The following is a 112,595-nucleotide window of genomic DNA, read 5'->3' as shown; positions in this document are numbered from 1 at the left end:
CGAGTCCCGGCATCTCCTGTGCCTCAGCCTGTGGTGCTGAGACATGATTAGCATGTGCACTTTATCAGCGAGGATGTTGTGCAAGTTGTTTAATGAATGCTTGCAAAATGATTTGTGGCATTCGAATGAAAGAGGCTGTGTAATTGCAAAGCAGCGCTGTATTGTATAATTGCAGATGTTGCAGGAAGCGTATGGCAAGCCGCTTGCTTGCTCCTTGCTGGGGTAGCCCATGAGCAAATGATCTTTTTAGTGCTGGGAGGAAAATCGTGTTATGCCGAAGCTCAAGCGTGAATCCTCTGCGTTTCCGGGCAGTTTACGCTTCCTTGTATAAAGCTCGGTGGTAGAATTTTGCTGCTGTGTGCTAAGCAGATTTTCATAGTGGTGTCTTCTGGCTTGAAATCATTATTTAAGCAGAGAAAAATCTGGCAAAGTCAGTAACTTCCATCTCAACAGCAGGGAGAAAATATCACACTTCAAGCGTGTTCCCATCAGGATTGAGACCGTGCCACTGGAGGTGTCGTTGTCCCAGAGGAGGAGTGCCATCCTTGCCTGTGTCCCCCGCACTCGTCACACGTCCAGCTGGAAGGTCAGATCCACAGATATCTCATACCTACCAGGCAGTGCTGAGCCCTTCCGAACGAACATCTACGACAGCGAGGAAACTCCTCGCTGGATCTCTCTCCAGAGCCAGCGTCCCCTGTCGCTTGTCTCTGCCTCTGCCAGCGCTGACTTGGGGACTGATGCCGTCTCTGATTCCCTGACCCCTGAATACACCATACACAGCTCCAGCCTGGGCTTTGGCCTCCTGCCTGGGTAAATAAAACAATTTTTAGTGGTGTTTGCACTAGAATTCATGACCTGCAGCATTGCAGAGAGGAACAAGTTCAGCTGTCACTTGTGCCACCATTTTTTGTTCCAAGCAGGTGCCTTTATGCAGGGTGTTTCTGTTTTAAAACTCTACCGCATGCCTCAGGCGGCTTTGACATGTAACTGAAAGCACAAAAGTATTTCGTGTTAAAGAAAGTCTGTTTGAAGTGTCCCAAGGACCGGCCCAACTTGAGGAGATGACTTCTTCCTGATTTGGCCTTTTCCCCCCATAACACACCAGTCTTATGTCCTGGTTTGAGCATCACAGGACTAATTGCTCTCCTAATGCTTGGGAAAACTGCACTTTTAGAAAACTCTAATTTGTGAAAATATTTACTTTATAGGTGCAGGGATGAGGAGGGGCAAGAGCTGGGCACTTGCCCCAAGCTGCCAACAGGGTTATTTCATACCATGAACATCACATTCAGTATAAATTTGCTGAGGAGTTCTCTCTCTCTCCCTTGATGGCTGCCATCCTGGGAACTCCTTGCCCCGGTGCCGGAGCCCTGAGCCCTTCCCTTGCTCCCAAAGCCGCAGCCCTCGCAGTGTCCGGCATTGGCTGTCCCTGCGGGGAGTGCACGGCTTCTGCTGATGGAATGGGCTGAGTGTGATCCTTGTGTATTTTATCTCAGTATCGGGATCAATATTGGTTCTTTAGTGTTATTAATGTTAATTATTTAGTCTTACCCTATTAAATCTATTTATATTTCAACTCTCATGTTTCCTTGTTTTTCCCCAGTTCCCCTTCCCAGGCCGGGAGGGCTGACAGAATAATTGTCTAAACAACAGTCAGTTGTTGTGGGGTCCTCAAACCATAACAACGCCACATAGCACCTACCTGTTTCAGCTCTTCTTCTCTCTGAAAAACAGCAGGAAAACTTCCCAGCGGCCCCCCACAGGAACAGGGAGCGGACAGAAAGTCAGTTGTTGGTGCTGGAATATTTGCTGCCACCTGAGCAGGCTCGACATGGGAAAATAGAAATTTACGGAGCTGGACCCCAAGGCTTCTTCACAAGCATTTCTGTGTTCACACAGACATGGGGGCATGGGAGTGTCGGGTGCATATTTTTTTAGTGTCTTCATATTTTACCTCCCTTTCTCGCTGTAGCAGCTGAGAAATGCCCTGGAGCTGAATTCTGCCTTTTCAGGAGAGTGACCGCTCCACAAACACCCCTCCACTTAGGGGTCAAAAACACTTCCTAAAAATCAGCGTGCGGTTCATTTTGTTCCACGTGGAGGTATATGCCCATCAGGTTTGAATGTGAATACAAAGTCCGCAGATTCAACATAACCTGCCTCATTCCTCGGTAGGGATTTCACTGGGATGGAAGGAATGAAGCTGCTGCCCAGCCCCGGCCACCAGCTGATTTTTAAGAGCATTTGCTAACTTTTAAGCTTTAAGGTGGCACAAAGACAAGAAGTTTGAATTGCTGTGGCTACCTTACCTAAATGTAATTTGAGTCTAAATTCTTTGAAGGACTATTCATGAGCTTAATTTAAATAAACAACCTTTAATAATAAGCCCAGATGTGCTTATAATTGTAGGTGATCTGTTTCTGTAGTGGATGTTGAATTATTCTGTATGATTTGGGAAAATCCTCCCAACAGAAAATTTTTAAACAAATAAACCGGTTTCTTAGGCAGAGACCAATTTAGGTGATAATCTGTAAATAATTATTTTTTGTACCACTGCAGTTTAAAACAAGCGTGACTCCAGCGTGACAGTTGGAGCTGTGCTTTAGCCAATACGTTATCAAAAATCAAGTCTCTGACATTTTCCGTGAGTAAGCGTGTGCCTTGGGCAGTTTGCCATCCCCCTGGGGGGCTCGGGGATGGGTCCCGGCGAAGTGCCGGCTTCCCACCGCTCAATCTGACGCTCGGGCGACTTGGATGGGCTTTGCAGCTGGCGCAGCCGAGACTTGGAGGAAAGCTTGGCAAACAGGAAAAGACTCCAGGCTACGCAAGGCCTTGGGCTGAGCTGAGCCCTGGCAGCGGGAGCAGCGGTCCCCGGCTCGTGCTGGACCCAGCTCCGGGGTTCAAACGCGCACTCTGAAACGAGCCGGCTGAAAACCCCTTTCTGTGCCATCAGGCATCTCCGGGTGTCTGCGGGCTCCGCAGGACACAAGCTGCCGGGCGGTTTGTGCACCTGTATTTGGACCGAGAATCCCCGGAGCGAGGTGCGACAGCCCCGGGGACGGGACGCACCCAGCGTCCCCAGTCGCACGGGCTCTGAGATCGCTGTGTTGGACTGCATGAGACAAACCCGGAGCCACCAACGGCCAGGAAGCTCGTTAGCTGGGGAAAATCATCCACTTAAGCAGGCAAAACTCTTAGTTTCTTCCAAGAGGAACTAAGTCTGGGAAAGCTTTTCAGATTGGTTCTTTCTGAATGCGGATCTAATTTTTTAGGCCAACTGCACAAAATGTCTGTCTAGAGAGCTCCAGAAAGAGGAACAAAAGTAAACTATAAATATTCAGCTCTTGATTTCAGGTTTTAATAAATGATGAGCTCTGGGAGAAGCGTTTTTTCTTTCAAATATCAAATGACTTGATTAATTTTATAGTTTGGGTATATAGCACTTGTCACCTTCTATCTGGATGCAGTACAGCAGTCTCTGGCAATGCTTTCAGGTGACACATCCCAAAGGAAATTGAGTCCAAGGGTCTAATGAGAAGCAGCCACTCCCCCGTGAAGGCTGAAGGCTGTACCTCCGCATCCCTATCTGTGCCTGCCTATAAATAAAATCTCCAGCACAGGAAGGTCTGATGCGAGAGACGCGATGTTCAAAGATTCCCTGACCTATATAGAAATGACGGAGCGCTGCGGTGGCAGCCCTCGGGGCAGGGTGACGGGCAGGGGCTCGCTCTGCCGCCCTTCGCCTGCAGCCATCGGGATGCTGCGGCTCCGCTGCCAGCCTGGCACCACGGAACCTGCCACCCCCCTTCCAGGAGCACACCGGGGTGCCCGCGGGGAGACAGGATTCTTGAAGATGCATCTTGTGGCCCAGATGGTATCACTGGCTTTGAAAATCTCAAGATACAGATGCTTTCTGCACCAAGGGAGGTTACTGTGAAGCCAAAGCAGGCTTAGGCCCGTGTAAATTTTTAATGTTATATGTTACTGATGTTTACCAAGAACGGCTCGTGGCTACATGGTGTAGTCCATTGGCAGCACCTGAGCGTGCCGATTCCATTAGCGACAGCATCGCTATGATGTGCGGCTGGCTCAGACCCTCCTCCTGAGCACACTGGTAGGATAAACGATAAAGAATTATTCCACCAGCTTAAAAATTGCCGGTTGTTTTACCATCTTCAGTTTTCTGGATGGATAAAAATACATGAGAGCTGAGCTCTCTCTGGGTCCTGGAACACTCAGGCTGCTTGGTGGGAACTGAAGGAAGGAAGGGAACAACGCGAATTCCAACTGTTGCACACATAGCCAATGGAGAGAAAACAATTCCGCTGATCATGTATGTGCTGGTGGCGTGAGGCTGAATGACAGGCGTCTGGGAACACACAATGCACTGTGTACATTCCCTATAGCTGTTAATGACGTATTGTGTGGCTCGCAGCGTGCGGGCTCACAGCAGTGGCAGTGGCAGCGGCTGCCGCTTGGCTCCGGGCTGCTCTGTGGGGTGTGACATCCCTTATAAACTCTGCCTTTCCTGGTATGGTCATAAAAAGTGCAATTTCCCAGGCTAGGTGCAAAATACATGACGCGCTTGGGCAAAACCCCTAGAGAGCAGCACATAGGTATTGTTTGAAGTGTTCTGAAACGGGAAGAGCTGTGCTCGGTGGTTTACACCCGAAGCAAAACACCCTTCAGCAAAGTGAGCATCCAAACCACGGCTGAAGTGGCTGAATTAAAACAGGTGTGCAATGTCAGGGTAGCGACGTGTCCCTCCACCTGGCTAGCTGGGGTCTGCCGGGGAAGGGCGGCTGGGGCTGCTTTGCCAGAATAAACTCTGGTTTGAGTGTGCGCAGCCGGTGGGTGCCGCCCCTCTGCCTGGTCCCCAAAGTCTGGAGCAAGTGGTTTCCTGGGAAGGAGCATTAGGAATTGCACAGTTTAGGGTGTCTTTCAGAGAGATTTTTGCTAAAATAGACGATTGATACATTCTTCCCTCCAGATAATGTCTAACCTGCTGTTTGATAGGAACTCCGCAAGCTTGATGGTAACGTGAGGAGGGGGCTGCCTGTTGCCAGCTGTCTGCCAGACCCTCCATAGAGATGTCCCCTTCCCCAGGACAGGGCATCCCAGCTATTGCCGTGGCAGGAACAGCCCCGACCTGGGGCTGAGCTGCCAGAGCGAGTGCTGGTTGGCTTTGGGCTGCTGGGCTGCGAGTCGCGAGAGCTGCTCTGCAAACACCGGAGACGCCTCTGCCACCTAACAACGTGTATAATCACCGACTGCCTCAAATTGGTTTTGGCATAAGTAATTTGAATTATATTGTCTATTTGTAGTATTTAAAAAGTCATGTATTTTCTGAACTAGCTGTACCTTAAATCCTGTTTCAAACTTCCAGGCTCAATGAGGGATAAGACCATTGTCTACTCTTGGAGGATTCTGAAGCGTGTTTCCAGCAGTACCATGTTCATTGTACAGGTGTTAACCGTGGCACGGACAGTTAAGACAAGCTTCCCCTGCTCCCATGGCCCGTGCAATCCTAGAAAGTGACGGAGTCTTCAGCCTCCGCTACCCCAGCACCGCGCTGGGTAACACTTTTCAAGCACTTGTGTTATCCAATGGTTTCACACAATGACCTTGGTTTAATAATGGAGAACTGAGTCCAGCCTTAAACCAAACCATCTCCCAAGTCATTTCCTGGGAAGAGCAGATCCTTTGGGGAAAAAAAAAACATAGAAAAATAAGCAGATACTACTCCTGCAGTGTGTCGCAACACGAGAGACCTTTCATGGGGGAGATGAAATACCGGTGGGAGGGTGAACGGAGCCATAGCTGCTGTGCTTCCTCCAGCCCCACGTTCACAGCTTACAGTCCCACAACCTACAGCAAGCTGCTTCTCTTACCTTGAGAAAATTGGTTCAATTCACTATTTTCCAGAAAGTTCACAATCCCAGGCTGGGAATATTTAACAGCACCAGGCACAAAGCTCTATAACCAAGTTATTTTTCTGCTTTGCTCTGAAGGCACGCGGTGGGCACATGTGTAAGCAATCAGGCTGCCTGCCCACCATTCTTCCCCAGCCCGCTGCCTGCCGGAGGAGAGGGCAGCGCTGAACCCTTCCTGCTCCGCTCACACGCAGCTCTCCTGGCCTCTTCTCCTCCAGACAGACACACCAGCAGAAGACCTGACCGAGACAACACAGGAGATGACCTTGATCTTGTATTTTTGTCAGCAAATCTTCATCTCCCTAGCAAAGGCGCTTCCTGCTCGCACAGGCACAGATGTGCTGCTGGCCTTAAGGAGTCTGTGTTTCACCCACTGCTGTAGCTGTGACACAGGAGGTTGCTCGGTATATCCCAAAGCAATGCGATCTCTACCTGTAACTCTGTGCTTTGAGGAGCTTTGCTTAGCAGCTGTGGAAAAGCCATCCCCAAATACAATGAGAAGGCACAAGTGGGTTCTGCGCTGCCGGCTCCTGATTTCAAGAAGTTGGCTTAATCTGTGCTCTGATGTTCTTCACTGACAGGGGAAATCCTGCTCCCGAGGCTGCCGTTTTCTTTGACTGTAATGCGCAAAACATCTTTCTAATTCATGCACTTCATAACACACACATTTTCCTATTCTCCCCAAGAATTATCTTTATAAAGGATTTGAAATGTTGCATTTCTTAAAAGTGTTGTATGTTATTACAATTTTTCACTGCAAGAATTAAAATTTGATATTGAAAAAAGCCCCTAGTTGATGAACATAATTTTCATAGCCTGTGCATCTGTAAGGTTTTTGTTAAACCCCCTGAACACAGGATCGAATATAAAATCTATGTTGCAATAGTTTACAGGGCTTTCCCTTTTTGGTTGATTCAAAATCTTACTGGAAACTTCACAAAGATCTTCAGAGACTTGTGGCCACATCCCTGGGTAAGAAGGTGGTTCCTAGAACACGGAATTAGCTTAAGCCCAAGTATGACAAACCTAAAGATGGGATATATTTGCTGCCGCTTGTGGTGGCAGCTGGATTCTCTTAGCCCCATCTGGGGTTTAAAAAGCCTCAGGATGAGCCCCTGGGGGGTCTGCAGGAGACCTAGAACAAACGACACTGCAAGGAAAAAATGTGAAGCATCTACACTTCAGAAGAAAGATGAAGCTTTCTTGTTGTTCCTGTGGTTACTAGCGGCGCTAAACTGCAGGAAGAGATGCGTTTAGAGTTTATGCCAGCTACGTATGTGCTGTGACGCAGCCAGTGTTCCACTCTCACAACCCATGATGTGAGAGTTTCTTAAGCACATGTACATGGTCATGAATTCTGCAAGGCTGCCTTTACTTTAATGCCTTTTCATCCAACCGTTGCGTCGGTGCTGCTGTGCAAAGCCCAAGGAAGGGGTGTCTTGGAGGGCACCGGGAGCTGGCGGCCGCAGTGGCAGGTCGTGGGTGCTGAGACACAGCTGGCTCTTCTCCTGTCCCCTGTCCCCGCCTGCTGGCCTGGAACAGCAGAGCCAGTAGCTTTCAGAGAGTATTTTGTTTACCCTTTATGAATTTAGGTGCCTACGGTTCCTTGACTCATCTCTGTTTATGTCGCTTGCAATTTTGTGGGAAAATTCCCAGCTGGGCTTCCCTGCGTCCATACTGGGGATGTGCAATCCCTGAAAACACCTGGTGGTCCTTACCCACGCACACTTACCCAGCCCCTGCGCCGTGATTTTAAAAACTTCCCTCGTGTTCTCCCCGCGGTCACAGAAATCCTTCCCAGTGGTTTCCAAACCAGCTCTGGCTCTCCCTGGCGGGGGGACCGTCTCCCGGGCAGGGGACGGGGGCAGGGGACGGGGGCAGGGGACGGGGGGGAGCCTCGGGGCGCGTACCTGGGCGGGAGCCTGGTGCCCGCTCCTGCCTGCTCCTGCCTGTTCCTGCCCGCTCCTGCCCTCCGCTGTCCCCTCCTGCCCGCTCCTTCCCGCTCCTGCCCTCCGCTGTCCCCTCCTGCCTGTTCCTGCCCGCTCCTGCCCGCTCCTTCCCGCTCCTGCCCGCTCCTGCCCTCCGCTGTCCCCTCCTGCCCGCTCCTGCCCGCTCCTGCCCTCCGCTGTCCCCTCCTGCCCGCTCCTGCCCTCCGCTGTCCCCTCCTGCCTGTTCCTTCCCGCTCCTGCCCGCTCCTGCCTGTTCCTTCCCGCTCCTGCCCGCTCCTGCCCGCTCCTGCCCTCCGCTGTCCCCCCCGCCCGCTCCTGCCCTATCCTGCCCGCTCCTGCCCTCCGCTGTCCCCTCCTGCCCGCTCCTGCCCGCTCCTGCCCGCTCCTGCCCTCCGCTGTCCCCTCCTGCCTGTTCCTTCCCGCTCCTGCCCGCTCCTGCCCGTTCCTTCCCGCTCCTGCCCGCTCCTGCCCTCCTCTGTCCCCTCCTGCCTCCTCCTGCCCGCTCCTGCCCTCCGCTGTCCCCCCCTGCCCGCTCCTGCCCTATCCTGCCCGCTCCTGCCCTCCGCTGTCCCCTCCTGCCCGCTCCTGCCCGCTCCTGCCCTCTCCTGCCCTCCGCTGTCCCCTCCTGCCTGTTCCTTCCCGCTCCTGCCCGCTCCTGCCCGTTCCTTCCCGCTCCTGCCCTCCTCTGTCCCCTCCTGCGTGCTCCTGCCCGCTCCTGCCCTCTCCTGCCCTCCGCTGTCCCCTCCTGCCTGCTCCTGCCCGCTCCTGCCCTCTGCTGTCCCCTCCCGCCTGCTCCTGCCCGCTCCTGCCCTCCGCTGTCCCCTGCTGCCCGCTCCTGCCCGCTCCTGCCCTCTGCTGTCGCCTGCTGCCTGTTCCTGCCTGCTTCTGCCCGCTGCTGCCCTCCGCTGTCCCCTGCTGTCCCTTGCTGCCCTCCGCTGTCCCCTGCTGTCCCCTGCTGCCTGTTCCTGACCGGTTTTGCCTGCTTCCGCCCCCTGCTGCCCGCTCCTGCCCGCTGCTGCCTTCCGCTGTCCCCTCCTGTCCCCTGCTGTCCCCCGCCGCCCGCTGCTGCCGCCGCCTCCGTGTCGCATCCCGCACCCGCGCGGGTTCCCAGGGCTGCCCCGGGTCCAGGGAGCGTTTGCAGAGCCTGTACCCTCCAGGCACACGCTGCGCTGGAAAACAGCGTTCCTCTGGTGATTTTGAAATGATTTCTGGTAACTTTAAGCTAAGACAGATTTCGTCATTTCTTTAGCTTTTTCCTTTTCTCTAGGGAAAGAGAAGGGTGGTCACACTTCCCTACAGGCTTCCACATACTGACCTTTCAGGGTGTTGGTTTTTTTTTTTTCCAATTATTTTAAAATCGATCTAAAATATGTTCAGAAATTCCAACAAATAACTTTTCCTCCAAAATAAATTCTGCCTAGCGCTGCGTGGGTTATTACACCGTCACCCCAGGCACTTCGAAGTAAGAAAATTAATAATTAACCATAAATGTGACTTGAGCGCTAACTACACTGTACACATCGGCAAAATTTCATAGGGAACATTTTCCTCCAGTAGAAACCATCAATTTAAATTCTACCTGCTGTTTTAAGTGGGAAATCTCAATTTACCCTTAAAGATTATTAAACAGTAAAGTAACTCTAACTTTGGGAATCTGTTTAAGAGCGTGTGTTTCCATGAAAGAAAAGCCTTTTTTTTGGAGTTAAAAATAATATGAGTTATGTAAGGAGTGAATAAGAGAAATACTATAGAGAGAAATCCCGTAGAGAGAAATCCTGAAATATAGATCAGTTTCTGCACCCCTGCTCCAGGTTCCCTGAAGGGCCACCCAGCCCCCTGCTTACGAGCTGTCAATGAGAAAAGGTCATTTTGGGCTTTTGTGTGGGATGCAGAAAGGGATGGGCTGCCCATTAGTGCTTCATTAGCATCATTAGTACTTGTGTCCTGTGCGGCAGAGGGAAATGTCCCTTCGTGGTACCGCATTGACTGCAGAAGAGCAGAGCTCGCTCACTACCCGACACCTGCCACTCCGAACAAATCCTTATTCTTCTGATTTCAGGCTGCTCGCCTCTTCATTTCTAACTCCGTCTTCATCCGTACTCTGACTCCTTCGGGTCCTTGCTCTGAAAGATGTGCTGGCAGTGCCATTTCTATGAGACTGTGCCCAAATACAAAAGTTTTTCCAAGTACCTTTCTCCAGCTGTTGCGATGCTGCCGTAAGGAAAATTAAAATTCCGCCTCTCACCATCATACTGGCTTTGAACAGGGATAGCAGAGAGAGGCCCCCAGCTGCCGCCCTTTCGGGAGGAACACGCTTTGCTCTGCCCGGCCCCCTCCTGCTTCCCAAGCCTTGTCTACGGCCCCTTCGTCCCCCAGCTTCCCAGGGAGCAGTTTTGGGGCTGGTGAGGCTCATCCCCTCCCAGTCCATGGTGAGGAGTGCTTCTGGCCGAGCACTGCCCCTAAAGTCACACAGCGTCCCCCATCACCCACCCCCCCCTCTGAAAGTGCAAGCTGCGGGTTAGAAAACAAACAAACAAACAAAAAATGGATGCAAAATCTGGGCTGAAATTCTCACGTATTGATGAGATGTGGATCTTTAAATAAAATTAAAAAAAAAAAAAAAACACAAAAAACAAGCACACAAAATATCGTGAAATGCCTCAGCAATTCAGACTTGGGAGCACCGCAGGAGGCTGTACACCTGAAAGGCCTTTCTCCCCCGCCAGCCAGTTCAGGCACAAATGGTTGGTTGTTGCTACCATTAAGATGGAGAGATAAGGGGGAGCCGGCAGAGCCCAGGAATGCGGGCCGTTAAGGAGACATCTCCCACCCATCTCGGCTCAGGGGCTTGGGGCAAGCAGCTGCCCTCCCCGGGCCACCGTCCCCGTCAGGCGGGCACAAAAAGTCACCTCTTCCTTACAAGAGCTCCTCTTCGGGCTTCAAGCTTTTATTTACTGCTTCAGCTCTGCAAATCCCAACACGCACTATTTTTAGCTCCCTCAAAGATGGCCCATGGTTTGCTTTGTTCCTGGGACCGATATCCTTGTGCCTGGGCTGCGGAATGCAGCATCCTCCCGCCTTCTGCTCTGACAGGCAACGTTCGCTCACTTGACATAAAACGACGGGTTTTTTGGCTAGAATCCTCGTGCAGCAAAGGGGAATCGAGTACAATACCTGGTACTGGGCTCCTTGCAGGCTGACTGGTTTAACTGTCAGCATTTCTTGTCAAGGCAAGACTGCAAAGGTTTAAACACAATCTTCTGTCCTTCCCAGTTCCTGCTGAGCACTCAGATGGATTTAAATCCCTCTTGGTGACTCTTGAAGTATGAATGTGCTAAGATACAGAGTATTTGTCATTGTGCACGCTAAATGTTTGTATCGGTGCCATCGCCTGTGGCCAAAACAATGAAACTTTCCTCTCTCCAGAAGCGGGAGCAGAGATGGCCCTCACAAAGCTTGGCTCTGTTTGACATCAAAGCGGATTTTGCAAACTTAAGATGAATCCAGCAGCTCTGAGGAGGTCCCTCTTCCTGCATCACTGCTCTCACCTTCTTTGAAAGACCTTGTGCAGAGTTACAGCCTTTCGGAGAGGGATTCAGTGAGGGGGGATCCGGGGAGCACAGCCCCAGGGCCCGGGCATGGCTCTGCCTGGGGTTTGGTGGCTCAGCTTAGCCCCAGCACGGCTTCGGAGGGAAGGAGGGAGCTGCTCCTCTCCCAGACCCCTCAAATGAAGGGGAAGAGAACACCAGGATGGCATTGGGGACACAACCGTGTCAGGGTGGCCCTGTGTCCCCAGCGCCGGTGAGGCTGAGCATGGGACAGGCTCGTTACAACAGACAACGTCCCTTTTGCTTTAAAAAAGCGTGAAAGGTTTCAACAACGGGCACTTCCTCACCCGAAATATTTCTCTCCAGTGTTTGTCTTGAGGTGCTGCGTAACCCTCGGCTCGGGACCTTAGTGCATCGGTCCCTATGAGTGTAACATTCAAAACCCAAGTGGAGCAACTTATGTCCTTAAATTAGGTTTGATTTATTATTTTTTTTTCATTGTGCAGCTTTACAACTGTGTTTTTTTAATGAAATAAGAAAACCGAACTATGATCTTGAATGACTAATGCCATTAAAAGTGCTTCTAAAGCAGTTGTTTCTGGGATAACCAGTGGATGAGTTATGCTTTCTGGGAAGAAGTAATTTTCACAGACCTTAATGCTGATCTTTCACATAAACCCCTGCTCTACTTATCTGTTAGAGGGAACAGAATCTCTTCCAGTTACACGTGATGCTTTCCAATTACATCCCTTTCAATTACCCTTAACCCATTCACTGCCAGTACTTTTAGGTCCAAACACATTACAAAGCCGTGCCACATATTAAGATTTTGTGTTTCATCTGAAAATACCCATTTAGTTCAGATAACGCCATCTAGCTTCGTTGCTAAAGCTGCTTTAGCAACTCGCCTAAAACAAAGATTGCCGTCGCTTCCATTTCGCGGACTGACAAACGGAGGCAGGGAGGAGATAAGAGCTGTACTGGGATGTACTGGGAAGGGTGGCGGCAGGGCTGAGCCCTGGGTTTGTCCTCTGGTCCTTACGGTGCCTCCTCCTTATGGACAGGCTGCTTTTCCTGGACCCGCCTGGTGATGGGCCAGGGGAACAAATGCAAACCGCCCGCATGTGCGCGTTTTGAAGGGAGAAAAGAAGATTGAAAAGGCAACGCACAATAACGCTGAGTGCTTGGGAAATCGCCGCCATTAGGCCAGATTATCATTAAATCTTCGCCTTGAGCAGAGCCCGGGGTGTGTGTGTGTGGGGTGGAAACACAGATCACCCCAGACACCGTCTGCCCCCAGCGCCGGGGAGCAGCGAACGCTGCTCCCCGGCGCTGGGGGCAGACGGTGTCTGGGGTGATCTGTCCCTTGCTGGTTTTGTGCTGGGAATACTCAAACCTGAGCTCAACTTCCCATTCCGAGTGGCAAACTTTAACAAAATCAGTAAATAAACATCCATCGGCCCCCGAGAGCGGAGCCGTGGAGCCTGGGATTAAAGCAAGGCGTCACGCACATTCTGGCGTTTTCCTAATTCGTTGAAGTCGGGGCCACGCGGAGGTGTTTTTTCAGTGGTGCCCAGTGACAGGACAAGAGGTGACCGGCACAAACTTGAACGTAGGAAGTTTCATCTCAACATGAGGGGGAACTTCTTTGCTGTGAGGGTGGCAGAGCCCTGGCACAGGCTGCCCAGTGAGGTGGTGGAGTCTCCGTCTCTGGAGACATTCCAAACCCAACCTGGACGTGTTCCTGTGCAACCTGCTCTGGGTGACCCTGCTTTGGCAGGGGGTGGGACTGGGTGATCTCCAGAGGTCCCTTCCAGCCCCGACCACTCTGCGATTCCGTGATTTTGTTGGGGTTGGCGAGGCAAGAAGCCAGCCTACAGAGGAGAACGAGAGCACTGTCCCTCACGTTGTCCCATCAGGAGGCTTAACATACAAGACGTCAATGCCACTAAACCAAAACTACCCCAAGTAATTCACTTGCGCCCACTATATCTCACAGACCTACAGGGTGTCCTGTACTCATGGTTTTCCGGTATTTCAGATGCTATATGGATTGCATCTAACTTATTGCAGAATCCTGCTGCCCAGACGGGCTTGGGGGTGGCCTGAGTGTGGTGTCCCCTCCCCTCGGGGGGCTTCAGGGAAATGAGCACCCCCTCCATGAGCTTCCCCCTGGGATGAAGGCTTGGTGGAAGCGGAGGGGGCTCCCAGGGAGCTGCCCTGCACCCTCCAGAAAGGCGGTGTTGCTGGGGGAGGCAGGAGGTTCTGCCGGAGCCTTTGGGGAGTGGGCTGGGAGCAGACAGACGTAGGGACCCAGCTAGGCAGCTCTGCACTTAGGGGCTCATTTGGACCATCGCGAAGCAAGTGTGCTTAACTCAGCTCTCACGGGGCCCTTTCAGAGATGCTGGATGAGGTGCCCTGGAGGGGGACTCCGCTGCAAATCTCAGGAATTACCTGATGCCCCAGCACTGGCTGGGAGCAGCAGCTCCTGGACCATTTAGTTCCAGCTTTTAGAAGTCAGTCCTCCAGAATCAAGGAGTGACTACGCTCTAAAGGGAGGGAAACAGCAAAAGAAATTAATCTTCTCCATGGCAAGAAAATGTTCCAATAATATTAGTCATTTAGTCAAATAAGTGCCATAAAAGCAATATTTCCTGAACCTTTTAAAAGGAGTTTTGCTTTAATCACAGACCTGACTGACAATTAGGAGACCTGTGATGGATGTAACGGAGACCCCAAGGGGTAACGGAGACCCCAAGGAATTCAGACTCGCACAAGGACAGAAATACCAGGACCATGATGCCCATGAAATTGTGACAATGATATCAGACATCAGTACTTTCTTTCAGTGAATCCACAGTAGTCCTGCTACATTAGTGCTCTCAGTTTGGGAAGCGTGAATCTCTTAGTAGCTCTAGCCAAACTGCATGACCTTTTTTTTTCCTGTGGGACTAGAAGATATCAGAAATCATCAGTGTTGCCTCGTTAGTTCTTAACGTCAAGACTTTTTTGCACTGAATCTTGAGTGGTGACCATCAGAGTCCTCTGTTCACACAAGCGGGGCCAGCGGGGCTGTGCACTTCTCTCCCGTGATTTACACACCAAAGGCGACTGAAGGTGAGGATGGAGCCATCTCCCTGCTTCATACTGAAGCTCTATATGCTGGTACAGGCTGCAGAAAAACATTTAACTTTATAATATAGCTATAGTTAGAACAAGCTTTAGGAGACACAAGTAGCTTGACTTCAGAAAATTGGAAAAGTGCCTCCTTGGGAATAGGGCTGTGTTAGCAGGGTATTTTGGCTGACTAAGTGAATTTGCGTGCAGATTTTGCTGCTTCAACAAGGCAAAAGAAAAGATTTTTCATCCTTTTTGGCTGTTAATTTTTTCAGAATTTGCCTGCCAGTGTCATTGTCTAGGATGGCGAGCAATTGAGATCTGTTTTGCAAACAGAAGTATAATGAGGTTTAAATATCTGGCATTTCCACAGCAATACCCTAGAATCCCCATAAGATAAAATACGCAGTCAGGAAGAACAACAGACACCTCCTGGGTTGTCACCAAGGAGTTGCTGGCTTCAGTGCCTTTATGCGGTTTAAAAAAAAAAAAAAAATAAGAATTGAGATGTAAGATTATAATTATCCGTGATGGCAACACAATGCTCATAATGAGAAAACAATGCTCTTTGCACTTCAACCCAGGGCAGCACTCGCCTCTTCCTCTCTCCATGCCTCTGACTATCTGAATTAAGAACAAAATAGGTCCCAGCAGAGCAGGCGCGTTGCCCATCGGCAGAGGGAGCGCTCCCGGCCCTGCCGTGCCAGCCCTGTGCCCCGCTCCGGCGCGAGCTGCCCGAAAGCCCCCGTGCCGTAATAAAGTGCGTTTTGGGCCCACGCCAGCACCCACGCGGGAGGATATTGGATTATTTTTTCGCTTTGACAACAGGAAGTCTGAGACAAGGCATTTCCCATTCTCGTTCCAGCATTATATGAATGGCCTTTAAAAGTGTTGTGGAGAAGTAAACACAAAGGAATGTCCCACAAAAGAATGGTTTTTAACAATGCCCCTGTTTTCTCCGCATTCGTTTGGCTGCGCAGCTGAGCACGCTGCCTCGCAAGTCAGGGCAATTCTGCTCACATCATGGCATGGTGACCTTCCTCCTCTGTCCCCTCTCTTGGTGTCACTAACCATAAGACCACTTGCACTTTTAAAAGGGGCCCTTCATCTGGGGCTCTAAGACTGATGATCCTCACCCGGCACTTGGGGGCACATTTCCAACAGTACGGGAGGGTTAGATCCAGACCCATTTTCCAGGTGCTGCCCAGGTCAAATATTTAACGCTCGCTTCAGTCATGGAGGGAGCATCCCAGCCATGCTGAGGTCTCCCTGCTGAGGTCCCATCACCTCCTAGGCACGGTTGAACACGTCTCCATTGTCCTTGATGTCTAGGGAGAGCCTCTTCCAACTCTGACCCCACTGTCTCACCCTTCCTGCCTTCTTTCCCCTTCTGCAATCCCTTTTTCCCCCACCTTATCCTCTTCTGAAAATCCCTTTTCTTCCCATATCTCTCTCCCCACCTGAATCCCTTCTTCTACTGTGCCTCTAAAATAAGATCTCGTGTTCAGCACCACAGTTTACAGCACAGCTTGGACTTGTCCCAATCACTGTGTGATGCCTTCACTGTTGCCCATTCCCTCCTCTTCCTCACCCATCAGCTACTGAGCAGGTGAGATGCTGATTTTGCATCTCAGGAGAAGCGGATCTGTTCCAAGACCAGCCCATGGAGGGGGAAGGAGAGTATTGTCATGGGTTAGTCCTGGACCATCTCATTGATAGAAACCTGCCCTTGAAGCAGCTGCTGAGGCTATTTTCAGCTGGAACCCTCTCCTGAGCAGGTCTCAGGTCTCCCAAGTCTTGTCCAGGTAGGTTGAGTCCCATCTTTCTGAATATTCTTAAAATAAGAACAAAATGCAAGTCAGAAGCAGTAAGCTGTAATTCCATTGTGGGTTTGTTTTTTTGTGACGACAAATGATAAAGCCCAAAGTTTTCAGCTACTCATTGTTGATTACAGACCTGATTATGGCTCATGGTCTATGTTAGACCCCCCCTGTTCACACTTGTCACTACAAACCCATTGCTGACCGTGTGTTACAAAGGGTATTCAAAGTGATGGATCATGAGATGGAAAATTAATCCCTTTCCTGCAGATACTGAGTGTCCAGGTTGTCCTGTGCTCCGTTTGGCAGCCCCTGCCAGCTTCTGAGAAGCGTGTCTCCAAAATGTCGTGTTGAAGGCTGATGCAAGGAAACAGCAAGAACTGGGGTGGCTGGTGGAGCTGCTAGATGGCCTCCTGATAGTTTCTTTCTTTTTATTATTTTCATTATTGTTCATGATGTTTCTGCACTTTCACAGTATAAAATAGCAGACATGCCTCCTGGCTGCCTCTGTACACTGCCCATTAATCAATGCTTAGCTAATTCATAAATAATCCCTTTAATTTCTTTTTGTAAGCCTTACAGCCTTTGGGCTGCTCTGTAAACATTGCTACAGTGCGTTTTGGAAAGAACCTTTAAATGATTCAAATATTGCCTGAATTTTTCATAGGTCCTCTGGAGAGAGGTGACGTTCATTTGAACAATCATCTTTAATTTGCAGCACACAGGAAATGGGACAAAGAAAGGTTAAATGCTCTCCTCAGGGTCATGCAACAGTCTGGGGAGAGAAGTAGTTTCTTGACCCTAGTCCCAGCCCTGGCCTCAAACCATGTGGCAAGTAGATATCTATCTCTTTAGAAGGATTGCCATACTGATCTCATCACTGGCATCTCCCTCACCCCTTTTTTATCTCTAATTATGTACTGACATAATTATCCTTCATTACATAGAGTGCACGCTGTGCACACACAGACAGGAAAATAAGCTATGTAGTGCAGCTGGGGCATGCTTTCTTCTGTCTAGAGGTAAAATTTACCCACCATCATCAGTTTTTAACTATTGAGAGTAACAGGAACCAGTTAGGGGGGTGGTTTTTCATTTTCAGGATTGAACTGCCCTGATGTCATGGTTTACGGTTCATCCATAAAGGTACAAATTGTTTTCATTTCTTCTCACTTCTGTTCTATCATTTTCTCCAATATTAAAGTGTCTTCTGCAGTAGATATGATAAAACTGCTATCACTAAAGCTTTCTGCTTGGTTCAGGGCACTTTTCCATGTCACCTACTTGTATTTATTTCTCCTTTGTGAGGCTATAAATAGACAAAATATACCGCCTGAGGCAATCTGAGTATAGTAAAGTACTCCTTAAGTCACCAGGTGGAAATCAATCAGTTCTTTACTGAGTAAGAGGTGAATAAGGATAAGGATCCCTGGCCTGAAGACCACCATCGACTGGGTCATCCATGAGTGAGCTTTTGGAGACGAGAGGAGAATGCAAGCGAGACTAAACATCAGATGCCACACATCTCATGTTTAGCTACGCATCTGCCATTAATGGCAGCCGTGACTGCCAGAGCTGCTCAGGCGAGTTCCCCGGGCCTACCTCCCCCTGGCCACGTGGCAGTTGGTGGTGGCAGCACGCCAGGTTCATGGTTTACACTGACTGCCCACAGGCTCCTTCAGTAACGCGTTGCTGAAGGCCATGGCTGATGGGTGCTCAGGGTTTTTGGGGTGGCATGCTGTGCCTCCTGCTTACAAACAACACCAACGCCCGATGCCAGTGGCCTTTCCTTGGCACATGGGCCCTCCAGATAACAAAGCCATTTGATGGCAGGAGTTTATTTTTCCAAATCGGCCATAGGTCAGTGCTATAAGTATTAACCTTTTTAATATCCTGGTTCCTCCTTAGTGTTTTCTCCTTTCATCTTCCCTATCTGAGTCAACCTGAGAAAGAAAGAGATGGTTCCTGATGCAGTATAAACCTCCCTTTTAACAGCTGAGGATGTGAACATCTATGTCTGATACCACCTAGGAGGGGAACTTCTCTGCCGTCAAGAGCAGGCTTTCCCATTTGACCCAGCCCTCCATCCTGCTGCCAAGGCAATGAGCGTCAGATTCCTATGAATTTTCTCGGATGAATGCTTAGACCATGTTGGTTTGCAAACTTACTAAAAAAAGGAGGCAGGGCTGTGTTTTCATTTGCTTGTATTGTTTTAAGTAAGTTGATACGTTCCACAAATAAAAATGTTCTTTGTTTTATGCATAACAGTAAAAGAGGTTGGGAGGCTGAGGTTCTGCAGAAAATCCATGAGGATTCCCCAGTCTGGTTTTTAACCTGTGTCACCTCACCAGGAGTGAGGTGCTTTGTGACTGATTCATATTTTGGTAGTGCTGTAGTTTATGTGCCATACATCAGGTTTTGGCACCATCAGAAAAGCTCTAGTGAAACATTTTTGTGGGAGGCAGAATGGGAGGCGGACAGGAAGAAATTCTCCCCTGTCTTGGGGAAAGGAATGAAAAATATCTCCCATAAAAAAAGAGAAACTGCCAGTTCACAGGAATGTAATGCAGTCTGCCTGTGGCTCTGCCGTGTACCGTGTTCTGAAGCACTAACGACTCTTCTTTTTTTTTTTTTCCTTTTAGAATCAAGGCAAGCTGTAGACTATTTACATCCTTCTTTAACAGATCAATGAGTGAGCCATCACGCTTATCTCAGGCCGCGTCCGTGACAGCATCCTGAGGCGCTGTGCGGTGCCGGCGCTGTGCGGTGCCGCGTTACTCAGAGCAGGACGGGAGGCTCGGCAGAGGCTGGCACTGGAGGAGCAGGTCCCCGGCTGGCTGCTGAGGAGCCACGATACACACTTACAGAAGAAATCCTGCCGTAGTGGACCCTGCATCTCTGAGTTATACTCTTTCTAAAATTGGGGCATATTATTAAAGATTTGGGGACTCTTGGTGCAGTTTTTGGTTTTAAAGGAAGTTTTGCGCAAAACCAGGTTCAACTTGATGAGCCAATATTCCTTCCAAGTTATTCGCCCCACTTGTAACTTGATTGGTAGCAAATTCCACTTGAAAGGCTTTTAATCTGATACTTCATGCCATTCCACCGGATCAATGTAATATTAGTCACCATGCAGAGCAGAAAGAGCTGAAATACAGCACTGAAATGGCGTTGTTCGTGCCTGGAGTACTCCTCAGACACAGCTCAGCATCCAGCTCTGCCAGGGCACCTTAAATTGACCTTTTATTCCTATGCTTGCCTTCTCTGGAGATAATACCCACTGAAATTACCCTAACTTTATTTGGGGAGGTCTAATGTCAATCAAAGAAGAGGATACTTTCACACATAGAACGCTATGAGATAAATACCAATCTTAGAAACAGAGAGGATGCAGAGCATGCCTTGTCCTTTCATAATGAGCTGTGATAGGGAAATAAAATTACTTGTCTGATACTTATGAATTTGGGAGGACTGAAGAGAGAGTTCAGATAGGTCCTTGCATTACTTTGCTCAACAACAATGGCATTATTTTCATACTATGTTCATAGTAAAAGAATCTATTATATCCTTTTATATACTAATAGCGACATTTCTGCATCACAATCTTTTTTATTTCCTACCACTGTACTCCAAATATCCATTTCTCCACTGAGAGAGAGCCTTCCAACACTGAGCCATGTTATCGCTGTCAAACAACCATCTTAATATTTGATTATTATATCACAGCTGCCTGTGACATGAACTGTAAGCTCCTTGGGACAGATACTGCAATACACATTTAGAGAGAGATAGGGAGAGGAGATGAAAGCCTTCCAGCACCTAAAGGGGCTCCAGGAAAACTGTGGAGGGACTCTATCAGGGAGTGGAGCAATAGTACGAGGGGTAATGGTTTTAAACTGAAAGAGGGGAGATTTAGATTGGATATTAGGAAGAAATTCTTTACTGTGAGGGTGGTGAGCCCCTGGGCCAGGTTGCCCAGAGAAGCTGTGGCTGCCCCATCCCTGGAGGTATTCAAGGCCCGGATGGACGGGGCTTTGAGGAGCCTGGTCTGGTGGGAGGTGTCCCTGCCTAGGGCAGGGGGTGGCACTGGGTGATCTTTAAGGTCCCTTCTAACCCAAACCATTATGTGATTCTAAGATTCTGTGAAAGTTGGTCTCCTTGCTATAGAGCCTTCTCATGACCTCCTGCAAGTCCTTCAGCCCTCCTCCACTGCTGAGCTTTGCCGCTTACTTTTTCACTGGGCACTGTAGATCCTTACACTCTCAATAAAGCAGGGCAGTACATTTTGCTCTTCCCCCTGAAAGCTGTCTTGCACTTTGAGACTCAGGAGTTGAGGCAAGAGGTAAGCAAGCTGCTTTTGAAGGGCCTCACAGTTTGACACTATGCCAGAGCTAATGGAAGTTTAAACCAAAATGAAAAGCAAACGACATTAAGCAAACCGGAGATGACTATGGGAGGCGGAAATGAACATTTTGGGAACTGACAAATATTTTTTGAGCCACTGTCAACCTACAGGCTTTGCTTTCCATTGACTTATGACTTTATTGCTCTTAGTATCAGGATAACACAGATTCTCTCCCACATCTGATAACCAGGGAGAATCCTTCTCTCGCATGGTCTCGCATGCACTGCATACCTCGCATTGGTGGTCTTGCAAGCTGTGATAGTGTCCTTCCTGCAATATTTCTCAAGATAGAAATAACAACTGAACATTACACAGAAACTTTGGCTACATCTATGTGCATTGCTTGGAAGTTTGTGACATTTATCATGTTAGGGGCTTGCCACTGTAATACTCTGGGCTTTACACCGGGCTCTAATTCTGGATCTATGACAAGTTCCTTTTGCCTGGGCAGTACATCTCAAAGCTTGTCTTTATATCCACCACCTTACTCCTGATCAACACTGCATTTGGAGTGCAGTGCACTTAACGATGAAGACTCCATGGGAGGCCTTCTCTTGGGAAACTTGCTGCAGTAAGACACTAAGACAAGCTTGTATCTTCAAAGACAAGTTAAAAATCTTCAAAATCTGACATGAGAATCCCTCAATACATGCTCACCCTCGCTGCCCTGTCTGGCCTCTGCAAGACAATCCCAACAGTACCCTAGAACAGCTCCTGCTGGGAAACATTCACCAACATCCCCTCACTGTGATATGCATCTTGAAAAAAGTACAAATTTAATACTGGAAGCAGAATAGAGGCCGCTTTCTTAAGGAACAAGGTAATGCATTTGAGACCCTGGTTCTCAGGTTTGGCACGTGTACCTGGCATCCCCATTTGCTTGGCATGCCAGAGTTTCTGAATGTGTTCCTCTCACGTCATATGTTAAGAAATATGCCCCCAGAATCACGAATTAACCAAATTCAGACCATAAAATTGAGTGTCTGTTCCACAAGGGATCATTTATGTTTTCCCAAGTGCAGAACCACGGATGCCTGGACGCTGTCTGCTGAGAAGGTTCTCACCTTCACTCTAGAAAGATTTCAAGTAGGCAGTTAGTATAAAATTTCCTTCTATCTTATATTTGCCTTTGCCTGTCTCTTTTCAGGCCACTAGGAAATAAGGTCAGCATCATCCCAGAGAATACCTTCCATGCTGTTTTGCTGTTCCCTATTTCTTCAAGTTGTGCTCACCAAAAGGAACCGTGACCCAGTCAGGACAAGGTTCAGCCCTCACGCCTGGAGGGTCCATGTCGTGGGGAGCCAGGAAGACTGCATAAACAAAAAGGCACATTCACGAAACAGGAAAAGTTATTCTCCCTAAAATTCTCGCTGTTATTTTATTTTCACTCAAGATTTGAAACTCCTCCTTACAAGAAAGACCCAGAGCTTTTCCTGTCTGTGAGGCAGTGAAGTATTTTTCCATGTCTCGCAAGGATGCCAAGCTCTCCTAGGATGTAGAGTCCTTAAGTCCTTCTGCTGTAATGGCTCCATCTCCTGGGATGCAATCAGTGAGTTTTCCAGGTGTGTTATCAATATGATGCCCCCAAATTCTCACTGCTCCCTAAGCCCCATGAGCTTGGTAACAATGTCCAGTGAAAAGGCTTCTAGCCTGCCCAGCCCACTCGCCGGTGGGAACTTATCAGTCCTGCTGCCTCTCCAGCATCAAGTCCAGACTTGTCAGCAAATGACTCTTCTTTCAGGAGTCCTACATGCCAGAAAGCAGATTTAGTTTCATTACCATCTCCTATGAAAGCAGGATGACTCTCAGTCCCGGGAAGAAGTAGGTCGTATTAGGGAGACTAACAGGATTATGAGCAGTTCAGTAGGACACGCGGAAGGCCACAGATGTCTGCCCTGCTGCAGCTGACATGCACGGTGCAGCACATCTGAAAGTGCTGTGTGTCCCCGACAAAGGAAAGATTTAAATTCTTCTCCCTTGGGTGCACACCTACTTTTACGTTGAATAAAGAAAAGAAGGAACAATCTCATAACGGGGCCCAGAGGGCCACTGGAAAGATGATGCAAAATGATTCCCATTTCACTCTTGACTCATCTCTTCAGTTGTCACTCCTCGAAATTCCCACTGTCCAAGTGGGAGCTGTGAGTATGCGTGGGATGCAGGGCTGGGCACAGACGGCTGTCCCTGCCCTAAATCTCCATCACTGTCATAACAGCAGCAATTATATCCTCTCCACTGCCTCTAGAGGGTAGAGCAATCATGAGTAACAGGGCAGGCAGGTTGAAGAGTGCCATTCCAGCCTCCTAAAAGCTTTAACATTTCCTTAGCGGCCCTGCACTAACATCGCCCGTCAGCGCGGGCAGCCAGCAGACCTGGGACTGGTGATACAGCAGTTTCGCAGCAGCGCTCTGCCAGATTCATCCCGCTCCAAACATATTCATAGCAGTCTCATGGAAGTCCCAGGACTGCTTTGGCAGCAATTGTGCAGGATAAATAAAGCTCCCATTGTTGCAGATGACTCTGCTTTCAATTGCATGGGAATCCAGGACAGCAGGGACTTCTGACTGAGAAAGGTTAGCACATTTGTACTACTTTTCTAGTAACGCAGGGCTTGAACTGCGGCACTAAATAGCACCTTTTGGAGTTTATTTTGGGGCAGCTGTTTCCTAATTGCTTGCAGCATTTTTCTAAGCAGCTAAGCCTCCACTACAATGTTCAATCCTCGCGTCCCCAACCTCACTGCAGTGTCATTTGAACAGGCATGAGGTACTGTATTCTCAGCCATAGGCACGTCTGGCGCTTCACATAAATACAGAGGGAGTCTTTGCCTCAAAAACCTTTGGGGGAGGAGGGGTTTATGACATGGGAGCAGAAGACAAGTCTATAATCAAGGGCTTGTGTGATTTCTGAAATGTTGCGTGGAAGAAATACTGCTTTTTTTTATTATATGCTTTGATAGAAAGTCTTTTTATAGTCAAGTATGAACCGTGCAGGTTCATTTAAAGTAGCCGTGATCGCAACCTCAGAAAGTATTTGTGAAAACTCTTTCGATTTTACTACCTGTAAATATTCCTTCCATAGCATAAATTAAAAAGTCCTGATGCAGCTCCTTGCACGCTACTTTAACATTACAATACATTTATTCGTCCCTCCAGTCATCTACCAAACTGAATATACAGCATGTAGACAATAGAGATACAACCTCTTCAAAGACAAAAAACCAGTCCATCTTCATTTGCTTAACTACATTCCTCCTAAAACACTGAAGAAACTGCATGCAACTTCCCTGAACCAGAAATTTCCCACTAGTAGGCACCTGAATAATTAGAAGCGATGTTGAAAATTTTACTCCTGCAATCTGGTCTGCATATACGGCACGTGGTTTTTTGAGCCTAATCAGAGCTCGGAAGGCAGTTTATATAAATCAGCCTCAGGATGGTAATATGATAGCAACCGCGCTTGTTTGTAATGCAGCCTTCTACATGGTGCAAAGTCTGAGTTTGAGTGTTTATAGCAGGCAATGAAAAGGCATGCCTCTGCCTTGCCCTTTGATTGCTTGCCTGATCTCAACCATTGAAAGCTGCAAAAAACATCGGCAGCCTTTTTTCCTAGATGTTCAGTTCACTCTGTTGCAGCCTGCAGAATAGAGAGGAAAAAAAAAGGTATGTAATAAAGTTAAGGCAGACGGTTTTTCAGAAGTCTAACCTCCCTCACGTGGGCCAGAATGAGAGTGGAAAAGCATGTGTCTCTTCACACCAGCACCGGGACAAAATTCAGGGTGGCAGGCTGAAGCAACGACCCTGGACACCCGAGCCCAGCAGTGCCGCAGCTAATTGCCTGCGCGCTCGCAGCCAGCACGCTCCGCCAAGCTGGTCTCAAAGAAGAGGCAAAAAGTGGGACTGGGGCTGTGAGAGAGTTGTTTGTTTTCCCACTTCTCTGGATGCCAGACGTCTCAATCTGCCTGCAATTTGGGGAGGGAGAGATCCCCAGGGGAGAAGGAGGGAAGGGAACAGAGGAGGCTGCTTCCTTTGCTCTCTCAGCACAGCAACCCATTGAGAATTAAGGGAAGACAGACAAGAATCTTGTTAAAATATAGCCAATTAGGGCTAAGGACCCTGTAAAAGGAAGAAACGTGGCTTATAAACAATGCTCTATGAAGAGCAGAAAGAATGAGACTTAGTTTCTGCACGTTCTCCCGTGCAGATTCTCTGCTGTCTGATAGCACAGTTGTGCTCTTCTTACAGCTTTTGTACTTGGAGAGACGTGGTGGGTTTCTCCCCTGAGCAGCACTCTAATAGAGTGACACACGGAGCACTCCAGATTTATTAATTTGGGAGGTAATCTCCTTGATTCTTTTGTGAAAATGAAAAATGTGTAGGGCGCAGCCTGACCCCAACACAGACACACTGGGGACCAGAGCAGAGGGCACTTCCTCGCCCTTGCAAGCAGGTTGGCACACCTGAGCTTTGTCCCGGGCAATCACAAGTACTGCCACGTGTCTAACTTGGGGATCATCTTTGCTTTTATAAGCTAAACGGCAATCTTTTTCATAACGGACTTCCCATGGCCCTTCTCCAGCCGTGCAGAGAGCACGTGGCTGGCCGGAGATGGCAGACAGCCCTTCCCGGCACTCCTGGTTCATCCCAAGTGCTGCACACACGGGCAGCCCCTGTCCTCAAATCACCAAAATAATGTCCCCAGCGGCTGGGTCTCCATCAGCCCTAGCAAAACTTGCCCTTCTAAAGCTCTCAGCAAACAGATCATTTGCAAGTATGTAAAATATCATGAAAATACAAGTGGCCGGTACTTGCTGTGCAGTAAAGATGTCTGTCTGTCTTCTGAGCAGACAGCATGGGGGGGTGATGCTGGCCAGGTTTATGGCCGTCGTAAAGGCTACCTGGAAAGTCACCTGATGCTGTTGGCTTGATATGACCACTGTGGTTTATGGCACATTGTTTTCCCCTCTATTGTGCTTCCCCAGGAACGTGGTGTCACCTGAGATGTGCAAGATGTGCTGCCTGAGAGCCCTGAACCCTCCAGTGCCCTGAACCGACTGCACTGAACCGTTCACTTTTGCAGCCCGTGAGGTTTGAGCTTGCAGAGCCTGTAGCATGTTAATTGTGTTATCTTTGTAATTTTGTTATTGGCCTCTCCTGCAGCTCCCTGGGGGAAGCACTGCCTTCACCCATTGCTGTCCTGTGCTCTCCCCGCAGGACGAGCTGCTGTTGGCCAAGGAGCCACTGTGTGCTCCTCTCTGGGGAGCTGCTCCAGGCTGCGCTCTCCGTGAAAGACCAGGATATTCAGAGGATACGCTGAAGTAATTTTTTTGGTTCCCTTTATCTGTTTTCGGAATCTTCCTTTAACCTTAATTTTATATTTATACTTTTGGTGACTATATCGACTGCCTTTCCATCTCTCTCTTAACATTGCTGACAGTAACAGTGTAGATATTACGATGTATTGTCCTGGTTGGTGTACAATGGTCTTAAATCCATAAAGAAAAATTAGACTTAGAATTGTTATCTCAGTGCTGACCTTTTCTACTAGGGTAGGATACAAACCACAGAGCTCTTCATTTACTTTACCTTGGTGCCCAGTCCCCTCTGTTCTTGAATTAGCTGGCATTTCTTCCAGCTCATCAATGTGCTAAGATGGTGATAAACCTTACAGCAAATTATTCTGGAAGTGGGAGTAGGTAGTCTGAATTTGTGAATTTTGAATTTCAGATATATTGCAGAACCATTTTGCCTTTCTGTTACAAAATTCCTCTGGGACAAACTCAGGTTACCTACAGGTTACTTTTATCCTTTTGTGCTTCTTTCACTTACTTATTTTTCTGATTCCTGGATTCAAAGATTAAGGCTACACAGTCCTTCAAGGAAAGATACAAATTTCCTAACAGGGAAGCCATTGATATTTGAGGCCTCTTATCTCTTGGGAGCAGTTCCCACAGGACGTCTGCAATAGCTAAACATACTTCTTTTTCTAGTGTAGAAGTTAAGGAATTGTCCCAAGCAGCAGAGGCAACACCAGGCTGCTGGCTGCAAAACATCACACAAACGCCTTCCGATTGTAACATCCCTATTCAAGTGTCTTTTGCAGAGTAAAAGCATTTAGCAAGAAATACAGGCCACAAGGAGTTTATTCGTGTCGTTGTTTGCTATAAGAAATGCCATACGTGAGCATCTAGTGAACTACAGGGTTTTTTTAAATGTCACCAAATGTATTTTTTGAAAAAGAATCCCTGCATCTGCTAATGCAAAGCAAGATGACAGATCTATATGGGAAGACATGGTCTATACCTTTCCTGCTCTAATACCCAGTCTTCCTCTGTCTTCCTCTGTTTCACTGAGATGAGCCTATTTCATATAATTTCTATGGTAATTTTTCTGTACACAAACTTCCAATTACTACAATATGTGTGTAATTGGTTGTTGTGTTAGTTAATCATGTGGCCAAATAATCGCTCCATAAATAAAGCAGGAAGAATCACACACCATCAGTCTAGGAAAACAAACAAAAATAAGATTTTCTGCATAAATATTTGTAAAAAGCCTGAGTTCCCTTACTCTCAAGAAAAGAGAGAGGGGACAGCTGCTGAGCCTGGTGTCCCCCGTCCCCTCTGGTGCAGCCTGGTCTTCCCAGGGCCATCCTGGGGTTTCTCAGACGGGCTCTGGGAGCATTTGCTGGGCATGACGCAACACAAGATTTGTTATTTCATTGATCGATCCACTTCACGTTCTGTCTTTTGGAAATGGAAAGAGGTGGATTCAAACATACCAGGGAAAGAATGAGGAAGCTCCTCTGGGCAGGGACCGGCAGAGAGCTGATGGAGCCAGAAGAACAGGAAGAACAACAACACGAGGACCAAGAGGCCTTTCTCCTTCATGAAGGTTATTGCTATTTCTTTTCCTCTAAGTCTCATATCCCCAGAAATGACTCCTGAACCAGTTCCGTCTCCCTCTGGGTTTACACAAGTGATGTTTTCTGGGGGGAATTTTCAAGAAGTGCTCTGAAGAACTAAACTTTGAACAGTTCTGGCCTCCCTGATGATTATAAAATGGCTTTTTTATCTCTCTCTTTTTTCCCCCAAAACAGTGATTTTTTTCCAAAATAACGGGGAAGGAAAAGTAATGAAGCTGAGTTGTACGTGACAGCAAAACAAGAGAGGGTGAGTGTGGTAGCGTAAGCATTGCACAAGGAGCATGTGTTTGCACATGTCTCTCTGTGAAACAGTACTTTCCTTGCAGTGCTTCAGATCTCACCCACTATCAGGCAGAAACCCATCAGCCGAGTACACGCTGTCATACCGCAAAGGGATGTACACGTCGAACGACTGTGTCTCCCTGCCAGAGGATCCGGGTACATGCCTGGGCTTCCCTGCTGCCAGGAGCCCCCGTCTCTGCTATTTCACCCCTCCTTGCTGGGGCTTCCACCTACCCTTGGAAATTCCCTTCCCTTCAGGCAGTGGGTGAGCCTGGGCTTCCACTCCTGCCTCCTCCCACCCCCACATTCGGCTGTAGCTCCCTCCCGTCAGCCACCCGTTCCCAAAATCAGTGGCCGTTCTTGCAACCCCTAAAAGTCAACCAGGGCCCTTCCAGCTGTGACTCCTCCACATGTTTCCCTGCTGTCCTGCTACTGTGTATATAGGATAACTACTTCACTTTTCTGTCTCCTCCATTGGGGCAGAGGAGGATTGAGGATGTCCCATGAATTTCTATATAGCCAGTCCTCAAGCTTTTGCCTGGTAGGGTTCAAAAATAGCTTATCAGTATGGCCAAGCTCTCCACAGCCAGCAAAATCAGACCAACAATCTACCTGGCCTATAGTACCTGTCACATAGCCCAGCTCCTCTCCATTGCTGCCACTTTCTGATGCTTAACCAAGCTGCAGCACACTTGGGACTGCAGATTAAAATCACCAGTCTGAGGTTACGCTGCCTTCAGCCTTACCCCTCTCCATGGCAGAGACATCTGATCCTCTGGGGAATCAGGTCCTCCATACTGCCACTGTCATCAGCCCAATACAGCGAAGGAAAATTAGTCCTGCAGCAGTCCCAGGGCTAATTCACAAAGGATGGCAAAGGTGACTAACAGAAGTGACATCTTTAGGCATACTCACCTTTGCAATGTAATATTTCTGGGACTCTGTGACGTGGCTAGAAATTATTGTTCAGGAACATAGGAAATGAGGACATTGGACTGGAAAAAGTTTCCTACTTCCTTGAAACTAGTGCCTAGTTGTTGTATTGAGAGATGATCACTAACAAATTGGAAGTATCCTTAAAAAACAACCTATTCAAACATCAAGTTACTCTCATGTTTGTACAATTCTCCCTCTACTATGAATAATTGTCAGCTTTCAAATTATAGGCTATAGAGAGGAAGAAATCAATTGCATTAGATTTGCAGGTCTGCAAATGTGTATGTGTAAAGCTGCGCATGGGAATATCCCCACTGGAAAGCTGTGCATGAGCCTGAGGGTTTCAGACTCACCCTCTTCCAGCTGGAGCTCTGCTGGGTAAAGCAATTATTGCCTTCATCAAGTCCTAAGTGTCTGTGTAACCAGTACTTCAGTCCGTCCTGTCTGCTAATGCAGGATTGCTTCCTACTATTTTAAGCCCCTTGAGGGACAGGCTTCCACCTTTTTCCTTGTAAGATATGTCCATGATTTAGTAAGTAGCACTAATAAGACATTTTTCACGTACTCAGCCTGAAGTTTTTGAAAAATACTGTCTCTTCTGTCTTACCTTTACTCAAATTCCAAGGACAAATAATCTTTTTTCTTTGTACCTGTGTAAATCCAAAATTTATCATAGAATAATCCATTTCTGCGTTAATGTATGCATGGCTTTGCCTAGCTGTTGGTTTGTTCTCTAGTTTTGGTTAAGCTTTAATGCTCTGAATGCCTAATGAGTTCTTATACTATACTAGCAACATCCCCAACAGTATTGATTATGAAATATCAACTGCCTAAAAAAGAGTTACTGATCTATAATTTTTGCATTTGAAAAGAACATTCAGATTCTCATTCCAGTGAAGATTTTCAGTCCTATATGTTGACTACTCAGAATGACATAAATGCAAGCCTTTATAACCCTGAGAGGTTTGAGTCCATACAATGGTGGCTTCATACTAGTTCCAAGCACAAACTGGTGGTCTCCACAACTGCACCAGCTGCTCCATCCAGCTCCTAGTTTAATCAGGAGTTAATTTTTTACCAGAGAAATAAATCAGCCAAAGAGGGCAGAAAATAAAAGAGGATGGGAATCGGAAGAAAGTCTGACAGAACAATACAGAAGATACAAAATCGATATCTTATCAGAGACTCTCCAACAATAGGATAGAGGTGAACAGTCTCTTCAGAGATGTCAGTTCCAGTGGGTGGCTGGCCCGTTCCAGAGGTCTGTCTGGATTCTTACCCCTGGAGTGTCAGGAGGCGTCAAAAAAGAAGCTACAACAATGCGAAAAGCCATGTAAGGATGGAATTGGTAGGAGAAGGGGATGGAGATAGAAGCCAAGTCGTATTTAAAACAAAAGGTATGGCAACTCAGAGCAATCTTCAGCAGAGCATTGCTTCCTCTGAAAGATGCATCTGAGACTAGAGCAAATGAAACTCAGAGCTAAGTAATGTTATCCTGCAACAGATGAAGTTTCTACTGGGTTGAACAGCTTGATTCCTATAACATTGGAAACAATTTCCACAGCACAGGATGACTAAAATAGGTTTTCTTGCTGTAGACCAAATCTAAATCATAGTGGTTTTATAAATGCCTGGAGAAAAGTCCACGCAGCTAACTTGCAGTTGTCTTTGATGGAAATATCCCTGAGACAAATAGTGGAGGTTGCTTTGCTTCAGATTAAATGCAGTCTGACATAACTTAAAACTTCAGGCTAGACAGGTTATAAAACCAAAATGTACTGGAGTAGTTTAGCTGGTAGACAAAGTATCAGTAACAGAGTTGCCTATTGCATTGATACCAACTGAGACAGTAAGTTAGACCTTCCAATGGAATTAGTTTGCTCAAGTAGCACTTTACAACTGGTTTCTATCAAAAATTTACAACAGGGGTTTGTTATAAAAAGAGGGTGAAACTGGCAAAGGAGCTCAAGTCTCCTCTTTGCAGTGATTCTCAGATGAGTTCTCTGCAGCACCCTACTGTGTAAAATCTAAGAGAAGATAAATGACTGATGCATGAAACCCACTTGATGTCACCAAGAAAGTATTTAAGAAACCAGACAATGAGTGGTTCCAAGAAAGTCAGCAACGGCAGACCCCATAAAGACCCAGAACAGAGCTTTTTGTAGGAGGTTTCAAAAATACCCATTGCCATATGAACTCGTAACAAAGTCTTAAGAGTCTGCCTTGGAGTAATTCAGTTTAGGTAAAACTTGTTGGCAGTTTTACATCAAGGAGCCTGACTCCTTGGATGTACTGCTTCCCATGTGTATTGGGGAAGGTCAGTGCTTTAAGGTTTGGGTTCTCATGGACTAAATCACCAAAGAATCATCAAATAAAAGTGTCAGTCCTTCTTCACTTGCAGCTGTAGGTCTTCCCAGATTTGAAACCCAGCTGAACATCACTCAAAATATTCTGCTTGTTCTGATCTGAGACCAGAGGTAAAAGATTTGCCTTTGTTAGAAAGCTCCTGACAAGATCTTTAAATATTCCAACCTCTTGGGGCTTGGTCTGTGTTGAAAGACGGCTTTTGCTCCTTCAGCCTCTGCTGTGGAGGACCTCTGGGACTGATTTCCTTGAAGCTACTCAGAAGCATGAAATCCTATTAATAAAGAAGAATCCCTCTCCCCTGCCGTGACAGAAGCATTCAGATGAGGCCACGAGCTAACCCTTGGCAGAATCCTCCAGTTTGATAGCAATAACTTATGGGGCCTATGGATGGAAATAAGAAAAAGCCATCCAATTGAGCATGTAGAAGCACCAAATTAATGCTTTTGTAGAGGATACTGCATGATAAGCTATTAAAGATAAACTTCTTGAAAGTATCAAGGCACCTTGAGCATTGAGGCAAGAAGTATAAAGAGTACCAACAACAGCAGTCTGCCAAAACACTGAAGTAGCCCCTTGAGAAGCCAGGGAAATCAAGTGTCAAAGCAGGTTGCTACACGCATCATATCACTCTGGGCAACAGCCTTCAACATTGGCAAAGCAGCGATGATTCTGCAAGGACTTCCTTTGCCAGGTACAGTCAGGAAGAAATGATGTGGGATATTAAAAATATATATATATATATATATGCTTGGCGGAAAGGCTGAGAACCGTAGGAATCCTGCTTTCTCCTTCATGCAGCAACTGCAGACATCAAGGATCCAATAAGAAATTATTGAAAATTATCTTACCCTAAGGACCTCAGACCACTAAGTGAATTCTGACCAGAGGCTGTTTTTGAAAATGATCAATTGAAGGGTTTTTCCAAGCATAGCATGTCTGAAAATTTTCATCGGTGATTCTCTTTCTTCCCCATGCCCTACTACTACTGATGGCACCACACAACAGAAGTATTTCAAATACAACATACCTAAAACTGCCCAATAGATCTTTTTTTCCCCCCAGTTTTCTCAAAAGAATTAAATGGTTTATTCTTGCTAAAAAACAAGCTCAGCCAAAATGTACCCTGAGTGAAAGGCCACTTCACTTTCACTACAGTGGACATAGGAGGGGTTGCCTAGAAAGCAAGGCATGCTGAAATAATGACAGCCTGCTTTAAGCTGTCATGTTAGCACCAACTGAATGTTTAAGCGAGTTTTGTATTCAAATAACAAAACAGCTTGTATGAAATATAATTAATATTAATTGCTAAATATTGAGAACAAATAAAGGTAGTCAGATGCCACGTTTTTCTTTGACTTCACCACTGTTGAGATGCTAATTCACGCTCTCATCTTGCCTCCCACACTCCATTGTCAGTTCTATACTCCTTAAAAGTCCAGCTTCCTAAACTCCTCCGAGTGTAAACTACTGCTGATAACAGGAAGAAGTGCAATTATGTGATTCCACCCGCAAACAATTCTACTAGTTTCAGTTCCATTTCAGGATCCCATCCTTCCTATTTTTAAGTCTTCAAATGCAATTGCCCCAGGGAGCCTTCCAGATGTTTATCTCTGTGCTCCCAGCCCTGCTCTTTCTATTACTCTAATTGGTATCTTCCTCCTCCCTGCAACATTCTGCACAATTCTGGCATTGCTGTGGTGAGAAACTCCTCCTCCTCAGACCCCACATATAGGAGCAGTTTTCTAGCAATTAATTCTCAGTCTCTGCTCAAATATCTGTAGCAATCATTCCTCTGCACATATGCCTCTGTAAAGTATCTTAAAAAGGAGGGGGAAAAAAAACCACATCTCATTTGTTTCTTATGGATTTTATGATAAAAGGCTGAAGACATCTTTTTTTATTCTGTCCTGGGTTTTTGGCTTGCTTGCACTTTGACCTCTCCAGCTTTGCTAGCTGGCAGATAGCATAGGAAAACCAGGAGGATGACAATGACAACAGGGCTGACATCCGAATAGTCAGAGGGCAGGGGCTTCTAATCAAACTACTTCTTCTTCCTCCTACTGAACTCAAATTCCTAATAATACTTAGGAGACAACTGACTCTGAGAAAAATTCAGCGGTCGCATCTTTATCAAAAGCCAAAGGGCTTTCACTTCAGCAGTTTCTCGGAGGAACAATGAAGCTTCATAATTCTGATATTCCTTTCATACACACACACACACACACAAAGAAAGCGGGACAGGGAGAGGGAGAGACTTTTTTCCATTTTACTGCAAATTTCTGACCTGAAATCAAAACTCAGGACACTGAAGGACACTGCAGTGGTTCTTGGATCTGCCTGCACAGAGCTCCCTGCAGGATCAGGGCTCTCATATGGAAGCGATAGAGTCATGTCTTCTAGGACCTAGTTTTATTCACTGCAAAGCAAAAGGTGTATCTTCCCAAGTTTAAAAAGTTTCTTTCTTATTTTCTTTCTTTTAATTTATTCCCTCTTTAGGATGTTTTCTCTGCCGCTTAAAACAAATGGATTAATTCAGTCAATGCTGTAACATTCATTTGAAGTAAAACTGTCAAGTGCAGATCTCAGTTGCCGTGTTTTATTTAGTCATTTTGTGACTAAAGATTTTGTGAGATTTCCTTGTTAAACAGTTTAAAAGAATAGTCTCCCATACTGGAATCTGATCCATCTGTGCAGACTCCACTGACTTCATTGGGTTTACCTGGGCTGATCAAATTGCAGGATCAGTTCCTACATTTGTACTGAACTCTGCCAGATAGTAAATAACACATTGAAAAGAAATCAAACCTAGCCTTTAATATAGGGCAGATTATTTTAATATGATAGATAAATATTCGATGTAGCCGTAGCATCACCCATGCTTATGCTGCCCCTGCTCTGTTTTCACTTTGTTAAACTGTCAGGATCAAGTGAAGAGCAGGGTGAAGAAGAGTCAGCGGCAGAGAGGAGGTAATCAGTGATGTGGACTCTTGAAAGAAGGAAAGGATTTGTGGAGTCAGGTTTTTCTTCTGATGAAGAGGGTAGAGTCAGGAGGTAAGGAAATGGCACTAGATAGACAGCACTCACTGGTCTCAGGCTGAGGCCTGTGCTGCCATCAGCTTCACGGTACACGAAAAGCTAAACTCAGTATCCAAGTGGAGATTTGATGTGCAGACAGTTAAGGTAAGGTACCTTAACCAGAAAGTTTCTGTTCCTGTTGTCTTCGAGGGCTCTCTGGGCAGAGGGCACGGAAATTCTTTGGTATCCTTCACAGCTGAATAGACAAGCGGCCAAATACCATTACAGGTGATACTCGCTTTAGATGTTAGAAGTCAAGAGACTAAAACAACAGGCAACTTGCAGCAGGGTGATCAATGGCTAGGTCACGCCAGAAGAATTCACCTAATTTTCATCCCTCTGTACCACCTTTCCCTGGATGTGTCCAGTCCCCACAGCAACGTGCACATGGGCTCCGAGGCTGCAGGCGCATTGCCTGTTGGGGCACACGCTGCCAATATCTGCACGTGTAACTGCATATGTGACACAGGGATGGCCAAAGCATGCAAACCACCAGTTTTTTTCTAAAAAAGACCACATAACTCACTTCTTTAACATATACACAGCTCACATTCTGGCACTGATAGTGAGTTAGCTGCTGTATGGCCTGTGGTGCGTGACAAGGCACTTCATCTTTGTAAATATGATCTTAAAACACCTCACCTCCCTTACAGAGGAGGGGATGTATAGATTATTCAAACACCTCAAGCATTTTGAGAACCTCTGCAGGTGGAGGCGCTTCAGCAGAACCATCTGTGCTGCATGGGAGACACCAGTTTTCTTACAGGCAACCCTTATCTTCCACGAAAAATACATTAATTTTAAAAAGATCTGTTGTGAGTATACCTATCTGTTATTTGGAGCTACTTGTCACTTTGTGAAAAGAAAAGCCATGGAAATCCAGGGTTATTGCAACATGTTGAGAGTTAGAAAATGTGGAAAATACATTTATAGGACATGAAACTCCATCCATCCCACTACTTGTGCAACAAGTTGTTAAATACATACATTGCAGCCAAACACATTATCTAGTTTTCCCAGCTAATTTTGTGCCTTTAACGTTTTCTGCCTTTTGCCTGTTGCCTTCTTGAGTCTCACGTGCTGCAGGAGGCTCATGATTATTTTCTTCCCCACACTCAGCTTGAAGGTGCTCTTCACAAGAGCAGCTGATCGCTTGGTTCAACTGAAAGGTCTCTGATTTGTGATTGCATTAACTTAGACTGCCTGGGACGTTGGATTTGATTCTTTGGCCCTGTAAATAGGGTCTCCTGGGATCCAGCTTTCACTCTCTAGGTACAAAGCAAGCCAGGCTTTAGCAATGGGGCAAAGCATCAGAAGGACCATCAACAAGGGAACAGAGAGCTTCTGGCAACAATGAGAACATTTTAACTACTTTCATCACTGTAGTACCAAGCGTCTCCAACCATGGATATGGCATGAAGGAGAAAAACTGTGAGAGATCATAAGAGGCTGCTTGAGTGGGGAAAGCAGCATGGTATAACTGCGGGTATGGTGCCACGAGTGCAAACTCAATGTCTTGAGGAAGCACGGTTTGCATTAATGTATATTCATCCAGAAGCACAGCAGAGTAAGCTGCACAAGTGGTAACCCCAGTTTTGCTGGTTTAGTGCATCTATACGAAGGGTGTGTGCTGGTGTAATTGCCCTTCTGTCATTACGTGGCTATAAATTTCCTTAATTATAGACACGGCCACCTGCACACATTATGGAGCACCATTAAGGGGTGCTGGAAGTAAGTGTAGAGACTGTCCAGGAGAGGCAGCAAATGGAGACAAGTGGGAAGCAAGATTTCCTGAAGCAGCTGAGGAGCAGGGAGGAAAGAAGCAGACTGGCAGAAACTCCTGGTCCAGCTGATTCTGCCATGGGGCAGAGGATGCACTAAGCATCCTCCGCCTTTCCTTCAGCCTGGTTTTCTGTGGTTCCCTCCTACAGTTTTCCCCACGGTGGCCATCAGGCCCTGCTGAAGATGGGGGTATCCCAGCACAGAGCCCTTCGGGAGCAGCAGCAGGGCAGGGTGAGCTCCACGGCTCCACCACGGCCAGGATCTCTCACCCGGAGGGCAGAAATGCAGCTCAGGCATGGGGCTCCTCTGGTTCGTAAAGGCTCAGCCTGGCACACAGGCAGATGAACACTTGGCTTGCGAGTGTTTTAAAAATAAACAGACTGAGTTGGATTTATTTTTAAATTGCAGGGAGGCTCAGGAGCAGGTCAGCCTCACAAAAGCAAGCCCATTTCTTCAATGGCATTTTAAAGATGATAGCACCTCTTTAACTTCATCTCTCATGACGATGACTAATGCGGAGGGAATGCCGGGAGGCTGCAACCAGCCCCACAGCCCCATTGATCCCTAGCACAACAGCGAGGGATCTCCTGCGCCTACGAATCTGCGACTGTGACTGGGAGGATGAAATCCTTTGCTCAGGTGCAGCTTCCCCAGACTCCCCAGTGCTTTGTGTGGGCACAAGGGCCGAGAGAAACTGGATTAGTTGACAGGACAGAGGCCTAAATTTAGACAAGATTCAATAAGTGGGTGTAGGAAATGAAAGGGAGGCGTGGAAAAGAAGGAGGAGAATAAAAGCGATAGGAATGGATACATAGACTGTATTCATCATGTTCCCGCTTGGGATCTTTATTTTTTTTTAAATATCAGTAACCCTTGCCAGGGACTTGCCCAACTCTTCCACACAAGGAATTTGCCATCAGAACTACAGTAGACAGGAACCACTTGCAGAGGGATGTGGATGGGGTGTGCAGTGCAGAAACAAATTTATTAAGAAAATAGAAGGCATTTATGGAACAGCTGGATAAGTAAGTGATTGGATATCAGTGCTGGAGTTGAGGCTGTGTGAAATGCCGGCAGCAACGGTCTGGCCAGGTGGTTATACATATACAAAAGGCGACCGTCCTTTCCTTCAAAGGACAGAGCTTTTGCGTCTTGTACTGGAGAGAGGTGAAGGGCAGAAAGTTTCAGGAGTGGCAATGAGCCAGAAATATTCAGTGGAGTATTCTTCATGTAGTTGGGATAAAATGTTAGCATATGTTGAGATCTGGACTTCACCTTAGGCTTGGCAATTAATAAGATTTCTACTTCCTGTCTAGAAACAATCAAATCACAATGCTACAATCACTGGTTCATACTATAAAATGCCTCTTATTTAATTATTTCAGAAATGCATTTGAGATTATTAAATACACATACTTAAAATTTATTCCCTCTTAAATATAAGTACCTGAATCAATTCCCAATGCATTTTTTTTTTTACTTACAGCTATTTCCCCACAATATAAGTGATGCCTTTTCACATGTCTTTTCAAAACATTATAAGGTACTTCAGTCCGTATTGTAGCTGGACTCTGAAAAGATAATGTTCATTTAAATTATGAATATACAATCAAGTACTTGATTGCGATATGCCGTCTTCCCAAACTAGTGATACATTGTTCCTGCGTCCCGTTACGGACAGGAAAATTCCTGCCTCTCCCTTCCATACTGCCCTTTCCACAGCAAAGGATTTGTACAGACGCATTTTGCATGACTTCTGCTCCTCTAAAACAGTAGGAGAATTCAACAATTTTGGAAAATTAGCTACCTCAAAATGAACTGAAGCTCAGAGAATTTTCTGTATGTAAAAGAATGTTTTTAACGCTTACGATAACATCAGCTTATGGCTAACTTTAGGGACTCGCTTGTTGCAGTAGTGAAATTGTTTTCCTCAGCTGATCCGTGCCCACAAACATAGTGTCCATGGCTGAAGAATCAGGTAATAACTGTAGCCACCTTCTTGCGACATACTGGTTTGTCCTGTATTGGGGATCACTTCTAGAGGGAGGACGGAGGGATGAGTTTAAACCTGTGTATGATTTAGGAGGTTGGAATGGAAGTCATTAGGAAAGAGCAATTGTTCTGGGAGGTAATTATAGGGAAGACTGGTGGTGGGGAATTCAAAGTTTAGGACACTAAGAAACAAAGATACGTGCATCAATCTCTGTCCAAACCTCTGTCCTAATGCCCCTTTTTTGCTGAGATATTGTAAACCCGGGTTTAGCAGATTTGTCATGTTTTTGCCTGGGTTAATAGCAACAAACCTTCTTCGGGTTTGTAAATCATTTTTTCTTTAAACAGCTTTTGAGAATTGAGAGGAACAACAGGGAAAATCAGAATGTACTTTTTGGAAGGCAAACTATCAAATGAACTGTTTTTAAAACCTGATCTTCCCACTAATATCCTCAACTCCCCTTATTTTTCCTCTTTCTGGCCCTGGAGTTTTACTGCTTAAAGTGGTGTTTCAGACTTAGAAACTATTTTCTCTCCTGCTCGCCCCTGTTGTTGAGAAGGGGCCAGCTGGAGCCCAGACAGGCTGGATTTGTCCCCCAGATTGGTTTTTATTTGCATTTTATAAACTAGAAAAATAAATACACTTTTAGTTCACTTGTCCACTTGCAACCAGACCAGCACTGTCTGCTGGGCTACATTTTCAGTCCCTTCAGGAGGCCCAATTTTGCACGTCCTGAGCCCTTCCCTTATAGAATCATAGAATGGTTTTTGTTGGGAGGGACCTTAAAGCTCATCTAGTTCCAACCCCCCTGCCCTGGGCAGGGACACCTCCCACTAAACCAGGCCGCTCAAAGCCCCGTCCAGCCGGGCCTTGAACACCTCCAGGGATGGGGCAGCCACAGCTTCTCTGGGCAACCTGGGCCAGTGCTTCACCACTGTCACAGTAAAGAATTTCTTCCTAATATCCAATTTAAATCTCCCCTCTTCCAGTTTGAAAACATTACCCGTCATCCTACCACCCTCAGAGACTATCCTGCTGCTTGGACTCCCCAGGACTATGAAGTAAATACTGGGCTGTTTAATGCAGGTCTCCACAGCCTTCCAACTCCTCTTTCATCCTTAAGTGAAGTTGCTCCCTTCATTGCTCTAACCCCAAACTGGACCAGCCAGGTGGTATTTATTCATCCACACCCCTTCCATCAGAGGAAAGCAGATGGGACTCTTCCTTGGGAGGGACCGTATCCTTCATACAAGGCACATGACGAACACTGGCATCCAGGCGAGGAACAGTCTTGTTTACTGCAGATTTCTCTTTTTCCATATCATACAAACATGTCCTTTACCTGCCTGCCCATGCCCTACAAGGATGGTGGCCCAGGGATGCAGGACAGCGGGGAGCCCTGTCAGGGATGGGGTGAGCCCTGAGCAGGGCCCACCTCACACCTGGCCTGTGTGTGTGCCCTGCCCGGCCGTGCCGTGGCTCCCAGGAGGGGCCCACCAGGCCCTGGGCCGGCTATGAGCCCCGCACCCAGCCACACACGGGCGGGCCAAAGGTCAAGAGGCGAAACGTGCCCGTGGTGGTCACGGAAGCCCCCAGGGGCGCAGCCGGCGCCCAGCCGGCCCTGAGGCGCTCAGGCCCGGCCCGCCACCCCTCAGCGGGCCCCGGCTGCGGGGGGCGCTGCCCTCGGCCGCCAGGGGGCGCGCGGTGTTGGCGGGGGGCGGCGGGGCGGGCGGGCCCGAGCTCTCGTCAGGCGGGGCCGGGGCCGCTGCGAGGAGTAGGAGGAGGAGCGGGTCTCCACCGCAACGGCCGGGAGGGGCCCGGCGCCTCGGGCAGTGGCCACCGCACGGGGACCCTCGGCGGCGGCGGCGGCGCAGGTGGCGGCGGCGGCCTGCCGGGAGGCCGCGGCGGCGCCCGGGCCCGGCCCCTCTGGCTCCGCCCCTCCGGCCTCCTGTGGCGGCGGCGGCTGCTGTTCCCGGGGCGGCCGCTGCGCTGCCTCCCCCCTCCCCGGCTCGCTGGGCTGCCCCTCATGCGGATGTGACATTTCACGGCGTTTACCGCAGCCGCCATTTTGAGACAGAGAGCGCTGGCGGCGGCCGAGTGGCAGCAGCGCGCGGGGGCACAGGCAACGGGGGCGGCCGGCGGGCCGGGAGCAGCAAGCCGGGCGTCGGCCAGCGGCTGTGCCGGGGCGCTGGGGGGGGCGGGAGGGCAGAGGAGGGGCCCCGCGGTGCCTCCCCGACTTCGCAGCGCCGGGGACACCTCGCCGGGGGAGGGGGAAGCGCCGGGCGCCGCCGCCGGGCCCTGACTCCTGGTCTCCCGTCCCCCCCCCCCTCCCCCCCTCCTCCCGGTCCCCTCCCCTCCGGCCACCCCGGGGGAAGCCGCCACCCCAGGCCGGTCCCTCCTCCCCACCCCTTTCCCCCCGACCCGGGTGCCGCCGCCGAGATTGGGCGAATAGCGAGCAAATACGTGCGCGTCTCGCTGCCTCCGCCGGCTGCCCGCTCCCTGCCCGCCGGAGCCCAGCCGCAGCCCCCCGAGGCGGGTGCCCACTCCCGGCCGCTGCCCAGGCCCCGCCGCTCCTCCGCCCCTTCCCCTCCCGACACAGGCCTGCAGCCCCCAGCGGGAAAGGCCCAGGCCGCCGCCGAGACCGAGCCCAAGCCCCAGCCCGACATGAACCACCATCAGCAGCAGCAGCAGCACCAGAAGCCCGGGGAGCAGCAGCTGAGCGAGCCCGAGGACATGGAGATGGAAGGTAAGGCCGGGCCCCGCGCCCTCAACTCCGAGGAGAGTTTCGCCCCGCGCCCCCCTGCCCTGCCGCCGGCTCCTGGGGCTCCGCCGCGTCCCCCTCGGCCACCTCCCGTCCTCCCTCCGCGGTAAACACGCGCCCGGCCCTCCCCGCCCCTGCGAGCAGGGGCGGCTACTGCTCGCCGTCCGGTGCCCGGCAGCCGGGGTCGCTCTTCCCGGCTGCCCGGCGGGGCTTCGGCGGGAGCGGGGCGGGGGGAGACGAGGACGGAACGCCGGGGAAAGTTGGGGCGGTGCGGGGCCGGGGGAGGCGGCCCGGAGGGGTGCTCCGCAGGAATTTGCATGGCGCGGGGGGGGGTGGGGTGTGCGGGGGAAACGGGGTTACAGAAAGGGGGGACCCGCCGCCCCGGGGCCAGGCGTGCGGCCGTAAGCCCGGACCTTCGGCCTGGCGGGCACCGGGAGGTGAGGTGGAGGCGGGGGGTCGGTCTGGAAGTAGTTTTGGTACCGGGGGAGGGTTTGGTGCTCTTGGGGGAAGAGGGGGTGGCTGTCCCGAGGGCTGCCCGCCCCCCGGGCGCCGTAGGGTGGGCTGCAGGGCCTAGCCCGGCCCGCCGCCCGCGTCCTCCGCAGCCGCCGCGGGGCGGGCGGGGGGCTCCAGCCCTGCCCTGCCCGGGGCCGAGCGGGGCGGCGCGGCCCGTCCGCTCATTGTATGCAGGCGGCCACGCTGCTCGCCATTTTTAATTAACCCTCCTCGGAGGGTTATTTACAGAAACGGCTGCCGGGCGGGCCTAGCGCGGGGTCGGCGGGCTGCGCTGGCCATGTGTAGCCCTGCACAGCCCTCGGCCCGGATCCTGCACCGTCATGCAGTTGCGTTGGTTCCATAAAGGAGGCACTACATTTTCAGGCTTGTGCTCTGCTCCCGTCCGGTGTGGTCTCCGGCGGTGCCTTTAGTGTTGTTTTTTTGGTTTTTTTTTTTTTTTGCATCATGTTGTTATTTTTACACACCGTCCCCCTTCCCCCCCGCTTTGAACAGCACCTTCCGTCTGCATTCGACGACGTAAAATTATTTTGGGCAAATGTACGGGGGGATTTGTTCCCTAAGGAAGGGCAGACACTGTAGCTCGTAGCGACGGTATTTGACTTGGGGGTCAAAAACACCAACTACCTAAATATCGTTTAGAATGCTTGGCTGTGAAGATGCCAGTTCTGTTACGACCGTTTTAATCAACAGTGACGTAAATATTCACCAACAGAAGATATTTTGCTTGGAAACGTGACAGTCGACTTAGCAATTGTGCCTTTCAGCTAAATAATAGCCCTTGAAATCAGGAGGAGCAAAGGTGTTTTAGTGGAAGTTTGTCACAGTGACTGTGAGATTACATTTCAAGATTAGAAGGTCATTACATAAAGCCTTGCTTTCTTAAACATAAATCTCTATTTCATAAAATAATAGCTAAAACTTATTTACTATCGGAGCAAGTATTTTTGGTTTTGTTTTAGAAGAATCTCCAAACTGATGTTTGTGTACTGTGTGACAAATACGTAAAAGGAGGTGACTTACAGTGTACCTCATGTTTGTTTGTATGCATACAAATATTAACATCTTGTGGGTTATATTTTCCAGCAGATTGTTTGATAGCCTTTAGCAGTCTGCTTTTTCTCAGTGTCCTCTTCCAGTCCTTTAGAATATTGACTGTATTTAATGTTTTTATTTTGATTTTTATGGGCTTGATGCTCTAGCATGCTGGGCACACTGTGAAATGCTGAACATTTTTATGCAGTTTAAGGTGTCCTGAACTTCCTTGGATCGCATCTGCTCTGTCAGTGAGTGCGGATACAGGAGTCCAAAATACACGTGGAAGTCCCTTTGATGGTTGCGTAAATGTTACGGTGGTGGCCACCTCCATTGGAGGGGTGAGGAAAGAGTCTCTGTGTATATCAGCATAGCAATACTGAGACTACAGCGTTATCTCAGAAATCAATTTGAGATCTATTAGGCCGCACACGGCTGATTCTGGCTGATATTACGAATGTGGCTAATTTGTCAGAGTTTACAGAACTGTCCATTTATGCAAGAACAAAACCAAAAAAGTTTAACCTTTGGAGGTTTTTTTGGAATACTTGATTTTTCTTGAGAAACGTGTTAAGTTTACAAGACTGCAGAGATCAGATAATTGCAGCTTTTAATGCAAGTTGACATCATGGGTATATATGCATTTAGCGTGTAAAACAGTGTTCATCATCTTAATGTATGGGTGTTTGTTTTCTTGAGAGAGGTGATTTCAAGCAGTGAGGAAAATATTTAATAACATGTAGTTAGCTTAATTTTAACATGCACAGAACAGTGTCGGATGCCATTCTTCAGTGAGTGATCATGTTAGATTTAGGAGGTATGTGAAGAATGCGCAGTGGAAAATTGCACATCTTGATTTTGAATTATGGAGAGGTTTGCTTATTCTGTGTACAGCTATGCTAGATGAACAATTTTTGATGAGTGAAATAACCATTTGAGATGTAGTAATAAAAGTGTAGAATTAAACTCTTTAGGATTAAATCAGATGTGGTATTTTGAGTGTCTGCTCTCACGTCCCTGTTTTCTCCTTTCCCTTATGACTAATTTACTCTTCCTTGATGACCTTATGGACACTCTGTGTAAATGGAAGTAGTACTAGACAGGGCTACAGGACTTCAGGAGGGAGGAAGACATTTCTTTTAGGAAGAAAAAATACTTAATCTCTGCATCATGAAGGAAAGAAGCAATGACAGCCTTACTAAGGGGCAGGTACCTGCTCAGCGGGACCAGGTGTGGTGCAGACCCACCTACCTGCAATACTTCAGCTAGAATGCTGTAGACATTACAGATCACCTCTTTGTATATTTAGTCATTTGTTACCTGTAGATGTTGTTTGTAATCGTCTGTAGCCTTACTGAGGCTTGGCAGTAGTGGTAAGTGGACAGAGAAACTTCACATTTGTTAGAACTGTCAGGAGAGGTTGTGTCCCTTGGCTGAAGGCAGCCGCTTCCCCTGCTCAGGGTGTGCCACGCCAGCGATCAGGCTAGCGCACCTCCCTGTTACTATAAAGTGATCAAAACTAAAAACAAAAAGTGGGGTTTTAAAGTGTAGTTTAGATTTTTAATTTGGTTCTGCCTGTGGCCCTGTTCAGTGTTGTATGAATGTGGTGAAGGTTTTGGCATTTGGCAGGATGGAACAAGAAGGGCTGCTTGAGGTGGCATGGATGGTGGCAGATACCTGGCCAAAGGCAGTCGCTATTCATGGATTCTGTGTGCACCCCTCATCCATTGCTGCATAAAAGCATGTGATTCTGGCTGCCTTTGGGCCAAAGCAGAGCGGGAGTGTGCACATGAGCCGTTAGTGCCCGAGTTTGAGATAAATTCACAGTTTGGGGTGGTGATTAGTAAATTATCCTGTAGAAATTCGGAAGAGTTTATTTGTATGCTAAATCAATTTAGTGGAAAAAATTAATAGTTTTTCTGTACTGTAAGTAGGGTGTGGGGGTTGCTTTATCATGCAAAGAATTACAGCGGTTTAATTGCTAGTGAGTTACTCTATAAAGTGTAATTGAATCCAAGTCACAATACTTTTTATATATATATATATATATACACACACATATACACACACTTCCTCTGTATCGTCTTTTCACAAATGTGTCTGAACTTCAAAGAACTTGGCTTAATACAAATGTACAGTTACCTATTTCAGAAAGTCTTATTTGCAGCTTAATAACTGTACGTTTCCCCTGTTTATAGTTTGAATCTGTTTTTTTTTTTGTAGGTTCAGCCTCTGCCCATAGTTACTTATGTATGTGTGTTTCGCATTATGAAGTTTTTCTTTCGAAATAGCCAGCAGAAGCTTATCAAGACAGTGTCACAGCCCATGAACACGCAGTGGCTGGTAGTTGAGGTTGCACACTCGTGTTCTTGTGTCAGCTCTGCAGCCTCTCTGGCAATGCCATCTTTTAAGTCTTTCCTTGGTTAGGGCAATTGAAAGTTGAGATTTGAATTCCGGGTGAAATGATGGAATTCATTTACAAAGAACAAGAAAAAGTGTGTGTGTGTGTGTGTATGTAAGAAGTTTAAAACCGCCCTTTCCTGCAGTTTCCATGCAATTGAAAGTTTGTTGCTGGCTGTTCATTCTTGTTTTGCTCACTACTGACAGAATTTACTGGATTACTGACCTGCTGTGTGATACTGGTCTCAAGTACGTGACTGATTTTTGTGCCTGTCTTCTGAATGCTTACTTCCCTCTCATATTTTGTCCTCATTAGTATTCTCAATTCCTGGCAATTTAATATCATTTGCATACATAACACTGTGTTCGTTCCTTTTTTTGCCTGCTTCCATGCCTTTCTCCTGAAGGCCTGTATCCTGCTTTTTCCCTGAGCTCCTTCGCTGTCTTCTCTATTGCTTCTAGCTAAGTTGTGGTAAGGAGAGGAGAATATGCAGACGAAATTCATCATATGACTGTGGGTGTTTGCCTGTTTATATGTTCTTCCTGCCCCTTCCCCTCTCCAGCCTTGACATTTTTCCATGAAATAGATGATGCTCAAGTCGGGGGAGATAAAAACGCTGATGCAGCAGACAACAAGGAAAATTAAGTTAATTCTGAGGTTATACCTAGAGCGAAGGACCAGGCCTGGCCTCATATTCCCAGTAATGATAATGTGTCATACCTCTGGAAACAGCGTACTTGGCCTTGGGTAAAGATGTGCATTGCATCGTTCTCAGATCCCTGCATCATGCCAACTGGGAAAGCAGCATCGGTGACTTTGGAAGAGTGCTACCTATGTCTAGAGTTTCTTCTGTGCATTCTTCATGAACTGGGTGATCAACAGGTCATCAGATTTAGTGAACTTTCTGTGAAGGAGAAGTGGAAATAGTGGAATATATGTGTAAAATTCAGAGGGAAGTGATAGCATGCTATTCAGGATGAACTATGTTTATCAGACGTCCTTAACTCCACTCCAGTTATTCCATGCTATTGACTGAATTCAGAAGAGAAGCAAAATGTGCTCCCTGTCATTGCTAGGTAGCTATACTAAGTAGCAAGTTGTATGTAAAAGTAATATAAGCCCAAACTTTAGAAAAGGAGATGGAGATAGTTGTTTGGGACTAACTGAATCGGTTTCATTGCTGCAGAATAATTTATCACAAGAAAATCTAAACAGTGTATCTAGCCTGTAGCAGTTAAACCAGTTTAGCCAGTACATCTTGCATGACATCATTCGATATTTGGGGTAAGGGTGAAAATGAAGTGGTTTAGAGCTTGTGAAGCATCCAATTTTTCTTAAATGATAATAAATTTAAAATAGGGATTGTTTGCTTTAGTTTTTCCTTTGAGGTGTCTCAGATCAGTTGCTTTAAATCAGCTTTGTCTTTTGTGGCTGTAGAACGTTGATTGTGAAAGAGTCAACTATTGTGTCGCTTGCAATAAAAGGCATTAGTAATCCATAGCGAGTGTGCTTTCCCCCCTCAAATACATATGTATATTAATATATATAAAATCTGCAGTGTGCTAGTTTGACATTACCAGCAACAAGATTAACAGTTGTTATAAAGTATCCTGGCAAGTAGAATGGGGGCTGGAGACTGGCTGTCTTATTTTTTAAGTTATTAAATATGCAGTATTGTTTTCTGAAACTTTTTTTTTTTATTGGTCACTTAAGATAATGTATTTTGCTCTGGTGGTTTTAGAGTTTTCATTTGATACACTAGCAAAAAGAGTAAAAGTGCACCTAATCAGTGGCGAGGCTGTAGCATAATGTATCTGTGCATATTGTTGCAGGCTTAGACTTAACACATCTCAATATTTCTGCTAAACCTTTTTTTTTTTTTTTTTTTTCCTCCCCCTTGGCTTGGCTTACTGATGATAGTAAAACAAGCTTTGTAAGTTTAGAAACATTGAATGGAGTTTGAATGATTTGCCAGCAAAAGGAAGAATGGTCAGCCTGGAAACAGGGTTTTATTCTGACTTGTATTTGCCTAGTTTCCCTGGATGGCTGAGATTTTGTCAACTAGAAATAACTAAGCTTCTGGAAATTAGTAGATGGATTTTGAAAATACTGAAACTGTATTAAATATTTGCAGTTTGGGAAAGACAGTGTTAGTCTTTTACCATAGTGCTGAGGAATCTTTGGGATTATATTCAGAATATAAAAACACGTTTGAAGACTGTGGACTTAATATGCAGGTAGAATAGCACAGCTTGATTGTTCAGTGTTACACCATGTGCATATCTCTTAAAAATACGGAGATTAAACCTAATGGTAAATTTTGATAAAACTAAAATTCCGTGATGTAATCAGTATAGCGTATCTCAGTTTGTGTTTTTAATTGCTGTTTGGCAGCTGTTTTAAACATTACTGAAATAAGTCATTCCTGACCCATTTAGTAGTGAAGATTTAAACAAAACCCATCATGCTTTGTAGCATCAAACGTCTTAGCAGAGCAGGATGTTCAGTGTCTGCAAACCTGGAGCTCTCCCTGACTGCAGCTGTAAAGCGAACTCCAGAGTGATGCCACTCGGAGAAGATGTGCCAGGAGTATCCCATTAAAATTGGGGAAGAGAAAACACTAGTACCTCAGCTTATCTTTGTGTATATACTGGTATGTGGAGACAGACAGACTTCCAGGTGTCCTGAACATCTTGGGGTTCGAAACCAGCACCTCAGCTCACCTTCCAAAGCATATCGTAAGCCGGAGGAAGATGATGTGGATAGGGAGCTGAAATGTCTTATGAGAAAAAGTTCAAAATAGATATATACATACATATTTTTTTTTTTTTTTTAGCAGTACTGCAGTGTTTTGCAGGCTAGGAGCGGTGATGAGTTGTTTTTTTAATACAGTCATGCCTCTTTGATATGAAGCATCATAAAAGTGCTGGAAAACAGAACATGGAGGCTTATATTTGGTGTGTTAAGGGACTGAATGCACTCCAGTAGAACTTGCTTTAAATGCAGAAATCTGCAAAAATTCTTAAGGTCTTTTTTCATAATTTCCCCTTTCCTAGTGTAAATAGGAAAGGATGTGTAGGAGTATCATTGGTGTTCACCATAACTTTAAGCTTCATCATCTGCTGATTTCACAAGGTGCAACTGTAAAGATCTTAAAAAATACGGCATCTCCAGCTGTACATGTGTGTTTGTAAAGATCTAAGGAAAATTTTGTTTTAGGACTCTAAATGTGATGTTATACAAATACAACAATTGGGTGAATTTCTGTTGAGCTGTGTTTAAAGAGAATGGCTGTGTGTTTCCACAACAGAGATTTTCCTTCCCATATGTTTTGGTGTATTATTTTCTAACATCACTGATACTGTTTGGCAGAACTTAGATGGAGGTTCTGATAAAAGTATGGTGGTGCAAACCCCTATTAAAACTTGGTGAAGGCTTGAATTCCAAATTCATCTTAGTGCATTAATATTCTTACTGTTAAATAGATCAGGCAGGGATTAGTGGTATAGTTTTGTTTCATAAAATGGATAATTTGTGAATTAAAAATGTACAGACTCTATGTCTGTAGTAAATAAGTTAATAAATGAGTTGATATATATATATAAACATTATTTAAGAGATTCCATTCCTAAGAAGAGAGGCAGGCTTCCCAGTATAAGATCAACACATTATTCTGTGACTAGATAGGAAATTTTTGGTGTTAAAACTTGCTTCTCAGCCATGAAAGTGGTGGATAAATTGTGGACTACAGTTTCAAGTCTAAGCCATGGGGTGATCTGTCTGCACTCTTGAGCATCTTGTGCGAGGTTGCCCATGCCGGTCGTCCCTTGTGAGCCAGCAGCACCTCGGGGATGCTCTGTGGGCTGGGGGAGAAATCTGACCCCCAGCTGAGGAGGAGGCCCCAGGCACGGGGGCAGGCCTGCCACTCCCTCTTGTTGCTCACCTGTGTAGTTTAGCCCATATCTCCTGGTAGAGGATGACGACTTCTGGGCAGGCATTTTGAACTTGCACGTGTTCTGCAGTTCTCTCGCTGTGCTGGACATTGTGGTTGCAGCAGTGGGGAGTTGTGGCTTGTAGTGATATGAACATTCTGGTTTGCAGGTCTTAAGATCAGAAAGGTTGGGCACCCTGCGCCTGGGATCTGTATTTTCATGCATCGCTATTTTATCCATCACCTGTGATAGGGTGATCTGGTCCTACTAGGCTGCCCCAGCCCCTCTATGACTAGAGGAGTGTCTGCGTTGAATTGCACTTATTTAGCGTACAGTTTTTGGACAGTAACCTGTTGTATTTTTTGTCTTGATAGCCTCTGATTAATGGAAAAGAATGAAGAGATTAAAAAGCATTTGGGGAGTGATGGGTTTCTTTTTTTTCTTCTTTTTTTTTTTTCCTTTCCCCCATCTAAAAATACATTTTGTTTTAGGCAGTCACGGTGGCGTTGGCAATCCTAGTAGTGGGGCATGGTGGTTTCTGCATTATCTTTGTGTTTTTTCAAGAACAGAAATCACTTCATTTGGAGGTGGGGAAGAACTTACATTCTCCCTTCCCGATGCAGCCGACTCTTTGCTGTTGCTGTTCAATAGTTGTGAAATATGCCTCAGTTACCTCTCACCAGAATATTTCTGGTAACCATAATCAGGTAACAATTTTTAGGCGCAAGTTTACCTTCACAGCATGTCTTAACTATTCCATTTAGAGAAATGGTTGGTTTGCTTCTGTTACAGATGTTAGAGCTGACTAGACACTCAGATGCTGTTGCATGGCTTTACAGGCTTCAAGTCCGAAGACAACGAGAGATGTACTTTTTTTGTTTTTTTAAAGGAGAGCAGCTTAAGCAGAGGCTGTGTGAACCCTCTTTTATTGTTCATTAAATCATGCTGAGGATAGTTAGATTTCCTTCTTCACTGGGCGTAGCAAGGAACTGACCTCTTCTAAAGAATTTTTTACCTGGTTAAGTGTTAGTTGCTTAATAATATCGAGGGGTGAACCTAATTTCTGGAGAACAGTAGATACTATTAGAAGTTTGAACACAGAGATAACTCATACATGTCTGTAAATTAGATGAATTAAACAGTAGGTCACAAGCCACATGCAAAACCCTCCTTGCTAGTAGCAATTACAGTAGTGGTGTTTCACAATTTTCTTCTGCTTTCCTTTCCCTCTTCTCATTTTTCCTGTGTGGTTTTTATCTCCTCTCTTTCAGTCTGACTGTTTCAGATACTTGTTGGACTTCAATCCTGCACCAAAAAAACAGTCACCTTAAAAACTAGTATAACTATAACGCTTTGCAGTATTTCTGTCATGCTGTGAAAGTAGTAACCAATAAGCATAATTTTGGATTTTGTTTTTTTTTTTTTTCCTTTTTAACGTGTCCTTACAGTTGAGGAATTAAAATAAGCAGCAGTAAAATCAAACCAAAATCTGCCGGAGAGCAAAACTTACTAATTGTTTTTTTTAAGTAGTTTACTCCAAAAGTTTAACCACAGGATTTGATAATAATTGTTTGTTTCTTCAAATGTATTGCTTCAGTTTCGTATTGATTGAGGGCAGTTTTTTATTCTCGGCAGATTTGTCTCTTGTGATTTGTTTTTTTTACTCTGTTTTGTTCATTGGGCTCATGCTTTGGCTTATAACCTGTGCCCTGAAGTGTTTCATCCGAAGTGGGAGCGGGTTGGTGTTGGAGGGATGGGGTCCTCACAGGAAAGGATTCTTGGGGTTTCCCTCTGAAGGAGGGAAAGCTGAGCAGTGGAGCTCTGCTGGGGAAACCCTCTCTTCATCTTGATAGCAGAACGGATTAAGGGGAAAAATATTTAGAAAGTTACACAGAAACGTGTCTGATATCACCTGCGTTAGCTGCCTGTTCATAAGCAGCCCCGTTCAACCATGACTTTGTTCTGTCCCCTCTGCTTTGCTGGAGATGTAGTAGAACGGGTGGGTTTTCCGCCGCCCCTGCAGCTGACCAGGCTCTGGGGAAGAGCAGGGTGTGAGTGAGACGGGGACTGGGCACATCGGCGTGGGTGCTGGAGAGGTGTGTGTGGAGCCACAGCGTCTGTCTTCAGACTCCTGAACTTGGGATTCAGCTGTATTGGTCAGTGACCTCTCTTGCTGGATTAAGAAAACATTCTAATTCTTTAAGACCTTTCAGCAGCCTTCAATATAATGAACCAAGAGGTGTTAACGTTAATGCAGTGAGAGACCGTGCCTCAAATGGTTCTCTTCAGTGTGTTTGTCTGTTGGTTGTTTTACAAGTTCTGCATGCCCCAGAAGCGTTCGTATAAATCCATATTGCAAACTAATAATGAAGATTAATCAAAATTTAGATACTTTGTGGCACCTTTGAAGAAAAAAACTGAAGTCAAATCTAAGAAAAGTAGTTGGCTGCCTGAAGTACAGCGTAATCAAGATGTGAACGTGAGCCATGGGAGCCTTCCTAATGCCTTATGTGTCCAAATGTGTAAATACATGCTGTTGCTAGTAAGGTTACACCAGTAGCACTGAATTCAACACAGAGCATGTCTTCAAGGCCCATTTTATTTAATAATATAATTATTGTTACCTAGTTTTTGCTTAAAATAATGTGGTGGAAGCCCACTTGCAGTTAGGTGTGCATGCCAGACCTCTTCCACATCCAAGGAGTGTCTCTTACCTGGTGGCTGTGCAGCAGTCCAGCTGAGGAGAGTACCTGCAAGAAAGAGGACTCTAACCCAAAACTGAGCACAAGCTTCAGGGAAGGTCCTGGGTTTTGGTTTCGGCACCAGACTTCATTGTTGTCAGGTGACTTGTATGTGCTACTGGGAGCTGGGAGAAGAGTTTGTGTCTAGTTCACTCTAACTGCTACAGAGAAGAGCTATCTTCTAGAGCAGGTTTTTGTGACCTCTGCGCCTCCCTTTTGCCTTCTCACTTGCACTGAAAGAACTGTGTGGGAGCACGCGGTAAACGAGATGAATGAAGAGATCTGAATTTAAAATAACTTCCTTATTTTAGGTTTATTTTTAACCTAGCTCAGTTCACTGCTTTCCTTTATTGTTTGGCCCCACAAACAAGTGGGTCAGCTTGACTGAGGGAGAGAAAACTCTTAAGCCATTAATAACTTTTAAATTATTTTTTTTTAAACTTTCCTAAGACCCTTTATTTGACACCTGGGCCTGCCTACCCCAAGAAATGCATTAGGGGACAGGGCAGTAGGAAAGTTCCAAGGGTGAGTATCAAATCCAAGCTTAGAGAGCACTTAGTGCAGACACATGGTTTTAGCATTATAAAAATTGAATGTTGTTCAGATGCAAACCACTTCTGGGGATGAAATTGTTCCCATTGCAGGTCTACTTCTGAATGTCTTTACTTCTGTTACTTTTTTTTTTTTTGGCACAAGGGTATTCCTTGTAGGTAAAAATAGTCTCTTGCATTTTCCAACTTGAAGATACATCTGAAAGATCTTCAGCTTTCTCGTCTATACTAAGTGGTTTACTATTTTCTGATTTAAATGCCTATTAAAATCTTAGTTACCTGAAATCATCACCTAAATTTATTTGTGGGGATTTTAACCTCCTGTCCAAACTAGCTTTTCTTCTGGTATTTTCAGCACAGTGATAAAAATTTCCAGGTTGCGCTCAGACCTGGAGTTGGTGCTTACTGCAGCTGTTCTGTCAGCCAAGCTCTTTGGCCAGTGTAATGGTCCTAATTTAAACAGGAGCCACTGGTTTCTGGAATGTGGTTGGATTATACAAGTTTTTAGCAGGTCTGTTAAAAAGAAATTTTGGAGTTAACCTGCTTCCTAATCTGGAAAGTTTACAGGGGAAGATGCGTGAAATTTCAGTCATTTTAAATTCAACTTAAAGCATACCTATTGCTATTAGCATCATGTTTGCAGGTTAGTCTTAAGAATATAAAACTGGCTTAATATCGACTGGCTTAATGCTAGACAGGGTCTAGTTAGTGTGGCTGGAGCAAAATATTGGCAGAGATAACTGGTCTAATGTGGATTTTTGATCTCTCATTTTTAATATACCTTGAAATGCACATTAACCACCTCAGATACATGCTTTATTAAATCAAAGGATAGGTGTACAGTAAAAGTATTTGAAATTTTGGCAGGATACAGCTTTGTAAATAGAGAGATATTTGTGTTTTCTGAAGTAAGAAATTTTTTTTCAGTGTAATTGTTGAGTAATTTATGGGTCATTTCTACCCTAAATATGGACAGTTGCGTGCGATGAAAAGCTAGTTAAACTCATGGTGTTATAAACCCATTCTTAGTGGCGGTGTTGCGCTTTTGATTTCTACATAATATTCAGAAATTTGGGGGGGGGGTTGTTAATTTGGTAAATTGCCTTTCCAGTTGGGGATGCCTCACACCCCCGTAGCCACGTGGTGTGCCAGCCTGGTTAATCTGTCCTGTTATTGGCAGCGCTCTTTCCTTGGGAGCAGTCTCCTGGCTGGGTGACACGTGGGCATGGCAGAAGCCTGCTTTATGCCCCTGTGTTTCCCAGGTGAGGGTACTGCAAAGGTCAAGGAAGGGGTGCCTTGGCAGAACAAGCTTTGAAAATAGGTCGTTACTTCCAAAAGAGTAATTTTGTCCTACCTGTTGGTCCAGTTCAGAAGAGCACCTGGGGAAGTGGACAGCTGAGAAGAATTGCAGCCTTGTCTAGCTGCTGTTTGGGCCTGAGCAGAGGAGAGGCTGGAGGGGTGTCTGCTCCTTCTCCCCTGCCACCACCGAGAAGATGGTATGTTAACTGCCTGCCAGGCAAGGAGTGGCAGCAGCAATCAAATGGGTAACAAAGAATTTGTGGTGGTATATATTAACTTCAGAAGTTCAGCTTATATTCAAAAGATAGCTGTATACTTGACTATATTGAGGTAGGCGTGAATTTTCTGGGACCTGGAGTGCTTTCCTCACCCTACCGTATTTCTCTCTCATGTAAATTCACTCACTGAGATCTGTAACTATGTCATGTTTGAATGTATGTAGCTACCTTCTGGATCTGCAGAGAAAACTGGACTGTCCCTGTGATATTCATCAGCAGAAAAACTATTTTAAGGTGATATTTTAATGATAGTTCAATACCTGGGCATAGCTGAATAATTTGGTTTATAGCCTACCCAGATAGTTTAAGCACTTGCAGTGTTGTAAGATTTAGGAGAAAATACCAATTGCTGTAGCTACGCCACTTGTAGAAGTGAGAAATACCTTTTCCTTTCCACAGAGCTCTACCAGTTCTTTCAGATACGTTTTCCAAACAATGACAATCAAATATAAGGACTAGAGTTAAGTTGTTGGAGCTGTATTGAAATGCATGTTACTATTGTAGAAAGTTTAAAAAGCACCAGTGCAGATAGCAGTCCACACCACTGGCAATAACAGCTCTGTGGGCATCGTCTACGTGCCATGGTTTCCACTGATACTCTCTATTTCTAAACAAAACTCAAAAATGCAATCTACTCTTGAAAATCCTTAATGACCTAGAACTCATGCTTTTTGTCTACTGTTTTTCTTTTCTGTTTCCACCTTAAGATAAAGCATGAGCAGGTATTCTGATTGCTGGGTTTTGAGAGAAAGTGTACTGTTGGCACATGGGTTGTTGCTAGATAGATCTCGGTCTGAGATCTGGCCAAACCAAGTACACCGGTATATGAATTAATGTGTAGGGGTCATTTCTTTGATCCCAGGTCAAGTATCATGTAAATTGACTACTACAATATTAGTAATAGTTAAGTAATACTAAATACTGTAAATAATACCAATACTGTTGTTTCTGACTTTTTTCCTCACACGTGTAACAGAAAGTGAGAAAGCTGTATCTTGTTTGATGTGGTCTTTTGCCTGTTTGCATACTTAAAACTTTGCCGGTTAAAATTGATAGCAGTAATCACGTGGAAACTGCATATCCAGCAGGGTTTTTTTATGCTCAAAATGCTGTTCCTCTAAAAAATAATTCATATTTGTATATTAAAAAAAATTAAATGGGAAAATAAGGTATATAACTATCCCTAGAACAGTAGGTGTAACACGGGATTAACGCAGCACAGGCAATGCTGTCATGTAATGGGAGTTTGTCACATAATGCAGGTTCTTCACTTTAGCTGCAGGGGGATGCTGTAATTCTGCCAGAGTGCTTCGGACACCGGTGTCCTGAGTTTTAGTTTGTGTGTGTGCGCAAATGGGTGAGGGAGTGCATTTAGTGGTGGATCTGGAATAACCTTTCCTTTTCCCCAGTAGCTGAGCTCAGCATTCAAGTGGATGTTCCCTGTGCAGCTCAGCAGGGTGAGTTCAGAATCGCTGTGCCTCAGAAGGATGGTTGCAGGGGCCTGAAGTGTGCTCGGACTTCAAGAATACTGGATTGTATGATGTGATATATAAGGTGCATATAAGATATATATATATATATATATAAAAAAAGGGTTCCTCTTTGTTCTGGGGTCATTTATTCTGTGTCAGCGCTTTGAACCAAGTATTTTAATTTGCAAAGAAGAGAGGGTGGCATTTGCAATGGTTTGTACAATGAAGGAATGCTTTTTTTGTCTGGGATTTAGCAACCCAGCAGTAGTGGGTGTGCTATTTCTCCTGGGCGTGCGGTACGGCCCTTGCGATGGACTTCCTCTCTCCTCCATGTGGCTGTGCACAGGTTAAGTGCCAGCGTCTTGTCCTGACAAGGGGAGAGCCTGCAGCTTGATTGAAGTTGTCTAATAAAATCCCAGAGATCCCTAGCATCCCACAGATTATTGTCTGGATGTTTAGTGAAGTCTCTTGTTTACTGAGGCTGTCCAAGCCAAAGTGAGACAGACATCGACTTGCCCTGTCCGTTGTCTGTGGCTCTGTCTTTTCGGTCTTGTGGGGTTTCTTTGATCTTAAAAAGTGTGTTGAAATGCATCAATGGTAAAGAATCCACAGGGACATTAAAATACCTGAATTTGGCCGTATGGGTTACAGCAAATCAGAACATGTGTATGTTTATTTCTTTATTTTAACATTTTTATGGTCAAAGGAGGGAAAAAAGTATATCTGCTAGGTAAAAATCCAGACAATGTACTGTGTCTGATGGGGTTTGTGAACAAGCTTAAACAGGTAAAGACTCTCCTGTTACATGTGCACAGATAAATTTCCTTTGGTGTAGCTTAGCTGTTAAAGGTATGCCAGTGTTGTGTTACCACCCTGATAAACACAACACTTAGCTACTTACTTGTAGGCACCTGGGTTTTATAGGTGAAACAGCTGAATGTTGTATCAAAGGGTTGGTTTGGTTCTTTTGCTGCTCTGAGTGCTGTGTCCCAGAGTGTGGCTTCTCCTCCATGATAACCTCCAGCGAAATAACCGATCTCTTTTCAGTCCCACTCTATTTTGTCTTTGGTTTTGTTGCCTTTCACATCTCTTCTTATTCTTTATTGCAAAGGCATGGCATGGCTCTTCCTCTTTTTCTGAAAGAAAGTTTTCCCGTTTGGAAAGGGTATTCCTGCATGGGTAACAGTTGCAGTTAAATTATTACCATCTCTAGTGATTCTTAAATCCTGGTCTTTATTCTGACTTTGACCAGTAATATCTGGAGCTTGTTTCAGGTTTGGGTCAGACCTGACAGTAATAACACTTAAATTGGAGCACTCTGCTTCAGTTCTGTCAGTTTGAGGTATTAAAAAAACAGTGACTTTTAGATGAGAAATCTTCAAATAATGCACACTAGTTTCAGATACTTCTTTTGTGTGTACTTTTATTTCTTAAGCAAGATCTCTTAAATTGTGTCCTCTCTGCTTCTGAAAGGAGAAACATACTTATGGATTCTTAATTGAAATTTTTTTTTTTTTTGATCAAAAAGGTCTGGAGCTGAGGAAGTGCCGGGAATTATATATTAGGCAGTTTGTGGTGTACCTCTGTGTTTGGATTTATTTCTCTCTCCTCCACTGTGATCCACTGCTGTGCACTGTCCCATGCTCACCCCCTTCCAGGGAAAACTGTTAGCAGTTTTAAAGTCATGGAAAAGTAGTCCAGGAAGAAGAGAGGAAATGAGATGAGGATCCAGTAGTGGGGAGGACTGACAAAAAAAATCTGCTTTTGTGTGCTCCAGGGATATACTCAAAACACTGAGGGCATTTGTGGGATGAAAGTTATAGCAGGAAATGTAAAGGGAGAGGAAAAGAAGTGTGACTAGTAAGAGTTTCTGTCCCTGCTGTCTGAGTTTGTAGTGGATGATGATGACACAGGCCACAAATGCTGTGTTATTAGAGAGAAAAATAAAGGAGGGGGGGGAGCTTAAGGGACTTACAGTTTTCCTGCGACAAAGGAAGAATCATTCGTTGTCAATAGAATAAGGAATTTGAGATACAGGTTAATTTGGTGGTGATGTTTATACCAGCTTCTAGCCAGAGGCAAAGCAAGAAGGCAGTAATTAATTTTGGAAGTCCTCGAAATTTGCTTCAGATGAGTGGCACTAGCAATGGAGCAAAAATAGAAGTAGTTGGGAAGATTTGACAGAAATAATTGAGTATTGAGATTGGGAGTGTGTTTGTGGGATTAGGGTGTTTTGCAGAGCATAAGAAAGATGTAATTCACTGGGTGATACACAGTAGTCAGCTGTTCTAAAACATTTTCAAGTATATTTTGTTGCCTTTATTCTCTAAGAATAGTTGACCAGAAACCTATTGTAATAGTGTCTGAGGATTTGGCTCAGGAAACAAAAAATGAAATGTACTATGTAATAAATAAGAAAGTAAATATACAACAAACATGTGAGCAGTGAAGTACGACTTCCTCTTCAGAATGTACTTTTGCTCAAAAATGTGCTAGTTATATCTGCTGCCGCTTGTGAGGTAACTGGCTTTCCAAAGAAAAAGGAGAAGAATTTTGACCAACTTGTTTTGTTTCCCCTTTCAGGGAAAAAATAATTTGGGTGGTTATTTGGGGCCATGGCACATCAGAGCTTTAATGAGAGCGCTGAAATATGCAAGAGCCCCAGCATATGAAATAAACTCCATCCAAAGCATCATCCCTCCACCCTTCATCCACTTGGTTGCACTGCAAGATGAAATCTAAATGACTTAGGTGCAAGGTCTCATTTCTTGAATGTGTCTCTCAAATTTCTGTTTCTAAAATAGCTGTTTGCACGATTTGCATAAACCACGTATTTTTTGAAGTTTGCACCTGCAAATGTTACCGTATGATGTACATGCTTCAAGGAGCGCTCTCTGTGATAAAGAATAGTTTAAAAAATGATTGCTGCTTTACAGGTGTTCCAGTGTTTATCAATAGATTTTTTTTTTTTTAAATTCTTGTTTGTATTCCAAGTAGCTTGATTTTGGAGATCTGAATTTATCTGTTCTCAGCTAATGCGGGTGTGGAGTACACAGTAGTTTCTTTGCCTCATTAATTTCAATGCATTTGTATTAGGATTTGAAAAAGAAAGCTAGCCTCAAAATGTGTGTATGGTTGTGCCTGTTTTTGTATGTATATTGTTTTGTCTAGAATACACAGTATAACTTCATTTCTGATTGTGTTTGCTTAACTAATATGTGGACTTGGCTACTTGGTCCCATGGCAGCCTTGTTGGCACCAGAACAACCAGTTGGCTTTTTAATGCTAAATAGTTAAACAGAAAAAGCTTTTTTTTGACACTTCTTAGAAGTTTTCTTTTCTTTTAATTAAAAAAAAAAAGTGACTTAAAATTGCTGACAAAAAAAGAAGTGGTAAAATTGTCAGTGGAGTGCTTAACCGAGAATTATAAAATTCCCATTCTGCATTCTTTTAAGAATTCCTTGCTAAATAAGCTAACACCTGAGGTTCTGTATGTTTTCTATATAAAAGTTTTTCAGCTGTTATTTGTTTATTTGTTTGAAGAAAGTTGTTCTTCATGTAGACAGTATTAAATAATTAACATAGTTTAGTGCTAGTTTTGGTGTCTCCTAACATTTGGATATTTTCAGTTCAGTAACTTACATCTTCAAAGCAGTGAAGAGAAGCTGATCTTCAGAACATTTTACAACAATAATCAGCTCTTTCTCAGAGCCTAAATAATTATTTTACTGCGTTAGCACTTGGGGTTAGAAAGGTTGCTGTCAGAATGGAAAGGGAAAATGAGGTTAAATCTTATTTAGAAGTGAATGCTGAAGAAAGCCTAAACTGCTTTGGGACCTAGTGGTTCTGTTGTAAAGACTGAGGAGGACTCTTGGTTCAGTCCTCAGTTAAGGCTTCATAAATTATTTCAATGATTGCCGGTGTTTGTGCTACAAAGTAGAAGGCAGAGTAGTGACCTGGGAGCTGATTTGGTAAATAAGTGCTGGTCAGAAATTTAATGACTGTGGTTTCTTTAGAGTGTCCAGACCCCAAAATCTAGTGGAGACCCTGGTCAAAATGGGGATGCTTCTGGTGTATGGAAGAGGATTTCTGTGCCAAATTGGAGTGGAATGGGGTAAACCACCCCACAGCCACTCCACCAGCCCTCAGCTTCTTGCCAGTTCAGAGCCAGGAACGTTGTCACCAAGTTCCCGGCCCCAGCCAGGCGCTCCTCCCGCCGACAGTCATTCTCTGCTTGTCCTCCTTGGCTCAGTGAAGTTTTTGTAGAACACACAACAATGCTAACAGATGAGGCTGGAAAATTGAGCTTATTAAGTAACAACCTCAAAAACTCCTGGGAACCATGTCTTTCAGGAATTTGGGAAACTGGTGGAGAATAGAAAACTCTTGAAATCTTGTGTCTTGGAGAACAAAAAAAGCAGTTTCTTGTCCAGCTCATTGTAAAGCATCCCATTTGAAAAAGAAATGTTTTTTGTTGTGCTCATTCCACAGTTGTTAATTTTAGATGAGAGCATAATTACTTCTTGTTAATTACAGTGAGAACAAATGGTAACATTAACCCAAAGTGTAGATGTTTTGGGTTTTCTTTGGTAGTAGGAGTCCCTTAAAATCATAGTTTACCATTATACTTGAAATGTATGTGTTAAGGAACTTAAACATAGCAAAAACTGAATTTCAGTGGAAAATAATGCTTTTGCCAGCAGTGCTGCTTATATTGCTGGGAGGAAACAGTAAATGTTCCTCTGTTACCAGGACTTGCATGTGTATCAGTTCACATAAAGGACTTAACAAAAAACAAAAACCAACCACCAAACCTTGAATGGTTTAATTGTTGTTGTCGTTTTCCCCACGGTTAATCTAGACTTGTAAGAGCGACCCTGACATGAGGTTAGGGTTTATCAGCACCGGGCAGACCCAGGCTAATTGGTTCAGCTCCGTGCTTTACTGCTGCGGCTGCTAATCTGCCATGCAGTTGGGTGCAGTTCCTCCTGCGGCACGCTCAAAGGAGCAGGAAACTCTCAGAAGCCCCGACACTGGGCTGGGAGGCGAAGCCATCATCACCTGTGCTTGTAGGGCTGGGTGGGAGCCCAGGGCTGATCCCGCTCCTGCCCTGCACCCTGTGGATGCTTCTGGCTGCTGGGATTGTTTATCTTGAAGTGGAAGAGAAGCATGACTTGGGTGTGCACTTATTTTGAATGCAAAGTGCTAAACACTTCTGTGATAATAATTTTTTTTTTTCTTCAGAGAAGTTTATAGATGGTGCAAAACTGTGTTCTGAGTCAGAAATCCTGGAATTTTTTTTTATCCCGTTCATTTTACCCAATTTTTATACAGTGTGAACTTAGGCTGGTAGCAGGTTTTTCCACTATGAATGTTCAGAAGCTTCTTACAGAAACCCTGCACATCTAAATAAGATTAGCCACCCTGGGCTGAACAAAAATTGTGTTTAACGTGGTATGTTGGGAGCTCTCGGTAGCAGATTCTTCTGTTAAATGTTAGGGCAGGCGAGGTACGAGGAGTTCCCTTCCCCTCTGTGCTCACCCCAAGGGTGTCTGAGCCTGGCCAGGCAGCCTCCCTGCCTTGTCACCGCTCCTGATGGAATCTTCTTCCATTCATTGCTTTGCCTTTGGATGTGAATGGGCAATAATATATGCTTTGTATAAGATCACTGTGCTTCTGCATCTTGAACACTGAGTGCAGCCAGGTTAACTGCCTTGCTTTCTTCCTCCATCTTAAAAAGGTATAGGAGAAGTATAGAAGTTACAATGAGGAAAACCAAGATCATAAAAGGTATCAAATGGCCACTGTACTAGTAAAGACTAAGTAGAGTAGGAAGTGTCTCTCTGGCCCTAGTGTCATGGATAACTGAGGAAGGATGTGCTAAAAGTTTGGAAAGCACAAGTGCCAGGAGAAGGTGAAACAGAAGCAATGCAAGACCCAGAGAACAGATTGAAAACAAACAAAAAAAGAGTTATTTTGTATAAGGTAGTTAAACTGTGCCGTGCTGGGATGTTGTAAATACTATTAAGGTCTACTGGTACTGATTTGCAAAGCGGGGGCAAATGCTCATAAGGCATTTTGAAGTGCAGAGACACCATCCACAGATGCCGGGGCCCTGGGAGGGTGCTCTACAGCAGTGTCCCTCCCTGTTCCTGTTCCTTCAGCCTTCCACGGCTTCCTTTGGTGCCCGGTGTGAGCGAGCGTACGGTGCTTTGTGGACATCCTGTTTTGTGCTAGTGCCGCTGCCTTTGAGCCAGAGGGAGCAGGGAAGGTGTCTTGGGCTCCACACATCTTCTGACAAAGTGTTCCATAGCTTTCACAAATTTCACATGCGGCATGAAAAAGCATTTTGTTTGTTTCCTTTAAACTTGCATTCTGGTGATTTCATGTGAAGCCCCCCTTGTATTTTAAGTAGTAGAAAATAATTGTTCTCTGGTGGGTTTTGTTTGTTTGGTTGGTTTTTGTGTTTTGTTTTGTTTTTTCCCCTCCATTCTATTCAGGATATTTGTCTGGCACATCCCATACCTCCCCTCCCTTTAGTCACCCTTTCTCTGAAATGAATACATCTAGCCTGTTTGCTCTGTCCTTGTTCTTAACCTGTTAATGTGTTATATGAAGAAGTCAAACCAGCACACACGGCAGCCTTTATTTACAGTTCTCCCTTACAAACAGTGTCTTTCTGCTTCCATATTACAATTTAGGTTGTTGTAGTATTCAGCGCATTGTGCTAATTAGAGCCCATAGTAGTAGTTCTTTATAGAAGCACTGCTTCAAGAACAACATAGTCAGATCCTGTGCTTTGGAAGCCCCAAGATCTTTCAGTCGTGCATCCCAGCTGAGCAGCGTGTGCATCGTGTGTCATGGCATAGATCACCACTGTGTACGCAAGGACATTTTTGCATTTTTCCAGGTTTGCCATAGGACTACCAGATCAAGTTTGTAGGTGATTTGGCTTGTGATTTCATGCCGCTTTGCTATAATAGCCACCTTTAGTAGTTGTATAATTAGCCTAAAAGGAGAAATTTCTTGTGAGCAAATTTGATTTAGACTTCTTTACTATTCAGCAAAGAAGCCTGGATCTAAACTTCTTTGTCTTGTCAAACGAGAAGGAAATACCATTCACTCTGCTTGACTTCTTTTTCAGAATTGTGTAACGTTTTTTAAAGTTACTCTCCTGAATCTGATTTGTTTGCCTTTCCCTCTTTTACAAAGCCTGGTCTCAGAACTACCTGTAACTACTGGCAGATTCCTCTGAACCTACTTTACGTATCTGTCCATTTCTCTGCACAGCAGAAAGCATTAAGGAAGAAGAGGTAAAACAAGATCAGCAGTAGCAAATCCAATGATAAAGGAAGACCTTTAAAAGCATTACTGAAAATAACAGGAAGAAACGCTGAAGGTGTTAGATCCTAGGTGTGAGGTCTCCGACGGGCACATTGCACAGTTTCTCTAGCTCAGTCGTCTGTCCTGTTAAAAGGTAAATTAAGGTATGAGGCTAAAAGCTAATTTATTTTCCTCCTAATGTCTGTAAAATTAATTGCAGTGCAAAATCCATATTATTATCTATTCTTCTTCTTTGCTAGGAAATTATTTTTGCATGTAAACTCAAACATGGACAGATCAACAGTGTTTCAACAGTTTATCATGTCAGTATTAGGAAAAAAAGATTTAATATATTCATGCTACCTTTCCATGCTACTGCTAGTGTGAGCAAAGCTCAGCGTGCTTCAAGACTGAGTTCAGGAGTGAGCAGTGCAATTAGCATTTGCTGTAAGTATGAACCCATTCCCAGACAGAATTTCAGATTCTGAAATAATGGTGAGTAATGTTTTGACTTTGTAACACAAGAACTACACAGAATCAGTCTACCTTCAGAGCTAGTTTGGGCAAGTGGTATATGTCACCCGTTTTTCAGAAAGAGTAAGGCAATGTTTTATATTACTGTTAGAGGTGCAAAACCTTTTTGCCTGCTTAAATATATAGCAAGCAGTCAGTCATAGTTATTTACTTTGATATACCCCAAAACGTTCTGAAAGAGCGGACTGTACTCATCCAAAATGATACAGAAGTGAGTTCTGAAAATGCATGTAGCTAGCTGACTACTGAAAATCATGCTGGCCCAGGTGGTGAAGGTGTATGCTTTTCTATACTTTCACAAGAAAAGAGAGAGATGCTAATGGGAGCATAATCACCAATCCCATAATGTGCTCGTATTATTATCCAAGTAAACTCACTTTAATTGCTGTTTAATTGTCTCTTAAAACACCAAGGGTGTGATCACTGCGCTCCAGCATGCTGAGTAGTGTCATGTGTAAACATAAATGCTCTGTGATGTTTGGACTGCTCTGGTTCCAGTAGAGAGTGTATCCCTTACTTCCCTGTGTCAGAAGTTCATTTTTCTTTGAGTAGTTTTTCAGCCTTTCTAGTGATGATTGCCAAAGAGCTTTGCCTTTGCTGTTGAAAGAGATAAGTCCATTACTCAATAAAGCAGTAAAACATAGAGAGGGGTGTGATACTGGGAAAACACGTTGTTTAGGGCGTGTTTAGTAGGTTGGGACCGAGTGCCTTGTCTTCAGCAAAGATGTAATCATACTACCATCTCTGGAATGTGCAGAGACAAGACGTGACGAGTTAGGGTAGTTGCTTCTATAGCCTCGCTCCGCTAGATACAGCAAAGAGAAGGTAGTGCAAGTCCAGTAGCTCTTGCCATAATAGGTCATGACACTTCTGATGTTTCAGCCTTTCCTTATCGTGAAAGAAAATAATTTGTCTTGTCAACTGTTCTAGTTACTGGGTTTTGAGTATTACATGGGAGCCAGAAGCAGTCTTCCTTTTGTCCTGATCTGATAGTTTTCTAGAAGTGTAACCTAAGCTAACAAAGCTCATTGGACTAAGAAAAGGAACTATAAAAGATTTTTCAGCAGACGTTCACTTGCCCTGATGACTGCCAAGGGTTGTGGCACTGTAGAATGAGTAAAGCCGGGTTGCTGAGACAGGCAGGTTGGCGTCTTTCTGATTTATAACATCACTGTACTGAAGAAAAACTCGTGCTGGTGCTGCTGTCTACCCTAACACCTGGAGCTTAAACAGCTTATGAAAAACTTCTTACAATGAGAAGGCTGTCTGTAAAACTCCTTTAGCAAGAGTATAAGGTTGTAAATACGTTGGGTAATCATAGGTGTGTTGTTAGTGTCCAAACTGAACTCTGGTGCATGCAGCCTTTCATTTAACACTGAATTATTCATAAAGCAATGAGTTAAACTGCTGAAAGCAGACAGGAATTTAGTCACTGTTTGGTTTAGTAAATTTTTTGAGGTGACTTCTTAAATGGCAGCTTTTGGTCCACTGAGTAATTGCATTGATGGTATCCTAAATGCTTTATACATATCTATAAGAAGTTAATCACATTTTTAAGGCTTAAAATTTTGTTTTGTAAAGTGCCATCAGACTGCTTCTCTCTTCAAAGATAAGCAGATAAATGAGTTGTTGCAGCAAATTGCCTGGTTTATAGAGCAGGTTCTGTGTAGGCTATTTGTTCTCCACTGTTTTCCTATCCACAAAGTTACATTGTACCTCTCTTTTTATTTTCACATAAGGATAACTTTCTCAGTAGGATGAACTTTCAGATACTATTTACCTTACAGACCGGTATACTTCATGCATGTTGTTCAGAGTTCAGGAGATTCTTAGGGTAATAACCTCTTCGTTTTATCTAAGAGTAGAATAGTCAAGTAACCTATTAATATAATCTTTTTTTAAAAAAATTCATTAGGTACGTTGGTGCAATTTAAAAATCAGTCTTGCCATCCTATGTTTTGTCAAAATGTTTGTTCTCTTTGGACAGGCAGACAGTAATGATAGGAATACACGACAACAGCAACGTAATGATTGATCAGTGTAATAAGCGGTGGCTGCAGCGTTACTGTCTGTCTACTCATTGCTAAATATTCCGTAGGCATGGCAGAGGTGACGAGTCTGCTTCCAGGAAGTTCTCCCATGGCAGTAATGTTTGCTTTTTCATTTACTGTCTCATGCAGCATCATCTCCTTCTGTGGGGGATTTGCAATTCACAGTCAATAATGCAATAGTAATTTGTTTCACATGACAATTAGAGGGCAAGAGACTTCCATATAATACTGTTTCTGTTTATTTGGTTTTTTTGAGATCTAATGTTGGCAACTTGCTAGTTAGTAAATAAATGTCCTTTCTACTTTTCTTTCTTTCTAAATTTGCTAAGGCAAATTTTGAAAGCACTGAAAACCTTTAAACCTTGTCTCCCTTGCTCAAGTCATCTCACTTCCCATGCTTATAACACTTTTCTCCCTTGATCTGTAAGTTTGCCTCTTGATACTTCTCTAGAAACCTTTTCCTCTTAAGTCGCTGTCCTTCATAGCCTGCGTGTTTAGAGGTTTGCATCACTAGATACAGCTTTTGATACCGGATCAAGTAAGGAAAAAGTAATGAACCCTGAAGGAAGAAAAATAATAAATGAAACAAAAGCAAATTATCCACCATTTTGCTAATGTGAGAATTAACTTCTAGCTGTAAAGGCAAAGTACGTGACTTTTAGAAGTCATGGAAACATCTGTAGTAGTGGTTATCTGTGCCTTGACATCAGTCTTTAAGATCTCGGGGATTTATGTACTTCCCTCCTCTCCTCCCATTCTGCTGGCCAAATTGATATCCATCTCTGTTACTGTTCCAACCTTTAAAAATGTTTTAGGTGGATTGCTTTATTTTTGGATGCCTTTTGAAAGGCAGCCACGCCACATAAACTGGTTCATACCTCTCCAGGTTTTCATTACAGCAACCTAGGACTGTCTTGAAAAAATGAAACTGTGTAGAACACTTCTTGTTTAATTCCTTTTCTCCCGAGTCCCTTTGTGCAGTAAGTGGTGTTTGTATTCTAACTGCAGGGAGGGATTAGAGACCAAATAGTTTCTCTTACTTTTGAAAGGCTGAGTTCCTCCAGAGTGAGTGAGGGGAAATTTTTGCCTTGAACACTTCTAGTTTAAAGATTGACTATTCTAAGTTAATTTCATTCAGATCATAGAGCTGGGAACTTTTTTGGCTAATTTTGGTATGTGTGGTTGCTTTGGGGTTTTTTTTGGTGTTTTTGTTTTGGTTGGTTGTTTTTTTTTTTTAAACAGTGCCTCCTGAGAGCAATGCCTATTAATCTGGCTTTCGTAGCAATGTTTTCCAGACTTTTGGAGAAGCAAGTCACTGGAGCCCACAGGTTTTCTTGTGAGCTGTTGGTATATTCACATAAAAACCAGTTCCAGTTGTTCATTAGGCTTCTCGCAGGCCGCTTACAGGCATAGTGTGGGGAGTCTCTGCTACAGAGTTGTGAAGCAATGCGTTCGCATCTTTTTTTCCAGTTAAAGGCAGGTATTTTATCTTCATCTTCGTCACATTATTCTAAGTTTTCTGTTTGCTTTCAAGAAGTGATATTCTTGCTTTAAGGTTTTCTGAATGAGTCTCATCAGTGTCTTCTTCGCACCACTGCAGTTCGGTAACTGCTTCAGAAAGCGCTGCATTTACTGCTTGCTTTAGGAATTTTTCAATTATGTATTTTGATATGCTGCCTAATAGTTATGATAGCAAAGGTCATTTTGGTGGTAAAAGAGGTGATATTTAATACAGCACTTGAAATCACGGAATGTTTTTTTCATTATAGTTTCTAGCAATGGTGTGTGTTTGTTTTGGGCTGGTTTTTTTTGGTTTTTTGTTTTTGTTTTTTTTTACTTGTGTGGTATTATCCATGTGAGGGTGACGCTTGGAATTTCAGTTTACACTGAGAAGAAGTAAACTTTTAGAGGCTTATTTGACATATTTAAAATACTAACGTACTCTTAAAAAGAGGTTATAGTAGGTTCCATGATTGGAGAGGAGTTTATTTATATTAAAAACAACAAAAAAAAGTTATAAAAGTCCCTTTCAAACCTTTTATGAAGGCTTTGGTTCTGGAATGTCCATGTAGCCCAGCAGCAGAGGAGAAAGTTGTGTGCTCTCAACTTCCCCCCTTCAAAGGCAGAACCCTGGGTATGAAGTTTGGCTTGTCAAAGTTTTCAAGCCGCTGCCAGCAGAGAATGACTGTCTGACTTCTCTTTGGCTGCTGATGCACCCTTAGTGTGGCTCCCTCCTGGTTTCTGGGGTAGCAGTGGTGATTCTGCATGGAGGTCTCTGCAAGCCGTCTGTACTGACATGTGAAAGTCCTCAGTACTGGTGATTTCCATCGTGAGGCAGTTGTATGTGATAATTGTACGCAAGTTTTTTTCATATCGCTATTACTCCTCCATTGTGGTCTCTTTAACCTCAAAAGGAAACAGAAATGTTTCATAACCTGCTAGGGAGACTGCTTCAGTTTCTCCTCTGTGGCTGCCAGATCCAAAAGCTAATGACAAACACTGTAGATAATCTTTCAAAATGTGATATGAGTCATGACTGAAACCTATGAAGTTAGTAGCCTGCTGTCATCATTGTTAAAATAGTCGCAGTATTCTGCTGTAACTTACTTGCTGTGATAGTGGAGTCATTCTGTAGCTTTTGTCCACATGTGACTGCCAGCACGTGTTCTGCATCTTGGAGAGAGATTAAATTCTGCAGTATTTCCGTCTTATAATGGGACTTAACAGGCCAAACACCATATGATCTTGACAAAATCTTTTCTGCATATATAGCAAATATAGCAAACTTTGAGATTCCTTCCCTGTAGATTTGCATTACTGTGAACAGTAGAACAATAGAGCAGTGTATCTTTCAGTGACATTGAGTTCATCTTATTACACCAGCTGAATCCATCTGAACAGCTTTTTTATTTTTTTTAGTACAGTCTTTTTAAATCATTGGTGCTATTTTTGTTCTGATTACTTAACAGTGAGAGTATTTGAGTATGGTAATGTTGAGGTCATGGTCCATAACAAGGAGAATTTTTTTTTTTTTAAATATTTTCTGTAAGGTCTGGCATCGCATGGCAAGATTGTAGTTTCAGAGAATTTTAATTTTTTTTTTTCCTTAGCATCACTTGCAATAACCATTTTGCTTTCAGGCTTTCATATCAACACTTCAGTGACAGACGTAGTTAATGAGTGATGAGACGTGTGCACCTGCAGAGTCATTTATATATGATCCAGTAATTTGTCTGCGTAAGGTGACTGATGCCTCTTACTAACTTCCCAAACTATATTGTCTTGCTCCAGTTTCTTTCCAGTTGCATATGTCAATTTTTAGACTTGATTTCATCTCAGCATTCATGATATTTTAGTAAATAAGTGAGAGCTCTTGTTTTACTTAAACTCACTAATAATACCTGAAATACCTCTTGGAAGGTGTCTTAATCTCCAAACTGCAGAGACCCCCCCTTTAAACGCTTCAAGCAGTATCATTTGTTTGTAATGTAGTGGCATGGGTAGATAGAAACCTTAAATGTTAAATATTTCAGAAGACATTGTCATCGCTATTCTTCATGTTGCCTTGCATTCCTTTTTGTAATGAAAGAGTATCTACAAAGTTGTATGTGTTACATTTTTGGGGAGGTAGAAAACAACTTAAATGCTCTTCACAAAACACTCTGACGGTGTCTAAAATTCCAGTATTGAAAGCTATATTTATTTAATATTTTGCAGTACTGTATTTAAAGACTTAAAAACATTCCTTATTCATAAGGTCACTTCATACTTTGTTGTAATGCTTTCTTAATTTAAGTGGTTTATGTCAACTTTTAGTTGATTAATAGACTGCATCTTTAATTTATTCCAGGGCTACGATTAAAACTGGGTATTCTGGTATAGGAACTGTCAGATGACATGGCTGGGGTGATGTTGACACACTGGTTTCAGCTGCATTAAAGACAGCAGTGCATTAAGTGGTACATTTGGTAGGAAGGTTTTCCTGGCCAGTGTGGACAGGTATTTTATTTTATTTTTTTTTAATCCTGTATTGTTTAATTTGAATAACTCTTTGGCACCGTTCTGCTTGAGGCAAAGGAAAACATGTTTCTTAATTCAATCTTGGTGTGATTTGACAATTCTTTCCTATGAGCTCTTAAGGACAACAGAGGAAAACGTAAATTACTGGTTTTCAATGCTATAGTTGAAAATACATGTTGCCATACTGCTTGCTAGTAAATCTGTTGAACAACAACTGTGTTTTGTTTGTGCAAAGTATTTACTGTAATAGTTGAATTTTATTAGAAGTTAAATTTTTCCTTTATTCACAGAAGCCAGAAGTATTCATTAGTGTTATCGAGGTCTGTATCTGAAAGCTGTGTTACAAAATATGTGTCAATATATGTCAGGAAAAGCAGCAGTGGCACACATCAGGATTCACTATATCTTATCACTAAATAGCATCTCTCAGAAGCTGCCTCTGTTTGTCTTTTGAGCTGATTGCTTTTGCTATGATCTCTTCTGCATTTTCTTCCTGCTCTCTGCTAAGCATTCATATTTTTGAGGAATGTAGAGCAGTATCTCATAGAAAGCTCTTTATTTTTGTAGTTAAGGACAGTTCTTTCCCCATAAAATATGGTATCAACAATCCTCTGTTAAAACAATATTTTGGATGAGCTTTTAGTGAAGAATTGACTATTCCTCAGGTGTTTGCTTCAGTTTGTTTCTAGATACTAAGTTGCCTTGATGATAACTTTAAAAAGATAATAAAAAAATCCTAGCATTCATTTAGTGTAAGCAATTGTTGCATTGCTTTAGGCATGCTGTGTGCTTCCAGAGAGGAGAGAAGTGACCCAGAGGATGACTTGTTAAACTCTTGCCATGCTGTTGTTAAAAGATTTAAAAAGAAAAAAAAAAAGGGAAAAAAGAAAAAAATGAAATAATAAAAAAAACCCCAACAAGCTGTGGAAATAAATTTGGGGATCTTTCCTTCTTACTCTTCGTTTTATCCCTTTTCCTGTTCTTTAGTTGCAGCAGTTTAAACTTGTGGCCCCCCACCCTCCCATTTTGTTGTAGTTACGTTTGTTGATTTTAACTTGCTGTTCTGCCTGCGGTGTTGCCAGTGCTGAGAGCTGCCAGCGGGGGCCTCTGGCTGTATCGCCCAGGAGCCATCCTGCTGCAAACCTTTCTCTAACAAAATCAAAACTTTAAGTCATACTAGATTCTGCTTTTGTACTAATCATGAGAAAAGAGAAAGGTGCACACTTCATTGTGGGTGCAGCATACTGTATGTTTCAGCATACGTATTTCACTCATGCCTCTGTGAGATTTGCTGCATCCTAGCAAGCTTCCAAAAGCTGTGTTGGAGTGTTAAGTTTATGATCTTTTGTAGCTCTGTAATCCAGAAGTCAGTCTCTAACCTGATCTGTGTCCATGCTGGGGTCCATCAGATCCGTGTCTCCATGTCCAGTGGTTATTAGCTCTGTGTATTTCCTAGAAGAGTAAATATAGAATAGGAATGCCACTTGTGAAAGTATCATTTCTTGTGTTCTGTGAACTGGAATGAGGCCACAAAAGCGTGTTTCACACACGTTGGCATGGCTGTGAGGAGAGGGAGGACTGTGAAACCACTGGTGACTGACGCTACTTCACCCTCTGCGTGGTTAGGGGACCTGTGGCCTTAGTCCCCTGCCTTTTGATAGACTCCAGTGATTGCCATGGCTTGTCCCACTTTTTGTTGCATGTGTTTTGTTCAGGAGAAATTCAGCTGCATTCAGATAGGAGGGGAGTGTCTAGGCTCGTTGCTCCCGCCGTGCCCAGCCGGTGTTGCCCACCGACAGGCCCCCCGTGCCCCCATGCCTGCGGGGGGGGGAACCCGGACACGGGTGGGGGGGGCGCGGCTCAGCCCCGGCGCGGCCGGCTCTGTCCAGGGTGCTGACGGGCGGGCCCGGCGCTCCCCGTGCTCCTCACATCCATAGCTGCCCCTGTGCTTTGAGGTGTGAAATTGTTCTTAATCGCTGACTTTGGGGGGCTTGTCATGTAGCAAATATACAAGTTAATGTCAGGACCTGGTATATGAAAGAGAAACTTACCAGAGACTTTAAGGAGCATCTTTTAAGTAGTGCCTGTCCTTGAGCTGGTTGCAAGGGGTTATAAGTGTTACAGTTTGATGATAAACCCCAGTTTATTCCAGTATGTATTGGATTGCCTGTAATCATGCTGAAACGATCCATCAGCTTTTGGTGTGCAAGCAATGGAAGGAGGTGTTGTTCAGTTGTTGGATAAATCAGGAAGATGTTTGTTCAATCAAAGCAATGCATCTTTAAAGTAGTGGGGTTTTAATTCATGGAGTTTTATCATATCTCTTGTTTTAGCGGTGTTTACATTACTGTACCAAAACATTATGGCTAGAAACTGGAAAATGTTACCTCTAAAATGTTTCTGAAATGGGAAAGGATTTCCTTTCCAGTTTTTCCCATGTAAGATTAAAAAGCTTACTGTTATATTTGATTAAATGTTTAGGTTGTGGGTTTTTTTTTTTTAAAAAAAACCATACAGTAGCAGCAAAGAAGTCTTAAAGTAAATTGTTAATTTAGAAAGTCTGCTATTAGAAACTTTTATGTGTATAAAAATGTGGAAGGCCAGAAAAAGCCATTTAAAAGTTCATTTTTATTTAATGAGACTTGGTTATGCATGCTGACTGTAAGGTCATTTGGAAACTCAAGAATGAATTTATGTTCTTCGTATTTGTATTCTGCATTAATGTGGACTTCTTGCTTAATCCATAGGTATTCATCTATTTGAGGAATTTTACAGTGAGACACATACCAGTGCAATTGTTGTGCTATAACTTTAGTATATCCTGTTTTGCAGGAAGCAAGTGTGCCATTTGTGTCTTGAAATATTTGTCTCTCATAAGCTCTACTCAGGACAGAAATGTTAATATAGATGATTAATTTTTTTTTTCTGTGTTAGCTGGAGATACAGATGATCCTCCAAGAATTACTCAAAATCCTGTCATTAATGGGAATGTAGCAATGGCTGATGGGCATAACAACACTGAGGAAGACATGGAAGATGGTAAGTACATATTTGATAAAATCATGTGGTTTGTTGGCTTCTTTATGATTTTTGAAGCACAATGCTCCATGTCTTAACTGTGTCCTTTAACTGCAGCTCATTAAAAAAATTAGATCCTCTGTAGTTGTGACTGCTGGTTTTCTGTATAGGCATCTTTTTAAATCAGATATACAGTAGGATTAGTCATCTGAGGGCTTGGAATTTTTCTCTCTTACTCTTTCTAGGTACTCATTTAAAAATTGCTGAAAGTGATGCTGTCCAGTGTTATATTTTGTGATACGTCCCTTTAAACGTACTGCAGCTGTTGCTTTGCTGAATAATAATTTTGTCAGTTATGCAATTCCTTCAGGATGTTTAGAATCCTTATCTGTCCTGCTCTTGTCAGGTGGCAGCTGTGATCAGTTTTTATCTTTGTATGATAAGTCAGTGGTAAGTGTTCTGTTGAGGAACATTTTTCCCCCAACTCTGATGCCCTTTTACTTGCAAATGTAAAGGAGGAAGTATGTATTGATGCCCTGTTAATAAAAGGGGACAGTGATTGTGTTTTTCAAATGTTTTTGTTGGTCTATTAAATAAAAATAAGAGTGTACATTTTTTTCTGTTACAGAAGATCAAATAATTTTTAAGTAGATGTGTCTGGGCTTATTTAAAGAAAGATAATGAGCTTGTAATTCACTTAAGTCTGTTGTTATATTTAGTGAAGAAAATGTACAATGATATTTATTTTCTTAGGAGAGGATGGGGGACGGGGAGGGACTGCCCCTATTTTAAAGAACTAAATAAAATTGAATTGGGAGAAGGGAGACAAAATATGTGGGATTTGTTCCCCTCTGTTTATTTCATTCTGTCCTGTGAGAGTACATTCAGGACCAGGCTTAAACTTTAGATTTGTGCAAAATGATGAGTGATTTTTATTTGAGAAAAGTCAGAGTTTGAGGTTAAAAGTGAAGAAAGTGCTTACTTCCATGTATTCAAGAAACATACAATAGTTGAAATACTGATAGAAAATAGTAATGTTCCATGAAGAGAATATGGTTATATATACGGTTTAAATTCAGGACAAAAGCATCTCATGGTTGATTTGCCTCTGTATCATTGGCAAAGGTAAAGTTTACCATGATCAGATTCTCACAATAAAGTAAAAATGACATCTGCTTAGCCTGTGAATTTTTTTTGTCTGATCTCATTCAGGGGCCTTGGATTTCTTCCTCGGAGTAAGTAGCTAAGACTGAAATAGTGAATTCTGTTTTTATCAAAATCGGATTACCTGTTACAAAAGATAATATATGTCTTTGTCAGGCCATGGTATTTGGAGGTTGGCAAGAGATCATGTGAGTTGACACTGACTGGCAAGGACAGCTGTGTTGAGCTTCTGTTATCAGTAATGATGTTTATAGGTAGAAAGCCTGATGCTGTTTGCTATCGGTAAAGCGAGTAGATAACACATTTAGTGTCAATTAGTACAAAAATTTGTCTGGAAGTTGCTCTGTATATACTTGCACAAATGAAACAAAACGGACTTCAGCCGCAGAAGCAGCTCATGAAACCCAGGCCATACCAAGGATGGAAAGTAATCAGATATACACCTTGTCATTCAGAATAACATTGACTTTTTAACCAAAAGCTGCTGTAAAACAGATTCTATCATTTACCAAATATTCGACTCCTCTCAGAGAACTGGATATGAAGATGTCGCAGTGGGGAGAAGTAGTATGTGACGGTATTTGGCAAAAGGCTTGTGAAAGCTTCTGTGTTTATGGTAATATGTCTTTGTGGATGTTCAGTCTTGTCAGGAGCTTTGGTCCACTGTGCTGTGGGACATCTTTCAGGGTGAAATTCTGATTATTAAGCAATATTCTAATAGTTCCTCATTATCATCTTTGAATAAGGAGTGTCTGGACACATCTCGGTGCTATGATAGCTCTGCATTGACACAGATAGAAAATAGTGTTATTGCAAAATGTTATAATTGCAGAAACATTCCTGAAGACTTGCATCATGTAAGTGGATGATGCCTCTCTTCCAAGTCTTGTAAATCAGATTAGGTGCTTGCTGTTGTATTATTTACACATCAGGGCAATTGCCCTCTTGCTATTTGTTCTGTTGCTATCCTGGTTTGCAGCATGATATGTGTGTATAATGGACAGCTTGGAGATGCACAAGATAGGAAAAAATGGAGGGAGACATTGGCCTCTTTGGTAAACATGCTCTGGTTTTCATTGCAGTTATTCATAGCAAGTGGGACCAATCTGAGCTGATAAAGAATGCATGAAGAGAATTTAGATACCTCTTTAGTGAAAATCTTAATGAGTTTAATGGTTCCTGCGAAAGAGGTGAAGAGCAGGATAAAAGGTTGATGCCTCCAGATGGTTCATAGAAACCAGCTTTCTGGTGAATTTCTGAGCTCAAGAAACTTCTGAGGTGATTTTGTTCTTCCTGCTTAGCACAAAAAGAAATGACTGATAAGACTGGAAAAAAGGGCAGCTCTCATCCCCTTTGCTAGGCAACTAACCACAGGCATTGTGAAGAACACGTAATGGGGGCAGCAGTGGACCACCAGGACTCTCAGATAAGGCTGTGTTCTCCGAAGCGGTTTGACTAGAACCTGGTGTTGCTATGTGTGATGTCTTAGCAATTAAAAAGAACCAGCTGAAGGAATGTGCTGTGCTTTATGCAGGGAATGACTCAATGAAACAGGCTTTGTGAGCTGGAATAGCAGCTTCTGCGAATAAAATAAAAAATAATCAAAACAGGGTTCTGATCAAATTTTGTTTGCAAGGGCATCACTATTGAAACAGCACATAGAATAAGTTCCCTTAGAAGTTAAAGTTCAAACAGAAGGTCCCTAGCTAAACATAAACTCACAGCTTTGCAATTACCTACTGAAGTCTCATTTCTGTGAAGAACTGCAAGGCTTAGGAGGCTTTCAGAAGCATCAGTCTTAGCCATATGCTAGTATTGCATGCTGTATTTGGATCATTATTAAAATATTCATAGAATATTCAGCCAGTTTCTCTATTAATAATTCAGGTTCAGAATATTTTCATAACCTCAGTGTACTTTAAAGGTAGCAGCATTTACTAAGAGAATAAAGAAATCTGCTTTTCTCAAAGGTATAAACACTTAAATATGTACTTCAGTCTTAAAATGGATCATGTTCTGTATTTGGATCTCTGGTTTGAAGGATCTTTGTTGTATCAAGGTGCTAAATGTGACATTCATCTCATCAGTGAAAAAATCTTTTCCCTGTAGCAAATATAATCCGTTGCATGTAAATTCAGCAAGCATTGTCAGCTGGTCTTTTCTTTTTACCTTGTGTTCAGGATCAGGCATTATATTTGTAGTTCAGGGATTTATAGTCTTCCTTGCCAGTCACTACATGGTTATTGTGCTGCCAATTGCAGTCTTTTATTGGAAACTGGCCTATATGTCTGTGATGGTGAAAAAAAGGTGTTATTTATTTATGTGCTCAGAATACTCATCACGCCTACTATTTAAACTTCATTTTTTAATATAATTCATGTTTTAAATCAATTACACTTGCTAAAAATATAGCCTTTCTGGAAGGGAAGAAAGGTTGTTATTTTGGGGGGTTGTGCTTTGTATTTTTAAAGAAACTTCTATTTTAGGGTTGACCTTTGTTAGGAAGCTGCATTTTTGTGGAGTAGTTACTAGTGATTGCACAAATATTTTGGTGAGAAGAGCACCCTTCCCTGGTGAGCTCTCACGCACAGGCTTTCCTGAAAAGAAATCAAGAAATACAGGCAAACTTTCTCTGAAGCATCTGCAGATGCTGTGTGGGCTGCATTTTTCAGCTGACGCTGTGGCAGTGCTGCTGCATCCTCGTCCTGAAGGGCTCTGGAAGCTGCATCAAAGCAGGCAGGAAGCAAACTTGGTCGGCTCATTTCTTTGGAAGCTTAGACCAAGCCCAGAAGTACTCATCTTGATCGTGAACAGGGAGGCGTTCTCGAGCTGGTTTGAGATACACGAGATGCCAGGCTGATTTCTACATTGTTAACTGTGTTAGGGATGTTTTTGATGCTGCCTGTAATCGAGTGTGAGAGCGTACGGCTCCTCTGCTGTAGCCTCTCTGGCTCTTGCTCATAGAAGACTAGCTCTCTACTCTGTCAGCGGGCAGTGAGCAGGTAAAATGGGCAGGGAACAGTTGTTAAGTAGGTGGTAGACTGATGGTTAGCTACACTTAGACGCAGGGGAAAAAGAGGAGAAAATAATCCTTTTAACTCTTCTGTCACTGAGGGAGCTGGTAGCACAGGGTAAGGTGAAGGTCACTGCAGGTGTGGAGGAGGGGGAAGCTGGTTCTGCTGTAGTACTGTTACTTTCAAGAGATCATTGGGAATGCTTAGGACTGTCAGGCCATACAAGATAAACCGTGTTGCCAAGATCAAGTTCAGAATTAGGACAGCTGCTTGAAAAGAAAATCATTTTGCAAGGGAGAAGAATGAAATCTGGCAGTCGTGGACAAAGCTTGTTAATTTTCTGTATTCTGTAAGTGTATAATCTTTACATTGTTGCATATTGTAATCAAGAGTATTGGTTTTTAAGTAAGGTGGCAACCAGGGCTCACCTGTTTTTTTAAAAACAAATCATTCAGCACTGTCTCCTGTGCCGTGCAAAGCTTTCTGAGTGAATGATGGCTTTGCGTGTCCAGAAATAATACATTTGTTGTATACTGTGCACCTTGTCGCATAATTTCATGATTGAATTTCTGGCTTGCTGTGGTTGTACCTCAGTGCTTTTGGTTTTGGGTGCAGCTGTGACAGATGTGCTTCAGTTCTGCATCGCCCGTGGGCTGCTCCGACCTCCTTACTCCCGGCAGCAAAGCTTTCCCTGTTACACAGGTGTTATGTTGGAACTACAGGAAAGGAGGGAAGGTCTTGGGCATACTCTTCATCCCTGGCCTGTAAAATTGTTGGGATAAGTTGTGTGCAATATGAGGCATGTCACAATAAAGAAAGCCCAGCCCTTGTGCCTTCCCAAAGCTGTCGCAGCCTCCAGCACCCTCTGATAGCCATGTACAACAGAAGCAGAACAGATTGTGGTACATGAAGAACTGGGGATGTGGGAAGAAGGCAAAATTAGTTTATTGTGTGTGTGTGTGTGTGTGTCAAAATAAGCTATTGAAAAAAACCAGTCTTACTTAACTTTTAGACGACTAAAAATCTTTAAAATTGTCACGTACCACAAAGAATACAGGACCCTACTCTTGAGCTATTCTTCAGCAAACTGGTATGATATTTAAAAAAATACCCAACATCAACCATGAGGTTCATCTGTTTTGAAGAGATGCAGAAAACAACTAAATGGTTGTTTGGATCAATAGGGCAGTTGAACAGATTGTGAAAGTCCTTTGCGCATCGTGGTTCATGCAAGCAGCTAACTTAAACTGGGCTCTGAAGATGCTACACAACCAGAAGAGTTAGAGTGGGCTGTGATTTGTGTTGTAAAGCATTTGACGACTCTGTCTTGCTGTACCTGCTGCTTTAGAAGAAACTTGAGTCGTAGCAAATTCTAGTGCTAAAGGATTATTAAAGAAAATAGTGGACAAAAGGAATGTGTCTTTCAGTGCTTAGTTTTTCTGAACGGTGTTTTTGAAAATTAAAAATTTTTTTGGTTGTTTCCAATATCCCACTACATAAAACATGATCACATTGCATGTTTTTTGAAAACAACATTTTGGAGTGAAGAATATCAGGTTTTTCAAATAATTTTGTGTGTGTTACAGATACAAGCTGGCGATCAGAAGCAACATTTCAGTTTACAGTCGAACGCTTCAACAGATTGAGCGAGTCAGTTCTCAGTCCTCCATGCTTTGTACGTAATTTGCCATGGAAGATCATGGTTATGCCACGACTCTACCCAGACAGACCACACCAAAAAAGTGTAGGATTCTTCCTTCAATGCAACGCTGAATCTGATTCCACGTAAGACCCTTTCAATTATTGTACAAGTCCTCATTTGAGACTAGTTAATCTGCATTGCAAGAAATAAACACATCTAAAAAAACCTGGTTTACCTAGTGAACTTACAGTTCACTCTGAATAAGTTGGTCTCTTCCATAATTTTTGTAATCTAAAAGGTGAGTGCTCAGTGAAGGACGTAAAGAAGGAAGTTGTAAATGTATTAACTAGTCACAGGAGAAGCGGTTCACACACAAGTAGTCACAGAAAAAGGATAATGTGGTCTTCAGCCGTATCAACCGAGGTGCAGGTGGTGGAGCTAAGCAAGCACTAATGTCGCTGCATGAGGCAGTGACAGGACCTTGTCTGAACCAATATTCAGTCTGATCGTCTTGCACAAGTGGGATGCATTTGGACAGGAATGGTCATAAAGAAATGCTGCTGAGAAAATTAGAGTATTGGGGAGTTTATCCTGCGGGAGGGAGGGTAGAACTGCCTCCTCCATTCGTTAGCCGAAGGCTGAGTTATCACACTCTGGAGACACCAAGAGTGCTTGCAGTTGGCCATTTGCACTGAAATAGCTCACCTGAGAGAGCAGTTAGCTTCTTAAACCAGTTACCTGCCACTGCCCCACAGTAGGTTCCTAACAACACTGTTGCCCTAAGAAAACATCCATTCCAGCTTCATCTTCATAATGTGGCTTCAGAAGGCCCCAGGGATTCATGCCCTCAATAACAATTAACCAGATCTTAACATCTAATAAAGAAAAGAAAAAAAAATCCTATATGTGAAAGTAATATACCAAAAATCCCCAACAAAAGAAAAGTTATATTAATGACTATAAAAAGCTTGGTTTTGAATGAGTTTCAAATGTTTCTTCTGTATTTATAGGTCATGGTCTTGTCATGCACAAGCAGTTCTCAAGATAATAAACTACAAGGATGATGAAAAATCATTCAGTCGTCGTATTAGTCACTTGTTCTTTCATAAGGAAAATGACTGGGGCTTCTCCAACTTCATGGCCTGGAGTGTAAGTAATTGGAGTGTATTAATCTGTTACTAGATAGGAGCAGTTTTGAACTTGCACTCCTGAATACTGAGTTAATACCTATAGAAAAGTGTTAGGATTTTTTCTCAAGGTGTTATTTTTTTCTGTCATTGTTGAAGATTCTTTTTCAATTTCGTATAAATTCCTGTTTAGATTGCTTTTGCCTATGATGTGATTTGAATATTCCCTCCCTTAATACAGGAGCAAGTTTCCTGTATTAAGATATTAAAAAAGAATTAAAGTGTATTAAACAGAAAAACAGCTTTGTTGGTGTAATTTGATTTTTCTTCTTCAGTTTATTATTACTGATACCTCCATCTTGGATATAAGGTGACATCTAACTGGATACAGTCATGTGGTGAGATTCAGTTTTCATGTTTGTGGGTTGTTCCTGTTTTACAGGAAGTTACTGATCCTGAGAAAGGCTTTATAGAAGAGGACAAAGTTACTTTTGAAGTCTACGTTCAAGCAGATGCTCCGCATGGAGTAGCGTAAGTATCTTTGTTTAAATAAAATTCTTAATTTTAATATTTTTATGTTGCTTGAGATTGTTCAAGTATTTTGTGTAGCTGTCATTAGAGATTCTGGCTTTGCCACCTTTAATTGATGAATCCTCACATGGCAATGTTTTTCAGTAGTCACATAGAGATTTTTGTATAGGCTACATTTCCATTTGCATTAGTCAGCATAATGTTGTGGAACTTTAACTGCTGTATGAGTTGATTTGTGATTTAACACCTCTGCAAATCTAGCCTCAGTGTTTCTGATCTTACAGTTGATAAGGGTTTCAGACAGAGTCGGGTGGCTCTGCTAACTTCCCTTGCCTTGCTGTTGTGTTAAAACTGCCTCAGCTGAGTCATTCTGCTTCATGTCACTTTTAAACAAATTGGTTGTACTGAAATGCACGCTTGGCTGTAAAGTACAGTTCTGGATTCCAGTACACTTTCATAGTAAGTAATTTTTTTGCCATACAGTGTGTCTTTAAAAAAAACCCAAACTGACACAACCACAAAGCTTTTAATTGCAAAGACTGTTGTTACTATCAGGCAGTAGTGAAGTGTAGCCTCTTATTTGAACCTTAATAATGAAGAGTAGCTGATATCTACAAGCAGTACTACGTTATAATAAATCCTCCTTATTGTAGTTAATACAAAACTATCTTGTTTTTAACTACTAACTCTTTTCTAGGTGGGATTCAAAGAAGCACACAGGATATGTTGGCTTAAAGAACCAGGGAGCAACTTGTTACATGAACAGTTTGTTACAGACTTTATTTTTCACAAATCAACTACGAAAGGTAATTAATATTTGAAAGAAACCGAGATTCCTAATGGAAATATCCAGTATGTTATGCTTATAAGTGCTTCAAAACAGAGCTGTCCATCCTTTTGTCCTCTTAGAGAAGTTATGACTTACATGGTAATGCACATCTTACTTGAGGCCGAGTGCAGGAAGCTGCCTTTTGTAGTTTGTTGGATGTTGGCTCTTGGTTTTTCAGAAAGCACACAGAGTACCTGGTGAAGATCTGAGCCTAAGGGGTGTTTCTTAGACTGTCTTATGTGTTAATGTTGCTATGAATTGTTGGAATTAAAAAGATGACTATACATCTTGCAGATGAGAGACAGAAGTAACTTTCCTTTCTTGAAATAGTTAAAAAGTCAATTATGACTTCTCATCCCATAAACAGTGTACAAAGATAAACATATATGACCTTTGTAGTTCATTTGTTTTATCTTTTAATTTATATTATGCAGTTGAATTTTGTGTTATTATGGTTAGTATCTTTGTAGTGATGGAAAGCATTATAATTTCAGTAGTTCAAATGACTTAATTTTATTTTTGCTTCATTCATATATTTTTTATTTACTGTAGATGTTGTTTCTTTGCTGGAAGGAAGAACTGCTTTAAATACTAGCTTAATAAATCTCTCATCCAAACCCAGGATGAAATATACTAGATAATGTCTTGTTTTAAAACAATGCAATAGCCTTAGTGGCATAAAACCATAAATGCCGACTTGACATTGGAGCTGGCTATCTGGAAAAGGGGATATACTTGGGAAAAAACGTAACTTGGCACCATTTAGTTTACTGGAGTGTCCTAGTGAGCCTAATTCATCCTTCTGCACATTCCTATGCTTATTGTGTATTTCCTAGTGAAAATGGACTGTTCTGACTTCTGCTTTCTCTTGTGCATACTAGTTGTTACATTTCCTTTAAGCTTTCTTTTCTCAAAACATTTCCCTTTTTAGTGTACCTACTTTCCACTGTCTATTTCCACCATCTTACCATTATTTATATCACCGTGGCCTGCAAGTGTCCCAGTTGGGGTTTCTTTTTTCTCTTTTGCAATGTGCTGCTTACTCTGAAGCACTGTGAAAAATAGCACATCGAACTCCATAGACTGTAACTGAGATCTTACCAATGCCATGTACAAGAAATAAATTCTTGTTTTACACAATGTACCTGTTTGTTTTCATCATTCATTATAATGCCTCTTCTTTTTGCTCAGCATTCATAATGTTTGTGCATTTTATTTTTTTGGACAACTTCATGTTGCTCTTGAAAGAAAAATGTGTTTTTACAATAGCTACATCTAATCCAATTGAGTAGTTCCTTTGAAGACTGTCTTGTAGTCAGGAAATCAATATGTACCATGAAGTAATCTTGTTCTGTGAAGAAGGAATTCTTTTTGTGATACAGATTTTTTTCAACTGAACTAATCTTTTCAGGCATTCCCTTGCACTTCTCCCCCAGTCTCCAGATAAATATCAGCTTTTAGGGAGTATTGGTATCTGGGTAGTGGGCATATGAGAAAGCTGGATTTACTAGCTGGTAACTGCAGCTTCCTTTATGGAAATGTTACGGGACATCAGCTGAAAAGCCCAATTGTCTGCTCATTCTTCAGGTTTTCAGAGCCCCTGAAAACAACAGACTACAGCAGTAGTTCTAGACAGTTTCAATACTCACTTGCCGTTATTACAGATAAGGAAGAATCAGTGGTTGTCCTATCTGAAAAAATGAATTTCTACATTTTCGTCTTCACTTTGAGCAAACTTGTTCCTCTTTAAAACTGAGTTAAATAAAATGTGTAGTATCCTCAGTTTGCTTATCATCAATTCCATTATTTCTGTTAATCTACCTTACTTAAGAAGAAATAATGATTTCTATTGCTGTTATTTAGAGCTTTGTTAACAGAGAAGTTGCTGTCAGGAGCAGAGCTGGGAAAGCAATGAGCAATAGTGAAGGCAAGCAGGTACCAGAGTCTGGTGAAGCACGGGTGAGGATTGACAGAGAGATCCTTTCTTCTTTGCTCTGCTTCCAGTTAACAGATGGGAGGTTCTTGAGTATTTGAAATGAGACCTCCCGTCATGAGCAACCAGGTGGCTTCAGTGGTAGGGAATAAAGCAAAGGAACTCTCTCTTCAGAGAGTATCTTATTTGTATGTCTGTGCTAAATGCATGCTTAAATGTAGTCCACCCAGGCAAGGGATGGTGAGAGCTTCCCAGGTACCTTCAGGTTTGATCTTGGACCACATCATGTGAGTCTTCCTGTGTCTGTTGCCAGTGCCTCCAGCCAGTCAGTACTTGAGGCTGCATCCAGTCTGGTTTAAAACTCTTTGCTGCTTGAAAAATTCCCAACAATTCATGAGAACACTGCAGAATGTTTATATAACTATGCTAAAACCGTAAATACTAGCCCAGTACATTTCTCCCTGGTGTGACTGTCCTCAATTTATCTAATACATTTTACCTTACATTGTAGTTTCATACACAGTGTTTTCTTCCGTTCTTCAAGTAATTGTCTTGACTTTAAGGACTGTGTTCGAGCTTATCTGTAGCATTCTTTTACTATGTAAACATCTGAAATTTTTCTCATATCTCTGTGTCTGTTGCTTATAGCCATTGCCTATACATGTCCTTGTCATTCTTTTGTCTTCGTTTCCTGAGGGAACTTCTCCGGTGTTAAATTAGAGATTCTGCTTTTTTCAAATGGATCAAAATGCTGTACTGCTTCATCTTGAGGTTAAGCTTTGGGATTTTGGGAGGCTAAGGCATAAAAGTAAAGTTTTGTAGAGGATCATATTTGAAAAGTCGTTTGTTTAGCTTGGAGAAACAAGCTGTGAGAAATGGGCTTCAATACTACTTATATAGATGAACAGGAGGAAGAAACAAAGAAAGGCTGTGTGATAAGTGTTTTGTTTGTAGTAACACATTTAGAATTTCAGAAGAAATAAAACTGGTGTTTTTATTCAATGGTAGCTGGAATGTAGCTAAATTGTACATGATTATTTTAATATTACTTGAGAGATACGGGAAAGGAGTTAATTGTCCAGATGATATATGAGGAAAACAAATAGGAACTAAACACAAAGGATCTGATTTTGATTAATTATCAAGGTATTCTGAACTCCCATTTATACTTTTTGATGGAAGAGTGAACCACTAGGTTGACTTTTAGCCTGCTGTAGTATCATCTTGGTTTGTTATGAAGAATATTTAGCATTTTCATATTTATTTTATGAAAATGTATCAGCACTGGCTGTATTTGAATTTTTTCATTACTTGATTTTCGTATCTTATTTCTGTTTGTTTAAATATAGCAAGTAACTTACTCCATATTTGGTTTTTTAAAAGCATTTATAAGATGTCAGAAGCAATAAACAGTGGCTGATTGTATATGCTTGGAAGATCTGAGAGTTGGTCATTTGCCTATTTCCTGTTTCTACCTTTAGCCAGTGAAGACCAGCTCATAAAAGGATTCATAAACCCAGGGCGGGGAGAGGTTAAGTTAACTCTGCAAGGTGCTGACTTGTTTTGATGTTCATGTTTTAAAGCAAAAAAGTAACTATTGCTTGTAAAATCAAAGGTATAATCTTAACTACTCGTATTTGGAGTTTGCCCAGATCAGCATTGTTGACTGCAGTTCTGCATTTGGATACTAATTGGTGCGGCTTTACAAGAGGGTGTGTGGAGTCTCCAAGAGGTTGTGGGGTCTCCATTCCTTGGAGATGCTCAGAATTCAACTGGGTACAACCCTGAGCAACTGGACCCGGCTTTGAACTTGGCACCTCTGTGAGCAGCACCAGACTTGAGAACCTGCAGAGTTCTCTTACGAACTAAATCACTATAAACTCTGAACTCTAAAGCAACTCATCAGAAAAGTTGCAACTAAATGAGAAAATACTTTTTTTTTTTCTCCTCTTAATTTTTCCAGGCTAGCCAGATAGTTAGCCTAATGGATTGGCAAAAAGAACGACATGACGGATTACAGAGTTGCAACAGTTAAATTTTTTTGCTGATGATCAAATTGAAGGTGCTATTTTCTTCAATTTATGAAATTAAAAAAGCAATTTAAGCAAATTTTGAAATTAAAGCAGAGCAAAGGAAGACTTTTTTTGTTGCCATTAGGGTGAGGCTGGGCTGTTGTTCTTTGAATTAGCCTAACAAAGTAAGAGGTCTGTTGGCTCTCCTTCAGCAAAAATTTGATGATAAATTTCAGCTAATTTCTATTCATGTTTTCCCTTTTATGTGCGTAAGTACCACTATTAATGATGTAGCTCACAAATGAGTAGAAAAATAAAATTTGGCTTCTACTGGTGTTCAGTCATAATTATGTTGCAGATAATCTGTGTTTACTGTTAAATTTTGGAATTTAAAAGAAAGCCGTGTGAACTTTACAGTTGCATAATTAACAAATGTTTTTCTGTCTGAATGTAAGGGACTTGCTTTTTTTATGAAACTATTTGATATTTCGGTAAAACCATTTTTTGCCTTGCATCTTATTACTGTAGCTATTCTGCTGATAGTTTCTTACTGTATTATTCTTCTATTTTTGTTGCTATACTTTTGAAAAATTTTGTGGATATTCAGAATTGGAATAGGAAGCTGGCCTGCCAACTTAACTTTTTTTTTTTTGCCTTTTTTTCTTTCTTCCTTTCTTCTTTATCATTCCCTTATGTTCTTTTTGTCTCAGCTTTGTCTTAATCTAATGTCTGTCTCATCTGGTTTCCATCACCTCTGTGCTGCTTCCATGTAACAGTGAATGTGTTTCCCCAACAATTCGGCTGCATACTGGAAGTACTGACCTTGCTGTGCGTGTAAGGAGCTGCAGCGCAGGACAGGTTAGAGGTGCTGGACACCTCTGAAATTTAGGCTGATGCAGAAAGCCAGTGAGAATTTTGAGAATTACTGAGATCCAGTTCAGTGCTTCACTTGCAGAAATGTATTATTCCTTGTTGTTTCACAGGTAAAAATTCAGGTGGCAATTCTTTTGTTTCTTAACAGATTATTTTCTTATATAGTACTTAATATTGGAGTCTTTATTTTCTGCTTCCAGAGTTGGCTGTTTTCTTCTTATGTTCATGCTTTCTAAATGAGCATCTCCCTGTAAATACCTTTGCTTTGCTGTTACTTTCCCTAGATATATTGGTGTATGCTTTTTAAAAAGTAAATCTCACTTCAGTGCCTGTTGAACTCCCCTAAACCCTGTTTGGTCTGTATGTGTAATTTCTTCGTTGTCAGTCCTTCCCAGGTCAGGATAATCAGTGAATGAATTGTTAAGCTGTTTTTGCTGGACAACGATGACATTAAGTAGGAATGAATTGGGGAATTGGGGAATCTCAGAGCTTCCTCTGGTATCCTCCTCTTCCATGTGCACCATTTCTGGTTTTGTTCGCTTGTTGCCCTTTATGGTTTCACTTGGTTGTGTGTTTTGTTTTCTGGTTTTCTTCCCCACTGTAGGTGACAATATTCACAGATAGCCAAGCTACGGCACAAACCTGAAGTTATTTTCAAAAGCCTGTAGTATTGACCAGTATATCTGGTCCTACTGTGATCACTGTGTAGACGTACCGGGTGTGATAAGTTGTTTGGAGGTGTTGAATGCTTTAGTGCATTTACTTTTCTAGGGTGGAATAAGGGAACTAGTTAGAAAAAACTAGGCATGAATGGAATCTGATGTTCACATCTTTCTAATCACTGTGCTCTAAGAAGAGTCATTCCAGACAATGTTTTCACACTACAGTATGAGATTTCTTTCAGACATTTTTTCAGTGGTGATTAAATGGAGTTATATGAAGAACGTCGCTGAAGATGAAAGAATGCATTAAACAATATGAGCAATAAACTTTTCCTTAGATACTAATTGAACTAAATGCTTTTTCAGGCTGTGTACATGATGCCCACAGAAGGAGATGATTCATCCAAAAGTGTTCCTTTAGCATTGCAAAGAGTATTTTATGAGCTGCAACATAGTGACAAACCAGTTGGAACTAAAAAGTTAACAAAATCTTTTGGGTAAGTTTCAGAAACTTGGACTATTTATTGGGCTATTACAGGCTTCATAAAGCTTTTCTTTAAAAATGTTTTATTTAAATCAGGCTATTTTTAGAGAGGTGCAGAGAAGTGTTAATATAGCATTATGTTAATCGCTAACTTTTCTTAGTTTACTTGGATAGGTTTTTATTTATAGTCAGAACTAAAGACAGCTGATCCAGAAGTCAGATTTTCTGGGGGAGGGGAGCAGTACACAGTCAAACACAGCTGTTAGTAACAGGGCTATAATTTACCTGTTACCTGAAAATAGTGTGATGCCTTTGACTTAAGTAAAATTCAGGACAAAATATGTTGTTGAAACACTGCAGTTCATGTTTTGTTAATGTCTTTTTTTAAAATTTAAGTCTGTTTTAAATTTAGAGAAATAGCAGTAATTTGCATTTCCATATTGTTAGTTCTGCATTGATGACTGTTGTAACATTTTGTTATGACATATCAAAGATGCACGTATTTTTGCCTATGCGAAATTTAGAAGCATTTAATGCTGTATTCTGTTTCGTGATTTAAACCTTAAGAGGAGTATCTGTTGCCTGAGGTAAAGGTGTTGGAGCGCGCACACAGAGTAATTCTTTGCATTTTCCTCAGTCTAGCACCCTCTTTTCCTCCATAAAAGATCTACAAAAGGGCTTGCTTTTTATTTTCACGATTACCCAGTATCCAGTTCACTGCCTGGTATTTTTTCCAATCTGGAGGTGCTTCTTGTGAAGATGGTGTTACAGGGTGTAATTTTAAATCTGGAGTATATAGACTTATACAATATAGCTTCATTGAGCGTGTTGATCTTTTTTTTTTTTTTTTTTTTTTTTTTTACTAGCTTGATGTTTCGGTTGAGCACAAGTTAGGACAGAAGATTAAGATCAGCATAGCCTTTACAAGCCTTCTCTTGGCATGTTGTGTAAGCAGGGACTAGGATTTTATCAGAAACTGTTCTAAAAGATTGTATTTCGCATTATGTTGTCACACTCTGTTTATAGACTAGTCTTTTGTAGTGATATTGACAAGCATTTTTTATTTAAAAAATGGTTAGGAAGTTTGTATCATCTTTTTGACATAGCTATCCTAGTGTCCACCCACATCTTCTGCTCAAGCTTGTAGTGGTGCTACTCTTTGTAACCTTGTGTCTTTGTAACATTTCCTTTTCACCTTTTGGGGGAATTTTAAAATGAAATTGGTAACCTCAGTGTTGTATGTTCATTTGGTCATACCCGCTTCCTACTAGCACACAGTATATTCAGTTTATCAGCACTCCTGCTGTCCTGGTACGCTGGGAAGACTTGCTGATATTGTAAATTATTTTATCTTGAGTTAAGATCCCAACTGCGTCATCTTTAGTAGCATGACGAGGTCTTTCCTGAGGGTCTTGCAGGTGTTTGATTTTGTATCTGAGAGCAAGGTTTTAAAAATATGTTCATGCCTGCCTTCATTCTTGGGAAGGAATGTTTGAATGTGTTTGAAGATTTGGTCTTTTCCCCCCATTAAATCCGAGAGGGGTTTCTGACCTTGTGCGACCTGCCTATATGGTGTGTGGAGCACAGCTTGTTACTGGGTATTGTGAGTTTCTAACCAAGTTTGGCTTCTTTCAGTAGAAAGTGATGCCATTGTCTGAAGGAGCCCTTTTTTATCCTAACATTGGTCTGTAACGTTTTTCTTTGATTTTGTACTTTAACCTGGCTACAGTTAAAAGCCTAGGGAGTCAGGAGGTTATTTTCCATTCTTAATTGTCCAACGGGTCGCATCATTCAGCTTGGTTAAGTGTGGGTCCCCACACAGTTGTTCTGGCACACTTTTGGGAGTACTGCGGTGCTGTGTGACAGTGGCAGTGAGTCACTGAGAAGGGGGTGGGAGAGGAAGCTAAAGTTAGTATTGCTCCTGATCACCCCTGTGCTTGTGACTCCGAGGGCCGGGGCTGAACCTTGTGCTGAAGCCAGAGCCTACAGTAAACATGGCTTGTTTCATATGTTTGAGTACGATGACTGTTGCAAAAAGAGTTGAAGGAGTTTTCGAATTTAAAAGGCACTCTTGAGTTCAAGTTTATAGGAGAAAGTATTTAATTCTTTCATAAAAGCCCTTTATGCTGGTTTTTAATTGAAGGCAGTGGTGCTGAATGCCCTTGTTGCAGTGTACCACCTTGGCTACGGGGCGTTTAGAGACAGCGGCTCTCGCCCCTCTTCGCATGAGCGTGTTTGCACGTGGACGGTTCAGGAAGCTCGGTGCCTCCTTGCATCCGTGGAGTTCCTGTGTGTCTAGGATTAACTGTTTAGATGAGCACAAAGGAGACAGGATTTCCACTGCACCTGAAGGACCCTCAAAAAAGAGGCAGCGAGAAGCATGCTGTGGAAACTGCTCTGACAGCACTGAATTGCTCCCAGGCCTTTTCTGAAGAGTTTTTGATGTGAACTGAGGTTAGGTTGTAGATTGGAAGAACTCTGCTAGCAACGGCCTGGCCCTGGCCTCTTTGGCTGCCTCCGGCTGCCTGCCCCATCCCTGTCCCCAGATCCATAGAGAGAGAAGGCAGGTGGGCATGGAACTGCTGTCAAAATGTCCCCCAAGTTCACTGCCCCTTTGTCCTGCCACGTAAATGGTACAGAGCTAAAAAAACACCTGTGCATCAGCCAGAACTAAATCTCAGAGTCTTTACATCTTGCTATGTATTAAATTCTTGGTTCACAAAGAAATGAAAGAAATGTCTTTTGAGCTGTAAGTTCTCTTCATAATGTAGTAATTTTGTATTAATTTGCCTTACAAAGGTGGGAGACTTTAGACAGCTTCATGCAACATGATGTCCAGGAATTATGTCGAGTGGTAAGTTTTTACTGTTTCTTACTGATTAATTTAAATTGGGTCTATAAGATGTGGAGGATTTTGCCTTGCTTTACTTCTCTTTTTGAAGAATGGGATTGATGGTGGCCTTTTGTGGGTGAGAAATTCGTAAAGGATAGGGAAGGTTGAAAATAAAGTGAACGTATGCTAGTGCTCCTTGCGTAGCCATGGAGAGAAATGCCGTTTTTAGGGGGAAGAGGAGGATTTAACGTATGAGAAAGAAGATGCCAGTACAAATAGACTAACGTTTCATTTTTACACAAGTGACTTAGTTTAATTAGTGGAGTAGTCAGCTATGTGTGTTGAATAAATTAAAACCTGCAAGTTTATCCTGTGTAAAAACTAATTTTTCTTTCAGCTGCTCGATAATGTGGAAAATAAAATGAAAGGCACATGTGTAGAAGGCACTATTCCTAAATTGTTCAGAGGGAAGATGGTGGTATGTATTTAATATATAGATACAGATATATTATTTAAATTAATTGTTACTTGTATACACTGAAATTCTGTGCATTTTTTTGTTTTTGTTTACAGTCTTATATCCAATGCAAACATGTAGACTATCGATCTGAACGAATAGAAGATTATTATGACATCCAGCTAAGTATAAAGGGAAAGAAAAATAGTAAGTGATACATTGTCATATGCACCAGTCAAATACTTGAACATGTTGGACGTTGTTTCCGCCTGTTGATTTCAGATGGGTTTGTTGGCGCTCAGTGCTTAGAAATATCCTTGCTTTAATTTCAGAGGAAAGTCTCTGACACCTCATTGAAAACATTTTCTACAGAAAATGTTTTTGCTTATGTTACCTTTTTTCCCTTCTCCCATTTCCCTTCCCTGCTCCTTCCTTCCTGATTCTCTCACTGATATCTTTTCATGAAACTCAACGAATTTTAGGAGTTTTCCTGGTGCCATAAAAGTGCATACTGTGCCATGGTGATAACAGTAGTGTTCTCACAGTAGACTATAATTTACATATGAAGATGAACTTGGAGAAAATAGATTCTTATTTACACCTAAGCACAGTAGCAAGCCAATAAAAAGAATAAACTAATTAAAGGACCATTATTCTGCTGCTCTGTCATCACTTTACCAAGTACTTTGCATAGAAGAGACGATAAAAGGCATGTAAGATTCCAGCAAACAAAATCATCTAGCTTGATTTTTTCGTGTTTATAAAGACAGGAATATTCAAACATAAAAGCTCTGATGTCTTAGTGTTATTTGCTGAATACACTGTTAAGTTCCCAGCCTAGAGTAAACTTAAACTTTTCTTCCTCCTTCCCTACAATTCCACAATCTTTCTTTCACTTAGTTTTTGAGTCCTTCATTGACTATGTTGCGGTGGAACAGTTGGATGGTGATAACAAATACGATGCAGGAGAACACGGCTTGCAGGTATTTTTCTTTTTTTTTTAAATTTGTTTTTAAATATTATTTCTGTGTCCTTGATAAAAATAACTTAAGCTATAGTAGCTAAAAAAATATTGCAAAACCCATTCTAGGTTGTATCAATTGATTTTGGTGATTTTTCTCCTTAGACAAGCTTTTACATAACTCCTTTTAATGGCTGTTAGGTTTCTTAAAATGAAGATTTTAAAGCAGTCTAATCAGCAGTGAGTTTTGCTTTTATACCTGCAAGTGTTTTAGTGTCTCAAATGGTTAACTTCTCTACTGATTTTAAGACTGAGAAATCACTGACGTTCTTCCTCGGAGTAGTCTGTTCTTCTACGTGTCTAGTAAAAAAAAAAAAGTGACATAGCTCTAAAAGTAACTTTAGAAAGGTCATTTTTGTATCATGACCAAGAATGCCAAATGAACCTGTGGAGTTTTAAACATTTCTGTGTGTGCATATGTTTCTTTTCAGCTTTTCAGCTGCACTTTGCTCTATCCTCTGTAGGAACCTGAAGTTCTCTTTAAAAAAACAACCCATTGTTTTACTAAAGTTTATTTCTGCAGCTTTCATATACCAGGTTTTGTTGCTAATGTTCTATATAGTCTTTAGCTGTTCTCAGGAAGGCACAGGATGGTAGCTAAATATTTGCTGGCAGGATGCAATGAACATGAGATTCTTAATTGCTCAAAAATGAGGTTTTGCCTTTGTATTAACTTTTAATTTTATTTGTATGGGTAACTTGCTGTTAATGCAGTGAGATGTTCACATTTGCTTGTATGAATGGCCTAAATGTAAATGAACTGAGTTCTTGTGGATGTTGTTGCAGTAGCTCATGGGAAGGCTGGTGCCGCGTTAAGATAGTTAACTTCCACACAAGTTTTGCCATTCTTTGGTGCGCATTGTGTTGTCAAGCCTATAAAATAAAAGCCCATAGAAAGAGTATCTGCAGCAACCAAGTATTTTGAGTTGCTAAAAATCTCGCAATTTCAACCCTCCATTTCCTTTAAAACATCTAGGAGGCAGAGAAAGGTGTGAAGTTCCTAACGTTGCCACCAGTATTACACCTACAGCTCATGAGATTTATGTATGATCCTCAGACTGACCAAAACATCAAGATAAATGATAGGTGAGTTGGTGGATTGTTTTTTTTTTTCATTGTACAAGTTGGACCTGTGAATGTATTTAACCAAAAAGTAATTTGCCAGAATCCTATCTTTTATTCTATTCCAAGAGAAAGGTGTGTGCAGTTGCACATAGTAGAGGTCCCCAAAAGGTGCACTGATTGAATGTTAAGGTTCTGAATGACAAGTTGAACACTTAAATAGTATTTTGTAGTTGTTTATTTTGAGTATGAAGCAAGTGAATGCATCTTTTGATGCGTTGTGGAACATTTTGTGCCATGTGGGGAAAGTTGGTACATTCCCGTAGGCTGTCACAAGAGTAAGCAGGAGGAATAAGTAGTCCTCTGCTTTCCCTCCATCTATTTCTGTGACCGCTCACTGTAAGTAGAGGCTGATAATTTCTTGAGGAGGTAACCTAAATTTGTATTGCAAGGATTTCAGTCTCACCAAGAAGGTGAGACTGCAGCAGCTGAAAGACATTTCAAAATAACGTTCCAGTCTAGTGGTACCTGTGCTAGAAAAGCTGTATTTGTGTACTAGAAAATAACAGGGTTTGAGCTTTTTCCTTGACACCGTGAATCCAAACTAGCGCTCTTTCGGTTAAAGTGCTCTTGCCCTTGTTACTGAGGGCATACTTTAGCAGAGGTGCTTATGAAGATTATTTTTATTCCATATTAAAACAGTATAAAATCTGCCACTGTATGCAGTATATCCTGTGTAGAAATGGCATTGTAACAGTAGCTTGTTCAATTTTTGTGACTTGCTTCAGGAGTAAGGAGTAATAGCATGTGTCTGTCTTAACTACAAATACAACTGTCTTAATTCTTTTCAAAACTAGGTTTGAGTTTCCTGAACAGTTGCCATTAGATGAATTTTTACAGAAAACAGATCCTAAAGATCCTGCGAATTACATTCTTCATGCAGTTCTAGTACATAGTGGAGATAACCACGGTGGACATTATGTTGTTTACTTAAATCCAAAGGGGGATGGCAAAGTGAGTATTGAAAAGCCCGTAAACATATTTGTGTTTTGCAAATGTGTACTTGCAGACTTCATCATGGGCAAATCTTTGGAATTTTTGTTCGCTAACAGAAGAGTGTGCTGGCATTGTTAGGATTAGGGTTACAATCCCTAATTGTGGGATTTGACTTCTCTGTGTAGTACTTAGCTTGATACTTTTTCATCTGGTGCCTATTCTATTTGGGAAACTTACTTTGTATTTACAAAAAGAAAAACTAGCAGCCACTGTTGTCTAGTTTTTGCTCTTTAGGGAGGAGCCTGCATTTAGAGGCATTAAAGAATCACTTGCCCTAAGAGGAGCAGTTTCCTCTTTGCTATTGGCTTTTGGCAGAAGACTTCTAACTGAGGGAATCCCTTCATTTGTGCGTTCATATGTGTTGGAAGTTCTACTGCAATCAACTTTTAGCCAGTGGTTTTTTTAGGCTGACTTTATGCTGAAGCAAATATGAACGTTTTAAATGTTTCTGTGACTCAGAGGTTCAATATCTTTGTATGTCCCGCTGTTACAGGTTTAGCTGACGTGATTGGATCAGACAGTTATAGGTCAGGTGCTGCTTCCCTTGAGTTGACTGGTTTTGTGTGTACAGCACTGTTCACAGTTAAAAGTAAAAGACACATTTTGCTGTGAATTTGTTGCTATTCGTCTTTCATTCTTAATAGGCTTCGTTGTTTTAATTTAAAAATTGCTGTAAATTACTTTAAACTTACAAATAATTATTAGATATCTTGTACATCACTGCTTTTTATTTTATTTTACAACAAATATGGTCAGTTTTCTGAAATTCGTAGAGAAATGTTAGATACTTGAATAACATTCTTAAGAAAAAGTTCCTTGAATAATTATTGGCCTTTTGATATTCAGTGTAAAATGTGCAAATATTTCAGTAAAGGTTTGGTGTTCATGGCCTTCGTTATGCAGAGCACAAGTAGCAGGTACCACAAATTATACTGAACGAGATTTTTCTTTTTAAACTCATGCTGCTTGAAGAGCAATTTTAGTTACTTCAAAGAGCTGAAAGACATGCCAGAAATAGGATTTATTTATCATACAAGAACATGTTTTCGTATGTAAAATTATATTTATATAAAATTTTCTCTCTAGTGGTGTAAATTTGATGACGATGTTGTATCAAGATGTACAAAGGAAGAAGCAATCGAACACAACTATGGAGGTCATGATGATGACTTGTCTGTGCGGCACTGTACCAATGCTTACATGTTGGTTTACATCAGGGAATCAAAATTAAGTATGTATACTCTGTCTGTGTTCCAAGTTAGATTTACATACAGGGATTCAGGGCTATATTTTACTTCTGAATTGTTGATAGCCTTCCTATACAAGGAGTTTTGTTATTTATAGTTGGAATGTAGAGATTCTGTGGGATCAGCCAGCCTTTCTGTGTCTTCTGGAAAGTGTGGCTAACCTATTGTTGTCTTGTCTTAGCACAGTAAGGCAAGACTGTGTGTCTTCTACACTGATAATTGATTGCTTCATAGGATGGAAAAATTGGCAAACTAACTTCAGTGATGGAAATGAAATCCAATTGATGATTAATCTCTAGATACTTGTATACTAAGAAAATTGAGTGGTCGTAAATACTTTCTTAATCCTGAAATGAATATTTAATTCAGAAGTCTGATATGTATTTCATGGAAGTAGGTAGTGCATTTTGGCTTGAGATAGAAAATACTTCCTTTGCCAAAGCATGATGATATCAAACCATGTTTTTAATTAGAGAATGAAAAAAGCCAGTTTTGACTGCATATCAGAGGAAAGTCAAGTATGTATGAAGAAAACCCTGTTTTGATGTAAATCTTGAAATGACATCACAAAATCTGCTTTACAGGTGAAGTTTTGCAGCCTGTCACGGACCACGATATTCCTCAACAACTTGTAGAAAGGCTACAAGAAGAGAAAAGGATAGAAGCTCAGAAGAGGAAGGAGAGGCAGGAAGCTCACCTCTATATGCAAGTGCAGGTCAGCTTTTGAAATAGATCAAGTTGCAACTACCTTACCATTAAAATTCAGAATATTGAGCCACCCAAGACAAACCTTGGTTTTCTTTTTCTTTCTTTCTTTTATTTTTTTTAAATGATTTGTGTTTGGAAGTAGTGTTTGAAGGGAAATTATAATTTTGGTGCTTGTGAGTATATTTGTATGTGCAGTAAATCCTAATGAAACAAGCATTACTGTATGTTATAGACATTTCTGTTTTCTCTAGAAGTTATATGCTTGCAAGTAAAAATAGTAAGTTCAGGTGAAAGGAAAAGGACCAGGTTATTTTAAATGGCTGCTCTGCCACTGCACTTTTATCTCCTTCGGGAATTATTTTCTAAAATTAGAATGTATCTAGCCATAGGCTGCAAGCCTGGACTACTGCCAAACTGAACTCATCAAGTAGAAGCAGAAGGAGAGAGTGCTTGTATTTGCAATTATCTTTTTGGAAAAGCCAGATGGACTAGATTGTTATGAATTGCCTTAAGGAACCCTGTTTATGGCTCTTTCCAGAGCCCATCTGGCAGAAGAAAATAGAACCCATTTTCTATTTGCCTCCATGTTTCCTTGCCTCTTCTTTCCGGTGTTCGTAAGTAGAGATACGGGCGATGTTTGGCTTGTTCCACACTGCATTTACACTAGAGCTCTTTTCAGTGGAGAGACTGTCAGAGTCACACCGTTTGTCTTTCTGTTAAAAAAGAGTGTATGGCAGCTGTGGGAGGTACAGGAAACATTTTAGGCCAGCCTCCTTCTTGCATTACACCGCTAAAATAATTATGTAGCCTTTTTTTAAGTGCCAAAATTGTCAGAGCACATGTATCCAAGATTGGGATCTAAGTGCAACTGGTTTTTAATTGTTTGGGTTTTGTAAGAATTAGTCAAATCAGTGTAAGTAATTAAAATACACTATCAATCACAATTTTTAAATTTCATTATAATCTGTATACTTGCAAATTTTCTTCATGAGAACATGAATAGTGTTAGCAATATACCACTATCCAGAGAGCCAGTGATGTTGCATGGTGACACATCATGAGAAGGTATCACATTGTGCAGCTGAGTTAATATAAATAGTAACCTTTAAATGTAATTTTTCAGATAGTGGCAGAGGATCAGTTCTGTGGTCACCAAGGCAATGACATGTATGATGAAGAAAAAGTGAAATACACTGTTTTCAAAGTATTAAAAAACTCCACGCTTACAGAATTTGTTCAAAATCTCTCTCAAACGATGGTAAGTTTTCTGTAGCTGGATATCTGTATCTATTTATTTTATTACATTATGGTTGCTTCATAGTCTTTATCTTCTCCAGGTATTGGCAGCAGTCATAGTTTAGACCTTTTAAAATAGAAGATCTCTTTGAGTTTAATAAAAGTATCTTAGCCTTTTGTTCGTTTGTTTCCTCTCACAATTTTTATTTATTTTAGGGATTTCCCCAGGATCAAATCAGATTATGGCCAATGCAGGCTAGAAGTAATGGAACAAAAAGACCCGCAATGTTAGATAATGAAGCAGATGGCAATAAAACGGTAAATATTCATTGATAGAGGACGTTATTTCTGTACATCACCATGGATTTTTAGTTCTCTCTAAGAATCTGTAAATTTGGAACACCACATTTTTCAGGGTTTTAATTTAACCTGTATTTGGTAAAGTTGATTCTTGAGAAGACTAGAGATTTAGTGGGTTGATTTGGATAGGAGGGAGGAGTGTGGTGCATGACTTTTCTTCCATGAAAAAAAGCATGATCATGATTTTTATGTTAGATTTCAAACAGAAATGTCTTTTTGAGTCCTCCATTATTTGGGCAAAAACTCTGGATTTATTGAAATGTGTAGATTAAAACATTGGTCTAAATACCACAAAAACCAGTCATTGGTTTCACTGTCCTGTTGCCTCTAAAGTGAAGTAATTTTCTTGCCATAATAAAGATAGCTGTAGGTATATATTTTAAATGAAAGAGAAATAGTTTAATTGTAAAAAAAAAAAAAAAAACAAAAACAAAAAAAACCCAAAAAACCACAAAAAACAACAAACCAAAACCCCAAAACAAACAAACAAAATAAACTATCATTTCTACTTCGTTAAAACTTTTTGTTTGGTGTTTTTATATCTGTCCATGTTCTTCTTAATAAACTTCATAAACTTCCTGTCATCATGCAACTAAAAAAAATAAATACTTCTCCCACTCACAGAATGTCATAAAGTTCTTTTATCTGATGGAAATGCAGATATCAGGTTATATCATGTTCTCCAGAGACTTTTTTTCTTCTTCCACGTCTTTCTACATAGATGATTGAGCTCAGTGACAATGAAAATCCATGGACAATATTTTTGGAAACAGTAGATCCAGAGATGGCTGCTACTGGAGCAACACTACCCAAGTTTGATAAAGATCGTAAGCATATATGCGAAAACTTGAGTAAATAGAAAATACTTTTATTTTTAGTATATCTCAGAAAACGTTGTGTGGTCCTTTTTTCAATAATGACATTGAGGTACCCATCAAACTACAGTGCTGAAATTAGTTTTTCTCATGCAGTTTTTCCCTCATTTCTCTTCAAGCGTAAGGCATGTTTCACTTGTTTTTAGAATCACTGAATGATTATATATACGTATGTGTGCGTGTGTGTATACACACATACCTGTGTGTATATTTATGTGCTTTTGCCGAGAAAGGTTGGACCAAATGATCCTTGTGCTCCCTTCCTACCTGGTATTCTATGATATAAAGTTGATTTATAATAAATCAGCATTTGAGACTATTTTAAGGGCATTAATCAAATTAATAAATCAAAGATACATCTTTGCTACTGTTTAACGAAAAACGTCGTGGTGATTTTTTTCCCCGAGACATACTCAAATCAGCCTTACTTAAAATTAAGTCTTGTTTCTTAATTTGTAGATGATGTTATGTTGTTTCTGAAGATGTATGATCCGAAGACTCGGAGTTTGAATTATTGTGGGCATATCTACACACCTATATCCTGTAAAATACGTGAGTTTTAAAATTTAATTTCATTGTTATAATTGATTTTTTTAAGAGACAGTAGCTTGCATATCTTTTTTCTTTTAATAGTAGTTTTATCACTGAAATCAAAGGTAGACCACAGAAAGAAATTCTGATTTCTCCCAGCAGCAGTGCTGGTCCTCTGATATTTGTGTCAGTGAAACTTTCTGCAAGGCTGAGAGTGTCGCCTTAATGCACCATTGGCTGACAGTTAATTTTTTGTTACAGGTTTGCTATATTTACCAGATGTTACTGAACATAAGCAGCTGTTTCAAATTTGCTGTAAAGCCTTGTGATTTGATATTGCTCCCCAGTTTGGTTTTTTCCTTCTAGTTCAAGTTTTTTTGTGGAATGTACTCACTCCTGCAATAGCTTTTAAAATAACTGTTGGACAAGTTCTTGTTATGGTAGCCTGAGCGCAGCTGCGCAGACTGAATTGGGCGTGAGCCTTGGTTTTGAAGTGGGTCCATTTAAAGAATTCAGCAAATGTCCACTGAATAAAAATACTTTGATTTGTCTTTTTTAATGTCTCATTTTGTTGACTTGCACATGCTTGCTAACTTTGTATTTGGGCTGCCTTAATTTTTTTTTTTTTTAAAGAGATTAAAATTTTTCTCTGGGAAAGGAGCAGTGTTATTTCATCTCCTTGATCTTAGATGGCCTTGCACGTATTTTTGTTGTTGTTCAGATGAAGTGGAAGGAAACCTTAAAGTCTGTCTCTTGATTGAATGTCAATAAAGGAAGCTTTAACCTAGAAGGCTCTCTTTCTTAAGCATATAAAAACTATAGGGTAGAAAAACAAGTTCTCTTTTTGCAGGCGGTCTCACTAGCAGTTAGTGCAATGCATTTCACATTCCTTTTCTTTTCCAATAGGTGACTTGCTTCCAGTTATGTGCGAGAGAGCAGGATTTCCACAAGAAACTAACCTTATCCTCTATGAGGTTTGTATTGATAGACTTTTAGTAACATTTTTTGTCTTTTATATGGTATAACTAGAGAAAAAGCAGCTTTATTGGTTAAAGGTTGCTCATAGCAATGGTGTTTTATAAATCATAAGCAATCTGTAACCTGTAGCTTTGAAGTCTATAGGGCTGCAAGAGAGTATCAGCAGATAGTTAACTTCAAAACAGATTTAAAATTAAACAACTCGAAGTGTGAGGCTTTAAAAACAAATAGTCTCTCTACAGGAAGTCCTGCATGGGCGTTTTGCTGTGCTAAATCAGTGCATATCCTCAGAGTCGCAGTGTTAGAGGAGCTAATGCTGCTAACACTATTGGCCATTGGATTTTCGATGCCCCCCTTACACAGAGGAATTGCAAAAATGTTGTGTCTTCTCCTTCCTCCCTAGGTTAGAAGTCAGCAAACACAACACTTAGTCTAATGAGTTTCTGCCTGAATACAGAAGTAGTAAATCTGTATAACTGCTGTATTTATTGAGTACTGAAGATGCATATCTTGCCAAGGCAAAGTCCTTGCTATAGCAAGAGCCAAGAATTGGGGTTTTTATTGTGATTTTTGTTTGCAGTCATGCTGCTCTCTCTGGTGGTTCCAGGGGAGCACGCACACTTCCATCCTAAAATGCAAAACTGTCACAGGTACTCCTACTCTGTGCAGGTCAGTTTGATTACAGTTTTAGACAAGTGCTTTTATCCCAAGAGGTCAACCTACAAGTATAAATACGTAATATGCCTATGGATATTTTATAATATATGCAGTTTTAATATGTCTTTGTTTTGTTGTTTGTGGGTTTTTTTTAAAGACAGTAAATTGCTGTTAAAAAGTTCTGCACTATTAAAATAAGTGAGCATAATCAGGGTTCTCCAAGCTTCCTGGAAGCTGCATAAGTAGAAAATTAATCTCTGAATTTTGGGGAAGATTTTCAGTGCTAACAAAATCAAAATCATGCTGAATGATAAAATACTTTTGAAAATTAAGATAACTTGAGTGAGACTCTAAAGGTAAAAATGAGCAGCCAGCTCCATCAGTAACAATTAGATGTATCTGGACCTTAGCTATGATTACATTTAATTTACGCAAACATATCTACTCGTTTGTTTCAGTTGAAAAATGATACAAGTTACCTTATCTCATGACTTCTTCACTGTTGTTACCTTTGTCATTTATTTATTCAATGTGATCAACCATTTTTGTTCTTTATTGCAGGAAGTTAAACCCAACTTAACAGAAAGGATTCAAGACTATGATGTATCTCTTGATAAAGCTCTTGATGAACTCATGGATGGCGACATCATAGTGTTTCAAAAGTATGTATTTTAAGGGGGCAGCTTGTCATTGCGATTAAATCACCTGCTTTACTTTGAAAGCAGAACTTCCTTTAACTTAGTGTTTTTAACACGAGCAAAGTATGATTTTTCCAACAGTAGACACATTCTCAGCAGTTCTCATTTCAAAGAGGAAATGAGAAAATATTGGTAGTATGTTAATGATCACACATAATTTAAGGAAAAGGAGGTTTCATGCTAGTTTAGGAAACTAATAACCTAAACCAGGTCTTAGTGTGGTTAACTTAGTGTGGAGAGTGGTTCAGCAATGCGTCTGAGTTCTGCAGCTTTATACTTGGAGCTGCTGTAACTCAGACACAGAAGAGCCTACCAGCATTTCAGATCTCAAGCTCTGTACCGTTACCACTGTACAAGGCTCTTGGCTTGGAGCTCCTTTCGGCCTAGAACTAATCTAAACTGCTTTCCCTTTTTTTTCCTTTTACTCATGCTCACAGTAAGTTCCATATTGGTCTACAGTGATGAGATGCTCCCGATTTGCCTGAGCATATGCGACTCATGGGTGTACTGGTGCTTCAACTGGAGTTTTCTCCAAGGCAAAAGGAGAGCTCCTGCATCTTGTGTCCATTAAAGGGATCTTTCATAAGCTTGTCAGGGCTATAAATCAGCATTTCTATGCTCTCACTCCTGATCGTCACACCCAACTGTGTTGCTCTGTTTCTCTCCATGGGCTGACAGTGGGTGGAAGCCAGCTAGTCTATCTTCAGCACTCTTACCCCAGATTATGTGAGATGAATGTATTTCTCATGTCATGCCTTGGAACTCGCATTCCCTGTTGACCCAGTTGGTGTTATGCACCTTTGGCTGGCTGCTGACTCCTGGGTAAGTGCACAGCTTGTACCCTGGTGCTATTTCTCCGCTGAGAATATAGGGGTACCAGTCAGTAGTGACCCAAACCAGCGTCTGTACCGACTGTCTTACTTCTGTGGTTCAAGGAGTGCTGTTGTACATCTGGCCTCTGTGCAAAGCAGTGAATACAGGAGTATATGGAACGCTGTGGCAGCGTTAATCCAGATGCACAGTAACGTGCCAGGGTGGGAGGGAGGGATGACTACTGTTAGAATGCCTGGAATCAGTATTGCTGGATCACCAAATGAACAAGCACAGCGTGCGCCTGTGTTTGCCTTTGCACCTCATGGAAATGCTCAGGGGTGTGGGTCACTACTGACTGTGTTAGTTCCACTGTGTATGAGTGGTGGCTCTTTAAAAAGGTTCTCAACTTTATTTCTGTGTCTCTCAACTATTGCTGACTTACTGTAGGACATGTTTTTAAAAGCCCTAACTGCTTGTATGTGTAACAATGGGATATGTAATGGTAGTATTGTTTGTTTGCTCTTGTAGGGATGACCCAGAAAATGATAGCAGTGAGCTACCAACAGCTAAAGAATACTTCCGAGACCTCTATCATCGTGTGGATGTCATTTTCTGTGATAAAACCATCCCCAATGACCCAGGCTTTGTTGTTACTTTATCCAATAGGATGAATTACTTTCAGGCATGTGTCCTATCTGTTTCTCTGCTTTTGTTTTCTTGTTCTGAAAGTAACTTTTGCGTTAATTCTCAAGCGTATATACGTATTTTTAGAAAAGAGTAGATCTGTTTGTGTACAATTTTTGCATTGTGGTAATAAAAAATCTAAAGAAGCTACTAATGCTTGTGAGAAGAAAATATTCTAAACACACCACCCCCCCCCACCCCCCAATTTTATTAATAATGAGTTACTTGAGAAAAGGATTCTTTCTTGATATGGCATACCACTCTGTTAGGGAAATGATATTCTAATGAAATTATGCGTTTGCTTTCTAAGTAACATGTAAAACTTGCTCAACTTATTTAGCTATTGTAAGAAAAATGCCTTGGGAATCTAGTTGTACCTATTTTCTACTTGTAATATAGCCAGCAATATTCATGCTCAGTGGCACAAACAGGTCAAACCTGTTGTGTTCATAAAGGGTGACCAGGGGTGTTTAGAAGAAAACGGGACAATTAAACTTTTTTTAAAAAAAGAAAGAAAAAAAAAAAAGTTGGAGTGATCTATTAAAAGCCTGAGTAGATTTGGCTCCCTACAGTTCTCCTGCAGTTGCCTTTGTCAGTGGCAAACAGATCACTTAAAAACAGACAGTTTATTTTCTGCAACTCACTTTCTCTACACTTGAAGTGTAAGTTCTTTATAGTTTATTTTGATAAGGGAAAAATAGATTGAGAATCCCCATGCTTTTTGTGAGGCAGTGACGTGAAATATACTGATGGGAATAACCTGGTGATATTACCCAGCCAGATAACTTTCTCGCGGTGCATTAAAGAACAGTGGGAATTTTCAAAGAGGAAGTCTTGCTTATTTCCCCAGTAATACTACAATTTAAAAAAAAACACAGACAACAACAAACCAACAACCCCAAACACAACAAAAACAACCAAACATAACCAAAAGATGAGTAGATCTGTTGCTGTGGATTTTGTGGCCTTTTGGTGACAGCGATTTATTGTAATAAAACGGTTAGTTTCCTCTTTTTTTTCCTAGTGTATCTTATTCTTTGTCAACTGTTCAGAAGCTAAAGATAGTAGTTAATTTTGCCTTGGGGAAGTAGACATAGTTGGACTCTCAGAATCTCAGTATGTACAGACATGTAATGAATGACTGTGTGATTGTAGAGCAATGTCATAACTGCCTGAAATAATTCAGAACTTACCAAAAAATTTATTTGCAGGTTGCAAAGACAGTTGCGCAAAGACTTAATACGGATCCAATGCTATTACAGTTTTTCAAGTCCCAAGGGTAAGATGAATTTCCTTAGTGTTCTGTGTCTAAACTATTCTTTAAAATACTTAGCCCAAATATAGATAGATGGTAGTTACTTCGTAGTTTTTTTTCCTGCTCCTAAACTAATTCTTTACCGGTAAAATGTTGTTAGTGTTCTGGCATGCATGGCAAGTTGCATAGATAGTTCTAAGTATTGCAATGGCTGGCTCTAGAACCTCAGAGAATTGCACATTTTAGAAAAGCTCTAGTAAGTGTCACTGAAAAAGATGTGTTTTAAAGGTTCACTGTCTAAATTTCTAAAGTCATTAATTACTTCAAAGCCTTACTTTATGGGGCAAATTATTAAGCTGATGCAAGTGCTGTTTCACTGAATGCAGATTTCTAGAATGGAGGACATCAGGAACAAGTGTACATAAAAGCAGGATTTTTGCTGATTTTACAGGTTTAAATGCGGAAGCTACTTCACAGATTTCCACACACACACACACATCCCCCCCCAAGTCTGCAAATGAGGTTTTATGCAGATGATGATGATCTAACAAGCTGCTAAAAGGGACATTTCTGGTTAAAGTGGTGTTCTCAGGCACAGTTGTGTAAAACTGGATTTGAATCTGTATAAAACTATAGCAGAAACCAGCGTATTAGTAGTTCTGTGCATGTGCTGCAGGAATAACGCGCACACAAAAATTACATCATCTTTTTGTATTCATGTAAATGCTCTTTATTAACCTGTAGGTATCTCCCTTCATCATCAGTGAGACTGTTGTTAATTTGAGTAGCTCTTTATAGTTTCCAGTGCTGTGGTCACTCTGGAATTTGCTGTGTCATACAGCTCCACAAATTAACCTTTCACAATCTAAAGCATGTGCTGCTATACTAGTAGTTTCAGAGGAATGTAGGTCTGCCACCCTGCAGCATTAAAGGTGAGCTTGTAAACATCCGAGAGAGTCAACGCACACAGTGAAGGGTATTTCTGTTCCTGTACACTCACCTGTTTTTAAAAATGGCTAAAGCGCTGAATATAATGCTCCTTAGGCTGTGATAGCAATTTTGTGAAACTGGAAGCCCGGAGTAAAAATGTACTTGGTACTTTGATTTACTGAGCGGTGATGGATTGGAAAGAGATACTGACGGTTTTCTTTCTCCTTCTGTAGTTACAGGGATGGCCCTGGTAATCCTCTTAGACATAATTATGAAGGTACTTTAAGAGATCTTCTGCAGTTCTTCAAGCCTAGGCAACCTAAAAAACTTTACTATCAACAGGTAAGAGTCCTCTTAATTGGTGTGAATTAAAAAACTGTAATTCTGCCCTATACAAAGTATGCCTAAAGTGTTTTTCTTTTCTTCCTTAAGCTCAAAATGAAAATAACTGATTTTGAAAACAGAAGAAGTTTTAAATGCATATGGCTAAATAGCCAGTTTAGGGAAGAGGTGAGTGAGGCTGGCTGTTACACACTCTCTGTCGGTTCTGTGTCAAAGCTGCTGTGGCTGTGATTATGGTTCACACGCTCCGTTGTCCCTGAATAACACAAAATTAAATCAAAGTTGTACCTTAGGTAAAAAAAACCCCAAACAACAGCAAAACACCCAAGCCACCAAAAAAACATAGAAAATAAATTTTAAAAAATTGTGTCAGTTCTTAATGAAAATTTTGAAGGTAACATAGGTGTTCACCTTATACTTGTTATCTTTTAAAGATGAATTTTTGATGAAGAGAAGAATCCGATGTATTCTGTGCTTTAATATGGCTGTTTACATTTTCAGATTTTCTAACGATTTTTCTGTTTAAAATTCCATAGGAAATAACAGTATATCCAGATAAGCATGGGTGTGTGCGGGACCTGTTAGAAGAATGTAAAAAAGTTGTAGAACTCTCTGAAAAAGGTTCAGGGAAATTAAGGTAAAGCTCAAACACTTTCATTTCGTCTATGTGATCGTGTGGATTTTACACAGAAAAGTATCCATAGAATTTAAAATACTGTGGAAACCATTATTATCAAATGAAGTCTGATACTATGTTAAAACAAAAAGCTTACAAATATAATTTTTATATAATTATTTATTTTATATTTCAAAAGTTACGTCCTTGAGATGCGTAAGTTTCATCAGTTGCATTTGTTAACTCACAATTCTCTCAATTTAACAATTGTTTCCAATTCAAGCATCTTATGCTGTTCACTTCTTAGGAGTTAAAAGTAAGGTCATTTAACGAGTGTAAAAAATAATTTAAACTAAACCCCATTGTCTTGTAATTGCACATACTGGCCTTTTTTGCCATGAGCCAGAAGTAATTTAACCTCTTGTAACTTCACAGCTTAATTTTTACTGAAGACTGAATTTAAAGTGTTACAAATGCAGTAGCTGCATCTGTTTATATCCCGATTACACCAATCCTTCTCAACATTTGAGAAAGAAATGTTGCACTGATATTTTTTTAATTATTTTTGATTTAATTTTTTTAATGCTTTCTCTGCTTGTTTATTTTTAAGGCTGCTAGAAATTGTAAGTTACAAAATAATTGGTGTCCATCAGGAAGACGAGCTGTTAGAGTGTTTGTCACCTGCAACAAGTCGAACATTTCGAATAGAGGTAAATACTACTTTCTTAAAGAGACTTTAAAACTTGACTTGGAGAGAAGAAATTCTTTCATCCTCTTTTTCTGGATTCCAATTTTCAAATACTGTGATACTTGCAGTAAGCTACATTACATGATAATATATATGTCTTTTTGAAGATAATCCTTCTAAAATTTTTCCTTCATTCCGTCTGCTTCCCTATAATGATTTTTGATGTATATTTATTATAAGAATACGTGACGGCTTGGCAAGGGCTTGTCCATAGGACATTTGCTGCCTTAGCAATAATTCCAAGATTTGTTTGAGGACTCATGATACGAATGTTTATGCCTAGAACCCACTTTCATACTCTAAACTTAAGTATTCTAGGAGACTTTGTTACCTTTTCTCTTAAGTTTGAGCTTCTTGAGCCAAATTTTGATACTTACAATGTGATTTTTCTTTAAACATTTCATCATTCAAATTTGTTAACTTGCCTCAAAGATCAGATTTAAAAAAAATAAATTTTCCAATGTAAACTGTAATGAGGAGACAAGAGGTCTGTGATATTGCTGTCTGCTACTACCACAGCTGATAGAAGATTTCATGTCAAAAAAGCCACTTGGGGAAGAGAGTAAATACAGGAGAGCACTTAGCGAGTGGGGGAAGCTGAAATGCTGTCATGCCAGCAGTGAATGACTCGTGTTTAAAAAAAAAAAAGACTCTGTCAAACAGCACGGCTCTTTTAATTGTTTTTAGACTTGTTTTTCATCAGTAACAGTACCTCAGTTATGCTTTTGGTTACTTAATAAGTTAGTTTTTTGTGGAAGTTTTAGCTAATTGCAGTCATATTTTTGTGTCTGGATCTAGGAAATTCCTCTGGACCAGGTAGATATAGATAAAGAAAACGAGATGCTAATCACAGTGGCACATTTCCACAAAGAGGTTTTTGGGACATTTGGAATTCCGTTCTTGCTGAGGATACACCAGGTACAGTGTGCCTCCCTCTTCCTCCCCACGGGATTATATTGATGATGTTTTCTTAAAGTACTCTCAAAGAACTTGACTAGTATAAAAAGTGTATAGGAAAATATTGCTCCTGTATAAAAGGTTCTGCCCAGATATGTCTTTTTACAGTTAAATCATTTACCGTCTCAGTTCGCTTTAGCATATGCAGATCGTTTAGTGTTTCGGTGAGCCTGTGCAATATCTAGAAAGCGGGCACTCAGCATCAGCCAGGGACTTCAAATACTATCAAAAGCAATACCACCCCCTAACCACCCGCAGAACCCCCCCAACAAATCTAGAATCCTGTGTCTAATACCACCTTCGTAATTGTGATGCAAACTTGTTGTCAAAAGTGGCTAGACCATGGTTTCTTGGCTTCTTACTGAGACACGTGATTATGAGAAATGAGTTTGCTTTCTTCAGCATCTTCTAAGATCACTGTGCATTTCATAACTTCTGTAATTCGATGTGCTTTATCTTCTAGGACTGGAAGTTAATACAAGAGGGAAAGCTAATTTGGAAAGATTAATTTAAATTCCTAAGTTTTTATGGGGTGCTGCTCCAGCCGAATGTCACATTAATTCTTTTAATATCAAAGTGTGTTTCTGGGGACAGTTTGCAATTTGCTTCTAAACTTTTTTCTGGTTCATGTATGTTAGTTTGTAGGAAAATTACCTACTTTTCTAAAAGTTTTGGAATGAGAAATATGTACACATCTCTCCATCCCATAGAATTTTACTATATTTCCATATTTTTGATCAATTTAGAGTAAAACCTGTGTGTTGATTTCGGGTGGAAACCGTTTGCGCTGTGTTTCCCTGTCTATGACAGTTGATAAATATTACTGATATTTAAGTTGGTGGTATCCATCACTTTTTTGGGCCGCTTACATACACAGCATGCAGAAGCATACTCCAAAAAGTTACTATATTGAGAGGGAGCATCACAGGCATAGAGGTTTTAAAAAGTAATATGCTTAGAAGGGATATGTAAATTTTTTTCTCAAAATTCGTATTTTGCTGCTAATTTTCTAACTTTGGTTCTTCACTTTAACCTGACTTGCGCGTGTCACTAGCAGTGCTTGGTCGATTTATGGGACAGTTTGCATGATGATGAATCAGTAAGACTGACAACCTGCTATAAATTCAGCAGCTTTATGTTGTTATTCTGTATTGTAGCGGATGATGTTGACACTTGCGTAATTTTGTAAATAACTGAGAGATTAAGGCAGTATATTTTAGTGAAGCTTGAAGCAGGAAATATTAACAGCATCCCTTTTTTTCTGAGTTTTTTTTTTCATCTTAAAAATCTTGTTGTAATTATTAGGGTGAACACTTCAGAGAGGTTATGAAGCGGATTCAGACAATGCTGGACATACAAGAAAAAGAATTTGAAAAGGTAATGGCAAGTTGGTAGAGTTTTATTGCTGATTGTAGACCCTAAATGAGTTTATTTTAAGAAGTTGGAAAACCACAGATTGGCATAAATGTAGATTTTGATCAATAGAACCATTGCTTGACCTCGTGCTTTTTCTGAGAATAATTAAGTAGGAGGTGTAGCAGTAGTATTTCTGGCCTGCATCAAAAGAAACATTCGGCAAAACATTAAAGTAACCTAGATGACGCAGGACCTCTAGAGGCCACCAGTTTCAGATTCTTGCTCAGAGCCAGAACTAGCCTGAAGTTGAGTTACCTAGTTGCAATTTGAAAACTCAGCACAAGAAGGACATGGACCTGTTGGAACGGGTCCAGTGGAGGGCCACGAAGATGATGAGTGGGCTGGAGCACCTCTGCTGTGAGGACAGGCTGGGAGAGTTGGGGCTGTTCAGCCTGGAGACAAGAAGGCTCCACAGAGATCTTACAGCCCCTTCCAGTACCTAAAGGGGGCCTACAGGAAGGATGGGGAGGGACTCTTCATCAGGGAGTGTAATGATAGGACACAGGGTAACGGCCTCAAACTGAAAGAGGGTACATTTAGATTGGATATGAGGAAGAAATTCTTTACTGTGAGGGTGGTGAGGCACTGGAACAGGTTGCCCAGGCAAGTTGTCGATGCCCCATCCCTGGAAGTGTTCAAAGCCAGGCTAGATGAGGCTTTGAGTAACGTGGTCTAGTGGGAGGTGTTCCTGCCCAGGGCAGGGGGTTGGAACAAGATGATCTTTAAGATTCCTTCCAACCCCAACCATTCCGTGATTCTGTGAAATAAGACTTGGAAGGCTTTATTTTAATGCAGCATCTTACCTTTTTTTTTTTTCCTCCTTTTCTTAGTTTAAATTTGCAATTGTAATGATGGGCCGACACCAATATCTCAATGAAGATGAGTATGAAGTGAACTTGAAAGATTTTGAGCCCCAACCTGGTGAGTTGTTAGACAACCTGACTGTTCTTTTGACTTTCTGAAGTTGCTCTGCCAGTTGTTCTAATGTGATTATCATTAAATGCAGATCTAATGCACTCAGGATGCAGAAAGATTGTTCTTTGTATGTGAATGTGAAATACATTAAATGCAGTAACTAAGAAAGTATTTATATATGCTTATGTTCTAAGTGTGTATGTTAGACTGAAAATACATATTTTATAGGCATATAAATAACTAAATCTGTTCCCTTGTGAGTTAAAAGTGTGCATTTTATTGTCTAAATGGGCCAAATATCAGACTCTTCTTCTTTAAAGAAGAGAGTCACAATGTCAGTTGCACCTTGTCTGTATTGACCACCTGCTCCCTGTACGTTTGATTCTCACATTGTTGTTGGAGTGTGTGCTTGTGCTATTCCTAAAAAATATTAAGGCGCATTCTCATAAGATTCTTACTTTAAGTGTGCTGCAAAGAGGTATTTGAATTCTCATATTCATTGAAGACTCTTCTTGCTCGCTCTTGGTATCTTCAATGAATCTGAAGAATCTAACAAGAGCATTACATATGTGAATAGGATGCTGTTTAAGTTTTCTTTTCCTAAGAGGTGATTCACCAAGCTACAAATGCAGCTCTGTTCTGAATTTATGGATGGTTTGCCATCTTGCTCATTTGACTGATATTTAAAGCTCTACTCTCTGAGGAATTTATATGTAGGAGAAACCAGGTTAATCCTTCAGGAGTTCCACACAGTCATCTTTTGAGGATTTCAGTTGGGAATGGCACCTTTGAATCTGCAGTCAGAGCTCTGTTGAAAGCCAGAAAGCTCTGTCTGATAGAAATGAGATTGAGGACAACTTGCAGCCTGCAGTTCTATTTTTCTTACAATTATGAGCTCTGGTTTTTGTTGGCAGGTTGTGCTAGAGCCAAACTTTCTCTGATTTTTTTTCTCAAGCTGTGTTTTGGATTTATGTAACAGTTGTAAAGCAACCCTGTAACTGTCCGTTTATTTCAAAGCCCACAGAGAGTTAGACCTATACTGTTACTGAGTACCGTGCAGGAACCTAGCAAAAAGTCCTCTCATTCTGGTATGTTACACAGCCGGGTTTATGGCTCATGGCTGTGAATTTGAGGGCACTTGCCAAAACTCGGAATGTCTGCATCTGCATCATCCGGGAGCACAGAAGCGTGTCCCTAGTGGGACCTCTTCTTCTGCACTAGTTGTGAGGGGTGGATGACTAACTCAGAGATGAACAATGCTCCATGGACAGATAAACTCTCTCATGTGTGCTCAGAGCAGGCAGAGTCCTGGTTTTATTCTGAGTCATCTATCTCAGGGCAGGAGGGGGAATTCTGAAATGAACTGTCGGACTTTCTGAGCAAAACAGAGCCAATATTGCCAAAACAGCGGGAAAGACTAACCAGGTAACTAGGTCAAAAGTATAGAACATGGCCGAAATTGGAAAAGGAAGAACTTAAACTGTCTGTAGGAGTTGTAGGGAATGCAAGATGAAAGGGTTTTAATTTGAGAGTTCGCAGGAAGTTGCCCCTTTGATATCATGCACTTTGATAGAATTCATTCCCTCCCTGAAATCCTCCCATGAGGTGATAATATGGTGCTCTAATGCTAAGTAGTATTTCCAAGTGTGGGAAAATTGGTTTCTGAAAATACCAAGTTTCAACACATGCTGGACCAATTGAACCAACGCTTTGGCGTTCTCGAATTTGATTGATGTAGCTGGTGTCAGTAGTGTCCCTCTGCTTTTGCAAAGATGCACTCTAGCAATGATTGTGCTGGCGCTAACAGTGTAGAACTTCCTGTCTTTCTTTAAAGAGACATTCAGGTGATCTCAGCAAGGTTGGCAGTTCTCTCTTATATGTGATATTGACCATTATGTCAAACAAAAAGACAAATAATTTTGATTGAAGAAAATATATCCAGAAATGCAGATACAGGCAATCAAAAAGGTCAAGTGTTTTATGCTTTAGTGGTTGCGGTTGATGGCTTTGAACGTAGGAGTGTGCTTCTCTTGCTGGGGGGCTATTTAGTTTCTGCCTTTATCATTTCACTTCAAAGAACATTTGATGCTTTGCATTGAGGACATCTTAAAAGAGAAATTCTTCCATTTTCAAGAAGTATGTGGACTGTGGCTTTTCATGAAAGCTAGTGGTAGATAAAACCATATTGGGCTGAACAAATGAAAAAAAGCTGTATGCTTTCTTTACAGTCTAAATATGACTAATTTTTTTTTAATCAGCAAATAAAAGAGGTCAGTTTCGTGATTTCTCAATTAATGATTATTTGCATTTTACATGAATTTAACAAATATTCTCACTTAAACCAGGTTATAAGAATAACTTAATACAGCAGAGATAACTTATAATATAGCAAATACTATAGGTTGTCATATTTAGATGATGGATGCCTTCCTGTTTCAAACAGGCTCAGCACTTTGGTGAAAGCTGGTACTTTGATGTGCCTGTGGCCATAAATTATAACAGTAGCTTTCTTGCTTTAGCACACGCTTCACTGCTGTAAACTCCTGTAAGTGACTCAAGAGGAGAAAAAACAGGTACCTGATCCAGAAAGAGCTGTAAAACGTATTACTGGAAGGAGAGCAGTGGTCAGGAGAGCAGACCTGTTGGCTGTAGGACTGTTCTGCAGTCCTCTTCCCTACCCTGGGATTCCTAGCAAACTGTGAACAGGGCACACAGGAGTAGTTTATGTAAAGGAAACTTTGCAATTTAGTCTTAAAACTTCATTATTTTTTTTCTCTTTTCTTTTCTAGGCAACATGTCTCATCCAAGGCCATGGCTAGGGCTTGACCATTTCAATAAAGCCCCAAAGAGAAGTCGCTACACTTACCTTGAAAAAGCTATTAAAATCCATAACTGACTTACTTAACCAGATTGTCAAGGCAAGGGACAAAAATAAGTGTGTGTGTGCACCTTTTTAACAACTGTAGAACTTTGGTACACGTGCACTATATCTGAAGTCTTCAGCAAGAGGATTTGCTGCTGATGTTAATTTTATTTTGTTGAGGCTGTTCAGTTTGGCTTCTCTGTATCTATTGACTGCCCTTTTTGAGCAAAATGAAGGTGTTTTTATAAAGCTTGGATGCCAATGAGAGTTATTTTATGGTAAACGTAATGCAAGGCAATTGTCAGCATAATGAGGGAAGAGTTTAGTAGAACAGTTGACATTGGCAAAATATTTGTCTGTAGTACGTTTATAGGTGGCATAAGCTGGCTGGCTGCTCTTCCTAGTGTGGTGTTCACCATCACTGCAGCTAGTAAGTCTTATGTTTAGACTCACATCAGATTTATTTCCTTCAGTTATACTTTAAATGACATTTTTGTGCATTTGTAAATGCAAAACAACTCACATCATCAATAAATAGCAATCTCTACTTCATTGTGTACATTGTTGGCACTTATTCGGGATTTTTGTCTTCTCCAGCTGCATAGAATCTTTTTTAATAAACTAGTTTTCATTTAATTTAGTCCCTACTTTGCATCCCGTTTTGTCAAGTGGATGCCCTGAGTCCTAAAAAGAGAAATTTGGGTATTTTTATTAAATTTTCAACCATTGATAAATACCGCTGCGATTTATTATGCCATCTTCTGGCAAATAGAATGACACTCAAAAGTTGGCAAAAGCAAGTGAAAGGATTATAAATATCATTACTTTAGTTAACATGGGAAGAGATGGGGAAAACACAAGAAATAGCCTTTTAGCACAGAGGGCATGCTCACTAGTGTTTAGTAAGCTGTTGACTTTGTATAAAAAAGGAGGAAAAAAAAAAAGAAAAAAGAAGAAAAAAAGAAAAAATGAATTTGTATATTTAATGAATGAACATGTACAATTT

The 112,595-nt window shown here is 42.1% G+C and overlaps 1 protein-coding gene across 2 annotated transcripts; it reads left to right on the top strand.

The window, feature by feature from the left end:
• The first annotated feature begins 39,964 nt into the window (after positions 1-39,964).
• On the top strand, positions 39,965-112,136 carry USP7 (ubiquitin specific peptidase 7). 2 transcript variants are annotated; one of them, XM_063343227.1, is made up of 31 exons: positions 39,969-40,880; positions 71,977-72,081; positions 77,825-78,023; positions 78,891-79,029; positions 79,450-79,538; positions 80,236-80,344; positions 86,214-86,344; positions 89,131-89,185; positions 89,562-89,642; positions 89,738-89,828; positions 90,522-90,604; positions 91,619-91,728; positions 92,562-92,718; positions 93,847-93,991; positions 94,592-94,722; positions 95,839-95,973; positions 96,168-96,269; positions 97,033-97,138; positions 97,646-97,738; positions 98,624-98,691; positions 99,914-100,014; positions 101,392-101,545; positions 102,759-102,826; positions 103,966-104,074; positions 104,165-104,242; positions 104,611-104,711; positions 105,301-105,400; positions 106,237-106,356; positions 107,701-107,772; positions 108,642-108,732; positions 111,516-112,136. In XM_063343227.1, the coding sequence occupies exons 1-31, from the start codon at positions 40,799-40,801 to the stop codon at positions 111,620-111,622; spliced, it is 3,312 nt and encodes a 1,103-aa protein (XP_063199297.1). In that variant the 5' UTR covers positions 39,969-40,798; the 3' UTR covers positions 111,623-112,136. The 2 variants fall into 2 exon arrangements, 1 of the variants encoding a protein (XP_063199297.1); XR_010072181.1 differs by lacking the exons at positions 102,759-102,826; positions 103,966-104,074; positions 104,165-104,242; ... (4 more) ...; positions 108,642-108,732; positions 111,516-112,136 and adding an exon at positions 100,729-100,872 and having other exon boundaries at positions 39,965-40,880; positions 101,392-101,529.
• The last annotated feature ends 459 nt before the right edge of the window (positions 112,137-112,595 follow it).

Source organism: Chroicocephalus ridibundus, chromosome 8, assembly GCF_963924245.1.
Source record: "Chroicocephalus ridibundus chromosome 8, bChrRid1.1, whole genome shotgun sequence".
Lineage (NCBI taxonomy): Eukaryota > Metazoa > Chordata > Aves > Charadriiformes > Laridae > Chroicocephalus > Chroicocephalus ridibundus.
Note: the sequence above shows the minus strand (reverse complement) of the source record. Positions and strands in the feature narration are given on the sequence as shown.

What these genes read in the sequence shown, in the direction of transcription:
- USP7 (XM_063343227.1), top strand. Translation starts at nt 40,799, where the DNA reads ATGAACCACCATCAGCAGCAGCAGCAGCACCAGAAGCCCGGGGAGCAG. An exon ending in GATGCTCCGCATGGAGTAGC is followed by an intron (nt 79,539 to 80,235) that starts GTAAGTATCTTT and finishes ACTCTTTTCTAG; the next exon opens with GTGGGATTCAAAGAAGCACA. An exon ending in TATAAAGGGAAAGAAAAATA is followed by an intron (nt 89,829 to 90,521) that starts GTAAGTGATACA and finishes TCTTTCACTTAG; the next exon opens with TTTTTGAGTCCTTCATTGAC.